We start from the raw sequence: 144,179 nt of genomic DNA, 5'->3' as shown, positions 1-144,179 counted from the left end.
TTCTCCGGTACAGGATCCCTCTTCACATTTTTTCCATTGGATCTTATACACTACATTCATAGAGAAGCATGAATGTGAACATTTAATTTTAAGGTAGCAATTCTGTAAAGTGGAGCCTATATAAAGACATCACAAAGGGAAATGCTCAACGCCAGTTCTGTACAGGCATTAAGTCATTCCTATCTCATTATACAACAATATAATATCCAATCTTATATACTGTGTCGCACCCATGAGCGCAGGAAAGTTTACAATAAGAACAAAACCAAAAATATATATTATAATAAAAAAGAAATGAAAGGAAAAAAATTACAACGTAAGAATAGTGACAAGTGAATAACCAGGATTTGAGCAATTTCTGAAACCGCAGATAGTGAACGTCTAAACGAATTTCAGTAGGCAAAGCATTCCAAAGAGGAATGGCAGCATAAGTAAATAATGTCCTGGAAGTAGAAGCCAATCTAGGTTTAGAGACAAAAAAGGAAATTGTAACTTATTAATATGCAGAAATCTAGATGTTTAGTAATAATTAAAGAAGAAAGATAATCTGGACATAATCCTATCATAATCTTCAAAAAAGCAAACAAAGAACCTTAAAATGAACTCTGGCTTGAACCAGTAGCCAATGTACCAGCACAAACTAAGTTTGGTGGGACAAAAGTTAGGTTCAACTGCTTATGCCAGGTCTTTTTCTGACATAAGTCGATGGACTTATGTGCACCTTGCAGTCTGCACAACTGATAGTATTCTCTACATTGGGCACATTGCTAGGTGGAACGCTCATGATCTGTCCATGCTCCACCTCTGGGTACAGCCTACTTGTGATTGCTCACTATCAGGCTTATTTTCGAAAGAGAAGGGCACCCATCTTCCATCTTTCAACACAAATTGGGAGATGGGTGTCCTTCTCGCAGGGTCGCCCAAATCGGCATAATCGAAAGTCGATTTTGGGTGTCCTCAACTGCTTTCCATCGCGGGGTTGACCAAAGTTCATGGGGGCATGTCGGAAGCATAGCAAAGGCGGGACTGGGGAGTGCCTGTGATGGAAAATATTAAGGATTGCTTTTCAGTCTTGCTTTAATCGATAATACATTTTAAAAATCTTCTGTCTTTGATCAAAAGTGACTTTCCTTGTATATCTCAAAGAACAGGCTGGAATGTAAGCCACATCTCAAGAACAATGTCTGAGATAAAGCACATCTCAAAAACAGGTTGGAATGTCTCTGAAGCCAGCTTGTGCAGGAGGGAGGCGGGGTATGCTTGAGGTTCGTGAGATAAGCCACCTGGCCAGTGGTTTGTTTACCTAAACTGAGAGCATATGACTGAAACCTCATGTACATTCCTGGATAAGTTTTAGTTTAATAAAAAGGGGGCTTTTTGCAGCAGAGCTTTGGGGCTCATTCTGTGGATGGATGCATCATGCAGAAAAGACTTGTTCCTGGTCAAATGGCGACTTTGGGCTTTCACTGCAACGGGGCCCCCAGCTGATGAGATAAGGGCCTGAAATTCCTAACCAGTGATGTTGTATGTATATATATATATCTTATTTTTATTTATTTATTTATTTTTGTTACATTTATACCCCGCACTTTCCCACTCATGGCAGGCTCAATGCAGCTTACATATTATATACAGGTACTTATTTGTACCTGGGGCAATGGAGGGTTAAGTGACTTGCCCAGAGTCACAAGGAGTTGCCTGTGCCTGAAGTGGGAATCGAACTCAGTTTGATTCCCACTTCAGGAAGGCTTTTCTATAGCCTTCCTTTAGTAATGCACTCGATTAGTGTGTGTGTTTCTTAATCATTGTGATGCAGTAACAATAATGACTTATACACGCTCCATTTAAAGTACTAATAAAGAGTTTCATTTATCCAATACGAATCCAAAAGAATCTGTAGTATTTTATTCTGTGAGCAGTCTGTGGTGATCAAGTGAGCAGGCTGCAATACCAAAGCAATACAGTGCCTAACACATGGGCGTCCTCGACCGATAATGGAAAAAAGAAGGGCGTCCCTGATGAGCACTTGGACAACTTTACTTGGTTCATTTTTTTCTTACGACCAAGCCTCAAAAAGGTGCCCGAACTGACCAGATGACCTCCCCTTACTCCCCCAGTGGTCACTAACCCCCTCCCACTCTAAAAAAAACTTTTTAAATATTTTTTGCCAGCCTCTATGCCAGCTTCAAATGTCATACCCAAGTCCCTGACAGCAGTATGCAGGTCCCTGAGTAGTTTTAGTGGGTGCAGTGCACTTCAGGCAGGCAGACCCAGGCCCATCCCCCCTGTTACACTTGTGGTGGTAAATGTGAGCCTTTCAAAACCCACCAAAAACCCACTGTACCCACATGTGCCCCCCTTCACACCTTAGGGCTATGGTAGAGTTGTACAGTTGTGGGTAGTGGGTTTTGGGGGGGGGGGGCTCAGCACCTAAGGTAAGGGAGCTATGCACCTGGGAGCAATTTATGAAGTCCACTGCAGTGCCCCCTAGGGTGCCCAGTTGGTGTCCTGGCATGTCAGGGGGACCAGTGCACTATGAATGCTGGCTCCTCCCACAACCAATGGCTTGGATTTGATCGTTTCTGAGATGGGCATCCTCGGTTTCCATTATCGCCGAAAATCAGGAACAACCATCTCTAAGGACGACCATCTCTAAGTCGACCTAAATTTTGCGATTTGGGCATCCCCGACTGTATTATCAAAATGAAAGATAGACGCCCATCTTCTTTCGATAATACGGGTTTCCCGCCCCTTCGCCTCAGGAAAACTTGGGCGCCACTTTCGATTATGCCCCTCCACAGGACCCTTTTACTAAGCTGCGTTAGGTGCTAGCATGCGCTTAGCACAGCTTAAAATGGCTTACCGCAGGATGTGCTCAGGCATCCTGTGGTAAGTTCCAAATCGATGCATGCTACCCATAAGCACTAAAACATATTTTGTTACTTTTGTTGGAGGGAGCGTGTTTGGGGGCAGAGAGTTGATGTTTCTGTGCTACTCAGCACAGCTACATTATTTATTTATTTATTTATTTATTGCATTTGTATCCCACATTTTCCCACCTCTTTGCAGGCTCCATGTGGCTTACAATACATCATGGATAGTGGAAATATATAAGAAAATAGACATATACTATTACAGAAGGATCTTGGGTAACATGACAATGATAAAGCATGATAGTGGTATAACAAGCAAATATTATAAGACAGTTCTGGGTATATGTGGAGGAGATCAAATTTGTTGATCTTTGTGGTATGCCTTGTTAAAGAGATGGGTCTTCAGTAGTTTGCGGAAGTTAGTTAGTTCATAGATCGTTTTTAAGTTGCGCGGCAGTGCATTCCAGAATTGTGTGCTCAAGTAGGAGAAGGTTGACGCATGCGTTAGTTTAGACCTTTGCAGTTGGGGAAGTGAAGATTAAGGAATGTGCGGGATGATTTTTTAGCATTCCTGGGTGGTAAGTCTATCAGATCTGAAATGTAGGCTAATTGATTAGCATAGGATTACTGTGTGAGTCAGCAGTGTGCCTAGCTTGCATGCCACCCAGGGAGTGTCGCCATTGTGCCTCTCCCCCAAGGCACCTCACACCCCCCCCCCCAAGGCACATCCCCCCCCCCCCCCCCCGAGGCACATCAAACCCCCTCCCCAGTAACCACTGGGAGATGAAGGAGGGGTCATGCCTTCATCCCTCCAGTGGTCAGCTCATTAATCAGGGAACCTTTTTGTACCCTGCACATGTTTGAAACAGGTCTAGATAAAAATGTCCTTTTTTTTTGCCTTGGACATTTCTTCCAATTAACTGAAAGATGTCCTAATTTTGGGCCTGCCCTAGTCCTACCCAAAATATGCGTCCAACACAAAAATCACAATTTGGACTTTTTTGGCAGATGGACTTCTTTTGGCCATTTTGAGATGTCCATCCGCTTCAAAAATGAGTGCTACATTATATATATATATATATATATATATATATATATATATATATATATATATATGTGTGTGTGTGTGTGTGTGTGTGTGTGTGTGTGTGTGTGTGTGTGTGTACAGTGCACTCCATTTAAGTGCACGTCGGATAACCGCATGCTCTGTTCAACTGCATGCCATACTTCAGTCCCGTTTTTGGCACCATCAATTTCTATGGGGACAAACTTCAGTTTAGCGCACCACTGATAGGTGCAAGATTCGCTTATATGCATGGTTCTAGACCGCTTCTTTGCAGGAAAGACTCTGCATAAGCGCGCACATGGAATATGGAAGCCGATTGGCGCATGACAACCAACGAGATTTCAAATTTACTGCCTCTTTAACTGCCACAGGCAGAATAAGCGAAAGAATGTTGTTAGAGCGTATACCGGGGTTGTCGTCGCGGCGGAACTGTAAGACTTTAACACCGGCTGAACGAATAGAAGTTCTTAAAAAATTAGAAAACAAACAAAGTCAAGCATCTATTGCTAAAGAATATGGTGTAAATCTCAGTCAAATGTCACGTGTCTTGAAGCAGAAATACCAGCTTCTGGAAGACTGGCAAAACAGTACAAATCCACAATGGAAACGAAAATGGGCGGGAAAAGCTGAGGAGGCAGAAGATGCTCTTCTTCGGTGGTTTTCTCGAGTCAGGAGCAGACAGTTTCCTGTCAGTGGTCCACTGCTTATAGAAAAAGCTAACCAGCTAGCTGAAAGTCAAAGCCACTGTTGGATGGTTGGAAAGATGGAAGGAGAGGAACAGCATAAAATTCAAGAAACAGCATGGTGAGAAACAAGACGCTGATGACTTTGGTGCTGAAAATTGGGTTGTTTCAGTTCTTCCTACCATCTTCAACGAGTTTGCACCTCGTGACATTTTCAGTGCTGACGAAAATGGTCTCTACTGGCGAGCGATTCCTGATGGAACACTTGCATTTAAAACATGCTGAAACTACTGGAGGTAAAACATTGAAGGACCGACTGACAATCCTCCTTTGCTGCAATATAGATGGGAGTGAGAAGTTGGATCCCCTTGTCATTGGAAAGAGCAAACAGCCCCATTGCTTCAAGAAAGTTAAGCGACTTCCTGTGTCATACGTGGCTAACACAAATTCATGGATGACTGGGGAAATTTGGAAGCAGTGGCTAAAGAAGTTAGACAATAGAATGCAGGCACAAAAGCGTCAGATTTTGCTAATTTGTGATAATTGTGCTGCACACAGGGATGATGTCAGGCTGTCTAACGTCATGGTGGTCTTCCTACCACCAAACACTGCCTCTCTGATCCAACCTATGGATCAGGGCATAATAGCCAATTTCTAACAACATTATCGGGCTCTTGTGCTACGTCGTCTGATGAGCATTATGGATGACCAGACTGGGAAGGATAAATGTGCTGTTGAACTGGCTCGTAATCTATCACTGTTGGATTCCCTACATATGCAGAAAGAAGCCTGGAATCATGTTACACAGGCAACCATTGTGAACTGCTACAAGCGGGCAAGCTTTGTTAAGGATGTGGAGAGGGACGAAACAGATGCAGCTGTTGCAAACGCGTCAGATGAAGAGGTTATTGACATCCCAGCTGGTGTTACTGAAGAGGAGCTCCATCGCTAAGTAGCTGTTGAATACAATCTACAAACAGCTGAAGACAGCACTGATGTCGAGATATGTGCCTACACGCAGGCAACAACGGCTGATGATGGAACAGATGAAGAAATGAGCAGCGAGGTACATGCTGACGAAATTCAACAACCTCTTCCTCTCACTTTTGCAAGAGCACTGGAGAGTCTCAACACCGTGCAGGCCTATCTGGAGACCTCTGGATGTCAATGCTATGACAGTTTTTACCATCTGGCAGAAGTAGTCTAGTGACTCACAGACCCAAGAGTGTACAGAGGACTATAACTGATTACTTCAAGTAAGCATAATGTCAGTTAACTGAGACTGTATACTGTACGTATAATAATAAACAGTACTGTACATATGTTTATCAGATGTCAAGCTTCTTTGGGTCACAACAGTTAAGTGCACGCTCTGGTTAACTGCATGTATTTCTTTGGTCCCAGACCCTTGCACTTAAGCGGATTGCACTGTATATATATATACATATATATATATATATATATATATATATAGGCAGCATTCCTTGCATGAGCCGAGCATATTTCTGACGCTAGACTTCATGAAAGCTACTGATATAGTAAGGGGGGTTACATTTACTGTCACTTAAGCATATTTGAAGAAAATAATGTGACTTGAGTTGATGTGTAGGTGCTCTGCCAACCTTATTGTTCTAACTACTAAACTATGCATTCTCTGGAAATGATTAGTTTCTTCACTCTTGCTTTGAGCATAAATTTGATTGAACTCCATCAGGAGTCTTATAGGTGCTACACTCTTTTCAAGGACTTTACAAGGACGTTAACTCACAACATAGACAGGCCCTTCTTCCATTTAGTCTCTAACTAATTATACAAATGATACCCCTGCCCTTCCTTCTAAAATAAATTATTTTAAAAAATAAAAGCAGGAAAAGCAACAATGTGAAAGAAATTTTAGGAACAATTCAGGTACAATATTTTCAGTTTTTGTAACCTGCTCTTAACAGGTCTGACCAAGAGTACTTACACACATACCAGCAAAATTCAGTGCTTGAAACTGACTTCTGTTTAGGAGGTATCCCAATAACTGCATGGAACAGTCTTGTTTAATGAAAGACTTCTTCTGTTAAAAAGATTTGGAAAGCTCCCACCCAGTTTAGAGTAACGTTCCAGACACATTGAAGGTCAAAATTCAGTGGGGAAAACTTATTTCAGGAAAGGAGGGTGATCAGAGAACATAAGTTAAAATCCTCCACCTTGGCTTTAGGGCCAGCGTTAGGGGTTGGCAAACAGGGCAATTATCCTGGTCCCCATGCCACAGGGGGCCTCAACCTGCCTCAAGCTGAAGGAGGCATAGCTTGCAGGCAGGTTTTGGGGGCCCCTTTCCATTTTCTGCCCTGGGCCCCTTTATGTCTAAGAACAGCCCTGCAACACCAGCCCTGCTTGACTTTCATCTCTCCCCTCCTCCCCCTCCCAACACACACAGCCTAGAACTGAAAATTTTTTTTTTGTTTGTTTTGTTTCACAGTCAACCATTGGACAAATAATACACAGTATGCAATACTGTGTTGCACTGCAGATGTTCAGGAAAATGTTCCATTTTGGAAGCAAAGAACAAATTCATGAATCCAAATTTAGAAGAATGCTGACATTTTTCACAGATGCAAAAGAAACAAGTTGAGAACATGCATGCTGCCAGCCTATAGCACCAGGAAGGAGAAAAGTTTCCAGTTTCAACACTGTGCATGTATTTAGCTTGTTATTGACAAAGAGGACACTGCTGTGGATGTCATATAAATGCTCCCAGGTACTCATCTCATCATTGCTCTCTTATCTTGTCTACTGAGCCGTCCAAAACCTACCCAAAACCCACTACCCCCAACTGTACACCACTACACTAGCCCTTCCTTATGGGTGATGGGGGCACTTATATATGGATACAGTGAGTTTCTGAAGACTTTTGGAAGGCTCACAATTTCCACCACAAGTGTAACAGGGAGCAGCAGGTATGTGCCAGGGTTCACCTGTCTACAGTGCACTGCACCCACCATTAGACTACACCAGGGACCTGCATGCTGCTCTAATGACTTGGCTATAACATCTGAGGCTGTCATAGAGGCTGGTCAGTGCTATTTGTATTCACATTTTTTTGGGGGGGTGGGAGGGTTTCAGTGATTACTGAGGGAGTAAGGGGGGGGGTCATCCCTGAATTCCTCCAGTGGTCATCCGGTCATTTAATGCACCTTTTGTTGTCTTGTTTTTTAGAAAAACAGGTCTAGACCAAAAGGTTGAAGTTTTCACCCTAGATATTTTGTTTTGTCCCATTATAGCTGTAAAATGTTCACGTGTTAGGCACGCCCTAATCCCACCTTCAAAATGCCCTGGCACGGCCCCTTGTGATTTGGATGCACTGCAGACAAACTGCATAGATAGATGTCTGGGAAACAGGTTTGGAATATGCCAATTTGGACCTTTTCATGTGTGTGTGAATGAGACTAACAAGTTAGTTACTTCTTCCATTAAAGGCCAGGTTGAAGAGCCAAGCTTTCACCTGCTTTCTGAAGTAGAGATAGCCTTGTGTTAAGCGGAGACTTTCAAGGAGTAAATTCCAGTGTGGAGGCTACTCTGGAGAAAGCTTGCTTGCGGGTATCGCATCGTGTAATGTCTTTTGGAGAGGGTGTGGTTAGGAATACTACTTGGAAGGAACTTGGAGGTTTCTAGAGGGTAATCCTGCTTTTCAAGTACTCTGGGCCATTTCCTTTAAGGGCCTTGAAGATCAGCCATAGAATTTTAAATTTAGCCCTGTATTGTACTGGTAGCCAGTGAAGTTTTTGCAAAAATGGTGTGATGTGGTCATGTCACTTGCAACCTTCTCTTAGTCTTGCAGACCCTTTGTAGTCAGACCACTGTAGAATGCATTACAGTAATCCAGTCTTGATGTCATCATGGCATGCACAACTGGGATAAGATTTGCCTTCTCAATGTATGGAGAGAGGCAGTGTAGTTGTCGCAAATAGTAGATGCAGCTCTTGAAGGTTGCTTGGATTTGGGAATCAGAGCAAATGTTGAATCAAACTGTATTACAAGGTTCCTGACTTGTGATTTGAGGCAGAGTTCATACTTCCCAAAAGAGGTTTTGATTTCAGTCATGTGTACACTTGTGTTAAGGACCCCGAGTATCTTGGTTTTACTTGGGTTCAGGACCCCCCCCCCCCCCCCATTTACTAAGCTGCACTTTGAATGGGCTGTGTTGGCATTGCCATGCGGCAGCCACTAGCATGACTTAGTAAACAGTGGGGAAAGTTTGTTGTGTTTAGCCCATTCTTGAATTGATGTTAGACAGGTAATCAGTTTATTCAGGGCTATAGGTAAGTCAGGTTCAATGGGTATAAATAGCTGCACATGATCCGTGAACTTGTAGAACTGAGTGTCCATCGACCAAATCAGCTTGGCTAGTGGCTTGAGGTAGATATTGCACAGAATAGGTGGCAGTATCGATCCTTGTGGTACCCCACAGGTCAGTGCCCATGGTGGCCATGAGGTGCTGCCAAACTTTATGGACTGTTGCTTTTCTGATAGATAGAATCTGAACCAAGCAAGTACTGTTCTATTGACACCTGCTTCTCCCAGTTGTGCTTGCATGATATCATGATCCACATTGAAAAAAGCTGCTGAGAAATCTAGGTGAGATTTATGCCATCTCCTTTTCAGTTTCTGTTCTTCAAGTTTAAGGATCAAAAGTTCCGAAGAAAACCAAGGTGAGCGTTTGTGAGTGGGGCATAAGACCTTTTAGTGGTGCCGTTTTCTCTAAGGTCTTGGTTAAGTGTGTATTCCAAATGTCAACCTGTTCTGGCACTGTAGTTGTCTTTTCATCCACATGTGGTTAGTCCAAAGCCTCTAGGAAATTATCAGCGGTCAGCTATATTTTTTTGTCTCTGGTCTTTTTCCAAACTCTGGGAGGTGCCATTTGTTTCAGGTGGACATTTAGGGAAAACTTAATTAGAAAATGGTCTGACATTGATGGAGGTGTTTTTTCAATACTGCTATCCTAGAATTCTGGGATGTCAACCCTTTTGTAGAATACCAAGTCTAGAATGTGACCCTATTTGTGGGTTGGAAAATTGATCACATGTGTGAATCCTAGTGCTGTCATCATGTCCAGGAATGCAGCTGTGGTGGTATCTAGGGTTTCAATGTGTAGATTGAAATCTCCCATGATTATCATCCTAGGGTAATTCAGAGACACTTGAGTAATCAGGTCCAGGAGAAGAAATTCATCCAAATGGTGCTGTATGACACATTTTGGATGTTTTTCTCTTTCGAAAATGAGCCCCACAGTTTTGTGGATAGGATAGTGGGGAGCATCAAGTTATTAGTAGATTTTCCCTCAACTCCTCTTTTTGAAGTTTTATCTTGAATTAGTGCCTGAATATGGCCTAGATCAAACAAAAGGGAACTAGGCTGTTTGATATCTTATGTTAGACTAATATCTAATTATTGTTACATTAGTTTTCAGATCTTTATGATACTTCAAGCATACAGTATCAACTTTCTTGAATGCCGAGTTTAAATACACTTCTGGCTTAAGCAACTGAACTTTGCAAACCACAAATTCTCTGCTGTCTGAGAAATTACCACATCTGAGGAAGGATCCTTTGTATTACTGCTAAGATTTATGCAACAGACTGTACACTGGTCCAATAAAAGCAATCACATAAGCTAATTTGTTTTCCTAAATTGAAGAAGCAAGTGAATGCTGTCTACAGCTCAAGAATTTGTGGTTAAATAATAATAAGCTTGCTTGATGAAAGAGTAAGGGCTCTTCTTCAGAGAAGAGGATTTACAGAGTTTATTCATGAGAACTCAGTAATTTCCCCCCCCCCCCCCCCCCCCCCGGTTTAACCATTTGTACCTAGTGTTAAATGTAACAAGCAGCTAGAAAAGGACATTTCAATATGACATCTAACCTACTGTACCCAACTGTACACCACTACAGTAGCCCTTAGGTCTGCAGGTGTCACCTATGTGGGTAAAATAGATTTTGGGTGGATTTTGGAGGGCTCACACTTTCCACCACAAGTGTAATGGTTAGAGAGAGATATGTGCCTGGGTCCCCTTCTCTACAGTGCACTATCGACCACTAGGCTATGTCAGGAACCTGCTTGCTACTCTAATAGGACTGGCCATAACATCTGAAGCTGTCGTAAAGGTTGGTATGTACTGTTTCTTTCATATCTTTGGGCGCTGGGAGGGGGTCAGTGACCACTGGGGTCATCTGGTCATTTACGGCACCTTTTTGTGATGTAATAATGATTGACGCATATAGGGAAATACTACTACTAAACGTGAGCAATTAGATGCATCCTGATATTGTAACATTGCATCACCTTGTGCAAATTTAGCTCTGTAATAAGCTTGTTTTTCAATGGATCTAGGATATTTACGATCTTTAAATCTTCTGGGCAGTTCTAAAGCATGTTGTTCAAATTCTGTCTCAATGGAACAAATCCCTCAAATCCTTAAAAACTGACTTATAGGTAAACTTTTCTTCAGTTGATAAGGATGAAAACTTTTATAATGAAGAAAGGTATTACGTGTGATGTCTTTTCTATATAAAGTAGTACGTATAGGGCGTCTTTTACTAAGGCGCGCTCACGTTTTTAGCGCACACTAAAATTCTGGGTGCATTGGCATCTCTAACATTTAGTGTGCCCACAATTTTAGCGCGCACCAAAAACGTGAGCGCACCTTAGTAAAAGACCTTCATAGTTTCTCCCTGCCTATAGAATCGGACATACAAGAAAATCTAAAACATCTTTACCGGATGTCATTGAAAACTGAAGATTGGTGGTGAGAAAAAGCCGAGGCTAGAGAGGTAAGAATCAGTTTAGCGAGGATCATTTAGGATAATTTTTGGTTATAATAAACTATTGAAGTTAATTTATATTATATTTTTTAGGACCAAGCCCTGAAGCAGGTTCCCAAAACATGGACCATGTTGGTGTGGGTCTATCAGCATTAGACCAATATTGCTGATAAAGCTAAGCAGCATTTTATGTAAATATAAATACTCTATAAAAGAGTTTATATGATATTGGAAGATTAAAGGTTATGGGTGGACCGATGACAATAACAGTGAATCACTGAGCTGTGTCTCAGTGTGAGAAGAGTCACTGCTGAGGTCAAGTTTATTGCGTCCGCTATATTATACATTGAAGTTTTGGTGCTGGGCTTATCAGTTAGGTGTGTGACATCATTGCCCCCACTGTGAAGTTACGGACTGCATAGGAATATAATGGGCATCTCAGCGTTTTCCGCCAGCTGATTTTCACTGCGAGCTAAAAACGCTAGTGCAGCTTTGTAAAAGACCCCCTAAGATCTTCACAATATAACTGCCTAATTATTCCTTCATTGCATATTATCTGCCTTGACACTATCACAATGAAGATTTTCAGTGTAACAGATCCCACATTCTAGACCTCTCTACCCATATCAATGAGATTGGAATGCTCACACCAAAATTTTAAACAGGGCCTAAACATAGAAACAGAGAAAATTACAGACAAAGACCATATGGCCTATCCAGTCTGCCCATCCATGCCATCTATTCTCCCTTTCACTTCCTTAGCGATCCTATGTACTTGCTTTCTTGAATTCAGATACTGTTTTTGCCTCTACTTCCTCACCAGGAGGCTGTTCCATGAAGTCACCACCCTTTCTGTGAAGAATTATTTCCTCAGGTTATTTCTGAGTCTGTCCCTTTTCACCTTCGTCCTATGCCCCCTCGTTCCAGAGCTTCCTTTCAATTGAAAGAGACTTGCTGCTGTTCATTTATGCTGCGTGGAGGGGCATAATCGAATTTCGCCGGCGATCTATTTTGGCAGAGGCACAACAGCTGGCCGGAACCGTATTATCGAAAAAGATGGCCGGCAGAGGTGGACCAGGGAGAGAGCCTGTTGTTAAACATTTACCACCACACCACTGATTGCATACTGCTGTCAGGGAGCTGCGTATGACACTTGAGGCTGGCATACAGGCTGGTTAAAAAAAGGTTTTGATTTGTATTTTTTTAGTGTGGGAGGGGGTTGGTGACCACTGGGGGGTACGGGGAGGTCATCCTCCATTCCCTCCAGTGGTCATCTGGTGAGTTGGGGCACCTTTTTGAGGCTTGGTCATGAAAATAAAAGGACCAAGTAAACCTGGCAAAATACTGCTTAACGCCACTTTTTTTCCATTATCCGCGAAAGCCAGCCATCTGGTAGCCACGCCCATGCCCGCCTATGTCCCGCCTTCGCTACGCTGCCGACATGCCCCCTTGAACGTTCACCGGCAAGGCAACGGGAAAGCGGCGATGCTGTCAAAAAGGCCGCTTTCGCCACTTTTGAAAGATCGCCGGCCATCTCCCGATTTATGTCAGGAAATGGCTGGCGATCACTTTCGAAAATAAACCTGATAGGTATTTAAATATTTCTATTATATCCCCCCTTTCCTGCCTTTCTTCCAAGGCATTCTTATTTTAGATGTGTTTGGTATATAAGGTCAATGCAGAGATATTCCCTTTTCTCGCCTTGTGCCACTCCTGGGAAAGGGAGCAAAATCACTGCTGGAGTAACTCTTAAATTATGCTCCTTTCTTTATAGCTTCCCTTCTATTTAATATTATATATTTTTTATATTATGCTCCTTTTCTTTATAGCTTCTTTCCTATTTAATATTGTATTTTCATTATATTATGCTCCTTTTCTTTATAGCTTGTCTCTACTTTTTAATATTTTATTTTTCTTATATTATGCTCTTTTTCTATATAGCTTGTCTCTACATTTAATATTCTATTTTTCTTATATCATTCTCTTTTTCTTTGTAGCTTGTCTCTATTATTTAATATTTTATTTTCTTCTAGTATGCTCCTTTTCTGTATAGTTACTCTCTACTATTTAATATTGCATTTCTTTTTCAGTTTCTTATGATTATATAATTGTAAACCGCTCAGAAAGTTCACTAATGAGAGGTATATCAAATAATGAATAAACTTGGAAACTTGGATAAAAACTCAAAGACCTATTGAAGAAGCTCCCTGTGTGTAAATAGTGGCTTCTGTATCTTTTTATTTTATATTTATTGCAGTTTACAGTATCAACCAAGCGCAACAATACTTGTGCAGAAGAGTACACTAGTATAAACACATATAGGGGAATTCTATATAGCATTGAATGTTAGGTGCTACTTCCGTGCTGAATTATTGGCATGGAAAAGTGTTTTCCATGCCGAAAATTCAGCATGGAAGTAGCACCTAAGTGTTCTAACAGATGCAAGGTGACGAAATGGAGAAGAAATGGAAATCTGTGCAAAAACACACTTACAAGTCGATTTGTAGAATAGTAAGTGCTTCCATGCAGATCTGCAAAGGGGGCCAGGCCATGGGAGGAGCAGGAATGGGTCGGGGCATTCCCTTACAATGCCCGCAGTGTCAGAACAGTGAAGGTCTGCTTGCAGCTTGTGTGCTGAGATTCCCTGGTTTCAGTTGATGTAACTCCTCGGGTGCGGATCCTGGCACTACGCACTATTCTATAAAGGGTGCTGATCCTGGAATGCCTGTTATAGAATACAGTTCAGCGTCGTTTGCTTTTGGCACCAAATTTTGGGCACCATTTACTGAATCTAGCCCATAAACTCTAAAAATAAGAGAAAAAAGAAAATAAGAAAAATTAAGACCAGCATCCTCAAGTCCACCAATAAGGGATAATAAAGGAGAGGCCAAATCCAAATTCCAAGGAAAATATTATTAACCGAGGGAAAGTAAATAGGGGCTTCCAAACATGTAGAGCACTGTCTACTAAGGTGCACTAGCATTTTTAGCACGCATTAAAAATTAGCGTGCGCTAATGCTAGAAGCACCCATAGGAATATATGGGTATCTCTAGCATTAGAGTACACTAAAAATGCTAGCGCGCCTACAGCACAGCTTAGTAAACAAGGACCCTAGTTTGCCTACACATGCAAACAGCGATTTAGAAGGCTGCTGTTTACACGTGGACACCTGCACCACATGGACATTTCAAGGAGGCATGGTTTGGCCATGAAAAGTGAGTGGTTTGAGCAGATCTAAAATATTGATGTGTATTCCCCATCTTAGCAGGGGAGCAGAAGTGGATATTAAAAACTTGCAAATATCGGCCTCTACACTACCTCAAGGCACTCATAAGTGCCAGCTCATGGGGGAAGGTGCAAAGGCCAACACTCCTGTCCCTCTTAACACTCCTGATCATCCAGCTCTCTGCTCTGACACCCCGCGAAACATGAATACCCCCGGGGATGCCCCTGGGTATGAAACCCCTTCGCTGATGGTGCCCTCACCAAAGGTAAAGATCCCCCCTGATAATGTCCCTCCAAATATTAAACCCCTAGACATCAACACCCCAACTGAGGGTCTTCCTGGTATGTTTCTCACCCCTCCCTAATCTCAGTCCTGGCTCCTACCAGGGATATTTGGTGGTATAGTAGGAGCAGGAACAATCCCCAGTATCCATGAACCCTAAGGGTATTTATTTATTTGTTGCATTTGTATCCCACATTTTCCCAGCTATTTGCAGGCTCAATGTGGTTTACAATATTCCACCCTGGTTATTGCCATAGCAGAGTGAAGATACAATTAATAATTACGGAAGAATATATGTAACAAATTAGATAAAGCATTAGTTATAACGGGATCAATAATAAAATGACAGTTAAAGTTGTAATGCACTAAAGTTCAGGTGATAGGTCATTGTGGTATGTTCTATTGAAGAGATAAGTCTTCAGTGATTTCCGAAAGTTGATTAGGTCGCTTATTATTTTCACATCAAGTGGTAATGCTTTCCAAAGCTGCGTTCCTATGTAGGAAAGACTGGATGAATGTATTAATTTATAGTTTAGTCCTTTGCAGCTAGGGAAGATTTAGGAATGTGCGTGAAGATAATTTTATAGTACAACAACGAGTATCAAGCAGTCAAGTGCACTTATTTTTCTGCATGACTCCTAGAGGAGTTAGTACAAGACTACCACTATAGGTTGCTGGTGCCATATTGAACCCAGACCGTCAGGAACAGGAATGACTGGAGATCATTTCTGCTCCCACTACACTACACAGGACCCCCAATAGGAACCAGGGCTTGAACTATGGCTAGGGGCGTGGGTGGTCTGAAGGGAGGATCCTTGGGTGGGGGTGTTGATATACAAAGGGTGCGCCTTGGAGGAGAGTTTAATATTCAGGGGGTTGATATCAGGAGATGGGGGAGGGGGAGTCACTGCTGTTGTGAGGGGAATTAGGGCATGAGGGGAATGGATGCTATCAAGAGCAGCAATTTTACAATGCTATTCCCATGCATATGTAGGGATAGGCTGCACATTATTCCCCATATGCAGAATGGATATCTTAATTTCCCTCTCCACATCCTTTCCAAAATAGAATTCCACATATTCAGCTAATGTAAATAACTAAAACATATTAAAAAAAAAAACAAAAAGAACTCAAAGATCCTCAAACAAACGAGTATCATAAATAATGTGCAAATGTACCATCTATGCTGTCACTACAAACAGCACTTGAGTACTAGATACAATCATTTAACATTAAATTCTGTATGTCATAAAGTGCAAATATTCTTCCAAGTCCCTACCATGCAATGTTCATTCCAGAATTAATATTCAGGTCTAAACCGTGTATATGCTAACTTCTGCTGGAGTGGTCCTGGGAATTATTCAGATAGAAGTAATATTCAGTACGCTAAGCAGATAACTAAAGGGTTACCGTGTGGCAACCCGGAACTACCACCGGCCCAACATGGGTGCCAGCATTAGTTCTGGCCCCAGAACATGCCATTTCCAGCGCTGGCGGAAATATTGAAAAAATATTTCCGCAGGGGGTTACCCAGCGGTAATCAGGCAGCATTGCATGATGCCCGGTTACTGCCAGGTTAGCCCAGGAGCCCTTACTGCCACCTGAATGGGTGGCAGTAAGTGCTCCTCCCCAGAAATGGCCACGTGGCAAGTGCGAACTTACCGTATGGTCATTTCATTTTGGGCTATTTTCACCCGCTGTAGTAAAAGGGGCCCTGGTATGCGGCCAAAATGGCGCTGCTGTTAGTGCAGGTCCCCTTTTACCACAGCTTAGTAAAAGGGCCCATTAGGGATGGGCTGTCATTTGCAACGACACAGGAAATGTCAACAACATATCCTATGTCGTTACCAACTACAAACAAGTAGTTAAAACACATTTTGTGTTTTTTCATGACTAAATGCTGGTTAGAGGGGGACAATTTTCAAACCTAAGAATCTAGCCCATGGATGCAGGACATCATGCCTTCAGTGTTGCAAACAGGTCAGGTTTTCAGGATATCCCTAATTAGTATGCATGAGATAGATCTGTATGGATATTGCCTCCATTGTATACAAATCTATCTCATGCATATTCATTAGGGCTATTCTGGTCAGGTTCCATATGAAAGTTTCCCTCAGTCACCCATTTTGAAGCTGAAAGAGGCCGAGGTGACAAGCTATTAAGTAAAACTAGTCAATTTGCATTTTTGCTATCCATGTCTTACCAGAAGCTGTTCAGATGACCAAACAGAAGTGGACACAAATGTATTTAGAATGAAGGATTTCCTGCATGCCCAACTCTGAGCTGTGGAATGCTTATGTTTATTATTAAAATTTGCTATACTGCCTTTACTATGCAAAATGGTCAAAGTGGCTTACAATAAAGTAACAGTAACAAAAATAAATAAAAAAATGAAACATAAAATTTACTATGCCCCCCCCCCCCCCCCCCATGAAAAATGCCTCTGTTGCAGGCAGAGGGTGGGAGGATTTTCAGGGATGTACTAATACCACAGGGGCTGGGACTGCCAGCCTGGTGGGATGTTATGGGAAGGAGCAGCCCATGTGGACAGGGCCAAGAAGTAATAAAAGGCATTGCATGGAGAAAATTCTGGTCTTTGGTTGCCCACCTCCGCTGAGACCCTGAGTACCAAGGGGGAAGTCTTGGGAACCAAGGCAGGAGGAGTTTGCAGTGTGTGGCACAGAATAGCAGGTGTCTACAGAGTGTTCCTGGTTGGGGAATGAGTAGGAGTGCTTGGGGAAAAAAGACACCCCAGGTAGGAGGAATGGGAGCAGGAATGCCTCACTGTTGGCAGGAGTGTCATTGCATGTGTGACTGACCCCTGGGATGGGAGAGCAAGAACTGAGTTAATCATGTGGAGATGACTGTGAAACTGTAAGAAGTCTATGGGGAGATTACCAAGTACTTTGTTCTGGTTTGCAAATAGAGGAGATCTGAGACAGAACTGAATTGTGATATGAATGCCCTAATATCAATGGAGATTGTGTTTGACGCTGTGCTGACCATCTGAAAAGCCCTGAAATATACAGACCAAGTTGACAAGTTTATGAACTGCTGCCTATTTTGTGTGTGAATGAAAAAGAGTGGCCAGAAAAGAGTACCCTTCGGCCTACCGGGATTTAGCCTGGCCCTAGCCTGCGCCCAACTCGACATTTTTAACTCTGTTTTTGCATATCTTGACCCAACCCTAGAGCTAGCTAGTGCCCAGGACTTATGGAAGAAACCAGGACTACAAAACATAACAAAGTAATATGGTAATAATTTAATTCACATACAATAAACTAAAGTCAATACATAGAAACAAATGAGATAGGCTCCCATCTGTGCTGTTTCATCCCTCAGAACTCAGAGACATATGAGCCGATATTCAGACCATGGGGTTAGCCCAGCTAACTCATGTGGTCAGCGCTAAACCCAGATATTCAATGCCAGGCCATTTCCAGTGACTGGCATTGAATATCCGGTTTAATTTTGGCCTGTTTGAACATAACCAGCTAAGTAGCCGGTTATGTTCAAACAGGCCAAAGATATTCCATGTATTCACGCGGCCAAATATAACCATTAAAGTGGGGTTGAAAATCAGCAGATAGCCAGTTATATCACCCAATAGAACCGGCTATCCATTACTACTACTACTACTACTACTATTTAGTATTTCTATAGCGCTACAAAGCATACGCAGCGCTGCACAAACATAGAAGAAAGACAGTCCCTGCTCAAAGAGCTTACAATCTAATAGACAAAAAATAAATAAAGTAAGCAAATCAAATCAATTAATGTGAACGGGAAGGAAGAGAGGAGGGTAGGTGGAGGCGAGTGGTTACAAGTGGTTACGAGTCAAAAGCAATGTTAAAGAGGTGGGCTTTCAGTCTAGATTTAAAGGTGGCCAAGGATGGGCTCAGGAAGGGGCTCAGGAAGTTTATTCCAGGAGTAGGGTGCAGCGAGACAAAAGGCGCGAAGTCTGGAGTTGGCAGTAGTGGAGAAGGGAACAGATAAGAAGGATTTATCCATGGAGCCAGTAATCGGTGATATTCAGAGGGAGATAGTCGACTATCCCCGCTGAATATCACCAGATAGCCAGCTATGAGGCATTTAACTGGACAGGTGCCGACCTAGGCCGGTTAAATGCTTTTGACTATCGGGAGGATAAACCCATAAGCAGATTCAAAATAATATGTTTTTAAAGCTACTTTAAACTTAGCCAAAGATGCCTCTTCACCTATGGAATGCATTAGCTGTCTCATTTCACTTATGCATGAGTCTCATCCCTTTTTTGATATGTAAAGACAGACTGCTATTTTTCAATGGGAAGTAAAGAAAATTTTTTTAAAATCTATTTTTCCTCCTATAAGAAAGAATGAGAACTATTCAAGGAAAAGGAGCAACAGCAAATCTATACAGGGTAGATCCATTGGGGGAGGCAAATGAAATATCCACATGCATCTGTGTATGTTGGGGGAGGGGGAGGGAAAAACTGAATCACCATTACTCATCTCAAATATGAAGCAGAGCCAAAGAATGGAGATTATAGTCAGCCTCCGCCTCTAGTCTGTGCTATCTTTTTTAATGTTTGAAAAGTGCCTGAGGAATAGATAGTTGGAAAAACCTACTATTTGCCAAAAGAAGCCCAAACCTCCATAAGTGAACTGACCACAGAACAATTGTTATGAGTTATAAAATGTACTGTTGAACCTTTAAAAGAAAGACAGTATGTTTATTAGATTTGGGATCACACAGTACCGATATTGCCAATACACTACATAAAGTTATGAGGAATCTCACAAAATATAAACCCTATTGCATATTATACATTATATTGCAACCAGGCTTCTTTCAGGGGGAATGTGCATCGGTCAAAGTACACCTATCTATCACAAAGTTCACTCCTGACCCAGATGATTGTTTTATGATCTCATCACCAGACAATTAGAGAGTTCAGACCAACTCCCACTCAAAGGGCGGAAAGTGAAACTTCATTGAGTATGTGTTAGCTCCTCCACCCATTTCCTCTTCATGTCTCTCTCTTTCCACATTCCATTTGGTTGCTACTCAAGTCAGTGCACTATTGCCAATCACTCTTTACACAGTGTTTGAGCAGAAATTGCACCTTATTTTATTTATTATTTATTAGGATTTATTTACTGTCTTTTTGAAGGAATTCATTCAAGGCAGTGTACAGCAAGAATAAGTCAAATATAAGCAATAGATAAATACAGTAGTAAAATTATTCAAATGACAATACAAAGTAAGTGTGTGTGTGTGTGTGTGTGTGTGTGAGAGAGAGAGACTAGCAAGTTAATTACTTCTTCCATTAAAGGCCTGGTTGAAGAGCCAAACTTATTTTATTTATTTATTAGGATTTATTTACCGCCTTTTTGAAGGTTTGTACAGCGCTGCGTAACCCTAGTAGCGCTCTAGAAATATTAAGTAGTAGTAGTACACTAAGAATAAATCAAACATGAGCAATAGACAATTACATCAGTAAAAATATTCAAATAACAATACGTGGAGGAGCATAATCGAATGGGGCGCCCATGTTTTCCTGAGGGCATCCTCGCAGAACATCCCCGCAAAGGGGCAGGGAAACCCGTATTATCAAAACAAGATGGGCAGTCATCTACTGTAATGCACTATACGCTGGCTGCAAAGAACAGACTATCAAAAAACTCCAAACAGCCCAGAATACCGCCGCCAGACTCATATTTGGAAAAACCAAATATGAAAGTGCGAAACCCCTAAGAGAGAAACTGCACTGGCTCCCACTCAAGAAACAAGTTGCGTTCAAGATCTGCACGATTGTACACAAAATCATTCACGCAGATGCCCCAATCTACATGCTAAACCTTGTGGACTTGACTCCCAGAAACGCCATAAGATCATCCCGCAAATTTCTCAATCTGCACTTCCCCAGCTGTAAAGGATTAAAATATAAGCTGATACACGCCACCACCTTCTCTTACATGAGCACGCAGCTCTGGAATGCATTACCTACAGCCCTGAAAGCTATTGATAAAATAATTAACTTCCGCAAATCTCTGAAGACACATCTATTCAACAAGGCCTACAAAGAGAACCCATTGCCTTACAAAACTACCTCACCAACTCACCCAATTATTACAGTCCACCTTATATCCTGCCTAACACCTTCCTTCTTTCTTCCCTCACCTAATCTTTGTACATCACTAATTGTGTTTGATATCATGGAATGATTATGTCATAACCAAACTCTGTAAGCCACATTGAGCCTGCAAATAGGTGGGAAAATGTGGTATACAAATGCAATAAATAAATCTTTCGTTTCGATAATATGGTCAGGAACACCCAAATCTCCACATTTAGGTTGACCTTAGAGATGGTCGTCCCTAGAGATGGCCGTCCCCGATTTTTGGCGATAATGGAACCTGAGGACGCCCATCTCAGAAACTACCAAATCCAAGCCCTTTGGTCATGGGAGGAGCCAGCATTTGTAGTGCACTGGTCTCCCTGACATGCCAGGACACCAACCGGGCACCCTAGGGGGCACTGCAGTGGACTTCAGAAAAAGCTCTCAAGTGCATAGCTCCCTTACCTTGTGTGCTGAGCCCCCCAAAACCCACTCCCCAGAACTGTACACCACTACCATAGCCCTTAGGGATGAAGGGGGCACCTAGATGTGGGTACAGTGAGTTTGTGGTGGGTTTTGGAGGGCTCACATTTACCACCACAAGTTTAACAAATAGGAGGGGATGGGCCTGGGTCCGCCTGTCTGTAATGCACTGCAGTACCCACTAAAACTGCTCCAGGGACCTGCATACTGCTGTCATGGAGCTGTGTGTGATATTTGAGGCTGGCATATATGCTGGAAAAATATTTTAACATCTTTTTTTAGGGTGGGAGGGGGTTAGTGACCACTGGGGGAGTAGGGGGAGGTCATCCCCGATTCCCTCCGGTGGTCATCTGGTCATTTAGGGCACATTTTTGTGGCTTGGTCGTAAAACAAAAGGACCAAGTAAAGTCGACCAAGTGTTCGTCAGGGACGCCCTTCTTTTTTCCATTATTGGCAGAGGATGCCCATGTGTTAAGCATGCCCCAGTCCCGCCTTCACTATGCTTCTGACGCGCCCCCGGGAACTTTGGTCGTCCCTGCGATGGAAAGCATTGAGGGTGCCCAAAATCGACTTTCGATTATGCCGATTTGGGTGACCCTGGGAGAAGGATGCCCATCTCCCGATTTGTGTCAAAAGATGGGCGCCCTTCTCTTTCGAAAATGAGCCCAAAAGTATGGCATAGTATTTTACTTCTCAAAAATGTTTGTTACTGGTAATACATTTATAGAATGTGCAAAGCTTTTATTCATACTGTTATAAAGAATTACATTAAAATTCACTGTCAAACTAAGGGGATGAAGTGAGGGAAACTGATGCACTAAAGATAATCTCATAAATCGATCTCTTAAGACCCAACCACAGTCTATAACAGCAATGTCACAGTCAACAAAAATGTTCCCAAATATAGCTGCTAAATTGGGGCTGAAAATCTGTAGATAGCCGGTTATGTCAGTCGATATAACTGGCTATCCAAACTGAATATTGTCAGATAGCTGGTTATGGGGCATTTAACTGGCCAGGTGCCGATCCTGGACAGTTAAATACTCTTGAATATCGGGGGGATAGTATTTAGGTTGGGCCTGAGCTCAACCTAGTAGGCACATAATCCCCTCCTCTTTCCACCCCTGCCCCTGCCCAACAACCCCAAAGAATAAAGTAAATACCTGAGCTGGCGGGGATCCCCAAGCCCTGCCAGCTGAAAATGTCCTCCGGTGGCCAGAACAAGTTTTTTCCCTACCTGCTACAGCCGGCAGCGCTGTTCACCCGTTGCTGTCACGCTGGTCTCTTCCCTCATGTACACACTCGGTTTTCGTGCATGTGTGAAAACTGATCATGCACATGGGGTGAGAGGTTGGTGCAGTGGCAACAGATGGAAAACGTCACCATCTGTAAACAGATAGGGAAATAACTTGTTATGGCAACCGGAAGACACCTAAATTTCGGTGTGCCCAATTGATTAGTGCTAGTATTCTTCAACGGGTTAGGCATGCCCTAATGCCATTATAGATTTGTCATTAACAGGCTGATGATCAAAAGCAAGCGCCGGCGCTAGAGGCTGTTAGCGCCATACTAGAGGGCTCTTAGCGCAAGTAGCATGCTAAACAGGGCTCAGCGCAAGTAGCTTGCAAATGCATGCTAATCTGCGCTTAACACATTCATCCCCAATGATCAGCGACCAGCATGCCAAAGATTGGGTCGCTGGCCGCGACAAACCCTATGCCAGCTCCGAGCTGGCGTTAGGGTTTGCAGATCATTGGGGAGGAATGGTGAGCCCTGTCCAGCATGCATTTGCATGCTGGCAGGCCCCTATTCCCCCCTACAGCAAACCTGCCAGCGAGGGCAGTTGAGGACATCCAAAATTTGGATGTTTCTGTGACGGGGCAGTTGAGGATGTCCAAATTTTGGACATTTCTGCAATGGGCAGTTAAGGATGTCCAAAATTAGATGTTTCTCTGAGAAAGACGTCTTTCTCATAGAAACATCTAATTTTGGACATCCTTAACTGCTCATTACAGAAACATTCAAAATTTGGATGTCCTCTACTGCCCCATCACAGAAACGTCCAAATTTTGGATGTCCTCAACTGCCCCGTCGCTATACCTCCAACACCCCCTTGAAATTTGGCCATCCCTGCAACAGGGCAGTTGAGGACGTCCATCTTCCGATTTAAAGATGGGCGTCTCCAGCCCAGACCTGTCAAACAAGTGCGGGAGGATTGTGCTGAGTGCATGCTCAGGCACAATTCTCCTGCACTTCTACCCCATGATCAGAGATAATTGCACTGCTTAAATTTGAATGTGTTATCTCTGATCATAGATCTAATAGCGCCCCATGCTGTTCCAGCGCTATTTTAGAGCGCTGTTTGGAACAGCACAGGGCTTTTGATCATCTGCCTGTAAGAGCACATTGATGGCTCCTTAATTTAGACATAACTTTATAGAATCCCCCTCCCACCCCAAGTATATCACATACATTATGGTAATGAGATGCTTAAAGCACTGTAAATCTCAAATTTCCTTTCTCACTAGGATGAAGGATGCAGATTTAACGTAAACTCTGAAAATGACGGACTTGCTTTGAATGCAATTATATCACTTCCTTCCTTTGATTGCAAAGGTATTGTGTTTGACATACATAGGACAAAGTCAAATGAATTGCGACATTAAGGGCTTGGTTAATCAAGGTCTTTTCCCATAGACAAAGAATGGAGAAAAGCTTTAATGAGTGTGTTCAAAATACTGTTTGGAGATTCCCCTTTGTTTATGAAAGATTTGGTAAGTCTATTGCCTAGATCTAAAGATATTTTTTCTAGAAATCCATTGCTTTTATAGTTTCCTGCTCCACAAGGTATTTGTTCTAAAATTGATCTTTTCAGCAACTTTCCAGTATTTGGCAACCCAAGTTTGGAACTTTATCCTGTCTGGGATTAGAGTTATCTCAGATTACATGACTTTTAGGAAACAGTTGAAAATGTTTCTTTTTTAAGAAAATGTGTTACTAGATCGGGATTGATTATGTATGGAGGATACAATTTTAATTATAGGTTTGTAATTTTTGAGTTTATATGAAACTCTTTTCTTGATGTAATCCGCACAGAATTTAAATGGCTGTGGTGAAATATAAGTATATATCAGTGTCAGTATCAATTATTTCTTTAGTCTTTAATTCAGAAAGCATTTCTTTTAAAAGAAAGACAACCCCCCCCCCCCCCCCAGGTTTACTAAGCCACACGGCAATGCCAACACGGCCCATTCACCGGCATTAGCGCAGCTTAGTAAACAGGGGGAGAAAAGTGATTTACAAAGGACAGAACAAACAGACAGATGAAGAAATGTTTACAGAAATAAGGAAAGCTGGCAAATTGGGGAACGGTATAATAATGGGTGACTTAAATTACCCCAGTATTGACTGGATAGATGTTACATCAGGAAGCGCCAGGTAGATAAAATTCCTAGATGTAATAAATGACTGCTTCTTGGAACAACTAGTCCAGGAACCAACAAGAGAGGGAGCCATTTTAGATATAGTCCTTGGTGGAGGTAATGGTGTTGAGTCCGCTGGACTCAAGTTTGAACTATTATTTGGAGTGAAGCCACAAAGGAAATCTATTTGTTTATTTATTTATTTGTTACATTTGTATCCCACCTTGCCCACCTATTTGCAGGCTCAATGTGGCTTACATAGTACCATAAAGGCGTTCGCCAAGTCCGGTAGAGAAACAAATACAAGGTGATGCTGTGGTCGAATAAGGTTTATGTGTTTCTGACACAATGGGGATCGAAGAAAGGGAAGGGTTATGTAGTGTCCATTACGAGCTTTGGTTTAATTGTGTTGCAGAGTTCCGGCACTTATGGTGGGTCGATAGGGTATGCCTTTTTGAACAGGTTGGTTTTTAGCAATTTTCTGAAGTTTAGATGGTCGTAGATTGTTTTCACGGCTTTTGGCAGTGTGTTCCATAGTTGTGCACTTATATAGGAGAAGCTGGATGCATAAGTTGATTTGCATTTGAGTCCTTTGCAGTTTGGGTAGTGGAGGCTTAGATATGATCGTGATGATCTGATTATCTTTCTGGTTGGTAAGCCTATGAGGTCTGCCATGTATCCTGGAGCTTTGCCATAGATAATTTTATGGATCAGGGTGCAGATTTTGAAGGTGATACGTTCTTTGATTGGGAGCCAATGCAGTTTTTCTCGGAGGGGTTTGGCACTTTCGAATCGTGTTTTACCAAATATCAGCCTGGCTGCTGTGTAGCAGCATTTCATTTTAGGAAGGGTGACTATGATAAAATGAGGAAAATGGTTAAAAAGAAGCTAAAAGGACCAGCTGCCATTAAATCAGGCATGGATGTTGTTTTAAAAAAAACATCTTGGAAGTTCAGACCAGATGGAAATTGACTGGGCATCCAAATGGCAAATGAAATTTAATGTGGACAATTGCAAGGTGATGCACATTGGAAAGACTAATCGGAATCATAGTTACCTGATGCTAGGGTCCACCTTGGGGGTCAGCGCTCAAGAAAAAATCTGGGGGGTGTTGAATTTGGCAGTGGAGGGACCATCTGTTATTGAAGTGATACCAGGATTTGAATAATTTGTTTTTGGCAGGCATGCGCTGAAACCTGAGCTGACTGGATCAAACGATCTGCTCTTCATCATCAGCAAAAAACCTTCACCACAACAGTATCGCTTTCAACTTTCTAAAATATTTTTTAGCTTTCTTGAAAGCAAAAGTATTGCTTTGAGCTCTGGTCGCCGTATCTCAAAAAGATATAGTGGAATTAGAAAAGGTTCAAAAAAGAGTGACCAAAATGATGAAAGGGATGGAACTTCTTTCATATGAGGAAAGGCTAATGATGTTATGGCTTTTCAGCTTGGAAAAGAGACGGCTGAGAGGAGATATGATTAAGGGCTACAAAATCCTGAGTGGTGTACATAAGTACATAAGTAATGCCACACTGGGAAAAGACCAAGGGTCCATCGAGCCCAGCATCCTGTCCACGACAGCGGCCAATCCAGGCCAAGGGCACCTGGCAAGCTTCCCAAACGTACAAACATTCTATACATGTTATTCCTGGAATTGTGGATTTTTCCGAAGTCCATTTAGTAGCGGTCTATGGACTTGTCCTTTAGTAAACCATCCAACCCCTTTTTAAACTCTGCTAAGCTAACCGCCTTCACCACTTTCTCCGGCAACGAATTTCAGAGTTTAATTATACGTTGGGTGAAGAAACATTTTCTCCGATTTGTTTTAAATTTACTACACTGTAGTTTCATCGCATGCCCCCGAGTCCTAGTATTTTTGGAAAGTGTGAACAGACGCTTCATATCCACCTGTTCCACTCCACTCATTATTTTATATACCTCTATCATGTCTTCCCTCAGCCGTCTCTTCTCCAAGCTGTATAGCCCTAGCCTCCTTAGTCTTTCTTCATAGGGAAATCGTCCCATCCCCGTTATCATTTTAGTCGCCCTTCGCTGCACCTTTTCCAATTCTACTATATCTTTCTTGAGATGCCAACTCCAAGCTTCGCTCCTTCTGTCCCACATGCATCAACTTGCACTTGCTCACATTAAACCTCATCTGCCATTTAGCCGCCCAGTCTCGTAAGGTCCTTCTGTAATTTTTCACAATCCTGTCGCGAGTTAACGACTTTGAATAACTTTGTGTCATCAGCAAATTTAATTACCTCACTAGTTACTCCCATCTCTAAATCATTTATAAATATATTAAAAAGCAGCGGTCCTAGCACAGACCCCTGAAGAACCCCACTAACTACCCTTCTCCATTGTGAATACTGCCCATTTAACCCCACTCTCTGTTTCCTATCCTTCAACCAGTTTTTAATCCACAATAGGACATTTCCTCCTATCCCATGACCCTCCAATTTCCTCTGTAGCCTTTCATGCGGTACCTTGTCAAACGCCTTTTGAAAATCCAGATACACAATATCAACCGGCTTCCCTTTGTCCACATGTTTGTTTACTCCTTCAAAGAATTGAAGTAAATTGGTCAGGCAAGATTTTCCCACACAAAAGCCGTGGACTTGGTCTCAGTAATCCATATCCTCGGATGTGCTCTGTAATTTTGTTTTTAATAATAGCCTCTAGCATTTTCCCCGGCACTGACGTCAGACTTACCGGTCTATAATTTCCCGGATTTCCCCTGGAACCTTTTTTAAAAATCGGCATTACATTGGCCACCCTCCAATCTTCTGGTATCATGCTCGATTTTAAGGATAAATTGCATATCAATATTATTTTATTTACTGGTAAAAAAGGCCCATTTCTGACAGAAATGAAACGGGCGCTAGCAAGGTTTTGCTTGGAGTGTGTATGTTTGATAGTGTGTTTGATAACATACACACTCCAAGCAAAACCTTGCTAGCGCCCGTTTCATTTCTGTCAGAAATGGGCCTTTTTTAGAACAAATAGAAGTGAATCAATGTTTTTACTCTTTCAAAAAAGTTCAAAGACTAAGGGACACTCAATGAAGTTACATGGAAATACTTTTAAAACAAATAGGTGGAAATATTTATTCACTCAACGAATAGTTATGCTCTGGAACTCTTTGTTGGAGGATGTAGTAACATTAGTTAGTGTATCTGGATTTTAAAAAAGGTTTGGACAAGTTCCTGGTGGAAAAGTCCATAGTCTGCTATTGAGACAGACATGGGGAAGTCACTGCTTGCCTTGGGATTGGTAGCATGAAATGTTGCTACTATTTGGGTTTCTGCTAGGTACTTGTGACCTGGATTGGCCACTGTTGGAAACTGGCTACTGGATACTGGGCTAGATGGACCCAGAATGGCTATTCTAATGTTCTTATGATTACATTTATGCTCTGACATTATTTATCCAATTTATATATTATTTTTTTTATTTGATGTGTTTTATGTAACTGTTATGAAAATGGGGAAAATGGTAGAGGCTATTATTAAAAACAAAATTACAGAGCACATCCGAGGACATGGATTACTGAGACCGAGTCAGCATGGCTTTTGTGTGGGGAAATCTTGCCTGAAAAATGTACTTCAATTCTTTGAAGGAGTAAACAAACATGTGGACAAAGGGGAGCCGGTTGATATTGTGTATCTGGATTTTCAAAAGGTGTTTGACAAGGTACCTCATGAAAGGCTACAGAGGAAATTGGAGGGTCATGGGATAGGAGGAAATGTCCTATTGTGGATTAAAAACTGGTTAAAGGATAGGAAACAGAGAGTGGGGTTAAATGGGCAGTATTCACAATGGAGAAGGGTGGTTAGTGGGGTTCCTCAGGGGTCTGTGCTAGGACCGCTGCTTTTTAATATATTTATAAATGATTTAGAGATGGGAGTAACTAGCGAGGTAATTAAATTTGCTGATGACACAAAGTTATTCAAAGTCATTAACTCGCGATAGGATTGTGAAAAATTACAAGAGGACCTCACGAGACTGGGAGACTGGGCGGCTAAATGGCAGATGACGTTTAATGTGAGCAAGTGCAAGGTGATGCATATGGGAAAAAAGAACCTGAATTATAGCTACGTCATGCAAGGTTCCACGTTAGGAGTTACGAACCAAGAAAGGGATCTGGGTGTCGTCGTCGATAACATACTGAAACCTTCTGCTCAGTGAGCTGCTGCGGCTAGAAAAGCGAATAGAATGTTGGGTATTATTAGGAAAGGTATGGAAAACAGGTGTGAGGATGTTATAATGCCGTTGTATCGCTCCATGGTGCGACCGCACCTTGAGTATTGTGTTCAATTCTGGTCGCCGCATCTCAAGAAAGATATAGTAGAATTGGAAAAGGTGCAGCGAAGGGCGACTAAAATGATAGCGGGGATGGGACGACTTCCCTATGAAGAAAGACTAAGGAGGCTAGGGCTATTCAGCTTGGAGAAGAGACGGCTGAGGGGAGACATGATAGAGGTATATAAAATAATGAGTGGAGTGGAACAGGTGGATGTGAAGCGTCTGTTCACACTTTCCAAAAATACTAGGACTAGGGGGCATGCGTTGAAACTACAGTGTAGTAAATTTAAAACAAATCGGAGAAAATGTTTCTTCACCCAACGTGTAATTAAACTCTGGAATTCATTGCCGGAAAATGTGGTGAAGGCGGTTAGCTTAGCAGAGTTTAAAAAGGGGTTGGACAGTTTCCTAAAGGACAAGTCCATAAACCGCTACTAAACGGACTTGGAAAAATCCAAAATTCCAGGAATAACATGTATAGAATGTTTGTACGTTTGGAAAGCTTGCCAGGTGTCCTTGGCCTGGATTGGCCGCTGTCGTGGACAAGATGCTGGGCTCGATGGACCCTTGGTCTTTTCCCAGTATGGCATTACTTATGTACTTATGATTTATTCAATCACATAAACTACCATTGAAGATGAACAATCAGTAGACCAGCGAGACTTTACAACTTGCTTTGTCTGTGGATCCATCCATGTTGGTGTGGTCAGGGTCTGAGAGCACCACTGACAATGGCCACAGCAGCTGTGATGAGGCATCTCTTCCCTCTTCATCACTTCCCTCTTCTAAAAAAATCAATAAATCTCCGATTACAGGTAACTGTAAATTTCAAATTTAAATCCAAGGTGTTCATCCATATTTATTGATTTTTTAGATATTCATATCGAGAAAGCTGGTGATGTGGAGGGGCATAATCGAAGAGTGTTGGCCTAATAGATGGCCGGCCATCTATTTGGCCGGCGCCGCAAAGATTACTCCCGAACCGTATTATTGAAAAAGATGGCCGGCCAGCTTTCGTTTCGATAATACGGTTGGGGCCGGCCAAATGTCAGAGATGGCCGGGTTTGAGATGGCCGGCATCGGTTTTCGCCGATAATGGAAACTAATGCCGGCGATCTCAAACCTGACCAAATCCAAGGCATTTGGTCATGGGAGGAGCCAGCATTTATAGTGCACTGGTCCCCCTGACATGCCAGGACACCAACTGGGCACCCTAGGGGGCACTGCAGTGGACTTCAACAATAGCTCCCAGGTGCATAGCTTCCTTACCGTGGGTGCTGAGCCCCCAAATCCCCCCACCCAAACCCACTCCCCACAACTGTACACCACTACCATAGCCCTTATGGATGAAGGGGGGCGCCTACATGTGGTTACAGTGGGTTTTGGGGGGTTTGGAAGGCTTAACATTTATCACCACAAGTGGGGGGGATGGGCCTGGGTCCACCTGCCTGAAGTGCACTGCACCCACTAAATACTGCTCCAGGGACCTGCATACTGCTGTCAGGGAGCTGGGTATGACATATCAGGCTGGCATAGGGGCTGGGGAAAAAAAAAATATATATATATATATATTTTTTTTTTTTTTTTTGCATGGGAGGGGGTTGGTGACCACTGGGGGAGTAAGGGGAGGTCATCCCTGATTCCCTCTGGTGGTCATTTGGTCAGTTGTGGCACCTTTTTGAAGCTTGGTCCTAAAAAAAAGAGACCAAGTCAAGCCGGTGAAATGCTCGTCAAGGCCGGCTTTCTTTTTTCCATTATCGGACGAAGCCGGCCATCTCAAAGCACGCCCCCGTCCGCCCCCGTCCCGCCTTTGCTACCCTACTGACACGCCCCCTTGAAGTTTGGCCAGCTCTGCGACGGAAAGCAGTTGGCACCGGCCAAAATCGGCTTTCGATTATATTGATTTGGCCGGGTTCAGGAGATCGCCGGCCATCTCCCGATTTGTGTCGGAAGATGGCTGGCGATCTCCTTCGAAAATGAGCTGGATAATCTCTACTACCATTTTTCAGAAACCTACTGACTGGAATAATTACTTACACTTTAAAAGTTTCTACCCTTATCATCTACACAGTAATTTACCTCTCGGACAGCTGCTGTGGCCATTGTCAGTGGTGCTCTCAGACCCTGACTGGACCAACATGGATGGATCCACAGACAAAACAAGTCGTAAAGCCTCACTGGTCTACTGATTGTTCATCTTTAGTGGTAGTTTATGTGATTCAATGCCCATGTGACAAGATATATATTGGCAGAAGTAAGCGCGCAATAAAATTGCACTGAAATGAATATATGTCACGGATTTTGACAACAAAGACAGAAGCACCTTTGGTGCAGCACTGGATTAAATGTGATCATCGAATCTCGGATCTTTGTTGGAGAATCATTGATTATATTACAGTAGGGTGAGAGGGAGGTAATACGGAGAAATTAGTAAATTATAGGGAACAATATTGGATTTTCTCTTTGAAAGCTGTAAGCCCTGGAGGGTTGAATCGTGAAATTGAGTGGATGTTGCTGCTGTGAATGTATGCCTTGGGTTAAGATGATTGGATGAGGGAGTCAGTTCTGAGTACGCAATTGGTGCCTGTTTTCTGAACAGCTGATGAGGCTTTAACATTGAGTATATAAACAGTGAGATGCTGCAGCCATTTTAAATTCCGCAGGGTATGAAGATGTTGCCTTTTGGTGTAGTGGTACGTGGGACATCAAGAAATTTTTTTATAAAGAATGTTTATTGTGAGAGTCTGATGAAGATTTGTCACTTGGCTTTTTTTCAAGAGACAATCCTTGATACAGCAATTTGTGCGAAACATGAGTTCCTGTCGGCTTAAGAAGTCTCCCTAATGTAAGACGGAAAAACCGAGGAGGGAATATGGAGAAAAAAAGCTTTTGAGCTAAGTATTTGAAGTGTGATATTTGAAACTTGAGTATTGAAGTTTGATACTAGAAAGACTTATTGTAAAAAAAAAATTTCAAAAACATGATAAAAATTTGATCAATGACGAATACATGCCCACTATAAGCATCGCTTGGCTTGATATATTGAGCCAGAGTAGTGGTGACATGCACATCCGATAGATCCAGTACTACTAACATAAATATTATGTATAAGATGAACTGATTATTTACTTGGAGCTGGGTATTGATATTGGTTGATAATAAATGAATATGGCACTTTTAACAGTCAATTGGTTTTAAATTATACTTATATATTATGTTTATGGTTTTTTGGTCTATGTTTGTTAGGTATGTGCACATCCATTTTTATGCTTACTTATGTTTTTATATGTTTATTAGTGTAAGTATTGACCCTGAAGCAGCTCTGCTGGGCAAAACACGGCTGTGTCAGGCACCATTTTATCCAGCTTTCTACAACAAAGGCTTTTTAAAAAATCTATCTTCATCATACCTTCATCATGTCTGCTTCTTCAACTTCCATTTTACTGGGACTTTCAGCCTGCTTGCCTATCTGTTTCCTAGAATAGGTGGGGACTACACTTTACAGTTAGCACAGAAGTAAGTGACAGTGGAAGCCAGAAGGATGCTTGGGTGCATAGATAGATGAATGGCCAGCAGGCTAAAGGAGATGATAGTGCCTCTCTATAAGTCTCTAGTGAGACTTCATTTAGAGTACTATCATCATTTTCTTTGTTCCTGTGTCTATGATTCTGTAGAGTGCACTTTTAACAAGTTATAAACAGGATGGAGCATCTACTAAATGGCCAGTGGTCTTTGTCATAGAGGTTATTGGGAAAAACTTAAAGGTCTCACTATGTATACTTTGGAAGAAAGATGGGCATGGAGTAATATGATAGATAGTTAAATACCTCTGTATTATAAATGTACAAGAGACAAGTCTTTTGCAATTGAAAGGAATCTCTGAAACCAGGGGCATGGGATGAAGATGAAAAGGGATGGACTCAAGAGTAATCTAGGGAAATACTGCTGGATGTGCGAATTGTCTCCCAGTAGAGCTAGTGGAGGACTGTATGTAAGCAACGGACATGTACAGAGGGTCACCAAGGGGGAGGAAAGGATAAAAGAGATCAGTAGCTAGTATGGATGGGCAGACTAGATAAGCCATATGGCCGTTACTACTGTCATTTTCTATATTTCTAGGTAGTTGTAGCTGTATTTGTTTTTATTTATTTTTTAATAAGTTCAACTGTGGCAAAAGGCGGGGTATAAATGTACTGAAATAAATAAATAAATAAATAATGCTGTGAAATTAATGTCAGCCATATAGGTATATAGGTCAACTTTATTGCATTATCTGTAGTACAGGTAACAATTGGTAATGGCATCTGTGCATTAACAGAATGAGAAACTGCTGGAAACACCCTTGTCAATTGAAACAGAGGTTTTGCAGTTATCATACCTTAATTTTGCCAATTAATGTTTGGTAGTTGGAAAATCTTAGGGGCCCTTTTACTACAGGGTTGGCACGTGGCAACAGGCGCAGCAATCCAGAACTACCGCAGGAGCTATGAAATATTTTATATTTTTGTAGTGCCGGTGGTTACCCAGTGGTAATTGGCTACCACCAGGTTAGCACAGGAGCCCTTACTGCCACCTCAAAGGGTGGAGGTAAGTGCTCTCCCCTGAAACGGGACTATGTGGTTCACTTACCACATAGTCATTTCTTTGGGGGGAAGAAAGACAGCCTTTTACCCGCTGCAGTAAAAGGGGGCCTCAGCACATGTCAAACACACGCACTGACACTTAGTAAAAGGACACCTTAGTAAATGAGGTATTTCCTATCAGTCAACTCTGTGATTTGCAGCTAAATCAATAACGATAACTGGGGTCGGGCATAACTAGTAGTTGACAAGGGGGACCTCCATGGAAGAGTAAGCACTATATATGACTCATTGGGGGTATTCTGCTTTCTCATTTCGTGCTGATGCTCTAGTGTGGTGCTAGGGTGCATTATTTTATTTTATTTGTTACATTTGTATCCCACATTTTCCCACCTATTTGCAGGCTCAATGTGGCTTACATAGTACCGTAAAGGCATTCGCCAAGTCGGTTGATAACAAACACAAGGTTATATTGTGGACAAATGATGTGAGTGTGTGTCAGGCTCCATGAGGGTCAAAGGAATGAAGGTTGTAGATTGTCCAGTACAATCATTGGTTATGCTATGTTTTGGGCGGTCTGAAATTTCTTTATGATTTGTTCTTTGCATCCCGCATAAATTCCATTGCAATAGTCTGCGTGGCTTAGTACCATTGATTGTATCAGGTTGCAAAATATTTCCCTCGGAAGAATGGTTTCACGTGTTTGAATTGCTAAACATGCATTAAACATACATTTTCCAAACTTTTCTAGTTGGAGGCAGACCTAGGTGAATACAAATTCTGGGTGGTTCATTTTCTTCCCCGGAGGAATTATGTTTTGTGATAAATCTAAGCTTGTCACTATGTATTGAGCAGTTTGAGGCAGGCTGGAAATGTTGACAAGGACGCTCAGAGCTCTTGCTCCACTAACTACCCCCTCCCCCACAACCCATAAATGGAGAACATGTCATCAAATGAATCTGCTTTCATTCTAAACTTTCAAAGACTTGAAATAATTATTTGTTGGTGAGTGATGAATATTTGCTTGAACTTACTGGCATCATGATGATGTTTGATTAGTAGACCCAAAACAGAGGTGTAGCCAACACGCACACATGGTCCAGAAACACAAAAGTAGAAGCACCAGAGTACTTTGATAAAAATCTTTAATAGTATCCAACATTAAAACCCAACAAGGACATTTTTCACCCATACGCAGCTTCAGGGGTTAGTAATGATATATACCGCTATAAAATATATATAATTTGTGTATATATGAATGAAAAACCACAAACAAATAACTACATAGATAAAACTATATTTTTAAATAAATATATAAACACAGTGGCTCTGCATTATAAAATGGCTGAATGTATTAGACCACATGAATTCTAAAAACTTCCAAATAACTAACATCATACCTAAAAGGTTCTTCCATCATATAATCTGTCAATGATTAAATATATATAAACATATGCTTTAGCAGTAGTCCATAGTATGTAATATAAAAGCTAGTGTGACTATCAATCTAAATTACTTAAACTTACTATATGCCAGGATTCAGAAAACAAATTGGTATCTGCAGCTCATTCAAAACAATCAGGCCACAAAATGATGGACTTCTTGAAAGCTTATTGCTCAGCTCCAAAGTAATGCCGATCCTGCACTCAGAAATCCATCATTTTGTAGCTCAGTTGGAGTGTTGGAGTGTTTTGTTTCATTTGTCCTTTATTGATAAAGGGCAATGTCACTGCCATATTCCAGTATATAAGAACAGTTGACATGCTCCTGAAGCAGACCGTTGAGCCGAAATTTATCAGACTTAATGTAATTGGAACAATACTGGATTAGCTGTGTGTGGCTATGATCCCATTTGGGTTGTACATAGGACTTTTAGGGGTCTTTTTACTAAGGTGTGCTGAACAATGGCCTGTGGTAGTGTAGACGCATGTTTTGGGTGCACGCAGAATTATTTTTCAGCGCACCTACAAAAATGCCTTTTTTAAATTTTTGCAAAAAATGGGCATAAGCCAAAATGAAAATTGCCGCTCGTCCATTCTGGGCCTGAGACCTTACCACAAGTCACTGACCTAATGGTAAGGTCTCACACGGTAACCGGGCGGTAATGGTCTGCACGCGTCAAATGCCACTTGATGCGCCTAGCTGCCGTGCATCAGAAAATAAAAAATATGTTTCGGACGCGGGTAGCTGACGCACGCCAAAATTGAAATTACTGCAAGGGCCATGCAGTAACCGGGTGGTAACTCCAATTTGGCACGCATTGGGCGCTCGTAGGCGCCTATGCGGCTTAGTAAAAGGGCCCCTTGTCAGTTATTTATTTGTTAATATTATTTTTTTTTAAATCTTCACTAGCCTGGATTACCTCTGCTCCTTTCCTCTAGCATTTACTAATGTGATTGGAATTCGCCTCTTGGTTTGTGTGTAGAAGACAGGAGTGGAACTACTGTGGATACTTTTCTCCCTTGGGACATGGCATAAAATCCGTAGGTAGAAGGACTTGTAGTTTTTTATTTACCTGCAGACATTGGAAACCTGTTCCCACCAAGCTTTACAAAAAACCCACATTATTGATGCTTCTCTTTTCCTAAGTTGTATAAAACACAACGAGAAGCACTGTAAAATCCATGCCTATGTGTGATTTTGAGCCCCTTGTTCATACATCTGTCAAATGTATAGACTTTCTTTATTTATGGTTCAACTGGAAGTTCTTGGCTCTCCTCCATATTGGTCAGGGTACCTAGTCATTTTTTTAATGGATTATTATTTTTGGCTGCCTTGCTTGGGTTCCCATTCTTATTGTTGCAATCTGCATTTAAGCACAGGAAAAAGAAGAGATTAACTGATAAAGGTCAAAAAAGGGCTGATGGAGATATAATTTTAACCAAAATAGGTGACAAGAAAAGAGAGGAGATAAGATCTAGACATTTAAATACCTCTGTGGCATAAATGCACAGGAAGCAAGTCTCAATCAAAAGGAAGTTCTGGAATGAGGGGGTATAAGATGAATATGAAAGGGGCCAGATTTAGGAGTAACCTGAGGAAATACTTCTTCATGGAAAGGGTGGTGGAATTATGAAATGGCCTCCCTGTGAAGGTGGTGGCGACGATAACGGTATCCAAATTCAAGAAAGCTTGGGACAAGTACATAAAATCTCTAAGGGAGAGGAAGGGAGAATAGATGACATGGATGGGCAGACAGGATATATTTTTGTAGCGCTGGATATGATGGCACGCTAGGGGTGGGAAGTACCGCAGGGCTGCTGCCGTAGCCTGGTGGTACGTCCTGTTTAGAGAGCGGTAAGCCCACATTGGGCTTACCGCCATTTAGTAAAAGGTGTTTCTGGTACTTGAGTTGAGAAGGATGGGTAAAACACACACTCTTCTAAAGTTATATGAGAAATTTACATCCAAGTGCTGGCTACAACATCCAAGTGCTGGCTACATCCAGCATGAATAAACTGAAATGTCCAAACTATAAATAGAGCAAAACAAGGGGCATGGACATCATTGCACTAGCATATGAATGTCCATGTTATCAAATGAAAACCGCCCCATAGAGAATATCTTAACTTCTTTTGTGTAAGGCTATGAACCTCAGCCGTGCCACTCAGCATGTATGCTTTATTGTTGAATCTTATGCACTCATGTCATCATTGGTCCAATCGCCTCCACCTTGATTATCTTAAATGTGTGTTACTTTTTTTGTGACAATTTAATTTAACCATTACTCATCTTGAAATGAAACTTGATCTACAGCCAGCAATAGGGGTACAGTGCTCCGACACGGCACGTGTTTCACAATTGTTTTATCAAAGAGGTCCCCTAATGCTCATCTCCTTCCAACCTGCTGTCATAATGCAATATAAGATAGAGTAACAGGGGTAAGAAAATAAGGGACTAGTTGAGAGTTGCAAATGAGGTCAGAAAGGGGCTTGAACATTATGTTGGCTAGGGTAGGAATGGATAAACAAGTCCTACTGCTATACTATTTGCAGCCTATGGGACTAGGGAGGCCAGTTCTAAGCTTTGTGTGTGGAGGGGAATCGGAGGGGGTGAGGGAAACTGTTTCAACTTATATGAGTCCTGGCTGATATTCAGCTGGCCTACATATGTGTCATGCAGGTCTCTAGCTGAATATCAGCCGGGACCTACATAAGCTCCAGCAGCACGCACATGTTGTCATGGCCCCTCGATATTCAATGTTGTACCTGGACATGAACCAGCATTAAATATACAAGCTAATTCTGCCCGTGTCAGTCAGCATTTAAAAAAAATGTAGACTGTTGCTGGCTGAATACTAACAAGAATATGTTTTTCATTAGTGCACTACAGCATATACAGTATATTATGGTTTGAAATACTGGGAAAGGGGGAGAGCTAGAGGTTAGATACTGGAGAGAGGGACAGATGCAGATAATCAGTGTCAGTAATATTTCTCTATTCCTTTGAAAATATCAACACTGCCACACCCCAGGGGACCCTAACATCTGCCCCCTGACTTTGTCCCTTCATCAAAATGTATGCCCTGTATTCCCCCTCCCCATCATATACCTCTGCCCCCTGCTTTCCTCCCTTCTAAGTGGGAGTTCTTGAAAGTCTTTGTAGTAATACATAAAAGGGTTCTGTATGTTTTCTGAAGTATAAGGAAAGCTGAAATTGGCAAGTCTGAAATGGATTTCTAGCAGATATGATGGAGGCCCTCACTGTAACAGAGTTTGGGCAGTGAAAGGTAAAGTTTTGATAGGTCAGGTAAAGTCACAAGAGAAAGGGAAACTGGTACTGGGTTATATTATACTAGTAAAAAAGGCCCGTTTCTGACACAAATGCAACGGGCGCTAGCAAGGTTTTCCTCGGAGTGTGTATGTTTGGGAGAGTGTATGTGAGAGTGACTGTGTGAGATTCAGAGTGAAAGTGTGAGTGTGTGTGTGTGAGAGAGACAGTGAGTCTGGGTGTGAGTGTGTTTGTGAGAGAGTGTGTGTGTGAGAATGAGAGTGTGTGCAAGTGTGTATGTGAGACACAGTGTGAGAGAGTGTGTGTGTGTGTGTGTGTGTGTGTGTGTGTGTGTGTGTGCGAGAGAGAGAGTGTGTGTGAGACACAGATTCTCTGTGAGAGTGAGTGTATGAGACCAAGCGAGTGTGTGAGTGACTGTGTGGCACATAGAGAGTGAATGTGATACAGTGTGAGACAGAGTGTGTGAGAGTGAGAGTCAGAAAGACATTGTATATGAGAGAGAGAGTGTGAGCCTTGCCCTCCCAATCCATGCCCATCTGTCCCCTGCCCCCTCCATTCATCCTTTTCCAGCAATTCCCCTCTCTCCCTGAGCCCTGCCCTTCCAATCCATATCCATCCATGCCCATCTGTCCCCTCCATTCATCCCTATCCAGCAATTCCCCTCTCTCCCTGAGCCCTGCCCTCCCAATCCATGCCCATCCATGCTCCTGTCACCTGCCCCCTCCATTCATCCCTATCCAGCAATTCCCCTCTCTCCCTGAGCCCTGCCCTGCAATCCATATCCATCCATGCCCATCTGTCCCCTCCATTCATCCCTATCCAGCAATTCCCCTCTCTCCCTGAGCCCTGCCCTCCCAATCCATGCCCATCCATGCTCCTCTGTCCCCTGCCCCCTCCATTCATCCCTTTCCAGCAATTCCCCTCTCTCCCTGAGCCCTGCCCTCCCAATCCATGCCCATCCATGCTCCTCTGTCCCCTGCCCCCTCCATTCATCCTTTTCCAGCAATTCCCCTCTCTCCCTTCCATGATTCCCCCTCGCATCCATGCTCCTCTCTCTTCCATGTCCCAGCCTGGCCCGCCCTCTTTCCCCCCCCCCCCCCCTTCGCATCCATGCCCCCCCCTTCGAATCCATGCTGTCGTTTCTCCCCTGCCCTCCCGCTCCCATTGTTCAACTTTACTGCCCACCCTCTTCTCTCCCCCCAACATCCCTTTTTTTTTTTTCTTTTTAAATTTACCTCGGTGGCGGTTCTGGCAGCGCAGCGTCAGGGAAGGAGGTGGCGCTCCCGACATCTAGCCTTCCCTTCACTGTGTTCCGCCTTCTTCTGACGTCATCCTTGACGTCAGAAGAAGGCGGAACACAGCGAAGGGAAGGGTAGAGATGTCGGGAGTGCCGCCTCCTTCCCTGACGCTGCGCTTTGTTTGTTTTTTTTTCCACCCTCGACGTCATGACGTTTGCCCTCGACGTCATGACATTTGATGCGAGGGCGGGGCAGAGATGGCTGGCAGCCTGGCTGGCTTCACACCATGAATCCACGAACCCTACAGGGAGTGTTTGAGTGGCTTCAGAACGTTGTCTTCAGAACGTTCACGGTGCGTTTTATTATATTAGATATGTGAATATATTTGCTCAACAGGATGAATCTCAGCTGGGAAGACTGGATGAGACATTATAGATTTCATCTGCTGTTTTTTTTAAATGTTATGTTCCAATGACATCCAAAAACATTATAAAGAAGCTACCAACATAGGCCTCTAAGCTAATGCAGATGGAATGGGGATTACTTATGAAAGATTATGCAAGCTGGGGTTGTTTACATCAGGGGCGTAGCCAGATAACAGATTTTGGGTGGGCCTAGGCAAGAATTGGGTGGGCACAAGTGTTCTCCCCCCCCCCCCCCCCCCCCCCCAAAAAAAAAAAAAATCTCAGCTGGTGGGAAAACGCTTCTTTCCACCTTGGCAGCAGGAATGCACTGAAAACTGAGCATGCGCAGGTGCCGGTGTTGTGGAAAGTAGCATTTTCGTTACCATCAGGGGGAAATCTTCAGCTGGCGGAGCTTGGGATTCCCACCAGTTACCACCAAACATGTGCTACTGTTGGGTGGGTCTGAGCCACAAATGGGTGGGCCCCGGCCCACCCAAGCCCACCTGTGGCTACACCACTGGTTTACATGAGAGGAAAAAAAAAAGACATTTAAAAGGAGATGTAATTATACTATCCATAAATATCAAAGAACCCTACAGGGATCTCGCTGGCCATCTTTTTATTGAAGCAACTACAAACAAAACAAAGAATAAATAAATATTTTCCTAGGTTAACAGCCCTGACTGAAAACTATCCACTACAGTGCAACTAAAAACAGTCTGTGGGTTTCATAGCACATCTACCTCTAGTCCCAAAGGAGCTGACATAGCTCAGGAAACACAAAGCCCTGAGTAACCATGAGGAATCTGGGAGAGGTAGCAGCTTTCCATTCCTTTACACAGCCTGAACCAGAATGAACTCTACCCCTATGCACGCTGGTCAGAAGGAGCCACCTGGACTGAATAGTTTCACTTTTCCCATGTGACTCAAGAGGAGACAAAAGCAGAACCTCCACCATCACTTTCCATATGAAGCTAGGCAGAAAGAAGAGCCTGATGAACAGACACAGAGACAAAGAAAGGCATAGAATGATACACTTTAACAGCTGTGTAGAGGCGAGAGTAACTGAATATGTACAGAACAGAGAAAAAGACTTGATGGAACAGAGAATAAAGGCAAAGAGAGAAAATGAAAGCAATACCAATTTCTAGATCACTCAGTTAAGAGGAATTGCCGAGGTACAAGAGAGCCTAGTTGAAAAGAAAAGGACAAGGCACAAGAAGCAACTAACCAAAATGATACAAAGACACTGTATTGAATTGTTAGAGAACTGGCAAGGTCAAGAAGTGACTGCAAAGTTCCAATCAAAGATTTAAGTGGAAAGATTTTGCTAGCAGAAGAAGAAGAAGCACTCTGGGTAAAGCACTTCAGGGAAACCTTAAAGGGAAGAGAAATGAGGCATGATATACTTCCTTTCTGTGGTATTTTGCAACTACATTCAAAGTGGTTTACATATATACAGGTACTTATTTTGTACCTGGGGCAATGGAGGGTTAGGTGACTTGCCCACAGTCACAGGGAGCTGCAGTGGGAATTGAGCCCAGTTCCATAGGATCAAGGTCTGCTGCACTGACCACTAGGCTACTCCTCCGGGGGGGGGGGAGTTATCAAAATGGGCAACTGTTAAGACAGATTATTTTACTGTTAACATGGGTCATTAGTAGCCAAATTTCATTGCAAAAAATGGAATCTGTGCTTAAATAGCATGAGTTGTGGTAAAATAGCCCATCTTAACAACAGCCTATGTTAATAACGCCCCCCCCCCCCTCCAAATCAGCCAAACTCAGCTGAAACTTTCGATTTTGATTCTTTCATCCCAACAATGGATTAAAAGTAATGCAAGAAAAAAATTACAGAAGTTGGTATGGTAATGCAAGCATTGAAATGTAACAAGGCTGCCAGACCAAACCAAATTCCAGTGGAATTTATTTATTTATTTGTAGCATTTGTATCCCACATTTTCCCACCTATTTGCAGGCTCAATGTGGCTTACATTATGCCGTAATGGCGATCGCCATTTCCGGGTCGAGAATTACAGATGATGTTTACCTTAAGGTGCATACATGGTAAAATATGATACAATTTGATATTGCATAGAGGTTCCTGAGTGATAGAGTTAATTATAGCATAAGTTGGATAGTCAGCTATAGAGAGTTCGTTTCTGGCATAAGAAATAAAGTGATAGTGCGTGTTGCATGGTGGTATTGGAATAGAAAAAGAACTTACAAGATTTAAACTTATGTTGGTATGCTGAATGCATCACAGAAGGATGGAAGAAAGTGGTGATTGTGAAGTTTATTATATTTATTTCATTTATATCCCAGATTTTTCCAATCAAATCAGGTTCAATGCGGCTAACAGATTATTATATTAACAATATATATTGGGTTCAATGTATCTAAGATATTAAACTAACAATACAAATTAGTCAGTGAATACATCAGTATAAAACACTTGTAGGGTTGAAGTAAACAATGATTAATTAGACTGTGATAATTAATTTGAAAGAATAAGATTATGAAGTGAAAAAAGAATGGAAATGGGCACTTCGCATTAGGATTCTTCCTTATAGGGGGGATCCATCATTTTAAAAATGTCTTTAAAAGAAAGGTTTTTAAAGATTTCTGGAATTTCAAATAACTATGCTCCCATTTTACTAGTTTCGGGAGCGAGTTCCACCATTACCAAAGTTACCAAAGAAGGACGGCATTACAGTGTGCGGCAACTGGAGAGGCATTATACATCTGTTGGTCTTTTTTATTGTGCTGCTTAAACAGTTGCAACCTACAAAAAAGAGCAGGCAGCTTTTTTAAGTGGATGATCATGCACTGAGAAAATCTGTATACTGCAGAACATCATTCAACATAGTCTCATGTTTTAAAAGTCACTGTCATTAAAATTTCGTTGACTTCAAGAAGGCATTTGATAGTATGCAGAGGGAATCGATGTGGAGCATTGTAAGAATATATAGAGGGGCATAATCGAACGGAAACGCCTATCTCCATGGGCGTTTATCTCCGAGAACGGGTCCGTGAAGGGGCGGGCCGAACTGAATTTTTGAAAAAATGGACGTTTTTGAGCTGGGCATTTGGGTTTTTTAGCGATAATGGAAACTAAAAATGCCCAGCTCAAAAACATCCTAATCCGAGCCATTTGGTCATGGGAGGGGCCAGGATTGGTAGTACACTGGCCCCCCTGATATGCCAGAACACCAACTGGGCACCCTAGGTCAGTGCGGTGGACTTCAGAAAAAGCTCCCACATGCATAGCTCCCTTACCACGGGTGCTGAGCTCCCAACCCCCCTCCCCCAAAACCCACTACCCACAAATGTACAACACTACCATAGCTCTTAGGGGTGAAGGGGGCACCTACATGTGGGTACAGTGGGTTTTGGAGGCCTCCCATTTACCAGCACAAGTGTTACAGGTGGAGGGGGATGGGCCTGGGGCCACCTGGCTAAAGTGCACTGCGGGACCCACTAAAAGTGCTCCAGGGACCTGCATACATGCAGGCCTCTAGGACTGGTTGCTGCTATAAAACATTGGCACACCAGTTGACACCTGAAAACTAATCTCTCCGAAAACGTCCTTTATTGGAATAACCGCCTTTACTCACAGTTAACTGCAGATCAGAGGTTGTGCCCCACTAGCAACGAGTCTCCCTGGTACTGAGATGAGCAGTAGGTCAGAGCTGGCAGAATGCTGTACAATGCCCTCTTTCAGCCACATTCAAGGGAAGAACTAAGTTGTCTAACGTGGCTAACACAGGAAAGGGAACTAAAACTGGCTTACAAAAATGGCCACTACCGCATGGACTACAACAGGAAACACAACAGGGCACACTCTGACCCAGTAGGCAGGGGGAAAAGCACCATGGGAGAAGAGCCTACCAACTACCAACATCGTGAGACTGTAACACAAGCTAATGAAATCACGGAGCCCAATACCCTACACCCACCACAATGCAATGCTGATGTGACCCTGTACTGCACCCGAGAGCCACATCTGACCCAGGGAAAGGCTGTGACAGGATCGAACACATTCTGCTATCATGGAGGTGGGTACGGCATTTGAGGCTGGCATACAGGCTGGAAAAAAAGTTTTTAAAGTGGGGTGTTTTGGTGGGAGGGGGTTAGTGACCACTGGGGGAGTCCGGGGAGGTCATCCCCGATTCCCTCCAGTGGTCATCTGGGCAGTTGGAGCACTTTTTTGGGACTTGTTCGTGAAAAAAAAGGGTCCAAAAAAAGTGACCCAAAATCACGGTAAAAACGCCTTTTTTTTCGATTATCAGCTAAAGACGCCCATCTCTCTTTGGCTGATAACCACGCCCCAGTTCCACCTCCACCACGCCTCCAACACGCCCCTGTCAACTTTATTCGTTCCCGTGACAGAGTGCAGTTGGAAACGCCCAAAATCGGCTTTCGATTATACCGATTTGGGCGCCTTTGCAAGACAAACGTCTATCTCCCGATTTAGGTCACACTATAGGCATTTTTCTCTTTCGAAAATAAGCTGGATGGTATCCCCCAAATGTACGTGAACATATTCAAAAACATTTATCTGAACTATAGTTGCTGTGTAAAGATGCTGGCACTACACACTTCTTCAATATCATTACTGGTGTGCAACATGACTGTGCACTCTTACCACTTGTCATACGGAGCAATCTGAACAGGCCAAATGTTGGCATTCAGTAGAATGATCAGACCAGGCTCACTGATTTGAGCTCTGCTAATGATATAGCACTGCTGGGAGAAACAAGAGGTCTACAGGAACTGACCACCAGCTTGGAGAAGCCTGCTGGAAAGACTGGACTGAGAATCAGTGATGAAAAGATCAAAATCATACAAGCTGGTGGTCAAGCCTGTACACAAATAATCATTAATCAGCAACCTGTCAAAGATGTGGACATCTATATATATCTTGGCAGCCTTATGTACAATGATAGTAGTATCAAGAGGGCTGTCAGTCATAGGTTTGATAAAATGGTATCAGTACTTCAAAAGATGCACTGAATATGGGGAACAACAACAATCAATACTATGATGAAAATTAAGCTCTATAAATGTATTGTTCTGCCGACTGCTATCATGCCTATGGAACATGGAAAATTACAACAAAGATAGCACAAAATCTGAATATATTCCATCAATGGTGCCTGTGAAGAATTATTGATGTCATCTATCATGACCATATTATCAATGAAAATATCCTAAGATGTGACTAATGGAGGCTCCAAGATATTGTAGTTAAGCAAAGGATCCTACTGGCTGGACATATTCTGAAGCAAACAAAGAGCAGAGATGGCCAAGAAGGGAACTGAATACAAGACAGGTTTGTATACACCACCGACAGCATAATTTTTACTGACATTTGCTCTGAAGATTTGAGAACCTTTAATGGTGATCTTCCTCTGTTTCTTGGATTGTGAGTAAATAGCTCCAACACTCAAATAAAAGTGATTCTTTGGACTCGGATACAGGCACATCTTTGTGAGTAATAAAGCCAAAGAGTTAGAATGAAAAGTTTGCCTTTGACAGATAACATGATGACTTGCAACAGAGTGGACTTCCTGGAGGGAGTGAACATGAGAAGTGAATTACAAAAATAATGGTATAATATTTGGCAGTTAAGATTTAATGTGAAAAAGTGCAGAGATTCACTCGGGGTGCAGAAATCATAGGAAGTGTCATGCAATAGGGGGTGAGAAGCTGATGATGTGCATGGATCAGGAAAGAGACCTCAGGGTGAGAGTATCTGAACATTTCAAGGTGACAAAATGGCGTGACGAGGTGGTGGCCAAAACCAGAAGGATGCTAGAATGAATAGAAAGAGGCATAACCAGCAGAAAAAAATGAGGTGATTATTCTCTGTACATGTCATTGGTGAGGCCTCACTTTGAGTATTGTAATTAGTTGTATGAACTGTATCTCACTAAAAGGATATAAAAAGATGTAGAGGTCCTTTTTCTATGCGGCAGTAGGCACTAACACATGCTTACCGTGTGGAAAACTGCACTGCCATGGGGCACACTCAAGCATCCCGCAGTAGTTTTGGCATCTGTGCATGCTTCCCAAGTGCTAAAAAAAATGCTTTTTATTTCTTAGCACTGGGGCATGTTTGGGGCGGAGAGTAGATGTGTCCAGCTGTAATTGGTTAGCATAGCTACATTGCTATGAACCTACTGATTAGCACATGGTTAGCGCATTATTATTATTATTATTTATTTATTATTATTAGCATTAGCATTTGTATAGCGCTACCAGACGCATGCAGTGCTGAACACCTGACACAGAGACAGTCCCTGCTCAATACAGCTAGGTGATGGTAGGGGCTCACACACTAATTAGTAAATTAGCACATGGGCATTAATTGGTGAAATGAAAAATCTTCCATTTTACGCTACGCTAAAGGTAGCCTCAGCACACAGGAAAATCCATGTGCTAGTCATAGTGCAGGCCACCTTTTAGTGCAGCTTAGTAAATGGCCCCTTAAAGCAGTTAAGAAAAAAATAGTATGAGTGGAGAACAAGATCAAGGACAACCAGTCCAAACAGAAGATGAAGAAAATCACCTGCATGGCCAAGAACAGTTTATAAGTAAAATATTTCATATGGGTTTCCAATTATAAGATGTTTTATTAATAAATTGTTCTTTGTTTATTGTTTATCATTCACAGTTACCTTCCTGAGTATAGAAATTGATTCAGTGCAGATGGTAACCAGATTCTTGGGGACAAGGTTGAGCAGTTGGGGAGTACTCATCGCATCTGGTCTTCGGATTTGGAAGACCCCCCTTCCTACTGTTCAATCACTTCTGGGTAGCTTAAATTTTGCATGTAGGGTCATTCCGATGGGCCAAGCATTTTCTCAGCGACTGGCCCTGGTGACTGCTGTTGTCGGGAAACCTCATCATTTTTTTTGTTTGTCCACATGTATCTAGATGGATCTTAGGAAGTGGATGGAGTTCTTGGGTTCCTTTAATGGGACTTTAGCATTGCAGAGCCAATTCTGTTTTTAATGGCCTACCACATTATATGATTTAAAGACTTCAATCCATACAATTTCTAGCTATCAGGATTGTTATGGGAACCAAGCACTTCGAAAGGATCTCTTCTCTCCTAAAAGAAGCACACAGTAAATTTTGCATGCAATTTGAACTATTGATTTTAGCTCATAACGTTTTTCATTCTTGTCATCCTCAGTATTTAGCAGAAAGTACAGAAAAGTCATCAAAGAAAATTTCCACTTGTGTTAGCTCTTAGAGAGGAGATTTTCTTTGATGACTTTTCTGGAAATATGTATGATATGAAATCTCTCCAGACCCCTGATGCATGCCAGTAGGGCCGAAACACGAGTCATGTCGGGTCTCCTTTGTTGTTCTTGAAGACTATTGAAATAAAGCATTTTTGGACACCATATGTGAGAGGTTCTATTCTCCTCTACTGTTTTGTTTTTTTTTGCCTGGGACTTAATATATCTCCTCTTCTTTTGGAAATTTTACCCTCTTTTCTTTTCATTTTAGTTATGATTTCATTTTATTGAGTTGTATTTTAACTTTGTTGGACCAGAATTCTAAACCATTTTGTTAGATATGTTGTGAAAGATGGGATAACAAATAAAATAAAATACTACTACTACTACTATAAATCACTTCTATAGCGCTACCAGTCGTACGCAGCGCTTTACAATTGAACATGAAGAAAGACAGTCCCTGCTCAAAAGAGCTTACAATCTAAATCAGGACAAACAGACAGGATCAATAAGGATAAGGGAAGAACAGACAGAAGGACACAAGGATAAGATAAAAGTGACAAGTCAGGAGTCGAAAGCAGCATCAAACAGTTAGGCCTTTAGCCCGGATTTGAAGGCAGCCAGGGATGGAGCTAGACGTAATGGCTCAGGAAGCCTATATCTGGGCATATGTGACTAGATAAAACCTAACCGGTTAAGTGCGTTATTCAGCACTTAACCAGCTGTGAAGAACCACATAAAGAAAGGACTGCTTTTTATGCGGTCCTATTTATACAGTTTCCTTAGCTGCTTAAGTGCTGAATTTCAACACATAGGGCCCTGTTTACTAAGCAGCATTATAGGCGCATTAACGTTTTTAACATGCATTAACCATATTCGTGCATTCATCATGTACGTGCCTACAATATCCCTACAGGCGCCTACATGGTAAGCACGTGCGCAAAGTGTAGGTACGTTAAAAACGCAAACGCACCTTAGTAAACAGGGCCCATTGTTCATTAATGCATTTCAAATATTTAAATGTCTGTATCATATCTCCCCTGTCTCACCTGTCCTCTAGGATATATATATTCAGGTCTTCTTCCCATACAATGCAGCAGACTCCATACCATTTTGGGAAATGGAAGAAAGGCAAGTAGCACCAGTGGTGAACAAGATCGAGGACAACCAGTCCAAACAGAAGGCATAGAAAATCACCAGTACAGCCATCAAATACCAGCTGTATTAAAGTTAGGATTTTTCATACTTAGGCGATTTAGATCTACTAGGAATTATCTTGATAGGTGTTACTCATTGTTCTATGCTTTCATCAATTGTAGATATGATTATTATAATGTTATCTATGCAGGCATCTCAAAAGCCAATTTAAAATGCTTCCTAACACTTCAAAATACTGCCACAATGTTTTATGTAAAGACAAACGCTATGATCATGTCAGGCCTTTACTAATCCAACTACACTGGCTACCAATTGAATTCAGAATTAAATTTAAAATATTAACACTGACACAGAAAGCTCTCCATACAAATGAACCAGATTGTTTAGCAGCATTGGCGATTCCATTTGTTCCTACTAGATTTTTGATTTGCATCAATGATTGTAGGCTGGTGTTCAAGTTCAGCCCAAGCGAATTGGGAATCTACCAGGAAATTGGCTTTCTTTTTTCTGGTGCCTGCTCATTGGAATGCTCTTCCTTTGTCACTATGATCTATGATGTCGCACTGCCAATTTTGCTTGTCATTAAAAACATTTTTTAAGCAAGCTTTTTGATTTGGGCTAGGAAGAATGATTGATCCCTTTTTTCCCTCCCTATATTTCTTCTAGGAAGAGGAAGAAACATTGAAAAACATTTATATATTGGATTTTGTTTCATTTTTAAGGTGTATATGTATCAGGTATGTTTATAGTTTTTCTATTTTAAAATGGAGTTCCTTTCTTAATTCTTTCTATTTTGTTTTTGCATTGTTAACCACCTAGATATGTGCTACAAATGAAGCAATATAGATATTACCGAAAGGTGAATTTAACATCAGCTTTCACCAGCCTAGCTCCATTTTCACACCTATGGACCAAACCAAGAACATAATTGAAGGAAGCATACTGGACCGTACACATCTCTTTTGGGTAGACCAACTGGATGTGAGAGGTTATGAATCAATCTGAATTTCCCCGGCTCCTTCTTAAGGATCACTGCCAAAGGAGAAAGTATCAATTCCGGAAAAGGCCTGTAGCCAAAAGGACCAGCAATCCTGCCTAAGCGGAGCGCCTCCTCCAATTTTTTTAACACAAACTCTCAACTGCTTAGTCGATGATGAATTGTGAACAATATTATTCATCAACGAACCCTAAAATGGTATAAGGAACCGTTCGGTGAAACCTCTCTCCATCATCTCTGCTGCCTGCCTATCAGTGTAACGCTGTAACCAAGGCCTCATAGCATCGACCCGTATCAGCTCTATAAAAGGGTTTATTGCTTTCCTGCCAACTCCATTCTTAGGGCATTTGTTGGCCAAATATCCCTGACCACATTGGGAACAGGAATGGTCAAACTTCCAATCTGGGAATGGACAGGACACTCTGTTGAATCTCCAACAGAAATCGGAGACAGCTCCAGACCCATAGGTACCTTGTCCTGTCCCAGAGGACAGAATGGTTGGCCCCGATGGTGGATGGCCCTGCCTTGTTCACACTGGTCACACCCATCAGAACTAACTGACCATTTGCGTGAGCCACAGGTTCATGTCCTATGTCCCAATGATACGTGAAGATTTTCTTTCATCTTGTTGCAGAAGTCTTTGTTGAAGTTCAACCACGACCATCTGCCATGCCGCTGGAAAGCATCAAGCGCAGTGTCGATATAAGACAACAAAAGGCTATACTGACCTTGGTCCCTATGCCCTCACACACTTGCCAAACACAGAAAAGAATGCATCCATTTAACAATATTCCTGGCCACCCTCTTCCTTTTCCTGACATCACCCTGCATCTTTAACTGCTTCTTTTTCTACCTACAAATCCTTCCCTCCATCAAATTAAAAAATATCTATACACACCCTCTTCCTTATTTTCCTATGTAGGGAATGAGGGACCTGCTCCCACAATTCCAGCAATGGCACTAGAGCAGGTGGCTCCCTAGCCTGTTCACCCTCCCCCTGTGCAGTCTCAGATGATGGCAGGACTACACCCAAAGAGGAAGAGAAGGTAGAAGAGGATGACGAAGAAGAAGAACTAGACCCAGAAGAGGAGGAAGAAGAAATCCTATTTCTTTTTCCCTTCCCTCCTCTTCCCTTCTTAGTGCCACGATCATGCTTAGAAGATTTTGCAGGTTTTTTACCAGGTCAAGATTTACCAGTTGCAAAGCCATCAGATCCCTAAGGAGAGTCCTTTGATGATGATGCGATGACCCCTTCAGGTCTAGCAAGACCACACTCCAGCAAGCAATTTGAAAGGGCAGCTTCAGGCTGTTGGACCCAAAGAGCTGCTAATCCACTCATAGAAGGTTCAACACTGGGGACCACTCATCTTTGATCATCAGCCAGAGGCACCTGTGAAGCAATAAGAGAGACACTAGCAGAAACAGTCCCAGGTTCACCCGGCCAAGCCCGAGCCCCTGCCAAAGTGAATGCCCCACCCACACCCATAGGCCCAGGCTGCTGCTATCACAAAGGCTAGTGCTCATTAAACCCTGCCTAAAGTCCAAAATGGGACCATGGGATATAAGTCAGCCCAAGGAGGTCAATAGTACCTTTGCCACTAGCCCATGCTCTGAGGACCCTGCAGTGGAACCTGGGGCTAGCCCACCAACAAGCTGGGAGATCCCACACACCCATTAGTTTCAGCAGACATAAAAGGGGGCTGAGACGCAGGAGCCTGAGTCCTAACCTCAGCTAGATTCAAACCTCTGAACCCCTGGATGCCTCAGCCTACCCTCACTGTTGGGAAGGGCAGCAACAGCCAGGGACACAGGAGCAGCCAACTCAGGAGAGGGGACCAAGGGCTACACAAGCCTTGCTGCCACACAAGGCACCATGGTCAGACTGGAAGAACCACTGGCCAGCCTCGATGGAGGAGGCCCAGCGGGAGCATCCACCCTGCCTAGGCTGCAACCCTCCGACAGCAAGCCCTGCCAGATAGAACCAGTCTTGGGCTTTTTGACAGTTGAGGAGACATTCCTCCTACCACACTTGGAGTCTGATGCCATAGCAGCCCCGACAGCTATCGCCGTGCAGACGCTCTGGATGTACAAACTGGTAATGATGGAGGCACTAATGAATTCGAAGCACCCACAGGGCTTCCAGCCTCATCAAGGGAGTTACTGGCCCAAAGGGAGACCTAATTGGACAAATCCTCAACTGCTGCCTCCGGTGTGTCTCCCAACGCCATCTTAAGCCACCTCCGAGGAGCAGGAAAAGCCCTATTCCTCAGAGGGCCTACATTGAATACTCTGCAACCAACCATCCCTCACAGTCACCTGCCCAATAAGGTCCATGGAATTTAGCAGGAAAAATTCTGTGAGATTTGGAGTGGCCAATCCCCCAACCCTTCCTGGAATTAAGCCAATCTCCTACTGCAAGCACAATTCACCTTGAACCTTTCCAGGTGACCTGAGCCCACAGCCTCCAGTAAGTAGCCCATCCCAAGGTTAATTGGACCCTTCAAGACAAACTTTTGGACTTGTCTTAGAAATGAGAATACACCCCCAATTCCTGAACAAACTGAGTTAGCGGACTGAAAAATAAGTTAAATAGTAGAGAAGACAACAAGGAGCCTTGAGGAACCCCACAGAATAAATCGCAAGTTTGAGATGATTGAGAAGAATGCAACGCAAATCAATAAAGTGACTTCAGACAGATGCAAAATTTAGGGCAGAAAGGAGACGGAGGAGTCCCAGATAATTCCTAAGTAATGGAAGCTTAAAACTGAGATAATTGGGGTATTAAATTGATATACTGCTACTCCTTTTCACAGAGACATAGTTACGTCTGAGGATTGGCTAGGATTCATAGCAGTGTTGTATATTTGTTTTCCTGTAATCAACAACCTTTAAAATGGATGAAAATCAGTAATTAATGTATCAAGAATAAAATATGGCTTTCATTAATTGCTTTGTGGTTTTTTTATAACTAAACTTCAGTTCAAAACTTACCAAATGCTCATATTCTCTTCTAAGTAAATAATTTTATTCACATGAACTTTTCTTAAATTATTTCAAATGCATTTCAGGAAGCACTTGCAGATGCTGTCGTTGTGATTCATTTTACCACTCTCTCCATAACATTCATCTACAAATCAATACCTGAATGTAAATTTATCTTCCAGGTTAAAATGGGATGCTTGTAGTTTCTGCTTTTCACTTCTCGAGCCTCTGTTTTATGTACCTGTAAAAATTCAGGTAAACCAGAATAGAAAGGTATTTTACTTTGAAATAAGTGACTGAGGATCCTGAAGATGATGGTGGGGGGGTGGGGGGGGGGTTGTTCTCTTCAACAAGACAAACTTTTTGGCCCTGATATGTTTTAAGCATAAATTGTAGTGTGAGCTATCAAACTTCCTACAGCTTCTGATGCAACATATCCCCTCTCCCAAAGTCAGCCCCAAGCCGCAGACCTCCTCCTCCCCCCCCCCCCCCCCCAACATTATGAGTGACTGCATGGCCAACCTCAGTGAAGAATTCCAGCCCAGTTCAGGCTGCAGCTGCCAGCAGGCAGGAAAGGAGGGGAGGGAAGGAAACAAAGGCAAACCAGAGAGAAGAAGCCTGCTAAAACACTCAGTCTGAAAGACCAATTCCACAGTTTGCAGGCAAAGCTGCAAGACGAATGGACTGAAGTCCTGACAGATCTCTCCCCCCCCCCCCCTCTCGCCTGCCCTAAGAAGAGGGGGGAAAAAGACCATTGCTGACATTCCAAGCCTAACTAAAACAAATCCACATTGAGGGGTTCCCTGGTGCGGAAAGTTGGTTGTGCAGAGGAGAGAAATGGTTCTGGTCATTTCGACTTTACTAAGCGTCTTCCTGCAATTTGCTGCAGGTAGATTTTCTGATGCACTCAGGTTAGTGCCCAATTAGTAAAATTTGTTCTTTGAAAGACAGTGGTTGACTTTGAAGTGCTTTTGTTGTATTTGATATTATGATTGGCATTCTTATATGGTTGTAAAGTGGGGAATGCAGTATTTTCTGGGGGGTTTTATGTGAATTTTTATTAAAAACAGTCTGCACAGTTGCTATGAAATTCTAAATATTTGCTATAAAAATATTTGTATTATATACTTTGAGTTGTTTTTCTTTGTGGTAAAATATTGCTAAATTAAACTCTGTTATATCATGTTTTTCTTTCATTAGGTGCCTAGGCACTAAAACTATGGGTATGGTCAACCTTGACTGCACAAGCTAATGGAGGCAACGTTAATCATACTATTAGTTTGTATCCTATAGTTTTCCTTTGCTTTAGCAACTACTGTCTAGTCTCTCCCGGAGAAAGCATATTTTCCACTTGAGAGAATTGGGAAGAAGGTGATACACTTTTGTGTGGCACGGAAAATGTCCAAAATTTAAACATTTTCCCTCAGATTCTATACAATGTAACTTGAATTGCACATGCAAATCTGGTCATAGTCTGGATTTGTGAGTGCAACTTAATTAGCTTAACAAGCCAATCGGTGCCGATAACTGAATTTAACAAGTATTTATTGACACTAATTAACTTTAATTAGAATTTACACACACAACTGTCTAAGAACATTCTATAAAGTTATGCGCATAAATTCTAAGATGCAGAACTGAAAGGGGGCATGGCCATGAGAAGGACATGGGCGGATCATGGAATTTACATGCACAACTGTCTAAGAACATTCTATAAAGTGATGCGCATAAATTCTAAGATGCAGAACTGAAAGGGGGCGTGGCCATGGGAAGGACATGGGCGGATCATGGACATTGCTATAATTTACACACACTGTTATAGAATATGCCCGTTTCATGCATAATTTAGGCGTCATCCTTTACACTAGGTTTTCATTAGCATAAATGGCCACAACTAAATACAGTTGCAGAAAATGGGTGTTGGGCGTATTCTATAAACTGATTCTAGATTTAGGCATATTCTATAAACCAAGCCTAAATTTAGGTGTGGTTTATAGAATATGCTTAGGTGTATTTTTTCAGCGTCAATTTTTTAGGTGTGATATATGGAATCTAACCCTTTACACTTAAAGTCTAATTCTATAGCAAAGAATGTTTTAGCTCCAGACATGCCTTCTGTGCGCTACTGTACCAGGGGCAGGAAACACCCCAATATGCTAGGGGTAATGAGATTTAAAGCAATTTCTGTCTTCTCAATCTTCAAGACTCTAGGGCAGAAGTTCTGAGAGAGGTAAATGTCACAGATAAGAAAGCTCTAATAGTGAGCACAAGAATGCAAACCATTTACACACGTAGGGACCTATTTTCAAAAGAATTTTGCCAAAGGCATAGAATGGGATAAACTCTTTTGAACATGAGCCCTATAATCTTGTTTTTACCTTAGAAATGTCTGTGTTCAACCTGGTCCTTTTAGTGTATGGGAAGAAAATATTATTATCACCAGCATGGTTATTGCCTTCTGGGAATATTGACACCGTATCATGTAAATCGGAATTTGGTTCACTTTGGCTGCAGAGTACAAACAGATGGAATGCGAAGACAAAAAATGTCATGTTTGTTAAAGCGGAGGAATCTGAGGAGCTGTGGCTTGGCAGTTCTCCACGCTGTAGCATGCTCCCAGCTTACTGATCTGCACTGGAAGAGGCTTTCTGCATCCTGTCTCTTATCAGCAGTAGTTTGGTTAAAGTAAGACAGGGTGCCACTGCTCCAGCATGCTCAGAGCTGTCAGTGGGGAAGGTGTACCTTAAAAATGCACCGTAGTCACCACTTGTTACCAAAAAAGAAATTTACAGCAAGGACAGAACTCTCTAACCACTTCCTTTAATACTGGCATTTATCAGTTTCTGCATGTTTACTTTTAGGAAATTCTATAAATCATCTTCACAACCTTTAAATATTTGTAGCATTTTGGGGGTAAAATAAAAAAATAAAAAAAACAGGAATTGTAGCATAGCTGAATTAATTTTAATTAAGTTAAAATAGATATGTGCAACACTGGTCCACAAACAGATCTGGAATTGATATGAATCACCATGAACTGTCATTAGATATATTTAGTTTAAGAGACAAGTTCATTTGCATTTGTTAGTTACTCGGAAAGCCAGACCTGTTTGTGTCTTGTGCTAGATAGAATGTAATTGTGATAAACAATGATTCCCAGACTTCTCTTGCTGACCCTTCTGAAAGTCAGGCTTTCAGGTTCTTCACAAATGAATACTTGAGATAAATTTGCATCATGCAAATGTATCTCATCCATTCATTAGGCATATTTCCAGAAGGCAATAACCATGCTGGTGATAATAATATTTTCGTTCCACATGGATATACAATTAACTGTGAACTGATTCCATACTAACACAGCAGCGACAGCAAAGACATGCCAACAGCTGAAATATACAAGCACCTGATATGTTCTGTTGTGGCCCAATTTGCTTGAGGGCCCATCACTTGAATACCTGTCACTGATCCAAAAGGACAAAAATATCTAGTTAATTGTCCAAAAAGGACCGTCTGAATAAGCCTTCACATTAGGGGTCATATTCAGTATATGGCTTCTAAAATGTGGGCGCATTGGAATAATGTGTGTAGAGTAGAGCTATTCTATAAACCATTAAGATGTGGGTTATAGAATAGTGCATAGGCTGGGGGAATGCACGTACATTTGGCGTGGTCATTTATACCACTGAAAACCTGGAGTAAATGCTCGTGCCTAAATATGCACGCATTCCCCCAAATTCTATAACAATGTGCATAAATTTGATTGATGTCCCTGAAATGCCTACACTCCTCCCTTAGCTGCACCCCCTTTTCAACTTTGTGCATTGGAATTCACGCATGCCTCTTTTTAGAATATGCCTAAAAAGAAGCATGCGTAAATTACAATTATTGACAATGAGTGATGATAATTGGTTGTCATTGGTCAATTATCATGACTAATTGGCTTGTTACTCAATTGAGCAGTGCACATAAATTGGCCATGTGCACAATTTAATGCACACTGCTCACCGCGCCTTATATAGAATCTGGCCCTAGGTAAATATTATGGGGTTAATATTCACAAGGAGTTATACATTTACAGGCAGCTGGTAAATATAATTCCTCCAGCTGCCATTTTTAAGAGCAATACACAGATAGGGCCAGATTTGGTAAATGGTACCCAAGGTTAGATGCGGGAAAAATTCACACTAATCATTGATGGTTTGCACCCCATTAACTAATTAATTTGTGTGCGCATTTACACTGGGCACCCAAATTTCTACACCCAACTTTTGACAACCTATATAGAATCCGAGGGATACTGCCAGTGAAACATTCTTAGGCACTATCATATAGAAAGAATCTGAGCAGAGGTAGGGTGGAGAGCAAGCAGTAACATATAGCAGCAATATTCAGTCACTACACAGCTAGACAAATCAAGCAGTAGGGAAAAAGTCCATGGACTTCCAAATTGAATGACATGGGGACAAAGTTGTCTCCGTCCCTGCCCCGTGGGTTCTGTCTCCGTCCCCACCCCATCCCCACAGGTTCTGTCTCCATCGCTGCCCCGTCCCTGTAGGCCCTGTCTCCATCCCCGCCCCATCCCCACAGGTTCTGTCCCCGTCCCCACCCCATCCCCGTGGGCTCTGTCCTCATCTGCAGAAGCCTCGAACACTTATGATTTTATATTTAAATCTTTTTATTACAATATAAAAAGGAACAATATGCTGTGCAACTATTGTGTCTAAATTACAAATAGAGAACAATAATACATAGTAACGTGGTAACATAGTAGATGATGGTAGAAAAAGACCTGCACAGTCCATCCAGTCTGCCCAACAAGATAAACTCATATGTGCTACTTTTTGTGTATACCTTACCTTGATTTGTATCTGCCATTTTCAGGGCACAGACCGTAGAAATCTGCCCAATATTAGCCCCGCCTCCCAACCACCAGCCCCGCCTCCCACCACCAGCTCTGCCACCCAATCTCGGCTAAGCTTCTGAGGATCCATTCCTTCTGAACAGGATTCCTTTATGTTTATCCCACGCATGTTTGAATTCCATTACCGTTTTCATCTCCACCACCTCCCGCGGGAGGGCATTCCATGTATCCACCACTCTCTCAATGAAAAAATAACAATGAGCAGCTATAATAACCCTCCTTCTGACCACCACCCTCTACCCTTCCAACCCCAACAATAGGTGATTTTTACTACACCAAGGAATCCTAATTCACACTGTTAAAATGTCCAGGGGTATAAAATACAACCCGTTCTATATGCCCTAGAGGGGAAAAATATGCCCTATAAAGCACTGTTATGTTTTTTTAATCTGTGGATAAATAAGAAATCATCAACAATCTCAGGATTCAATCTAGCTCTCCTGTCTTCCAAAGTCCTTCCTGGAATAGAAGTTGTCTTCTTAGAAGATGTGCTGGTAGCAGAATGTACAGGATCTCCCATGCAAATTTTGCTAGTTGTGGCCAGTATGTTTGCTTGTTTTTCCAAAAAATCAAATATCACTTAAACATAAATACTACTACTATTACTACTTATCATTTCTATAGCGCTACAAGGCACACGCAGTGCTGTACACCATACATGAAAAAGACAGTCCCTGCTCAAAGAGCTTACAATCTAGATAAGACAAGCAGACAGACAGAACAATTAAGGGTAAGGGAATAAAGAGGTGAGGATATGTGCTACTTTATTTGTATACCTGACCTTGATTTATCCTTGTATGGAGTCACAATGCCCATTAAGTTTATAACATATTATCAGTAATACTATATTTGTGAAAAATGCATAACTCAATAAATGATTACTGTGTTTAGATTCTTCATCAGACCATCAGAGCTAGACCCAAATGCAACTACCAGCCACCACAGCACCCCCCCCCCCCCTCCATGCATGGCCAGTTCATTAACAGGCTTCAAAGGAGTGGAGGAGTGGCCTAGTGGTTAGGGTGGTGGACTTTGGTCCTGGGGAACTGAGGAACTGAGTTCGATTCCCACCAGGCACAGGTAGCTCCTTGTGACTCTGGGCAAGTCACTTAACCCTCCATTGCCCCATGTAAGCCGCATTGAGCCTGCCATGAGTGGGAAAGCGCGGGGTACAAATGTAACAAAAAAAAAATGACATGGGGACAAAGTTTGTCCCCTGTCCCCCGTCCCTGTGGGCTCTGTCCCCATCACCGTGGGATCTGTCCCTGCCTCGTCCCCGCAAGCTCTGTCCCCATCCCCACGGTTACTGCGGTTCCCCGTCCCTGTGTCATTCTCTACTTCCAAACAAACAAGTGGATCCACAAGAGTGAGATTTCTGTGCTGCTCAATGAGCTTGCATTGAACAACTTCATTTGTTTTCCAACCTCTTGAAGCTCACTAACTGCTTTCAGTAGACAAAAAGACTCCTGACACAGGCATCTGATTGCCGAAACACGGCACAGTGTCGAGTCTACTGTTGAATTTGTATGACTTTGAATATACCTTGATCATTGGACTCCTGTGGATCCACTTCTTTGTTTGGAAGTCTGTGGCCCTTTTCCCTACCCCTTTCTTTGTCTGAATTTGCCCTTTATAGGGGATACACCTCCTTCCTTTCTTCTGCCACTACACAACTATACATTTAAGACAAGATTCAGTAAATGGCACCCAAATTTGGGCACCAGAAATAAAATGAGTGCTATTCTATAAATGGTGCTGCTTAGCACTGGGATCTGTGAGAATTTATACCAACTGAAAATGGGTGTAAATCTTCATGCCTAAATTAGGTGTGAATCTCCTGTATTCTATAATACTACTACTACTAATCATTTCTATAGCGCTGCTAGACATATGCAGCACTGTACACATTATATGCAGGTACTTTCTCTGTCCCTAGAGGGATCACAATGGGAGGGTTAAGTGATTGACCCCAAGTCACAAGGAGCTGCAGTAGGAATTGAACTCAGGTTGTCAGGATCAAAGCCTCCTCAATAATACTGCGTGCATCTTTAGCGAGCACCCCTGAAACGCCCATGTCCCTGTCATGGTCACGTCCCCTTTTCAGTTGCGTGGTGAAAAATGTATGTGCACATCTTTATAGAATAATGCCAATAAATGATTGTTGGTGCCCAATTATTGGTGCTAATTGGCTCGTTAAATAAATTGTGCATAGAAATTGGGCGTGTATACCCAAATTTGCATGCACAATTTTGAGCCCCATTTATAGAATTTGGGAGGTAGTGGCTAAATATCACTGTGATATGTATATTTATGGGAGGTCACCATATTTTACTTATATTCAGCACCACAGTCTATCCACATAGCAACGCTGAATGCACATATGTTTTTAAATGCTGCATCCAGTTCTTTAAAAACAAAAAATACAGTAACAATGAGGTTCAAATATTGACCCAGGCAAATACCTCAAAACATTTTAATGCATTTTGCAGTTACCTGTTTCTGCTGCGCTAAGGAGGAGATTCTATATATGGCGCCGAAAAAATTGACATGAAAAATCAGTGCCAACTAAGCATATTCTATAAGCAGCGCCAAGCTTTAGGAGCGGTATATAGAAAATGCTTAGCTGATATCTCAGCACCTAAAACTATGCACCTCCATTTATACCAATGAAAATGTGGCATAAATCCTGGCGCGTAGATTTAGGCTCACTGGGCCATATTTTATAACTACGCATGTAAATTTTGGAATGCCCACAAAATGCCCATTTTCCTGCCCATAACCACACCCCTTTTTACCTGGGTGCATTAGAAGTTAGATACAGTTCATTACAGAATACGCTTAGCGAGTTGTACACGTAAATTCTAATTATTGCCAATTAGTGCCCATTATTGATTGTTAAGAGCTGTTAGCGCTGATTAGCTTGTTAAGCCATTTAAGTTATGCATGTTGTTATCAAATTCGCTTGGATCTCTAGGCATGCTATATAGAATCCGAGGGTAAGCGCATGTTAGGATTTAATTTATTTATTGCATTTGTATCCCACATTTTCCCACCTATTTGCAGGCTCAATGTGGCTTACAGGCACCTGTTATGGCATCGCTATTCCAGGAGATAGATACAATTGGTGTTATAACAAGATCATGGATGAGGAAAGGAAAGGCCTAAGTAGAGTTGTAGAAAGATAAGTATCGGAATAGGGTGAAGTGGTGAAGTGTTATAATTAAGCTATGGGTTCCCATTGTAGGCCTTGTTGAAGAAATAGGTTTTCAGAGATTTAATGCTCTTTAGTAAAAGTGCCCCTAAGGAAATTTGTATTGAAATAATTGAGATATTACATATAGCCATAACTATTTGATTGGCCTTTGATTTGAAAAAGTAGCAGATAATAAGTGGAAATAACTGCTACCCCTCAGCATATACTTGGCAGGGGCATATCCACGGCTGAGCCCATCTACACAACCTTATGACTCCTTAGAGAGCAATTTTCAAAGATTTTTTTTGCAGGTAAACAGCAGTTTACTTGTGGAAAAAAGGCTGCATGAATGAGGGAAGGGTGGAGCTGATATCTTCACAGATGGTTTCAGTTGCAGATTTTGTCCCTGCTGCTGTTCCTTCATTTTCAAAGGGAAACCCCATCCAGAGTATCCTTCTGAAAATGAGCTTTCCATTCCAAATTGCCCCAATAAAATCAAATTGCATATCTATTTTCAGTAGGTTCTCAGTGACTAAGGGGTCCTGTTACTAAGGTGCACTAATGGATTTAGTGTAAGATAATAATGAATTTGTGTGCATTCAACCCATGGATATACAATGGGCTTTGTAGCATTTAGCACATGGTAAATCGGTTAGCGCACCTTAATAAAAGAACCCCTAAGATTTAAAAGGGATATTCAGCAGAAGGAGGAAGGGCAATAGAGTTTAACGTCCTTTGTGGTTAAAGAGTGCTATAGTAGTTCTTGTCATATTTATTACTAAAATAACTATAGTCAGAATGAATGAATTCTACAAACCACTGACATATATGTACTTTATAACCCATAAGTCTACCAAATTCTCAATAAGAGACTTTAGGCTCTTGCAATCCAGAGGTTTAAACTATTCATTCTAGGGTTTGTTTGTTTTTTCCGCTTTAACCAAATGATCTTTTAACATATGTTTAGCATTACTGGCTTGTAAACTGAGGTGGTTTTCCATATGGAAGCTCGATAAATACATGAAAATCAATAATTAAAGCAGCTCTAAGCTATAACACAACGCTATTTTGCAAATTACAGTTAGGGTATGATACTGTGGAATAGAGATGTCAAAGGAAAACCTCTCATTTCATTACTCATTCCAGCTTGCTTTTCTTTTTTATTCTTTTTGTATGTGTATGTGCTTGTGTGTGTTTGAATTTTCATTTTCTTAATAAGGCCAATTATAGGCTACCATTAAGATGTGTTATTTTATCACTAACTCATGATATTTTAGAACAGGTCCCATTTTATGCAGTGAGACATAGATAGTAATAAGTGGGGTTAACAGTAAAAAGGCACATCTTAATGGCAGCCCAAGTTGATAACTTCTCTCCTTAGGAGGGAATCGAATAAATCAGCGCCAAAAAAATTGAGCATGAAGTGCTATTCTATAAAGGGAGTTTACCCATGTGCAAAAATCTTCTGCTTCCACTCCATTAACTACCAAGGCCACTGGGGCCTCGGCTCCAGGCTCTTCTCAGATTTATCGATCAGCCCAGGCCAAGCAAAGTGCATCAGCTGTTAGAGCACCAGCTGATTTGGGTTGGAGTTTCAACAAGTCCACCTGTCCCTTCCCAGACTGTCAATTTAAACACGTCTGTGCCACCTGCAGGGCTGAGCACCCTGCCTCCAAATGCACCAAAAAAGCCATCCCTACCCTCACAGCCCCCAAGTAATGCCCCTCTGTATAGAGCCCCTATGCCAGTGACCATCCAGACCATGCGGCCTTGGTTGTTACGGTATCCTAATGCTGCAGTGGCGAGAGTTCTACTTCAAGGTTTCTCTCAAGGCTGTCCCATTCTTTTCATGGGTGATGTGGTTAATGATGAAGTCCGCAACTCATCCTCCACTGTTAAAGCTGGTGATGTAGTCCTCACTAAATTGCATGAAAAAATAGCTTTGGGCTGCATCGCTGGCCCATTCGAGTCTAGACTCCTGCCGATCTTGGGGATCTCTTTCCTCGTCGGCATTTGTAAAAAACAGCCAGGAAAGTTCCGGCATATTCACAATCTTTCTCACACAGAGGGTAGCTCCATTCATGATGGGATTCCACAGAAATGCCGTGTTGTTCACTATGCATCTTTTGATGTGGCTGTTTCCGTGGTTCGCAGATGCCCTTAGGAACATCGAGTCAGCCTTTCTGCTCTTGCCTGTCCAAGTTCTTTTCAATTGTTTGGTTTCAGATTTCAAATTCTCTATCACTTTGATAAATGTATGCCCGTGGGATGTTTGATCTCATGAGTGTATTTCAAATGTTTCGGCAACTTTCTTCACTGAGTAGTTGTGTTCAGCAGGTTTATCCTCCATCGTCCACTATTCGGATGATTTTCTATTTTTTGGACTGGCTGGATCCTCTGAATGTAATCATTTGATGGGGACCTTTATGGCCATGGCTTGTGACTTTGGGGGTTCCACTATCTAAAGGAAAAACTGAAGGGCCTACCACTGTCCTGACATTTCTCGGCATTGAAATTGATTCCATCAATATTGTGACCAGGCTACCGCCTACAAAAGTGGCAGGCTTGTCGGACTTGGCATCCAGGGTTCGTGTCGTCAATGAGGTGCCATTATGCATCATTTAATCCCTTATTGGCAATCTCAATTTTGCCTGTTGGGTCATTCTTTTGGGTCGGGCTCTCATCAGATGCCTGTCAGCTGCGATGGCAAAGATTTCCAGGTCGCATCACTTTGTGCATCTGTCCACTGGCATCAGAAAAGACTTAGATGTCTGGGTACATTTCCTGTCTGATTTCAATGGTGTTCAGTCTCTGCAGAAAATGGAAGTTTCCAATGCTGAGATCAAACTATTTTGGGATGCAGCAGGTGGGATTGGTTTTGGTTTCTTTTGTCAGGCCTCATGGTTGTCTGCCCCAAGTGGTTTGAATCAGGGCTGACCAAAAATATTACATTCTTTGAACTTTTCTCCATTTTGGTGGCCTGTGAAATTTTGCTCGAAAGGCTGCTCAGCTGGTGTGACAATCAGGGGTAGAGGAAGTGGTCAACAAGCAGGTAGCTCACTGCTTGAAGGTTAATGCACTTTTCAGAGAGCTGATCCCTAAATGCCTAACATTAAACATTTCTTTCAGAGCCCATCATGTTCCTGGTGTGCAGAACCTAATTGCAGATGCTTTGTCTCATTTCCAGTTATCCCGTTTCTGTTCACTGATGTCCTGGGCAGGCCTCAAGGGAACTCTGATGCCTGTGCACCCCTGGAAAATGGGAGAGGAACTGTCTGGTGGATGCTGAGAAACTCAGTGACTCAGTCCACTTGGAGGGTTTACCTGTCCGGTTTTACCGGGATTTATCCATTTTTGCGCTACCATGGATTTGGAGATTGTGAGTCGTTGGGCACAGGGCTGGTGCAGTATATTTTATATGCTAAATCTCTGGGCTTTTCTAAAGGGGCAGTAGTGCAACACATAACAGGTTTTGCCTTTCTAATGAAAGCTGCTGGTTTCCAAAGTCCGGCTAGCGGCTTTCTTGTTCAAAAGTTGTTCAAAACTTGGGATAGGGTGTCACCTCCTACTCCCAACTTGTGTTCTCCAATTACCCATGATGTTTTGTTGGTTTTGTAGCTGCGCTACCTTCTGTTGTTTTCTCTTCTTTTGAGGCCTTTCTTTTTTGAGCAGCCTATTGCTTGTACTTTTTTGCAGTGTTGAAAGTGGGCAAAGTGGTTCCCTGTACCGCTCAGCTGAACAGGGAACTTCTTTTGTACCATGGTAGGCTTTCAGCCAACCTGGTTTATGTTACTGTAGTGTAGCTAGATCCAAAATGGATCAGATCAGTAAAGGCCTGGTTTTGGTTCTTCATCACACTGCTGGTCTTTTAACTTGTCCTCATTTTAATATTTCTGTGTACCTCTGTCTTAAGCCCCAGCCTTCCCATTTGTTCCTCTTTCTGCTCATAGAGAGCTTGCCTCTGATGAGGTACCACTTTGCTGCTGTTCCCAGGAGAGTTGTGCAACTCGTTGGCATTGATTCCTCCCATTTCACTCCCCACTCCTTTCACATTGGTGCGGCAACTAGCATAGAGATGGTGGGCCTGGGCGAGGAAGTTTCAAGCACATAAGTAGATGGAAGTCTAGTGCTTTTAAGGGGTATGTCAGAAAACTGAAGTAAGTTTTCATTCTATCTTTTTCATGTTTGGTTCCTTTGTTTCTAGCTGTGTGCGGCCGCCTTTCTTTTCCTTTGTTACAGGTACAGCGGCTCCATTGTATTCAATATAGATTCTGGGTATTCCTTCATCCACTGGGTGGCTCGCAGAGTGGCAGACCGGCCTTTCAGACTGCATTTAGGATTGGCTGCTCGGGGTGCATGCCTTTCATGGTGGGGTATACATTGGCAAGACCTGGTCCCTTTACTGTGATATTTCAAGCAAGATGGCATATATCCGGATCTTCTCATATCTCACTTGGGTGGGAATGATGTCTCTACCTTTACATTGAAGCAACTTATTAATTTGATAAAGGATGACCTGAAGATTAAACTGGACTGGTTCTCTCACACCACTTTTCTGTGGTTGGACATTATCCCCCATCTGCGCTGTTCTGGTAATCGGTGATGGACCAGAGACGTGGCAAAAATTAACCAGCAAATTGGATGATGGCTTACTGCATATGGTGGTCATCAGATTAAGCATTTATGGATTGACATCACTTGCTTTGGTCTCTAAAGGTGTGATAGGATCCACCTTTCTCGTGTGGTTTGGAACTTTTGTTGAATGATTTCGTTGAAGCTACAGAACTCATTCTTTGGCTAGCAGCTTTGTTTTCTGGTGGGGGAGGAGATGACCTTCGGGTGTTCCCCCTAGTGGGGGGTACCCATGCTAGATCCTGTTCAGAAGGAGGTCCTTCTGGACAGAACCTCAATGTTCACTAGATGATGAACATTGGGCCTAAGCTCATATACAGGCATGGAGGTCTACGTCTATAATTTTAGCCTTGCTGTTATGGTGGGAAATTGATTGTTTACATTATTTTGGTTATTGCACTACAACTCCCTGCTGATAATGGTGGGTAGTCTGGTTATTGTTTGTATGTAAATAACTTTCACTTGTGTTTTGCTAGCTCAGGATCTTTAAGTTGTTATCAATAAACAAAGTTGCGGCCTATTTTTATTCCATCAAGTTTTCTAGGCTCAGTCATTTATATATATACATTATTGATGTCTGGTGTTATGCTATCATTAAATCTATGGTCTAGAGGGGGAGAAAAGGGGGTGAGTAGTTTTGTATCCCCCATTACAGAGATTCTATGCAGAATCTTAAACTGCAGCTCCTTGAAGGGATCACAGTCTGCCAAGCCCTTCAACTGAGGAAAACGTGGTATCTGCAAAATGTTAATGTGAGAGCACTTACCACTGACTATTTAGGAGGCACTAAACACTCCCGCATTAACCCATACCCTACGCTATCTATTAAAATGTTTTATTATCTACTGTTGACATTGTAAGCAGTATACTGTGCCATACTTTGTATTGTTATTTGAATATTTTTTCTGCTGTAATTATCTATTGCTTATGTTTGACTTATTCTTGCTGTACACCGCCTTGAGTAAATTCCTTCAAAAAGGCGGTAAATAAATCCTAATAAATAAAAAAAATAAAATAAATGCTTCCATGCTGATCCTCATGCCATGACACGCCCCCTAGCAAAAATATATTTTTTACAATAGCAAGTACATATTTTAGTAGGCACTAAGAGGCAAAATATTGCAAAACGCTTTAATGTTTTGCGGTAGCCTGCTTTTCACTCGCTAAGTGTATGTTAGGGCTTAATGCCCTTTCGTAAAAGGGACCCCTTTATTCTGAATATTATGTCCACCCATGCTGCACCCCTTCAAATATGTGCTATGTAAGTGAAGCTGGTATTTGTCAAATAGCACCTAGGCACCCTGTTAGCATTTACACAGGTATGTGTGCACATACAGCACACGTGTAAGTGCTAGTTTTCTAGACACACATGTAACACATGTATGTAAATGTAGGTGTCTAGCCAGCTCATTTTCGAAGGAGAAGAGCGCCCATCTTCTGACACAAATCGGGATATGGGCATCCTTCTCTCAAGGGCGGCCAAATCGGCATAATCGAAAGCCGATGTTTTGATACCCTTGCCTGCTTTCCATCATGGGGACGACCAAATTCATGGGGGCGTGTCGGCAGGGTAGTGAAGGCGGGACTGGGGTGCGATTAGGAGATGGGCATCCATGACCAAGCCGTGAAAAGATGCCCGAACTGAGCAAATGACCACCGGAGGGAATCAGGGATGACCTCCCCTTACTCCCCCAGTGGTCACTAACCCCCTCCCACCATAAAAAAGGTTAAAAATACTTTTGTGGCAGCCTCTATGCCAGCCTCAAATGCCATACTCAGGTCCATCGCTGCAGTATACAGGTCCCTGGAGCAGTTGTAGTGGGTGCAGTGTACTTCAGACAGGCGGCCCTGGGGGGGGGGGGAGGTTGGGGGGGCTCAGCACCCAAGGTAAGGGAGCTATGCACCTGAGAGCAATTTGTGAAGTCCACTGCAGTGCCCCCTAGGGTGCCCGGTTGGTGTCCTGGCATGTCAGGGGGACCGGTGCACTACGAATGCTGGCTCCTCCCACAACCAAATGGCTTGGATTTGGCCATTTTTCAGATGGGTGTCTTTGGTTTCCATTATCGGCGAAAACCGAGGTCAGCCATCTCTAGGGGCGGCCATCTCTAGGGGCGGCCATCTCTAAGGTCGACCTAAATGGCAAGATTTGGGCGTCCCCGACTGTATTATCGAAATGAAAGATGGACGCCCATCTTGTTTCGATAATATGGTTGGGGACGCCCCTTTACGGGGCAGTGCTTAGAGATGGGCGCCCCCATTCGATTATGCCCCTCCACGTTATATAATTGCCCTTTATATAATTAAAGGAACATTTGGTTAGGTCAAATGCTTGATAAAAACTTTAGCCTGTATACAGGGAAAAGCACTGTCTCCCCTCCATTCCCTGTGCACTGCTAACACCATACAGTAACCTTTAGGCCAGAGAAAGGACCACACTGTTCCAGAAGCTGCATAACCAAAGAAACAGATCTTTCCAAAACTGTAGGGAATAATAGGATGACATTTGTAAAAAGTTCTTAGTTTCATGTGAGCTTACAGAGAAACTGTCAGGTCAGTGTTTTTCCGGATCACAGTCACCATATCTAGATTAATGCCTTAGCCACTATTCAGCAGCACTATCAGGGATGGATCTGGGTAGGAGTTGATAGAACACTATTGGAAAACTGTTTGGATAAAGTTAGTACTGTGACTCCTAATAGCCGGTGACTATGACCGCTAGCCAGATGGCAGCAGTAGTCAGGGTGGAATTTGGATATATAGTGCCAGCCATTATCCAAATACTAGTGCTGAATAACCAGATTGTATTCAACCGTGGCAGCCAGTATGACCACCCCAGTTGGACATTGACCTGTGTAATTCCAGGGCACTCAATTATTTCCTTAACTGTAGCGCTATAGAAATGATTTATAGTAGTAGTAGTAGGTTCAATAATAAGGATAAGGAGCAAGAGCACATTAGGCAGCCCTCACATAGATGAGGGGAATAGCTTAGATACTGTACATTAGTTATGATCTCTATTATAGGATTAGCATGTGGCTACTTTAAATCTGTCCATAATATTCTCTAAAGTTTATGCACATTAAACAGTCTTTAAGTTTTAATGTGTACATATCATATTGGGGTGGGCAATTATTCTGCTTACCTCCCACCAAATGTAAATTGAATGGGATCCAGTTGAATAATACCTAAAGTGAACCATTTTTAAGAGTGTGAAGTTTTCTTGCTGCATAAGGTTTAACATTTTCTCTCATTTTTATTTGTGAGAGGGTGGCCACGTGCCAGATTTGCAGTCCCTGCAGTTTTCCACTTTTAATAAAGTGACTGATTTGCCAAGTGATAGAAATGAACATTTTTTAAGCATACGGTATAGAGTTTCACGCACTGTCTTTTTTGGCATTTCATACAGTACAGCTCATTGTTTGCAAAACAGCCCCACATTCAAAAGCTACAGCACCTTTTACAAGATGGGTTAGGTTACCATTTCCTTCCTGTGAGGGCTATGGCTTGTACATTCAAGGTGATCTTGGCTCCATTTCACAAAACACCATTTTGTTGTTACTGCTGTAATTGTCCCCTGAAAGAGGCCGCGTTACCATATTAGAGGGCTTAATGCCATTAGGGAAACTGTACCCACAAGCATCTGCTCAGTCAAGCCTGTTACCTGCACACTGTGTTTTTAGTAAAACATGCAATTCGTTACTTACCATATTTCACTCTGTCACAATAGATTCTTTGTGTTCTTCTATTTTCAAGGAGACTGTGGGATTATGAAGTTTTCTTTTGATCAACTGTGACACCGGAACACCCTGCCAGAGTGAGATGCTAGAAACAGCCGCATGTTTATCCAGGTCTCCTTTCCAAAAGTATGGGCCTGATAGTCAAAGGGCAGGAGAAGCTTCTGTCAGTTAACTTCTCTGGGCTGGCCAGCAGCACGTAGTCAGATGCTGATGATGATTATTGGCTCTGACCAGCCATTTGCAAGTCAGGATAGCTAAGGGGTGGTCCCTGGGTGGAGTTTGGACAGAGCCGCTACTTAGCATTTAGGGGGAGATTCTATATATGATGCTTAAAAATCCGCACGGAAAACTTTTCCACCTACGAGTATTCTGTAAGTGGTGCCTAGATTTAGGTGCAGTATATATTTATTTATTTTTTTGCATTTGTATCCCACATTTTCCCACCTCTTTGCAGGCTCAATGTGGCTTACACTATACCGTAATGGCGATCGCCATTTCCAGAGTGAGAAGTACAAAGAATTATCACAATTAACGTACAGAAAATATAAAGTAAATCAGTAGCAAATAGACATACAATTCATTTCCAGTAACTGAGATCAAGGGTAATATATAATGTTCAATAATGATAATGTGATTAAACTAACCAAATAAAAAGGTTCAATGTTAACTTATTCTGGTAAAGATTTGGTGTCAAGTCTTTTAAGAGGGATCCTTTTGATAAGTCTCTTTGAAGAGTTTAGTCTTTAATAATTTCTGGAAGGTTGCCAGATCGTGTGTTGTTTTTATGGCATTCGGTACTACTACTACTACTACTACTTAACATTTCTAGAGCGCTACTAGGGTTACGCAGCGCTGTACAAATTAACAATTAAGGACGGTCCCTGCTCGGAAGAGCTTACAATCTAAAGGACGAAATGTCAAGTTGGGGTAGTTAAGTTTTCCTGAGAAGAGGTGTAGTGATTAGGTGCCGAAGGCGACATTGAAGAGGTGGGCTTTGAGCATTGATTTGAAGATGGGTAGGGAGGGGGCACGGCATTCCAAAGCTGCGTGCAGATGTAGGAGAAGCTTGATGCATGTATTGGTTTATATTTAAGTCCTTTACAATTGGGATAATGGAGGTTCATGAATGTGCGTGATGAACGTTTTGTATTTCTTGTTGGTAAATCTATGAGGTCTGATATATATATCGGGGCCTCACCATGAATAATTTTATGAATAAGGGTACAGATTTTGAATGTAATTCGATCTTTTAGTGGGAGCCAGTGTAATTTTTCTCTGAAATCCCAGCTCCTAAAACTACACGTATCCATTTACACCAATGAAAACAAGGCATAAATCCTGGCGTATAGATTTAGGCGCACTGAGCCATATTCTATAACTATGAGCATAAATGTTAGAATGCTCATGAAACGCTCATTTCCCAGCCCATAACCATGCCCCTTGTTGCCTGCATGCATTAAAATTTAGGCGCTCTGTGTTACAGAATACGCTTAGTGATTTGTGCGTGTAAATTCTAATTATTCTCAATTAGTGTTCATTATTGCTTGTTGAGTGCTGTTAACAATGCTGATTGGCTTATTAAGCCAATTAACTTGCGCACACTGTTACCAAATACGCTTGGATTTTGACGCAGAATGCTAGGTGCGCTATATTGAATCCAGGGGTTTTTTGGCGATATTCAATCTGCTAACCAGTTAAGTAAGTGGATAAAGTTAGGACAGCGAAAAGGCTGAACTAATCAGGCACTGGTTTGCATATCGGCCAGTTCCTGGGTATCTTCCAGGTGACCGCACATACCCAGACATTCAGTGCCAGAGCCTGGACATGGCCCAGCATTCAATATCCAGGTTAGTTCTGCCCACAGTGGTCAGCAGCTTAAAAACTGAATATTTTCCCCTATTTCTGCCACCTATCTGGTTGGAATTTTTAACCTTTCTTTTTGTAAGAAAGTGAAATCTTGGTGGTTTGTGGCAGCTCATATAGATATGTGAGAATAGAGCTGTGGGTGCTGATTGTTAATTGTAGGAGCAAGAGAGCTAAGGATCTTAGGTAGTAGGAAGGAGATTGAGTGGGTGACATTTGGGATAGGAGAATTGTTAATATTACATTCAGGAGGTTGTATTGGGTTCAAGAGGATTTAGGAGGAAGTGATTTTGTAAAGAAATTTTATTGTATGTCTCAGGACGTCAGAAACAGAAGGAAGCCTTTTGCGAGAAGAAGAGGACCTCAGCTGGCAGGGGTTGGGGTCCCCTGCCAGCAAAGGCAGGCGACGGTGACTGCGGGTTGGCGGCGGGAGGGGGGTCGGACGGGTCGTCGGCAGGGGGGTCCGGGGCCAAATCTACGGGGGCCCAAGGCCCCCTGGCCCCACATAGCTACACCACTGCTGCACACTAATCATTAGCATGCACTAAATTTGTTAGCACACATTAGTAAAGGGACCCCTCGGATTCCTAATTTTAGTGTATACTACCATGATATCCTTGTTGTACACTGAAGCTATCCCAGCTCTGTACAATATGCCAATGTTTACCAAAATGTTTCATAATTGAATGGACAACCTATGAAAATCTAAGAGTACCAACTAACTCAGATCCATTAGTTTTTATTAGTATCCTTTAATAAGTGCTATCTTTCTAAAACTTGGACTATTCTGTACACTTTTGCTATACAGTTCTCATAACACCCTCTGTCTTGAAACCTCCACCTCATTTCTTCAGCCTAATTTCAAACTCAGTAATGTCAGTACACGAACTCCTAAAACTGAGAAACTGATTGGTAGGGACATTGGTCTTCAAAATATGGAAATGGTGATTCTCCTAATGTTTCATTAATACCTTTTAGAGAACTTGTCAGTACAATAAGATATTATATTATGTGCTATCAATGTGGTTCATGATTTCATAATACTTTTCCCCGCAGCTCCAAAAATTTAAAGCAACTAATACCTACAAGCCATCACGGAGTTTGCCACTATGGATCCAACCTGGAATGTTGCTATGGATGGAGAAGGAACAGTAAAGGCCACTGTGAAGGTAACCGAACAGCCAGATTCCAGTTCCATATTTTCACTGGTTGTGTGCTTAAGTTTTACAATGTGCTGTCCTAGTGAGCGCGACATAGGCTTTAAGAAGACAGGCATGTGGGACTCGTAGCAGGAGAAGAAAAGGTTAGACACAAAGTTAGAAGGGGTATTTTTAAACTTTAATAAGTAACTATGGGGTCAATATCCAAAGTTATTTAATCGGGAAGTGCCACTGAATATTAGCACTGGTTAATGCAGGGGTGGTCCATCAGCAGGGTTTGGACAGAGCTGGTATTACTTAAACTGTTAGTGGGGATATTCAGTCTGCTAACCCTCTACTTCTCTAAAAATCTCCAAAATTTGCATGTGCAAGTTGATTGAATAACAAGACAGTTAGTGCCAATAATTGGCAGTTTAACAAGCAATTACTGGCACTAACTGAAATCAATTAATATGAACGTGTGTAAATTTAGGCACGTGATGTGAAGTGGTATGGGGCTTGTTTTATGTCTTGTTGGATGTTATAGTTTATGTTTTTTGTTTTGGTTCTTTGCTACATTATGAAATAACTGAAATTACAAATGTGTGATGTACTGCAATAGTGTTGACATCGTTTAAGAATCTTTCGGGCCCTTTTATAAAGCGGCGGTAAGCCCAACCCAGGCTTACCACTTGCTAAAAGGGAAGTACCGCCGGGCTACTGCAGCAGCCCAGTGGTAGTTCCCTCCCCCAGCGCTCACCATTTCTGGAGCTGCAAAAATATTTATATTTTTGTAATGCCGATGTGTACCCGGCGGTAATCGGGCTGTGCCGCATGCTACCTGGTTACCACCGGGTTAGCACGGGAGCCCTTACCACCACCTTAATGGGTAGCGGTAAGCGCTCCCACCTTCTCAAAATGGCCGTGCGGCAAGTACTTCACTTGCCGCAAGGCCATTTCTTTTAAAAAAAAAGAGACCTGCCTTTTACCCGCTGTGGTAAAAGGGGGCCATTGTGTGTATCAAAAACACATGCCAACACCAGCGCTGGCCCTCTTTTGCCGCAGCTTCGTAAAAGGATCCCACTGTAAGCAGGCAAGGATTGCTGCTTGTAATGTAATTTGGTTGACTTGAAGTACTAGCCTGCCTGTATGCTGATGATGTTAGGCAAACAAAGCACTAGCTGTTACTAGACTGTAGTACAGGAACCCCTTAGATTATAAGCCCTTTGGGGAAGGATCTTAGTGGACCTGAATTCTAACAATGCTGTAAGAGGAAAATTCTTTAAAGGATGCTCAAGATTAGGCGCCCAAAATCTGTGCACTAAGATAGCATTCAATAACAGCATCTGGGCACTCAGGTTCCTTTATAAATTAGAGCCTAGCTTGATATTTGGGCGCTAACATTTAGGTGCCCACACTTATACCATGTAAATGGCAGGTGTAAGTGTGGGCGCCTTAATTTTGGCACCTAGGTGCACAGCTTACAGTATTCTATAAGGGGCCATTTTACAAAGGTGCATAAGGGTCTACGCATGTCCATCACATGCCAAATCAGAATTACCACCCGGCTACCGCGTGCCCCGGGCAGTAATTCTGATTTTGGCACATGCCAAAAACACGCGGTAGAAAACATTTTCTATTTTCTACCGTGTGCTGCTTACCCGGGAGCAAACGGCAGTGGGCACACACTGCCTGCCTACCTCCTGGATAGTGCGTGAGACCTTACCGCTAAGTCAGGGAGTGGCAGTAAGGTCTTAGGCTGAAAATGGTTTTTATTTTGCTGCACGTCCATTTCTGGCCCCTCAAAAAAGGGCCCTTTTTCCAGAACGCGGTTAAAAACTGTCCCAACGTGCGCCCAAAGATGCGCTTGCACTGCCGCAGGCCACTTTTTGCTGTGGCGTAGTAAAAGGGCTCCTAAGTTTGGTGCCTAAACGTGTGATCTGTCCATGTCCCACCCACATGCCCCACCAACATGCACACTCCCTTTGCAGTTATGCGATAAAGCACATAGGGGCCTTTTTACAAATCTGCGGCAAAAAGTGGCCTTAGCATGGCCTTTCATCATTCTTTCCTGCGCACTAGGGACACTTTTTGCTGTGGTTGGAAAGGGTCAGTTTTCCAGTTTAATGGTCATATACTGACAAGCAGATCTAGGCAGTGTAAAATCTCAAATATATAATAAAATAACAAGAAAATTAAAATAGGAAAGAAAACAACAAGCAAAGAAGAACAAACAGGCTAATTAACACCCGTCAAACAGGTTACTTAGTCGTCCAGACAGATCCGACACCTAGATACCAAATGCAAGGCTATAAAAAAATAAGTCAAGTACAGTTTTAATTCTGGGAAAAGATTGTTCGTTATGAATGGATGGGGGGAGCTCATTCCAAAGTTTTAGAGAAATAATGTTGCCATTATCGCGAGGCCATTAACAAAAATTAGCACGTGAGCTCTTCCCACCATCCATTTAAGTGGTAAGGTCCCACCTGCTAATCACACTCAGCAATCACACTCAGCAATCAGGCTAGGCTTACTGATTAGCGCAGACACGCCCACTCTCCACCCTCCCCCCCCCCCAGACATGCCTCCTTGACATAAATAAATACGTTTTATTTTTTAGTGTGCCGGTAGCACATACACATGTCAAAAGTACCGCAGGATACCTCAGCATGTTCTACAGTATGCCATTTTAAGATACAGTAAGCACACGTTAGCACAGAGCAGTGGCTTAGCTACGTGGGGCCAGGGGGCCTGGGCCCCCGTAGATTTGGCCCTGGTCCCCCTGCCGATGACCCTCTTGACCCCCCCTCCCGCCGCCAACCCACCGTCGCCATCACCTGCCTTTGCTGGCGGGGGACCCCAACCCCCACCAGCCGAGGTCCTCTTCTTCTCGCAAAAGGCTTCCTTCTGTTTCTGACGTCCTGCACTTACAAAGGTAGGTGACGGATGGTTGACGGCGGGAGGGGGGTTTGAGAGGGTCAGCGGGAGGGTCGGCAATGGCGGGGGGGTCAACGGCACGTCAGCGGCACCGGGGGGGGGGGCTAAAATGTGCCCCCTCACCTCGGGCTCTGGACCCCCCTCCCGCTGAAGTCTGGCTACGCCCCTGGTGCAGAGTTGTCCAACTTCAGTCTTTGAGGTCCTTGAGGGTCACAATTCAGTCGGGATTTCAGGATTTCCCAATGAATATGCATGAGGTCTGTTTATATGCACTGCCACCATTGTACACAAATAGATCTCATGCATATTCACCGGGGAAATCCTGAAAACCTGAAGTGGCAAGGGCTGAGGTTGGACACCCCTGAGTTAGTGCATAACACAGCTTGTTAAAAGGGCCCCTTAGGCCCTAACATAGAATAGCATCTATGTGTATTTAGGCACCTACCTGCTGTTTACCCCCATTTGGGCATCTAACTGATATTTGAACACCTAATTTTAGGTGCTTAATTGGCGCCTAACTTGTTATGCACTGTACAGAATTAGAGGGCAAACCTCCTTAAGCATCATTTGGAAAAGCAGGTTCAAATAAAATTCAAGTCTACTTTAATTATTCTATCAATTATGATTTGTGTTGTGTGCAGTACGTTTTTTTCTAGCAAAAAAAGTGCAGGTACTCAAATGCCAGGCCACCCTTCAGGGGTGGGGTGATCATTGAGGGACCCACCCCACAATAACCAGGCCCCCTGCAACCAGTCACAGAATTTATGACAAGGCAGAATTGGTGTGTAGAGCCTGAGCTTTTTGATTAAAACTTGGGGACCATGAGTCAATTTTAGCAGACAATAGAAAAGGTGCGGGTACTCAGTACCCCCAAGTACACCCTAAAAAAAAGCCCTGGTTGTGAGATCTGATGTGTATTAAATCTGTCAACTTTAGTATTACAGTCCCAATTTTCATCTATGTGGTATCTATATAAAGAATAAGTAATGCATTTTGAACTTGTGTTCCGAGAGGATTCCTAGCTTTATAAGTCATTTTCTGGAAAACAGTGGCTCCTCTATTAATGTAATATATTCTTGTCCTAATAGTTTCTGGAAGGGACATGCGGAACAAGGTGGAACTTAGTTCTCTGATGTACAATGTATTCAGTATCAGGGCCACCGAGAGACACAGACAGACCTGGGGCAGGACCGCTGTCTGCCCACCTGCCCCTCCCCACCTGGGCCACACCCCCTACTCAGGCCACACACCCCACCTTTGGGCCGCCGCTTCCGTCCACCCGCTCCCTTAACTTCCTGTGTCTGACTGCTCCTCCCTTGGTCTGTCTCTCTCCTACTTCTATGTGCCAGGACCCGTATGATTGCATCAATGCGATAACCCTGGGTTATTCCATTAATACAATCATCCGGATGCTCCTGGCAAACAGGAGTAGGAGACAGACAGATTTGGAAGCAGGCAGGCAGGAAGAGGCTTGCCGATGCCAGGCTCCCCCTTGGAGGCAGGACCCAGGGAATTTTGCCCTCTCCCCTGCCCTCCTTTCTCGGCTGCCCTGTACAGTATTTTGGGTAGTACTAGGAACTGACAGCCTGGTAAAGCCTTGATCTGACTGTGAGTCTCTGCTGATGTTAAAGTCTATTTCAATTTATGTAATGTGATCACTTCACAGCAAACTCTGATTTTATTTCCTCTGCTTTTTCTGTCTCAATTTTCAGCTGTCTGTGTGCATGGATGCAAATATGGTGAGTGTGTTGGGCCAAACAAATGCAAATGCTTCCCTGGATTTACTGGAAGAACCTGCAACCAAGGTTTGTGAACGTCAGCCTTCTGCTATAAAACAGAGCTTGTACTAATAGAAACAGAGAAAATGACAGCAGATAAAGGTCATATGACCTATCCAGTCTGCCCATCCATATCATCTGTTTCTCTTCCTCCACCTAAGAGATTCTACATGACCATTTCAAGGGGGAGCACTTACTGCCACCCATTGAGGTGGCAGTAAGGGCTCATGTGCTAACCTGGCGATAGCACAGGTAAACACCAGTGCTACAAATATTTTGTAGCACTAGAAATGGCATGCACTGGGGGTGGGAATCAGGGGCATAGCCAGATACAGATTATGGGGGGGCAGGGGGTAAGGGTCTGGGGGGGATTTGGTTAAAGGATGTTTTATTGGCGTTTGGGTTTTTGGGGTTCGGTGTGCTTGGGGAGAGGGGCAGAGTTGGGGGGAGGATTTTCGTAGGTTTCATAGGTTCTCTGTGGGATTCATGTTGTACATTTATGATTATGAATAATATGCTGTTTTTTCAAATTTCAAAACTCAATAAAATTTTATTGTTGAAAATAAATAAATAAATATCCCCTGTATCAAGGTACAATACAAATCTGGAACTCTTGCTGATCTTTGCAGGCGCAGAATCCCCTCTGCTCTTGGTAACAGTATTGCATGCACAGTTCCAAGCCCTCGGGTACACTAGATTCCATGGATGCTTTGCAGCTGAGTTGTTTTACAAGTCACCGGCTCAAATTCTTTCCTTTTGGGACATAGTTGTTGAAATGATATCATGTTTCAATGATCTCTTTTCTGCAGATCTGAATGAATGTGGGCTGAAACCACGTCCCTGTGAACACAGATGCATGAACACACATGGTAGCTACAAATGCTACTGCCTCAATGGGTACGTGCTGATGCCAGATGGCACATGTGCAAGTAAGTTACTGACATTACAACTGGTCCAAATTACAGTAAATGCACAAACTGTTTCATACTTTAGATAGGATTACCAGATAACTCCAGGTCAGCAGGAACAAGCTGAGCCAGTCCTGGTTTTGCCCCAATGAAAGGGCAATTGAATAAAAAGGCACATGCCCCTTTGCTTGAAAATACACAGAACTGTCGCACTTACAAACATAAGTACCCTTAATGCTTTTTTATAAGGACTTGTGGAAGTGCTATTGGGGGGGCGGATTCTATATATGGCACCTATAAATCATCTCAGAAAAATACGCTATTCCATAAGCTGTGCTTAAAGTTAGGCGCAGTTTATAGAATAATGCTAAGGTGCAGGAGACACGCCTAAATTTAGGTGGTGCAAATACCCTTGCCTAAATTTACACATGATGCTCCAATTATAGGTGTAACTCAAAACCACACTCCCAATCTGCCCCAAAATGCCCATTACCCTCCCATTTCCATGCCCCCTTTTTTGGGGCCAAGCCTAACATTTAGGCATGGATCCCGCACCTAAATTTACACACTTAGGTGCCCTTTTACAAAGGCACGTTAGGCGCTACTCGTGTTCAGCACATGCCTAAATGAGGCTACCGCCAGGCTACCGCACCCACTGGCAGTAATTTTAGATTTGGCGTTCACCCATAACGCCTTGATAATTTATTATTTATTTCCTCCCACACACGTCGTTTCTGGCAGTAATCAGCAATTGGCGTGCGTTGACCTGTCACTGCGCATGTAGCACGTGAGCCCTTAATGCTAGATCAATGGGTGGCGTTAAGGGCTCAGGCCGGTTTTGGACGCACACCATTTTCAGTTTTAACGCTTGCCCTTTTCCCGTCCCATTAAAAGCCCTTTTTTGCAGATGCGGTAAAAACTGGCCCAGCGCGCGCCTATTACACACACCTACACTACCACAAAGCACTTTTTACTACGGCTTAGTAAAAGGATCCCTTAAATACCTATTAAATCTAATTAGTGCCAGTAATTGCTTGTTTAAAAGCCAATTATTGGCACTAATTGGCTCGTTATTCACTTAAGTTGAACACACATTTTTTTGGTGACTTTTATAGAATTAGGAGGATGGTGGGTAACTGAAAGGGGGTGCATGGGTGGGACATAGGCAGGGATCCCAGTAATACACATAATTTACAGAACACTGTAAGTTATGTGTTCCCTGCTGCATTTAGGTGCCTACAGTTACACCGGATCTATGGCCGATATAATTGCGAGCACCTAAATGTTAGGAGTACTGATACCGAGTTACACTAGTATTCTATAATCGAGGCATCTATAGAATTGCCCCCTGCCTGTATGGATTTGTACTTCCACTTTTCACAGGGAAATCAATGGGAAAATCAGAAGTCCCCACATGTGGTGAGGGAAAACTAGGACTGACTCAGCTTATTCCTGATGATCTGGAGTCATCTGGTAACACTAACTGTAGATCAAATACCATTGGTAATTTGGGGTTTTATCTGCTTTCCTTTACTCTATTCCTTTGCCACTGTTAAAAGAACTTTAATACGCATAATCGTTGGTGGGTAAATGTATAACTTTTCTGTGTATTTAAAACCTTATACAGATATTATGAGGCTGAAGATCAGACTCAGTGGCCTGTATTTTTCATATATTATGGAGTTCGATTTAGGGTGGAGTGAGAGTAAGCCAGAAAATTATCTGGATAGTGGCAATATTCAGCCACTACCTGGAGAACTGATATGAGGAGCTGATGGACTGGCAGTCGGTAGCAGGAGTTCAGGAGTTTTCCCAAGGGGGAGAAGCAACTGAGCCTAAACCTATGGATATCTCTGCACTGGCCAAGACCATCCTTATCTGATTGTTTCAAGACCTCTGTTTTCCAATTCAGAGCATAAGTTTATCCTATATCATCAGTTTTTATTAAGGACATAAGACTCCTGATGTCGAGTCACTTTTAAGAGTTATTTTTAAGGAAATATTAATACATTTTGTTTATTTTATTATCATAAATTTTGTTTGGTTCTAGTCTTTGGAAAGGCCTGGTTCATATTCCCACTTCTTTTATTTAAAACCTTGTACAGATATTATGGGGCTGAAGATCAGACTCAGTGGCCTGTACTTTTCATATATTATGGAGTTCGATTTAGGGTGGAGTGAGAGTAAGCCAGAAAATTATCTGGATAGTGGCAATATTCAGCCATTACCTGGAGAACTGATATGTCTAGTTACAGCCAGACAGTGCATTTTACTTAGAAGTTATCTGGATTACAGCTGAAATATTGCTACACTTAGAAGCATTGATTTAAGTGCTGACACATAAATTAATATGGTCACTGTGGTAGCTGAAAATATGACCCAATGTGCATACAAATAACTTCATTGTTAAGGATTAAGATGGAGAACAAAATATGCGATAAATAAGCTGCAGACAGAATACCTCTAGACATTCAGCCTTGTACCTGGCTCAGGTATTTTGGAGAACTGAGGCCAACAAGAATGAATCACAAACCCAGGAATGGATTATCTTTGTGATGAAAGACCTGGTAATTTAAGGTGAATGAGTTTGAATTTTTTGAAAAACAAATATTCTCCAAGTAATAGTAGCACACAATGGAGTAAAGACACACTGAGATCCTTTCTTGTGCTTTGCTGAGAGAGCTCTAATCAATCAGCACTGATAGACTGAAATTGCTAATGTGATAACAGCCCTGTTCTACTGTTGGGTTTAAGATTCAAGGACATGTGCCATGGTGAGCTGTCAGTATGGTTGTGAAGAGGTGAAGGGCGAGGTGCGATGCTTATGCCCTTCACCGGGACTTCATCTGGGACCAAATGGACGGACTTGTGTAGGTAAGCTCCTTTGAGCAGGGACTGTCCTTCTTTGTTAAACTGTACAGCGCTGCGTAACCCTAGTAGCGCTGTAGAAATGTTAAGTAGTAGTAGTAGGTATGTAGGAAGCTCATTGCCGCTAACTGTGGTTCTACAACATAATTGACACGGAATCAAACACTTTGTTCTTCAGTGTAGTCAGGATTGACCTTAGTAGGGTATGAACCCTCTCTCCACCCAGGGAAACAAGAATCCTTCCTCTCCTCTAATCCACTCCACCACCAGCATAATCAACATTTGTCTCCCATCTCACCTACCCACTCTATCCAACCCTCTTGGCATAAGCATCATCTTTCTGCCCTTTCTACATTGCATTCATCAGTGTTCTTTCCCCAACTGCGTGCCCTGGGATTTGAAGTATGGAGTGTTGCCACGATTTGGGTTTCTGACTGCCAGGCACTTGTGACCTGGCTTGGCCACTGTTTGGAAAACAGGATACTGGGCTACATGGACCATTGGTCTGACCCAGTATGGCTACTCTTATGTAACCCTCATATAATCTTCATTTCTCTTCCTTCTCTCCAAGCCCTCATCAGTGTGTCTTCTCAACAGTAGCCCCCACACTCTGGAACTTACTCCCAGAGGGGCTACATCTAACTTGAGACCAACTCTGCTTCAGGAAGCAGGCGAAAGCCTTGCTCTTCTCCCATGCTTTTAATACATATGTCCCCTAATTCTATAAAAATTGCCAAAAATAGTGCTCACGAATTTGAATGCATGCCCAATTTTCATGTGTAATTTAATTGAATAATGAGCCAATTAGTGCCAATAATTGGCTTTTTAACAAGAAGTATATTGGTGCTACCACTGCTTGCCTTGACATTGGTAGCATGGAATGTTGCTACTATTGGGTTTCTGCCAGGTACTTGTGACCTGGATTGGTCACTGTTGGAAGCAGGATACTGGGCTAGATAGACCAATGGTCTGACCCAGTATGGCTATTCATACATTCTTATGTACGCATGTAAATTTAGGCGCATGATCCACAAATACATTTTATGTGCATTCCAAAAAACGTGGCATGGGTTGTTCAAAAAAGAATGTGGGCGTGGTTTTGGGTTATATGTGCAATTATAGAATAAGGGGGGGTTCCATGCATAAATTTAGGCGGGGGCTTTTGCACCATGCTTTTATTGGTTCAAATGGACGCACCTAAATTTATGCTTGACCTCCGGGACTTAAGCATTATTCTATAAACCATGCCTAACTTTAGGTACAGCTTATAGAATAGTGCTTAAGCGGGGGGTTTTCAGCGCCAATTTGTTAGGTGTGATTTATAGAATTTACCCCATGGTGACTGATCATACACTCATTCTATAGCTGGACTAGCTGGCAACACTCTGTAACTTAGACCAGTTCCTCATATGTTGTTTAACGGTACAAAGATCTTGCCTTGAGTTTAGCCATCCATTTGTCTATCCCAAGTGAGTCTGTACTACTCATCGTGTCCTCATTTAAATATCTGCACTTGGCCCCCTTTGCATACAAAAAAATAAATACTACACACATAGGGCTAGATTCTATATATGGCACCTAAAAAATCGGCACAGAAAAAAGTGCTATTCTATAAGCCATGCTTAAAGTTAGACACGGTTTATAGAATAGTGCTTATGCCCGGGCATTGCGCCTAACTTTAGGAACAGCCATTTGCACCAACTGAAACGTGGTGCAAAAATCATGTGCCTAAATTAGGCGTATATCTCCCATATTCTATAATAAGACATATAGCTGTTAGGAATGCCCCGTACCGCCCATGACCCTCCCATTTCTGCATCCCTTTTTTTTACTTGAGCCTAAATTTACAAGCATTAGTGCCAATTAAATCTAATTAGTGCCAATAATTTCTTGCTAAAATACCAATTACTGGCACTAATTAGCTTGTTATTCAGTTAAATTGTGCATGCAAATTGGGCATGTGCCCAAATTTGAGTGCACAATTTATGGTGACTTTTATAGAATTAGGGTGATAACGCATGCAGATGGTAAAACTAACACAGAATGCTTTAGAACATCTTGCTTGCTATTTTTGCTGCATTAAGTGCATGTAAGCACCTAATGAAGCTTAGTAAAAGGGTCCTTAAGTTCAGCTGAAATTTTGTATATTTCTAGGGGCAGGAAAGCAATGCTGGGAAATGAACAGCTCATTATAAAACACTTTTACATTGATTCAGGAACGTTCTTTAATAATTCTACAGATCCAGTAAGGAAACGTCCTCTTTACCATTTTTATTAAACAAAGAATCCCTTAAAATGAGAAGGAAATGGAGTTGCTTTTTATAGGTGAACAAAGGCAAGCATAAATGAAATTAAAAATGGTGATGCTGTGGTCTGATCCGTTTCTACAGAATTCTGAAAAGAAATTGTGCATCCAGAAATTTTTGGACTTTCGTTCATCCCCTAAATGCACCTTTTTTGACAAACTCACACTGTCCTTTTTATACAAGATTTTGCTTGCTTGTAGGGGAAACAAATTTTTCTCATCTAGATGTTGCAGAAAGTTTAACTTATCCAAATTATATGGAATTTGTACCACTGCTCCAAACCCTGAATCAACAGCATTTAAAAAGGATAGAATTGTAATTGTAATGTTGCTAACCCCATGTGTTTTGATCCAGATATTGATGAATGCTCTGTTGGCAAAGCCATTTGCCCTTTCAACCGCCGATGTGTCAATACGTTTGGGAGCTACTACTGCAAGTGTCAGATTGGCTATGAACTAAAATATGTTAATGGAAGATATGACTGCATAGGTAAGATTATTTACTACAGTGTTGTAACTCCATAAACATTTGCTTATTGAGTGTCAATAGTTCAAAACTTTACAGTCAATTATAAACTGATTGATGTGGGCAGAGATATGAGGCCCTGGTTGCAGCCAGCTCTCCATCACTGTAGCTTCTTGATATTAGCTCGATTCATGTGACCTATATGCACTAATGTCCGTATTATTATTATTATATACAATGATTTGTCTGTCACTCTAGAATTCACGCTTCATCCAGAAGCTTAGGAATTATCCCAGTATTCAGCAAAACTTTTGTTTGTAAGTCCTCTGTTGTCAAAACTGAAATTTAAGAGTTTTGTAGAAATTTGTCAAACATTAGCATAATGCTGCCTAAGGCTCCTACAACAATAGGGATAACCCAGCACGGCTTGTTCCAGAGTCTTGCCATTTCTGTAGTCATGTCTCAATAATTAATTTTTCCAATTCTTTGCCTTTAATTCTTCTGTCTCCTGGTACCGCAATGTTGATGAAAAGCACGATATTATTTTCGATTACTGTGATATTGGGGTGTGTTATATTCCAAATGTCCATCTGTTTGAATTTGAAAATCCTATAAAATCCTGACTTTTTCATTTTCTATGACTTTTTCTATATGGTAGTTATACCAGTATTTGTAGACTCTAAAGTCATATTTCTTGCACAAGCTCCAGTGGATTATCATGACTACCCTGTCATGACACTATTTATAGTCGGTCTGGCCAATTTTACTACACCCAATAAGCAAGTGATCAATGGTTCTACCTTTTTCATTACATAGTCTACATTTGCTATTAGTCAAAATATGTTGAATATTCACTTTCATGCATTTAGTTTGTAAAGCATGTTCCTGAGCTGCAAAAAGTAATCCTTCTGTCTTCTTCCTGAGGGTACCCAGCCACAGTCATTGCCAATTCCTGGTGCTTCCATGTTATTCTCAATTGCTCTAAGGTATTGTCCATTTAAGGCCTTGTATTTCCAGTTAGTCGGGTTTCCTGTTGTTCAGTTCTATACTGATTTTTCCTCTCTGTCACCTTCATGATGCTCTCCTTGCAATGTTTGGCTAATATTTTCTCATTGCTGATCTTGATATAATTATTCAGTCTTCGTTTTAACTCTTCAATAGTCTGTCTAACTTGGAGCAGACCCCAACCAAATATAGCCAGTTGATGTCACTTTCCGGGTGCAAAGCATAGTGCATTTTCACCAGCTTTCGAGTTGGGTCTAGTCTACAATTCCAGCTGTGTATCTGACTACTAGAAATGGCCTTAATAGTGTTTCAGGAGTTCTATGATTGGCTAAACAAAAGGTTTGTTAATTTAAGATTCAAAATGCAACATGACTATAGGGAAAACCATATTTAAATATTCTCATCAAAAAGACATCTTATGGGTTTGCCACAATCATCTATAGGAGACCCACAGATAAGAACAAATATATATATTTTACTAGTTTCATACTAAAGAAATGACATACAATTTGCCCTACTCACAATTTCTGAGGCTGAGAAGATTCCCTTCACATTTTGTAGAATATGAAAAGTAGTCTGATGAAATGATGGGCAGGTTCAGAAAAATCTTGATGAAATTACATCTGAACCCTGTCCCTCTCCAGTGTACCCTACAGGCGTCCTGGGCACCTGCAGTGATTCATTTTTGCTGCGTGCACCAGCCCCTCAGACTTCCATCTGCCATGTTCCATCAGACAGGAAAGAGGTAATGACATTAGCGAGGGTGAGACGTGGCCTGTGGGGCTGGTGCAAGCAGCAAAAAGGAATCGCTGCAGGTGCCAGGGACACCTGTAAGGTACACCACAGAGTGATGGGGTTCAGACAGAGAAGGGCAGGTGCCGGGATGCCATGGAGGAAAGAGGTGAGGGAGTAGTGTGGTGCCGCCGCTGGGTAGGCCTAAGCCATGAACAGATGGGCCTGTGCCCACTCAGGCCCACCCATAGCTACACCACTGCTCAAAAGAATTGACTAATTGGGAGACTACTTTTAAATTTGTAAGGATTAAAACTGCTAAAATGTAGATAAGTGTTTCCATCAGTCAGCTTCCTAAAAACTGAAGTCTTAGTTAAATGTCTCTTTATTGTTGCAGATACAAATGAATGTGCTGTGAACACCCACAAGTGCAGCCTCCATGCAGAATGCCTCAATACTCAAGGCTCCTTTAAATGCAAATGTAAACAGGGCTACCGAGGCAGTGGATTTGAATGCGCCAGTAAGTAGCAATCAATAACAAGAACTGTGTTAACCAAGTGATTTGAGCTTCTCCAATAAGTATGTTTTCAATTAAAAATGTATTACAATGACATTTATAATCCAAGCTATAATTGCAAATAGAAACCAGAGGCACCAGTACAGTTTATTTTTAACAGGAGTCTAATAAAATGGCTGCAAACTCAGTATTGCAAAACACAAACATAGATACACATTACAATCTTTCGGGTAGATCATTTCTCAACCCAGTCCTTGGGTCTCACTCAGTCGGGTTTTCTGGATAACCACAATGGATATGCATTGGATAGACTTTATGCGCTGCCATCATTGTATGCAAATACATCTCATACATACCTGCTGTACATTGCTTCATAAAGGTCATTAATTAATCCCAATAAATAAATAAATCATTCATTGTGCATAGCCTGAAAACTGACCTGCAGATTATGTCCTAAACACTGAGTTGAAAAGCCCTGACCTAGACACAGGGAGGTGAATTTTCAAAGCACTTAGACTTAGACTTAGTTACGTGGAGGGGCATTTTCAATATGACGTCTAAGTCCGATGTTGGACATTTTGCACAAAACAACAAAAATCCAAATAGGAAAGAAGTCCATTTTCAAAAAGAAAAAGGTTTTTTTTTTTTCAAAAATACTGTTTCAAACAAGGTTTTATGCTTTGGACATTTTGTTTCTTGGTCCATTTTCAAAAAAAAACGAATAAGCGTAAAATGTAGAGATCCATGCCATTGGGATATAGGAGGAGCCAACATTTTTAGTAGACTGGTCCCCCAGACATCCCAAGAGAGCAATGGGGCACCCTACAGGGCACTTTTTGTGCACTTTATAAAAATTTTCCCAGGTACGCATCTCACCTTTGCTCCCTTATCTTGTCCCCTGAGAACTCCAAAACCCATCTAAAACCAACTAACCCCCACTGTACACCACTACAATAGCCCTTATGGGTGAAGGGGGCACCTATATGTGGTTAAAGTAGGGTTTTTGGACTTTGGGAGGGGGTCACAGTTTCTACCACAAGTGTGACAGGTAGAAGGAGATAGGGGCCTGAGTCCCCCATGCCATAATGCACTGCACCAACCACTACACTGCTCCAGGGACCTGCATGCTGCTCTAATAGACCTGGCTTTAACATCTGAGACTGTCATAGAGGCAGGTAAGTCATAGTTTTATTCACATTTTTGGAGGGGTCAGTAACTACTGAGGAGATATTGGGGGGCACTCCTGATTCCCTCCAGTGGTCATCTGATCATTTAGGGTAGCTTTTTGTGCCTTATTTGTTTTAAAAGCAGGTCTAGTTCAAAACATCTTAGTTTTAGTCCTGGATGGTTTTGTTTTGTTCTATTATAGCTCAAAACCATCCAAATCTTAGGAACACCCACATCCTGCCCTTAACACACCACTAACACGCCTCCTTGTGATTTGGACACATTGCAAAAGAACAGCATAGAAAAACATTTGAAAAATAGGTTTTGAAAATATCAGCTTGGACGTTTTTGCGAGATAAACATGGAAATGCTGATTTATGCCACTTTTTAGACATTTTTCTCTTTCGAAAATCAGCCCCACAGTAACCTATGGAACTTTGTAAGTCTAAGGGGTCCTTTTACTAAGCCACAGTAAATGGATGTGTTGAAATTAAAACTAGCATGTGCATGTTTGCAGCCTGAGCCCTTACCACCACCCATTGACCTAGCGGTAAGGACTCATGTGCTACCTGCACGGTAACCATGCAGCACGTGCCAACTGCTGATTACCTCCGGGAATGTCCCTGCGGTATAAAATAGAAAATTATTTTCTACCCTGGGATTTGGCATGCGCCAAACTCAGAATTACCACCGGATGCACGCCAAGGAGGGTAACTTTAAACTGCCTAGGCATTCCCGGAGGGCTATGCCTACTTTATGGTTATTTGATGCAGGAAACTACACATATACTTTCCCATTTAAAACAGACATATGCGTGCATATGGAGCGTTAAAACCAACCATTTATTTAATGAAGGGCTTTATTTTCTAACATGAGTAAATCAAATGCTTGAGCAGTTGGCCATCTTGCTGACTTATCTCAGCCATATTTCTGCATATAGGTTTGCTGCTTCTAAGCTTGAAAAGGGCATATTCTCTCATCAAAAAGAGCCTTTAGCAAATAATAAGCTTGCCAATGGCTTGATCAATGTAACTTCTTTTTGCTCTGCTTTGCAAGAAGGGTCTAATATATATATATATATATATATATGTGTGTGTGTGTGTGTGTGTGTGTGTGTGTGTGTGTGTGTGTGAAATCACCACTACTGAAGAATATGTTTAAACGAAAGTTAATTCATGAACAGGGCAGCTGGTCCTCTGCTGATTGGCATAAGGGCTGCCCAGAAGTCCTATAAAATAATTTATTTAGTGCTGCCTGTTGTTTTAAAATTGGAAAAATGTTATGTTGCTGGGTTGTGAGCCCTTGGTCATAGTAAACTGCAATAGACTGGTCTCAGGCCAACCAGGCAAAGAGCCATATTGCCTCTGGGTCAGGAGAAGATGACCTGAAGACAGGTGTACTAAGGGTAAATCAGGAAGCAAGGCCACAGACTCCCAGCCTGGCACAGACAGCTACACAGGGACATATTCCCAGAGTGAAGCAGATGGCTAGCCAGAGGTTTACACAGTAAAGGGCAATAGTGTAACTGGAACCCACTCATACACAGAAGCGGAAAGTTTCTCAGGAACCCATTCAGACAAAATACAATGGTATAACTGGAACTCACTCATACAAAGAAGTGGCAAGCTTCACAGGAACCCACACAGACAAACAGCATAACTGGAACCCACACAGGCAAACAGCGTAGCTGGAAGATGAAGGCATCTCAGAACCCATAGAACTGGAAGCACAGAGGGCAGCTAATGACCCAAAAGCACCAAAGCTGAAGGCAAAGGGGTTTAAGTCTTCATAGGTGCATCTGACATCACAGCAGGGCATCCATGCAGGCGCTTACCCCCACGGGGCTTGACGACACAGAGTTCTCAACAGCTGCGAGGTGTATCGGAAGTCGCAGTAAGACTGTGACAAAAAACCTTCTTGAAAACAGGCTGACAGCATGCAAGCACCAAAAATGGGGCCCTAGTGGATTGGGGAGATTTCTCTCAAAGACGTACACTGCAAGAATATACCTGAGCAAGAAGCAATTACAATGACTCCACAATCAACATAAATTATCTTTAGCTGGTAAATCCCTAACAATAGTATGCACAATAAATAATCAGAAGTAAAAAGATCCTAGGCAATTGATATAGTTACCAATAGGTGCAAAGGAAACAAGTGAGGGCTCAGAGTCTTTGGAGTTAATGCTTAAGTCTTCTTCCTGTTCTCCTCTCTCACTGGTAAATCCTTGTTGGATTCTCTTCTTGGCAGTGAATTTGCTGAGTCAGTACCAACTTCTATAACTGCAGTCTAAGCAACTGCTTTAGGGATTTGGCTCTATAGACAGTACACTAATCTAGTAGTTGAAACCCCCAAAAAACTCCTTTCAATGCTCCAGGGATATTTAAAAATAAATAAATAAAACCTCTCCTGGTCTCCATTCTCCCTCCTTCCCTCCTATGCTGACCACTATGGTATTAAATCAACAGCACACTTACTAGGCTGTTGCCCTAGGCCAAAGCTTTCTCAGCCTCTTCTTCTTCCCCAGCCTTCTTCAGAGCAGGTTACATGAAAAGGAAAACCCCCTAGTTTCTCCTTATACTAGATTTTTTAGTTCCCTCCAAAAGCTGCAGAGGAACCGCCTCCTGGCATTTGGGATTGCAATGGAAGACCATCCCTCGTTACATCAGATATTAGCAAAGACTCTTCTGCAGCAGGAAATCAGAATTTGCCTTATTTTACAAAGGGAAGGCACATTTTGGTATCATGCTACATTGGAACACACTTATTGAAGCCTGCCAGATATCTATTATGAGTTTGACTTACTAAACTTTTCCCCATACACAGAGAATGAGAAATAAAGCCTTAGTGAATCTGACCCCGTACTTGTTTTTAAACTCTGTGACCAATGTACTGAACATTTTACTCATAGACACGTGGTGGAGAAAACCCAATAGTACAAATCAGGCCCTCAGTGATTCTTGGCATTTCATAATTGTTCAAAGAACTACTATGACACCTACAGTTATAAAACTAGAGATTCCAATACAGGCTCAGTGAATAGTATAATGCATAAACTAATTTAAATAAACCTTGAGACATCCTTTTCTAATGGGAATTTCCATGAAAGGCAGCAAAACCCCCATTTCCAAACATATGGTATAAAGGATTTTTAGCCTTCCTGTGTCTGGTTGCATACAATAGATATTGCTGAAGAAAATTCCAGAGAGATATCATTAAAGGACACAAAGAGGCCTTTTTATTAAAGGGGTGCCATGTGGTAACGGGCTTGCCGTGCGGCAAATCGGAACTACCACAGGTCTACTGCGGCCTCTATGGGTAGTTCTGCCCCCAGCGCATGGCATTTCCAGCACTACAGGAAACGCCACAAAAACATTACTGTAGGGGGTTACCCGGAGGTAATCAGGCAGCACTGTGCACTGCTCTGTTACCACTGGGTTAGCACAGGAGCCCTTACTGCCACCTCAATGGCAGTAAGTGCTTCCCCCGAAATGGCTGTATGGTAAGTGCAAATTTACCACATGGCCATTTCTTTTTTTCAGGCTTTTAACCTACTGTGGTAAAAAGGGCCTCAGCATGCAGCAAGAACGGCCACCACCACTAATGCAGGGCCCCTTTTACCGCAGCTTAATAAAAGGGCCCCAAAGTTAGCTAACTATTATAGACTCACAGACTTATTCAGGCATGAGCTTTTGAGAACAGGAATATACTTCATCAAATGCCGTTCATTAAAGAAATCACTTTTCTGTGGCTAACGACAACAGCGGATGGTAAAAAAAATAATTGGTATGGCAAGCTCCCACCCCATCCATTTCCCCCTCTAACCTCCTCCTACCATACATAGCCTCTCTGCCCATCCCATATACTCCCTCCATTTACTCCATGAACTCCTTTAATCATTCTTTTCCATTACCTTTTTGTGCATCTGTTGGAGGTCTATGATTACTTTGCAGACAGCAGTTAGACCAAAGGGACTTAGCAATATTGATTCACACATTTGTGATGTCTAGAGTTAATTACTGCATAGCTTTGTACTGTGGGCTTCCATAATATCAGCTGAAGAGATTGCAACTAGTACAAAACACTGCTGCCTGTCTTCTGCTAAAGAAAAAGGCATGCGATCATATTATCCCAATTTTAACATAGTAAGTGACGGCAGATAAAGACCTGCATGGTCCATCCAGTCTGCCCAACAGTCACATTCATTCTCAATTCTAGATTAAATCAACGATGAACATGATATTATATACTTGATTATGGTCTTTCTTTGTTGTTTTTGGGACATAGACTGTAGTTGTCTGCCAGGCTCTGTCCTTATGTTCCAAGTACTAGAGTTATTGTCAAATCCGTCTTGTCATTTGCGGGACGCAGACCATAAAAGTCTGCCCAGCACTGTCCTCATATTCCAAATTATTAGAGTTTCTGTCAAAGCTCTCTCCAGCACATCCTAAACCGGATTGCTATATGCAGGACACAGACAGTACAAGCCAGCCCAGCACCGGCCTTAGTTGATACAGCCAGAGTTGCCATTGGCAAAATTATGGAGTAATCTTAACAGAGTTATATTGGCTCTCAGTCGAACAGGGGATTTGTTTTAACCAGTTATGATCAGTGTTCTCTTCTTGGAAGTTCAAAGGGGCCAAGTATTTACGTGATATTTTAAAATCTTATGAACCTTTAAGACAGTTGTGTTCTTCTCAACAGGGTTATGTAGTTGTATCTGCTAAACTTCAATTACAGTCTACCTATAAGCAATCAGTTGGGGTAATGGGTCCAAAATTATGGAGTAATCTTCCTACGTCAAATACTACACTATGAAAGATTTAACAGTTACTAAAATGTTTGCAATTAAGAACTGATGTTGGTTTGGGAGTCTTTTCGATAGTTTTTATTTGATTAATATGGAAGAATAGCTTTGTTAGGGATGATTTTCACGCGTGATAATTCTTGTATTTTAATTACTTGTTAATTGTAACTCGCCTTGGGTTTGCATGGTGAGGTGTGACATCAAATACTGTAAAGTCTTTGATCTCTTTATTGTTTGATGGTACAGTTGCAGCACTGCCTTCATACATGTCCTCCACTACTAGGTAATGCAATTATTTAGAGGGTGTTTAGACAAGGGTGTAAGAAAGAAATTTAAGAATGTAGGTGCCCCATATGTATTCTCACTTTACCTTCTGCCTCTTATGTACATATGTCCCTGGAGCTGGGAACTGGTCAAAAGTATACTTTTCGTAAAGATTGTTTCAACATATGTTTTCAATGAATCAAATCTGCAGTGAATCAGCTGAATGTATCCAGACTTATTAGGCCAAAAGATTAGCCTTCTATCAAAACATAAATTATTCTGAGGCATTTCACTTATCTTTTTATGAAGAAAATATCCTTTTTCTGATGCCACTTCACAATTTACTTTAATGTTGGGAAAACACAGTTTTTAACCTTACTGAAACTAAGTGGAATCGATCTTTGGTGTATTGTAAAAGTCCTCAATTAGTGTATTGATTTCAGTTGCATTCATGAGTTTATAATGCCAGGGTCCCTAGTTTCTATATAAAATGTAAACCTTAAAATTTAGAAGAGAATCTGTCAGATTATCATTGTCCACAGAAAGGACTAACCCCAAGATTCTCACAGCAGAGGCTGAATATGTGTTTAAGCCCTAGTATTTGGTCTGCTGTTTCTCCTAACATATGATGTTGATTGACGGCAAAATATCTGAACATTCAAAATTCCACAACATACAATAGCAACAAAAATGTCTAGTATGTGTAGAAATATCAGCATTGAACATCAGTCCTTAGTCCTAATGAGGACTTTGGTGCCCACCAGTAAGCACTGTTACCTCTAAGCTGAACGGGAGTCCTCCAACTGCATTGCTACCAGTAGGGGGTGGTGCTTCAATATTGTGCTAGGGACAGGCAGATTCCCTGAAGTCTTGTAGAGCTTGCCAGTTCCTCTTTATTGAAAATGTAATACTGAAACAGAACCCTCCATTGGCAGGACTGTAGGTGGAGGACTCCCGCACAGCTTAGAGGGAACAGCGCCAGTACGATAGTGAGAATGCCTTAAGGCTTTCCTTGACCTGCAGTTACATGCTGAGATTTAGAAGCAGACTAACACATTCTGAGGCCAAGCCATTTTCACTATCTCAAGTGCTGATGTTATAAAATTGCTATGCTTAGTGTACCGATTTACTTTGCTTCAGAACTACTATCCAGATTAATTTACCCGCATATTCTTGAATTTTTAAAAGAAATGCATAAATGAAAACCTTTCCGTAACCCCTATTCCAGAAAAGCCTCTGCTCAGTCTGGGTAAAAGTTTGCAAATACAGACTGTATGTATGTAAGTTTACCAACATATGAGGCAGGATTTTTTTTTTAAAGCCTAAAGCAGCGCTGTACCCACAGAAATGCTTTTAAATTTACCCTTAGAATCTGAAAATAGAGTACTGTACATATACAGGGAAAGAAAATAACTATTGAATATGGCTGGCCTACCATACTGTGAAAATTACATTCATAGAGCTAGATTTACTAAAGCATGGGCCTGGGTGGGCAGAGGTCCACCCAGTTTTTCTTCAGGCCCACCCAGTGCTGGCGCACATCATTAGTGTAGTTAGCAGGGAACCCTGGGCCTAATCAGCTGAAGAGTCCTCTCTGGAGTTCCCTCCCTCCCCTCCCCTCCCCCCCCCTCCCCCCCACCAGGCAGTCTCATTCCTGGAGCAGTCAGCAGCATGTTTCTAACTACCAATGCCAGCACTCCCCCCTCTCATGCATGCTCAGTTCAATTAGCATGAGGTGGACCCTGCGGTAAATAATGCACTATAGCATGTGTTATTGTGGCAACACATTTTAAGAACCATAGCCTATGGTTTCTAAAAAATATTATGGCACCTGGTAGGATCTGTTGAGCAATTCAAAAATTCCACATATAGCAAGTCAAATAGTGCAAGGAACTGTTTCCCCATCTCTGCCCTGGAGCTAGTCTGATTCTCAGGATAGCCCAATGAAAATGCATGAGACAGACTTGCATGCATTGCCATGAAAATGTCTGTCATGAATATTCAACTTCAATATCTTGAAAACCAGACTGATTAAGAGGTATTATGGAACCGACTTACAGAACCACTGATCTAGAGCATCAACCTATACAGTTGAGTTGAAATACTACCCTGGCCAGGATACCCCCTTTCTTATGGGCAGACAAGATGGTTGATTGTTTTCTGCTGTTACATTCTACAGGTGTTTGTACATTTTTTTTTTCATATCATTTATTTCAAATAGAAAGAAACAAAACAAAATGGAAAAAGAAGTAAAAATAAAATAAAATGAAAAATGTGTTGAATCCAGGCCCTCCCTATCTTCCCTCCCTACCAAAGTTTTAACAACAAGCCCTCCATCCAGGCTTGCACACATACCCACTGGATCATCTGAACACCCATCTAGTGATACCTTCATTATAGAATTTTACCAAATATTCATTGCATTCACTTCTGGTCGCCATATGTCAAAAAGGATATAGCAGAATTAGAAAAGGTTCAAAGAAGAGCGACCAAAATGATAAAGGAAAGGCGAAAGAGGTTAGGGCTCTTCAGCTTGGAAAAGGGGCGGATAAGGGGAGATATGATTGAGGTCTACAAAATCCTGAGTGGTGTAGAATGAGTAGAAATCGATTTTTTACTCGTTCCAAAAGTACAAAGACTAGGGGACACTCGAGGAAGTCCCATGGAAATATTTTTAAAAACAAATAGGAGGAAATATTTTTTCACTTAATGAATAATTAAGCTCTGGAACTCTTTGCTGGAGGATGTGGTAATGGTAGTTAGCGTATCTTGGTTTTAAAAAATGTTTGGAAAAGTTCCTGGAGGTTAAGTGCTGCTGAATATCCCCGGTTAGGCACCAAAACTATTTAAGTGGGCAGGAGAGGCTCCTGCCTGCTTAAATCACTTTGAATATCGGCTCCTGCATTTGTTAGTAAAATAGGTCTATAACTTTTTGTAAGTATGGGGTCTTATCCTGGTTTCTCTAAAGTTATAACCTGTGTTTCAAAAAAAGATCCAGAGAACTCATCCTGGTTGGAGAGATCATCATATGTAGGTGAATTGTATAAATTGCGCTTACAATTGCGTGCACCAATAATCGGGTGCTAATAATCAATTATTGGTGCTAATTAGCAACAATGTGGATTTATGCATGCATCTTGCTAGGTGCTATTCTATAAAGATGCATGCATACATTTTTTAGCGCACAAGTGAAAAGGGGGCCTGGCCATGGGAGGGGCATGGTTGGGTCACGGGCATTCACTAAAGATATGCACAGTATTAATGAATTTGCGGGATCTGTGCCTAATTTAGGCACAGGGATTTACACCGGGTTTTAGCTGGTGTAAATCCTTGTGCCCAAAATTTTGCGCAGATTCTGACTCTAGATGCTATTCTATAAAAGGTGCCCAATTTGAAGCACCATTTATAGAACAGCACTCTGTGTTCATCTCTTCCAACGCCCAAATTTGGGTGCAATTTACTGAATTTAATCCATAATCTATTCAATCTCGGAATTCATTTATCTACATAAGAACAGAAGAGTAGCCATACTGGGGCAGACCAATGGTCCATCTAGCCCAGTATCCTGTTTCCAACAGTGGCCAAGCCAGGTCACAAGTACCTGGCAGAAACCCAAAATGTGTCAACATTCCACGCTACAGATCCCACGGCAAGCAGTTGCTTCCCCATGTGTGTCTCAACAGCAGACTATGGACTTTTCCATCTACTGCTTTGTGCCACTTTTGAGATGTTTTTCTCTTTTGAAAATAAGCTCCATAGGCACCTATGTGTCTACATAAAATTGGCTTAAAATAGATGCACTCTTGCCCTGTTAACCTAGGTGTCTTGTTGTAGAATTACCCTCTGTGTGAGTGGAACCATCCAAGGATTTAGCTGGATAACTTCCAACTTACTCGGGTTAATCCCTTTGAAAACTGCCTTCCATAGGTCTAGTAGAGGTTATTCCAGATCTTCACAAAAGTTAATTATGATATGTGGTAAAAATTGACATTACAGTAGGAAACTTTCAAAGCAGAAACTGGAAACAGATGTTCAAGATTTGCTGTGCCTATGATCTTGGCTTTTAAACCTCCTCCACCTATTTGTTTAATGCCTGAAGTTTTGTGTTACTGATTATAGAAAGGAAATTCTTTTGGAAAGAGCTTTTCCTGTTCTTTTTTCTTACCATGTGCTGAGAACAGATTCAATGAACCACATCAGTTAAGTCAGACACAGCATCCATTCTCAGATGAAAGGTATTTAAAGAGTAGGGTACATAATTTAGATGTGCAGATTTCTGGCAAAATCAACCAAAAATACTATCTGCAGAGAAAAGAAGGAATGAATAATAATTGTAATTCAGTTTACTTGGTTGGTGCCATAATATATTTACTTTACAAGTACTGCACACCTGAGGTGCCACTCAAGAACCAAAAAAGGCAGCTGCTCTGGAATTCCACTAAAGAGCCCTCAGCCCAGGCTCACTTCCTGTTAAAATATTACTTCTAGTAGCTTGTGAGAAATTAGAAAGAATAACAGAAAAAGAGCCAATGTGTTGGGGGCCATTGAGAGTAATGCTAACAGTGTTCCTAAACCCTTACATTGTATTTTATTTAAAACAAATAGCCTAATAGGCCTAATGGTTAGTGCAGTGGCTTGAGAGCCAGGAAAAACGGATTCACTTCCCACTGAAGCTCCCTGTGACTCTGAGCAAGTCACTTAATCCTCCATTGCCCCAGGTATGAAATAAGTACTTGTACATAATGGGCTAGATTCTGTATATATGGTGCCTAAAATAATCGGCATCAAAAAATACCCTCTTAAGCAATATTCTATAAGCCATGCCTAAAGTTCAGCATGGAGATATGATCAACTGCTCACTATCATTTGTTTAGGAAAGTACTTAAAACATATCTTTTTAAGAAGTTCCTTGAATAATGTGTATTTTATCTCTGGGAATGCCCAGCTCTGTTTCTTATTGCTAGCCACATGGAGCTGTCATGGGACTATACAGGATACAAGAGACTCATTGTATTGTATAAATATCTCTCCTTCCTCTCTCTTCTTACACCCTTGTAGCCCAGCATCTCCATGTCCCCCTTCCAGTCATCTCTCTCCTCTACCACTGTGGGCCAGAATTTCTCTGTCCCTTCTCCCTTTCCCTCCACCCCTATAGTTTAGCAACTCCCTGTCTCATCTTTCCCCCCTTATGGTCCAGCAACTCCCTGTCCCCTCTCTCCCTTTCCCCCTTATGGTCCAGCAGCTCCCTGTCCCTTCACTACCCTCTCCAACCCCCAAACCTACTCAAGAAACCCAACGTGGTGACAGGAGACACAGCTACACAAATCCCAATTCTGTGCACCTTTCTGGGTTGTGTAGGCAGCAAACTGTACACCAGAAGTGAAAGCCTTATAAGTGTGGTTTACTGCCTACACATCTTAAGAAGGAGCACAGCATTAGAGTTTGTGTAGCTGTGGTAAACCTGTGAGTCCAGCATCTCTCACCTTCTTTTACTCACTCTCACCCTCCACCAAGATCCACGATCTCCCCCTCTGCCCAGCACCCTCCCCCAATCGTCTGCCACCTTCCTCCTCTCTCCCCGATCCCTCACCCATAGTCTGGCATCTCACCTGTCCCCCTCCCCACACAGGTGCAGCACCTCTCCCCTCCCTCCAATCCTCCCATGGGTCCAGCACATCTTCCTTCCTCTCCCCCATGAGTCCAAGACCTCTCCCTCTTCTTAACCCCACCTCCTCAAGTCCAAAACCACTCCTTTTCCCTCTACTCTCCCATGAGTCCAGCACCACTCCCTCTTCTTCCCTCAACCCCCCCCCCCCCCCCCCACAAGTCCAACACTGCTCTCTTCTTCCCTCAAATTCTTCCCCTCCACAAGTGCAGCATTACTCACTACCCTTCCCTCACCCCCCCCCCCCCAAGTCCAGCACTGCTTTCTCTTCTCCTTCTTCCCTTCCCTCCTCGGTCCATTAAACCTGCTTTGTCTGCCAGCACCTGCAGCATTAACAGGCTGCCTGGGTCAGTGCCAGATCCTTCCCTCTGACATATCCCACCCTTCTGACACAACTTCCTGTGTATGCAAGGACAAGACATGGCATAAGGAAGGATCCGGCGGTGGCTGTTAAGGCTGCAGGGGCTGGCAGACAAAGCAGATTTGTTGGACCAAGGAAGTTTGAGGGAGGGAAAAAAGAAATTGGGAAGCAGTGCTGGAATCGGGGGGGGGGGGGTGTTGAGGAAAGAAGAGGGAGCAGTACTGATTTGCACAGCAGGAGAGAAGGGGAGAAAGAGACATGCTTCACACTTTTAAAATAATCCCCACTGCTGTGTGCAGGCCCCACAACACACCAGTTGAGAACTGCTGCTCTAGACTTTTTAGAAAGATCTTTCTCCTTGGAGAAGGGCTATGAAAATAACTCCACTCTTTCCATTATACCCCTTTCTAGAAGATACCACAATCTGTAATCTTAGTTGTTGAGACCCTCAATGAGACCTGGCTTTTAAGATATCCACAAAGGGTATTCATGACAAAGATTTGAGACATTTTCTCTAAGCACAAGGAAGGCAATTTTCAAAAGCCATCTAGTCATATATATGACTACTTACATAGATAAAATGAATATTTGAAAATTGCCCATCCTATATGTGTTGCTCTACAATCACTGTTACCAGCATTTTCACGGAGGTATTGCCAGGGTGGGGTTAGGCCATAGGAAACAATGAAGTACATAGTTTTACATTTTCAAAACTATATGCATTGTTATTCACTGAAAAAGTAACCTTCAAAAAAACTGGTGCAAATTTCTGCAATATACCTTTTCCTGGGCAGTTTCAAAGAGTAAGTACATGTCTACATATCCTTTCAGAAATGGTGCAAATCTATAGGGAAAAACACCCAAATATTTTGTAGCTGCCTGCACAGTTTTGAAAATTGCTCTCAGAAGACATTTGAATGTTTGGATTTGTTTGAAAACCAACCTTAATTGGGGGTCTTAAGGATGGGGGTTAGCAACAGCTGGTACAACCAACTTTGTACCAATAACCATTCAAGCTTCAGTGCCACATCTAGAAATATTATAGAGAAAATAAGTTTCATTATCAGTTTGCACACTTTCATGGTGTTTATCTGTGCTTTGAAATCTGAGCCTTTTAAGCAATTTCAAAGCATCTGAGAATAACTTGCAGAAGGCAGTGTGCAGTATATGTACATTTGACAATAATAACCATATCTCTGCTCCACAGAACCTGCCACAGACCAGTGATGTAGAAGTCTGCCACACCAAAGGCCTTGTTTAATTTAAAATATGTCCGATTTCAATTGTTTCTTTAGCTGTTCCCGATAAGTCTGTCAAAGAAACCCCCAAGATGTTTGGAGCTGCCAGAGATACAATCAAGAAACTGCTGGTGCACAAGAACAGTATACGCAAAAATGAAGAGATAAGAAATTTCATCCCAGAGCCTGCTTTGACACCATCCCCCAGGGCTCACTTACAGCCTTTTGACTACAAAGATAGGGTTTATGTTGGCAAAAGCTATAACACAGGCATCAAAGAAGCAGAAGATGCGAATGAAGGTGAAGAGGCGGAAGCCAAAGAGGTGGAGGAGGAAGAGGAAAAGGACACAGAACTGCTGGAGAACCAGACTGATCAGGAGAAACGACTAAGAGGAGACGTTTTTGGTAAGCAAAGTTTACACTTCTCACAGTTGTGCTATGAGTGAGTATAGCAATGTACATCTATACAGTATTAATTCTGACATATTTTATAGTGCCTGTTGGATATCGTAAATACTATGCAAAATGTTTATATTCCCAAAACTATTTGCAACAGACCTTAATGGAAAATGGCCAAATTTAACCACTTCTCAAAAGTTTCTGAAATTTTAGAAAATAAAGATGTAAAGAAAAGAGGAGTGAATACAGTACAAACAGAACAGATTTCACTGTTTTACACTTTGGAAATTCATTGGCAGAAAAAAAAAACCAATGATTTACAGTAGATTAGGCATTAAATTGTCTTTATGAATCTTCCTACAAAGCTAAAAGGTCTAGAGGCAAATTTCAATCATGGCCCTCTCAGTATAGCTTTAAATTGATAAGATATCCACACAGAATTGTATACAGGTTCAGTGGCATTATCTGTATAAATTAAACCTGCTATTTGTGCGGTCGCGCTTATATGGATAACTTATACACACAGAGGGGCATAATCGAACGCAAACGCCCATGTGTAAGAACGTCCATCTCCGAGAACGGGTCCGTGAAGGGGTGGGCCGAATCGTATTTTCGAAAAAGATGGACGTTTATCTTTAGTTTCGCAATTACGGTTTGTGCCAGGCAAATGCATTGGATGTAGGCGTTTTTGAGATGTGGGCGTTTGTTTGAGCTGGGCATTTTCATTTTTCAGCGATAATCGAAACCGAAGCGTCCCAGCTCAAAAACGACCAAATCCAAAGCTTTGGGTCGTGGGAGGGGCCAGGATTCATAGTGCACTGGTCCCCCTCACATGCCAGGACACCAATCGGGCACCCTAGGGGGCACTTTTAAAAAATAGGAAAAAACATTAAATTACCTCCCAGGTGCATAGCTCCTTTACCTTGGGTGCTGAGACCCCCAAATCCCCCTCAAAACCCACTCCCCACAACTCAACACCATTACCATAGCACTTAATGGTGAAGGGTGACACGTACATGTGGGTACAGTGGGTTTGGGGGGTTAGAGGGCTCCCATTTACCACCACAAGTGTTACAGGTAGGGGGGGATGGGCCTGGGTCTGCCTGCCTGAAGTGCACTGCATTACCCACTAAAAGTGCTCCAGGGACAGCACTTGTTGCTGCTGTATAACCTTGGCACAGCAGTTCACACCGTAAGACTAATCTCACTGAAAACGTCCTTTATTTCAATAACCGCGTTTACTCATAGTTAACTGCAGATCAGAGGTTGTGCCCCACTGGCGACGAGTCTCCCTGGTACTAAGATTAGCAGTAGCTCAGAGCTGGCAGAATGGTGTACAATGCCCTCTTTTAGCAACATTCAAGGTAAGAACTAAGTTCTGTAACGTGGCTAACACACGAAAGGGATCTAAAATGGACTTACAAAAATGGCCACTACTTTGTGGACTACCAGAAACAAAACAGGGCACACTCTGACCCAGTAAGCAGAGGGAAAAGCACCATGGGAGAAGAGCCTACCAACTACCAACATCGTGAGACTGTAACACAAGCTAGTGAAATCACAGAGCCCAATACCCTACACCCACCACAATGCAATGCTGATGTGACCCTGCAGTGCACCCGAGAGCCACATCTGACCCAGGGAAAGGCTGTGAGAGGATTGAACACATTCTGCTGTCATGGAGGTGGGTACGGAATTTGTGGGATGGCATAGAGGCTGGGAAATAAGGTTTTTGCAAGTGGGTTTTTTTTGGTGGAAGGGGGTTAGTGACCACTGGGGGAGTCAGGGGAGGTGATTCCCGATTCCCTCCGGTGGTCATCTGGTCATTAAGGGCACTTTTTTGGGACCTGTTCGTGAGAAAAAAGGGTCCTAAATTCTTGCTAACAATGCATTTCTTTTTTCCATTATCAGCCGAGTGCGCCCATCTCTGCTCCGCCGATAACCACGCCCTAGTCCCGCCTTCATCACGCCTCCGACACTCCCCCGTCAACTTTATTCGTTCCCGCGATGGAGTGCAGTTGAAGACGACCAAAATCGGCTTTCGATTATTCCGATTTGGCCGCCCACGGGAAACGGACGCCCATCTCCCGAACATGGGTGTTTTTCTCCTTTCGAAAATAAGCAGGACAGCCTACCTTCAATCTTGCCCCAAATTAAAACTGCTAAATTTGGCCATATAGCAATGTGCTTGACCAATTGTTAGCTGCTTTGCAAGGAGGGAGGCAGATTTTATTTTAAAAAAGGACTTACACAGTTTCAGCCACATAAATCCTTCTGAAGACCAGGCTCCTAGCTTTTACTGTTTTGCTATCACTGAACATCTTATTTTGCATATGCGTACTTTTCCAAACACATACCCCTGGATTCTGTATATGGCGCCTGAAAATCCGCATGGAAATCGAAGCATATCCTATAATAATGTGTGTAACTTAATTGGTTAACCAGCGAATCAGCACTGTGAACTGGATGTTAACAAGCAATTATCAGCATGAATTGGCATTAATTGAGATTTACACGCAGAACTCGCTAAGTGTATTCTATAACGCAGTGCGCCTAAATTCAAAGTCGCATAGTTGAAAAGGGGTGTGTCCATGAGTGGGGTGTGGGCATTTCTAAAATCTATGCACATTATTACAGAATACACCCTATCTGTGCAAATTTAGGCATCGGGATTTACATCAAGTAAAACGTGGCCTAAATGGATGTGACCAAATTTAGTCGTGTGGCGAGTCACTCACACGTCCAGTCTGGCATCTTTCCCCTTCTCTCCTCACCCCTCTTCCCTATGTTTACCTTATTTTTTTTCTTTTCCAAAAGGCGGCAGTGGCAGCAACAGCAATTCCCATAGGCTGCCCTGCCGCAGTGCCGCCGGCACCAACCTCTTTGCTCTACTGCATCCCGCCTCTGAGGAAACAGGAAGTTACATCAAGAGGCAGGCCGCAGTAGGGAGAAGAGGCCAGTGCTGGTGGCAGGGCAGCCTATGTGAATCGCTGCCACTTCCGCTGCTACTGCCGCCTTTTGGAAATGATAAAGAAGGTGGAGGAGGGGAGAGGAGAGTGCTGCCGGAGAGCTTTGCCTCAGTGTGCCTAATGTTAGGGCCACCACTGGTTCCTACTCTTTGGAACATGGAGGGTACTTCAATAAAGGGTTACCAGTTTTTAGGCATCAAGAATATGCCTATTTGGAGCCTATTTTATAAAGACAAGTAAATGCCTATTTTAATTTTCTTTATAGAGTACTAGCAGAATAGACCGGACACACAACTATCCTGTAGTCATGATCACTTACAACAGCCACAGAGCTGGTATAAATGCCCACACATAGGGGCCCTTTTACAGGTAAGCTCTAATGTGTGTGCTTACTGCAGATTAAAATCCACTACTGCTGGGTGGGTGTTTGGGGGTAGAGAATGGGCATGCCCACCATTAATTGGTTAGCACAGCTGCATTATCATGTCATGTGCTGATTAGCATGTAGTAGCTCAAGGTGAGTTACATTCAGGTACTGTGGATGTTTCTCTGTCCCAGGAGGGCTCATAATCTAAGTTTGTACCTGAGGCAATGGAGGGTTAAGTGACTTGCCCAAGATCACAAGAAGCAGCAGCGGGATTCAAACCGGCCACCTCTGGATTGCAAGACCGGTGCTCTAACCACTAGGCCACTCCTCCACTCCACACCAAATAGGTGTTGGTAACGGCTCCTGCACTAATGGCCTCACACTAACTGGGAAATTAGCACACCGCAGGCCAATTTTTAGCACAGCGTAATAAAAAGGCCCCATAGATTGTTAAAGAACAGGCATAGATTATAATATTTTATAATATGCATGTAATGGGGGGAGGGGGTATATTTGCTGTAGGCAGTCATCTAGTGTGCATGTGGAATTAGAATAACCCTTAAACAATATTTATAGGTAAGAATCAGGGCCAGAACTGGAATCCTCTGGGAGGCCATAAGTAGCTTCACTCTATCTCTACACTCTCTCAATAAGTCAGGCAACTCCAAGGTTGTTGCTCTAAACCAACTGTAATAAGATCTCTTGAGCAAGCAAAATAACAATGTGGCAGAGGCAACTAGTGGCGAGTTAATTATTCACAATGTCTCGGATGCTTGAAACTCAATGAAAGTCCCACTTTCCTTCCTTTAAGCAGATGCCTATTACTGTGAATAGCAAGAAGTCAATATAGTTCCATTCAGAATATCCACTTACAGTTCAGATGATCACGGCTAAGAGGCTCAGAAACTCTGATGCTCCGTTGCAGATCTTTTAATGCAAGTTCCATTGGGATGTTATTGGCTTCTCAGGAACACTGTAGCTTTAGATGGTAAAGCCCATCCTTCAGCCCCTTGGACACAACTGTACCACCAATGGATGGGATGAAATCCAGGTTGCCGTGCTGGAAGAAATACACATATAGGCCAGTCTCTTTGTCTTCTCAGTGCTTCAAGGAAGGATGCAGAGGATTACTTGTTCCTTCACCCCAGCTAACAGGATGGATGCTTAAACAGCTTTCTGACACCTATGTGATCCTGGATCACTCCTTGATTTTAATATACCAGATAGTGTAGCATAGTATACAGTTTGTATAATTTCTGGTCTTAAGCTTGAAGGCCCTAAGGCAGTTGTTCTCAACCCATTCCTCGGGAAACACCCAGCCAGTGAGATTTTCAGAATATCATGAATATGCATGAGATAGAGATGTAGGTATAAGAGAAAGTGGGATGTTTGACCACAGAGATACAAAGCCTGGAGAGATGGATCTTATGCATAGTCTGCTTGGTAAGCAAATCTATCTCATAAAATCTATCTCATAAATATTCATTGTGAATATCCTGAAAACATGACTATTTAGGTGTGCCCATAGGGCTGGGTTGAAAAACAGTGTCCTAAGTTACATGGTCAAAGGCTGGGAAGGCAGAAAGCCAAAGACAGTTATTCGCATGTTAATCGGGGTTTTTTTGTTTTGTTGGGTTTTTTTTTTGTAAATATTTATTAGGGATTTTTCTTCCAACAACAATGTTAACATCATAACAGTTTCAAAAGATCACATATTTCATAATATTCAAAAGAAATTCCTTTCTGAACACAGCTCCCTCCCTATGATTACAATACTACACTCATAAATACATAAGCATCACCATACAGGGACAGACTGAAGTTCCATCAAGCCCAGTGTCCTGTTTCGAAAAGTGGCCAATGCAGGTGAAAAGTACCTGGCAAGATCCCAAAATAGTAAAATGGATTTCATGTCAATCATCACAGGAATAAGCCTTGGAAGATCACCATTGGTTTCCAGTCTTATACTGTATACAATTCAAAACATTGTTTTGGCTTTCCGAGCTTTCCGTCAGGGTACATCTTTGTATATTTCATCACTGACTATTCTGTATTCTTTGTCACATGTCCTGTGCTCCATTAATGACCAGTGCATGGTCCTATTGAGGCTCAAATAGAAATTACACGTCATAGTACTTTTTTTTGTTGTTGCCCCACATTTGTGAACTCTATGCCATTGTCTATACACAGTGAATTCAATCTAAAGAACTTCAGGGGCCCTTTCACTAAGCCACGACAAAAAGTGACCTGCAGCAGTGCAAGCTCGTCTTTTGGGCGCACGCTGGACCATTTTTTGCCACGTCCTGGAAAAAGGGTCTTTTCTTAAGGGGCCAGAAAATGCGTCCATTTTTGGCCTGAGACCTTACCGCCACCCATTGACAGTGGTAAGGTCTCACGTGCTACCCGGGCAGTAGGCATGCAGCATGCGCACACTGTCATTTACTGCCGGGTAAGCACCACTCAGTAGAAAATATTTTCTACCACATGTTATTGGCACAAGTCAAATTCAGAATCACCGCCCAGGGCATGTGGTAGCCGGGCGGTAATGCCGATTTGGTGCATGCTGGATGCACATAGGCCCTTACACACCTTTGAAAAAGGGCCCCATATGCATTTTTGAACGCATGGATGTTCCAGCAGGCATACTCCAGTGAGTGAGGCGGTTCTCTTGGGCACCGGTATCTGAGGGAGAGTATGTATGAATACCAGCTTTGTATTGGATGCCATTTTAACTATACAGTGTTCTTATATGTATGTTTTACTTTCCTGTTGAATATTGTAGCTCATTTTCTTTGTTTTTTTTTTTTATTTCGCTTGTAAACCGCATTGATCTCTCCAGCAGTTAAAGTGGTATATCAAATTACGAATGAATTAAGCTGGTTTTAGTAGAGGCATTAAGAATCTAAGCAGGCACCCATGCTGCTAGATTGCCAGCTGTCCTACATACATGTGTGCGAATGTGAATGCCCACCTGTAAAGTAAGTGCCATTGCATGTAGGTACATAGTTGCACAATAGTATTACGGGTAGGTAATCCACCAGGGTGGAAGAACACGAAATCCCAAAGATGTCAGAAATAGAATAAAGAAATGGGAAGTAGACCAATGACTCCAGGAAGCTGTGGTATATGATGAACAATCTTTAATGTAGACTCGACACAGTACTGTGTTTCGGCCACAGGCCTGCCTCAGGAGTCTGAATGGCACATTTATAAGACATCAAATTAGAACAGGAAAATTGTTTAAAAAGTACCATCAAAAAACAAAAGAAATAATCCACAATATAATCATAATAACAACAATAGTACTAATCATAATAATGAAAGTAAAACAATAAAAGCACAAGAAAAAAGCTAGAAAAATACTCAACATTAAAAATAATTATAATCATAATAATAACAACAATAATAATACTAATCATAATAATAATGAAAGTACAACAAGAAAAACACAAGAAAAATTTTTGGACAATTCAAAATGTACTCAAATCATGGTTAAGTATATATTGAGATTAGAAAGAGAACGAATATAAACATATGATAGTGGGGATGGGACGACTTCCCTATGAAGAAAGACTAAGGAGGCTAGGGCTTTTCAGCTTGGAGAAGAGACGGCTGAGGGGAGACATGATAGAGGTATATAAAATAATGAGTGGAGTGGAACAGGTGGATGTGAAGCGTCTGTTCACGCTTTACAAAAATACTATGACTAGGGGGCATGCGATGAAACTACAGTGTAGTAAATTTAAAACAAATTGGAGAAAAATGTTCTTCACCCAACGCATAATTAAACTCTGTAATTTGTTGCCGGACAACGTGGTGAAGGCGGTTAGCTTGGCAGAGTTTAAAAAGGGGTTAGACAGTTTCCTAAAGGACAAGTCCATAAACCGCTACTAAATGGACTTGGGAAAAGTCCACAATTCCAGGAATAATATGTATAAAATGTTTGTACATTTGGAAAGCTTGCCAGGTGCCCTTGGCCTGGATTGGCCGCTGTCGTGGATAAGATGCTGGGCTCAATGGACCCTTGGTCTTTTCCCAGTGTGGCATTACTTATGTACTTATCTCTATATATAAAACGCACCTCCAACATTCTAATGAAGTCTCAGCCGGAAACTTGAGGTGGCATAGATATCCGGTTTGCCCGTGAGTGTCTGCCCCGCCCTCGCATCACAACATGATGACGTCGAGGGCGGAGCACTGACACTCGAGGGGCGAAACGGACAAGGCACAGGTACGGAGGTGGAGCAACAGAAACAAAACCAGCGTCCTGAAAAAACCAGTGTCGCGAAAAAAAAAACAAAAAAAAACAGTATCACCGTTTCACAAACAAAGCCAGCCACAACGTGCGAGGTAAGGAGGGAGGCAGCAGCTTCTCAAGTGCTGAAACACACAAGGCACAGGCATGGAGGCGGACCAACAAACATAGACAAAGCGTCCCGACACAAAAAACCGTCACGAAATAAATCAGACACAGGGTAACAGCGTTTCACGGAGCGAACCTGGAACAACGTGCGACGGAGGGAGGGAGGGAGGGAGGCAGGCAGGCAGACAGCTTGAACGTCGGAGAGTGGGAGGGAGGGAGACAGGTAGCCAGCAAGCCAGTCAGCCAGCCTGCCTGCACGTGGGAGCCAGGGAGCCAGTATGAACGACTGTGGGACGGGAGCCTGCCTGACCGTGGCGGAGGGAGGGAGGGATGGTGGGAACGAACCTCATATTCAGCAAAACAAAATATGAAAGTGCTAAACCACTACGAGAAAAGCTACACTGGCTCCCACTCAAAGAACAAATCACATTCAAAATTTGCTCCCTAGTTCACAAAATCATTCATGGAGAAGCACCAGCCTACGTGTCAGACCTGATAGACCTACCACCCAGGAATGCTAAAAGATCATCCCGCACATTCCTTAACCTGTACTTCCCAAACTGCAAAGGTCTAAAATACAAACTAATGCATGCGTCGAATTTCACCTACTTGAGTACACAGTCATGGAACGCATTGCCGCGCAACTTAAAAACTATTTACGAACTAACCAACTTCCAAAAACTACTGAAGACTCATCTCTTTGATAAAGCATACCACAAAGATCAACAAATGTGAACATACGCATTTCCTTCATATATATTCAGAACTGTCTTATAATATCTGTTTGTTACTCTACTATCATGTTCTATCATTATCATGTTACCATGATTCTTCTGTTAATTAAATTGTCTATTCTTCTAATATATCTTCACCATTCATGATGTATTGTAAGCCACATTGAGCCTGCAAAAAGGTGGGAAAATGTGGGATACAAATGCAATAAATAAATAAATAAAAACCTGAACGTAGGTGGCAAGGAGGGAGGACGGGAGGGAGGAAGGAAGGAAGGGGGGCACGACCATGACAGCTGGAGGTAGGGGAGCCAAACTCCCTGAAGCTGGGAGGGGGGACACACTCTCAGTCTTTCTCACACACACACACTCATTCTCAGACTCACACTCTCACACATTCACTCACACTCACACACATACACACTCGCACATTCACTCTGTCTCTCGCTCTCTCACACAGTCACTCTCACACACACTCTCTCAAACATACACACTCAGAGGCACACCTTGCTAGCGCCCGTTTCATTTGTGTCAGAAACTGGCCTTTTTTACTAGTGTACTTATATTGTTGTACTTTCATTATTTCATTATTTTTATTGTGGATTAATTCTCTTGTTTTTTGATGGTACTTTTTAAACAATTTTCCTGTTCTAATTTGATATCTTTTAAATGTTTGCACAATAGTATTAACCAGAAAATGGTCATTTGCACATGCATGTGTTCATACACGTTTGTGAATGACTAGAATACTGGCATTTACATATGTTCTTGCTGCCTTAAACTAGGTGATTCCTCCAAGAATTACCCCTGTACAGCCCAGTTCAGACTGACAAAACACACAGACAAGAAGGAAAAAAGTTTCATAAGTACTGGATAGAAAATCAGAGTATTATAGACAAAAATAGTATGTACTGCTTTTCCCTTTGGTTTTAATTGAAACAACAATGAGAGAATGAAGACTACCACTGACATAAACAGGAAACAAAATGGCATAACCACATGAAGAACACTTATTTCCCATGCACACTCTTATAACATGCACACTGTCTCCAAATTTAAAGCTTGCTGCTGGAACATCAATAATTGCTTCTGCAGTCATCAAAATATCATAGATCAGAGAAACTCAGCATCAAACTGGTACCAAAAGATTATTCTCATCAAATTTCTTCACCCCCAATTGCTTAGGCAAATAAATGGTTGTTATTGACATTATGGGCTAGATTCTGTATTTGGCACCTGAAAAATCCGAGCGGAGAAAAGATATGACTAGGTGTATTCTCTAAAGAACGCCTAAATGTTATAGAATAGGCTTAAAATTTCATGCAGTATATTGAATAATGCCGAGCGCCTCTCCACATGACCAAATTTGGTTGCGTCCAATTAGGCCATGTTTTACTTGGAGTAAATCCTGACGCCTAAATTAGGCACAAAGCAGGTGTATTCTATAATAATGCAAATAAATTTTTGAAATGCCCATGACCTGCCCATTCCACGCTCCTATGCGACTTGGAATTTACACGCAGTACATTACAGAATATGCTTAGTGAGTTCTGCATGTCAATCATAATTAATGCCACTACTGATAATTGCTTCTAAACATCCAATTAGCGCTGATTAGCTAGTTAACCAATTTAGTTACATGCATTGCTGTAGAATACGCTTCGCTTTCTGCACGGAAATTAAGGCGCGATATATAGAATCCCGGCGAATGCGCAGAAAAGCTGTGCCAGAAAAGCTGTGCCAGAAATGCCTTTCTGTAGAACTTGGGAGCTCATAGGCTGTTGACTCTTGAAGGAATTATCATTAAAGTCAGGTGGGTCATATAATGAGAAATATACATCCATAGGAGAGAAGAATCCTTCTTTCCCATCAAAACCAACCTAATAAATCTTATCCTTCCTGTAATAATGTAAGCTTCAGTGCAAAATTAGATTACAATCAGTCTAGAAATCTAGGCCTAACCTATTATCCTCCTCCTGTAATTTTGTGTGCAAAGCTGCATGCCTTGCATGTGATTTTGCACACGTAACTTATAGAAATAATAGCAGTTATATATAAGTGATGTCAATAATTAGACCATAATTGGCACTTTCAATAACTGGCGTTAATTGCAGTTGATTGGCAAGAATTCGCACTTATGTACATAACTGAACTCAGTTGCTATTCTATAAATTAGTGCACAATTTCTATTTCACACAATTGCACGAGTGTATGCATATGGGTGGGACACATATGGGGGTGGGGCATGCCTAGCACAATTGCATGTGCAATTGCCGCCTTTAAGCATGAGTATTGATATGGTGTAAATGCTCACTCCTAAATGTTGGCATATAAATACCAATTTACACTAGCATTTTATCATTTGTGCTTAGTGCACACTACTTTAGGGGTCTTTTTTTCTAAGCAGAGGTAAAAAAAAAATGGCCTGCAGTAGTGTGGATGCTTGTTTTTGGCGCATGCTGGGCCATTTTTTACTGCAGCTGGGAAAAAAAAGGCATTTTTCAATGGGACAATAAATGGCCATGCATTAAAATTAAAAGTAGTGCATGGCTATTTACTGCCTGAGCCCTGACCGCCATGCAACACTCACCAATGTAACTGTGCTGCTGATTACCACAGGGAATGCCCCCTGCAGTAGACAATAGAAAAATGTTTTCTACCATGGGAAACAACATGTGCCAACTTCATTACTGCCGGGCACCCACAGTACCCTACAGTAATGTCGATTTGGCACACATTACCCGTGTGTTAGCCCTACTGCTGCTTAGTAAATGTGCCCCTTAGAGCCTAGCTTTAGGTGACCTTTCTTGAATTGACCCCTATGGGTCCACCAGGCTCATAATTTGAACTTCAACACTTCAACAACGATCAGATTACTAAGCAATGGCCACTGCAGTCCACAGAGCTACCATATAAACAGGCTCAGAAAGAATGGAATACTCTCTACAAAGTGATGAGGCAGATGACCGAAGGGGTAAAATCTTAAAATAAAATATTTCAGAGCACTGTAAGGAAAAGCAGAGGAATTAGATTGTAGGCTGAGAGCATTCTTTCCATTTCATCTAGGAATTGCAAAGGACGGTATTTTGAATGCTGTAAAACAACACCTGCATGCTTCTCTTCCAAAAGATACGTAAGTCAATAAATCATTGAGGCAACTGCTGTCTCCACTCAAGTCCCTCTGCACCATCCAGACAGTCTCGTACTTGAGCAGAATGACATTTGGTCGATGTTCTCTGAGACAGAGTTTAATGTACTGATGTTGAGCCCAGACATTTGAAGAATGAATAGGTTTTGCAGAACTTTTACCCATCTGTATGCACTTGTTCTTAAGTTAAGAAACAGACCACATGATATATAAAACAAGTTATTGCTTACTCTGGAGCAAGTTCATCATAGTAAATGTCTTTTTTTTTCTCCTAAAAAAAACCCAAGAAAGTATTTATTCAATGTTTTGGATGAAAAGCAGTTGAGTACCAAGCTACTCTGAGTGATGGTAAAGGCTTCCTGTGTAAAGAGACCAGCCTCTTGGAAACCTACCCACAGTCATGTATAGTGCAGCAAAGAATTTTATGTGCCTCAAACTATTTTTCTCTGCAGTTGTATTCAGGATACACTTTTTGGTGTGCAAAGGATTGAAGGTTGGATCGTAGAGGTTCACAGATACATCTAATAGATGTATCTCTGAAATGGAGCATTCAGAGGTTTAATTGTAGGAAGGCTGAGACCTGCCTGGGCTTTTATAGTCATAGCAGATGTTGCCTGCTAAAGACTGAGAAGACCAGTTAGGGAATGGTGCATAGCCATGATCACTCAAGACAGAAAGAGGCTATGATGAGAAGAAGGCCTCAAGATATTAGTGTGACATGTTTTAGAAGCAAACACCAATGCATAACATGAATTTTAAGCTCCATACTTAGGAATCTTTTGAAATGCCTTTCAGAAAACTACAGTAATATGTTCAGGAATATGGCTGGAAATCTGTTGATTTAACTATATATTAAGCCTCGGTTTGCATAAAATGTTGAGGTAGGAATTAGAACATTCAGGTTGGGCCAGACGGGGGCGGAGCAAGATGGCGGCATGCTAAGTTCCTCATGAGAGCTCTCTCTATGCTAGCTGTGTCAATTTCGGACTTTTCTCCCTTTCTTCTAAATAATTATGCCTCACACTAAATGGAAGGGCTCAGTGAAGGTCGGTACCCCGACGACCAGAACATCATCACCCACGCAACAGAGCATTGAAAGATTTACTATGAGGCATCCCACCATGCAATGAAACAGGCCAGTGATTATAAAAATAAAGGTTGTTTATTTACAAGTAACTATGAATTATATACAATTACATGAGAATGCAAGGAAATGACAAAGATGTTCTTATCAGAAAATTAGTTCAGAGTAAATTATAATTTATTTGGATTTTGCTCACACTTTTTTCAGTAGTAGCTTTGAGTTACATTCAGGTACACTGAATATTTCTCTGTCCCAGGAGGGCTCACAACCTAAGTTGTACCTGAGGCAATGGAGGATTAAGTGATTTGCCCAAGATCACAAGGAGCAGCAATGGGATTTGAACCGGCCACCTCTAGATTTCAAGACAGTTGTGCTAACCACTAGGCCACTCCTCCACTAATGCACATTAAACCCTACAGTAGACCTCTAGTTTGGCCTCTTATCTTAACCCATTAGCAATAACATAGCAATTATACGACCTGAATGTAGATGGGGCACCAGATGATCAACAGTATGCAGAAGATCCTCAGATGAGTCTCAGCAGAGCAGGGTAGATTGGGTGACTGGTATAAACCTGAATGATAGCAGTTCAGGTTAGATGGAAAAACCAGCTCCTTTCCTTTGGTTTCAAGTATCTATTTATACAATTCTGGTAGAGACCAAGGTCCTTGGAGCTGGCAAACTCCTCCCCATGTTCTGGATCATCTGACCCATTGAATTATTGCAAAGTCATGCAGCATCAGCAAACTGCAACTCTGGGGTTCTCAGCTCTAGATGGTCTAGTCACATGAATCTTGACCGTGCCTTTATTAACATGTTGTTGCACAGGCTCCAAATTATCTATCACAAACAGTCTTGTTTGTTTCAGATGTTATGATTTGAAGTATCACCATGTTGTCCCATTTACATCATTCTGGAGGGTCAATTTGTTCCAAAAAACAATACACAGATGTCAAAGCTTGCATTGGCTAAGTTGGCAGGGGAATTCCTGCAGTACCTTGCCAAGTCATGCTAATCTGGCTCCATGTCTGTAATGCAATCTTCCAAAGAAGTTTCCATTAGCCAGACTCTGAATTGAAGTGCCATATATTGTAATACTATAGAGTAGTGCTGTAAGTGCTATATAGTGCTATGTAATGGGTGTTATTTCTACACTGTGATCTCTTGTATTTAGTGAAAGCTAATTCACTGGAATTCACTTAGAAGAAAAGCAGATAAGTACTGGACTGCCTCAGGGATTGATTCTAGGACTGATTCTGTTCAATGTCTTTGTGCATCATATTGCTGAAGGGTTAGAAGGAAAAGTTTGCTTTTTTGCAGATGACACAAAGATTTGCAAAACAGTGAACATATGAGAGAGAGTAGACAACATGAGAAGTAATCTACAAAATTAAAAGCATGGGCTGTGCTTTACAGTTAAGCTTTAATATGAAGAAATACAGAGTGGTATATTTTGGGTGCAGTCAGAGGAGAGAGGCAAATGTGCATGGACCAAGAGAGGAGTCGGGATGGGGGGGAAAGTATCTCAGGATCTCAAAAAACAATGCAAAAAGGCTGTGACCAAAGCCAGATGAATTTAAGCTGCATAGAAAGAGGCAAAACCAGCAGAAGGGAGGAGGTTATAAGGCCCCTGTACAAGTCATTGGTGAGGTTCCTCTTGGAGTAATGTGTTACATTTTGGAGGCCATATCTCACTAAGAATATAACAACATTTGAAGTTATTCAGAAGAAGGCAACCAAAATGTTATGGAGTCTGTGCCAGAGATGTATGAGAAGAGACTTGACCTGAATATGTATACCACTCAGGAAAGGAGGGACAGCGGTGATATGATACAGACAGGTATTAATGAACAAACAAATCTTTTTCAAACATAGGGACGCCATAGAGCTAGAGGGCATGAAATGATGCAGCAAGAAGGTAAACTTAAAATCAACATCAGGAGATACTTTTTCTCAAAAAGGGTGGTGGATGCCTGGAATGCCCTCCCAGTGGAGGTAGGGGGGGGGACTAAAGCTGATGACATTCAAAAAGGCATGGGACAGACAAAGATGATCCTTATATAACAAGAGGATAGAATCTAGACAAAACACAAATCACTTTCACACTTCAAAAAAGACATGGAGGGGTAACGTGCATGGAGCAGCAGGTATAACTCTAGTCACCTTGCTGGGTAGTCTAGGTGGACCATGCCAGTCTTTATCTGCTATTATTTACTATGTTATTAAGTCACTATGTTCTTCTGCCTATGAAGGATGACATCACTGTAAATAGATGTTCCATTCCCTCTTTCAAGATAAATCCTCCTTACCTTGTTATTTATTTATTTATTTATGTATGTATGTATGTATTCATTCAGTTTTATAGCCTGTCATCCCAACTGCCACCAGAACGGGTTACATACTTACATTCATAATAAGATAACACAATACAAGCATAACAATAAAATAATATTTAAAACAATCTGCCAACTTAACGGAATAAATCAATCCATCAATTTTCAATTAAAACAAATGAGTTTTTACAGCCTAACAAAAACTTAAAAGATCATTGATAGATCTCATATCAGGATCACAGCCTATTCCACAGCCAGATCAAAAAGTAGGAGTAAGCTTGAGCAAACTCCATCTGAAGAGACCTTGAAGAAGGCAGGAGAAAACGTCTCTTGCTCTGGGAATGCAGCAACCACATTGGAATGTAAACTGGTAGCTTATACATAAGTCCTGCAATTCTGCTGTTTTAATATTATTTCTAACATATAGCACTACTCCTCCTCCCTTTCTTCCTACCCTGTCCTTCCAAAATACATTGCATTCTGGTAAAACTATATTCCAGTCATGGCTCTGTGTGAACCACATCTCCATGACCACTACTAAATCCAAGTCAAGCTCTTCCATCAGAACCTTATTTCCCATACTATGGGCATTAAAATACATACTGCTGCCCTTTCCCCCCATTTCTGTAGAGTAGAAAAGTTTTTTTCCAGCTCCCTGGCAGTATTACTGACAAATATTTAATTAGCTCTGCAGGTGAAAGAAGAAGCTGCCTCTCATCCTCTTGTGACTCACAAAAGCATTTCAGCATCAAAGCCGGATGAAGGTAATATATCGTTTCTCTGTGCACTTTTGGAAGACAATTTCACCTGCTTAAAAGGACAATTTGAAAGCTGTCCCATTTGTATGAGGGTGAATGTGAACACGTGTGCATTTGCCCACACTCAACAGAGATGTCCCTGGGGCAGGCTGAGGGCAGGGATTGCTAACAATGATCATAGATTTGTATTTTCAAAACTATGCATGCTTATTTTATTTATTTATTACATTTGTATCCCACATTTTCCCACCTAATTGCAGGCTCAATGTGCCTTACATAGTACCGTAAACACGATCGCCAATTCCGGTATGAACAAATACAGAGTGATGTAGTGATAGAATAAAGTTCATGTGTGACAGACACATTAGGGAATCGTAAAGGGGAAGTGTTAATTTATGTCCACTACTAGCTTTGGTTTTGTTGTGTTGCAGTTGTTCAAGTATTTAAGTTAGGTTGATGGGGTATGCCTTTTTGAACAGGTTGGTTTTTAGTAATTTCCGGAAGTTTAGGTGGTCATAAGTTGTTTTCACGGCATTAGGTAATGCGTTCCATAGTTATGTGCTTATGTAGGAGAAGCTGGATGCATAAGATGATTTGTATTTGAGTCCTTTGCAGCTTGGGTAGCGGAGATTTAGGTATGATTGTGTTGTACCTGTTGTGTTTCTACACGGTAGGTCTATGAGGTCTGTCATGTATCCCGGGGCAGCGTAGTAGATAATTTTATGAACCATAGTACAGATTTTGAACACGATTCGTTCTTTGATTGAGAGCCAGTGCAGTTGTTCTCGTAGGGGTTTGGCGCTTTCGAACTGCATTTTTCCAAATATAAGCCTAGCTGCCGTGTTTTGGGCAGTTTGAAGTTTCTTTATAATTTGTTCTTTGCATCCCGCATAGATTCCATTGCAGTACTCTACATGGCTTAGCACCATAGTTTGTATCAGGTTACGAAATGTTTCCCTTGGGAAGAAAGGTTTCATGCATTTGAATTTCCACATTGAGTGGAACATTTTCTTTGTTGTAGATTTCACTTGGCTCTCTAGCGTGAGGTTTCAGTCGATAATAACTCCGAGAATTTTCAAGCTGTCTAAGATTGGGAGACAAGATAGATGCAAGATTTTTGGGTACTTTTTTTTCTTAGGTTTTCAAAGATCACAGTTTAAAAGTACCTACAAATTTTGCAACAAATGTTTCTCTGCCCTTGCTCCACTTGCCTTCTGTGTTTCCACTAAACAAATAGAACTAGATTCTACATATGGCACTGAAAAAATCAGTGCAGAAAAAAGAACACTTAATGCTATTCTATAAACCGTGCCTAATGTTAGACGTGGTTTATAGAATACTAGTGGAACCCAGCCCGTTTCCTCAACAATGAAACGGGCCCTAGAAAGGCTCTCTTGTAAGCGATTTTTTGTCTCTCCCTTGCCCTCCCCTCCATGTCCAGCGATTCTCCTCTTTCCTGCCCTCCCATCTGTGTCCTGCGATTCTCTTCTCTCCTGTCCTCTCCTTTCATCCCATCTCATCCATGTCCATCGATTCTGCTCTGCTGTGCCCTGTCCTCCCCTCGATGTGCCGCGATTCTCTCTTTCTTTGTACCTCATCATTTTTTGGCTGGCCTGGCTGGCTTCCCTTCTGTTGGTAACATCCTGACATCAGCTCGCCTCCAGCGTTCCCTTCCCTCTCACTGTTCCGTCCTCTGACGTCATTACGTTTTGACAATGTCGCTTTCGGCACCTAATCACAACACCTCTACTCAGGAAATCTAGACTACCCCAACTTGACATTTCGTCCTTTAGATTGTAAGCTCTTCTGAGCAGGGACCGTCCTTAGTTATTAATTTGTACAGCGCTGCGTAACCCTAGTAGCACTCTAGAAATGTTAAGTAGTAGTAGTAGTACTGGTAATATCTATTAATGAATGTCTCCTCCAATTTTGATATGGCATACTGTGAAGCCATTCTAGTGACCATAATCTGTAAAGCTCAGGTAGTTGTAGGTTAGGATGAATTCAGTTTCTGTTGTGTATTCATGATCCAGGGAATTTGTCTTTAGGAATTTGTAACATGCTGCTATGCCATCTATATAAGAGATTTTGCTGTACAATGATTCCACATCCACTGTAACAGGGAGTATGGTAGGAGGTAGTTGCTGCTTAGAAAGTGTTACAGACTCAATCAGAAAAGGTCACTTACAAACATCTGGAAATTTACAAGCATCCTCCACACATTAAAAAAAGAAATACAGCCAAGTTATATGATACCACTGCATTTGCTCTGGCTCATAAGAGAGGAATAAACAATTTAAAACTGTAACAGGATCCTTTAAACAAAAATGCTACTGCTCCAAAATCATCCCCAGGGAAACTGGTATCCTCAGTCAAAATACCTAAGAGAAACTTACTACAATACAAGAAAAGGAAAACCATGGAAAATGTATATGTACCTGTTGTAACATACAGGAGACAGCACAAAGCAAACAGAGAAGGTAATACAGCATACACAGAAAGTATAAAAACAAAGAAAGCACAACTGGACCTTCAAGACTGAGACAACAGGAGTCCTTTATTAAGAAGAGACCCGACAGGCCATGTTTCGAACACATATAATATGGAGTAACATAAACATAAAGGTAAAAATAAAGAATTAGCATTATTTTTTTTTAATATTATTTTCCTAAAAAAATATAATAAATTAAACTGAACATAAAAAATATATACGAGTAATAAGAGACATCACCATAGGAAATCTGTATAAAAGAGACATTGCAACATGCTTGAAAAATTAAAAAAAATTTTTTAGAAAAGTATAATTCAAAAACGAGCATAAAAATGACATTCAATCAATAAGTAATAAATAATTTAGAAAAAACATTCAAAACATCAATCTTCAGAGACCAAATACATAGATGAGATAAATATCCATATCCATTTAGAACAAATGATAAATCCAATTGACAAGTACAGTTGTGAATATGAATTTAACTTGCTCAACAATACTTAATTGTGTGCCATATTCGCTATAAATATAATGAAGATCTATTGGAGACATCTATATACTGAGGTTCTTTTAGGAAAATCCTTAATGAATTGATAGATGGATGGGTGACCATTATGTTAATTTTAACAAAAGAAGTAGAACGAATTCTTACCGAAGTGTAATTGCGAGGTATATACAGAATGGGGAAATTCAAATCCTATAGAGAGAGGGGAAATATCAGCAGGAGCTAAAAGCAGGAAATGCATAGTGTGACATCTTTTAGTGCAGCATGCCAAGTCTGAATCTAAAGTGGATCTATTGTTAACAATACCGTAGTTATCAAGTTTTATAACTCGAATATGGTATCTAAGATATCCATTTACATTTGTTAAGTTTTAGAAACGGGAAACTGATATTATAGAATTTAGGCTTAAGATATTGCATCTGTGATGAAAACAAGTATCAACAGTGATTCTGCATCCCGCGTTGCTATAAGTATTGCAAAATGGCATGTTGGGAAAAAACATAAAGTGATTCCATGATTCAATTACAATGATATTAAATGTGTGTTTACTGCGCGGCAAAGAAGGAGTCTGAGAATTAATCTTAACAAGGTAAATGTCAACAGCAGCCTTAATCATTAATTTATAACAGTTTGTTAAAGCACGTTGGGTTAAAATGCTAGGTCCACAGGAATCTAAAAGCAATGATATCGTGCAAACATCCACACAGAGCAAAATAATTCTTAACCTACCAGCAAGCTTGGTGATACTTATAAGGACGCCTTCAGTAAAATATATATACGCAGTCAAAGTAAATATTAACCGTCTAGAGCTTACCCCAAACAGAAGAAATAAAATCTTTGGGAAAACATCGTCTGTCAGCAACGACAGCCACGATACTTTTATGAAACTCCTTTAGTAACGCTGTCGGTCAGATAAAAAGCCGCCAAAGTAAACAAAATGGACTTTGCTTGTCTTTTAAACCAGGAGAATGGCGCCAGAGGTAGTGACGTAAAAGGTGACATACGAAATGATGACATAGTGGCTGATCAATGTAGTGTCTGATCGAACGTGTCTTTAGGCAACATAAATTATATGAGCTAATTGATTTAACCAATACTACTCCTTTGAAGTATGGATGACACAAGTGTGTGAAAATGCAGAGGGTAAATAGGCCAAAAAATGGCATGGCCATGCAATAGCACATTGCACTGACCAAGTACTACCGGGTTAGTGCCGTGCTGAAAAATGGCTATTTTCCGTAGCGTGGCAAATACCACATGTCAGAGCTGGAACTACCACCGGTGCCCGCGTTGGGCCAGTGGTAGTTCCAGATTTGCGTGCGGTAAGCCTGCGTTGGGTTTACTGCCACTCTGTACAACGGCCCCTATGGTTCTTGTGATTAGGAAACTCGTTTTTATTTGAAAAGTAATCCATAATAAGCCTCCACCCTTGAAAGAGACAGATAATTAAATATGTTTCAAGAAGTCTTTAAAATCTCTTTGCACATTTGCGTGTGGGTTTCTTTAATATGCAAGGGTCCTGTTTTTTGTTCTGAAAAGACTGTCTATAGAAGCAAGGCACACTTAAGAAAAATGAATGTTCCACAATAAAGCATACAACATTTTTATTTTCAGATATGCTCATTGACTGCAGCTTTGACCAAGGGGCATGTGACTGGAAACAGAATACTGAAGATGATTTTGATTGGAATTCTGCTGATCGAGATAACGGTAGTTCTTAGCATAAGCTTTCCATGTTACTCTATGCGCCAGCATATGTGTGGGCGTTCACTGGAGGCAGGAAATAATATATTATACTAGAAGGGTGGCCTACTAATTGTCAGTGGTCCTAATAGTATACGTAACAAGGTAGCAGTTGAGAATCCTTTCTGTCTGTTTTCACAATTCATTTAGACATCACCTCTCATGCCCAATGTTTAATTTTTAAATGTCATTGTTTCTAGTCAGGAGTTTTGAAAAATCTACAAAGCGTTTTGCAGAAAAAGATGTTCCACTTTTGAATTACCTTCTTTTGTTAATCTTAAAATATTTGGAGGGGCAGTTGGACCTAATGACTGTATCGCCACCAGAGCTGGTGGAAGGATATCAGACATCAAAGGCAAACCTTCAACTTTGACCTCCCACCCCCTATTTTTAACTAAGATTTTGATAATTAAACTCAGCAATCATGATCACCCCATCATTACTCTTCCCACAACAATCCTGTATAAAACGGACATCATATAGTACTTTACTTTGTATATATTTACATAATGGGGCCAAAATGTATTCAGATAGCAGCAATTCTCAACTGCTATTAAACAAATTGAACCAGTTAGGAGGTCCACATAAATAGCCATACTAACCTGGGTGAATTTCTTGAAAAAGGCAAAGAATAAACAATGAAGAAAATAAAGAAAAGAGACCTAGAAATAAAAATCACAACAGTGAAATACTGACAGTAAAATTCAACAGAATGCATTCTTTTCTTTGTAACAGGTGTCGGATATTACATGGCAGTTCCTGCTTTTGTGGGACACAGGCGAGATGTTGGTCGCCTAAAGCTTTCCCTCACTGACCTCAGACCAGCCAGCAACTTCTGTCTGATTTTCTCTTACCGGCTTGCTGGAGAGAAAGTAGGGAGACTCCGGGTGTTTATAGACAAAAGCAACATTCCTGTCTGGGAACACAGAGGCAGCAAGGAAGGGTGGGAGATTGCAAAGATTGAAGTACCAGCTTCCAGTTCCAAGACAACCAAGAATGTAAGTGCAAGCACAAGACCCCTTTTTACAGACACAAGACTGTATTGAATTAAGTGTTGATACCACTGCTGATGTGGTAATCATAGTAACATAGTAGATGACGGCAGAAAAAGACCTGCATGGTCCATCCAGTCTGCCCATGACAAACTCATATGTGTATACCTTACCTTGAATTTGTACCTGTCCTTTTCAGGGCACAGACCATATAAGTCTGCCCAGCAGTATTTCCCGCCTCCCAACCACCAGTCCCGCCTCCCATCACCGGCTCTGTTACAGACCGTATAAGTCTGCCCTCCCCTATCCTCGCCTCCCAACCACCACCCCCTCTTCCCCCCAACTGCTCCGCCACCCAATTTCAGCTAAGCTTCTGAGGATCCACTCCTTCTGCACAGGATTCCTCTATGCATATCCCACGCATGTTTGAACTCCGTTACCGTTTTCATCTCCACCACCTCCCGCGGGAGGGCATTCCAAGCGTCCACCACCCTCTCCGTGAAAAAATACTTCCTGACATCTTTCCTGAGTCTGCCCCCCTTCAATCTCATTTCATGTCCTCTCGTTCTACCGCCTTCCCATCTCCGGAAAAGATTCATTTGCGGATTAATACCTTTCAAATATTTGAACGTCTGTATCATATCACCCCTGTTCCTCCTTTCCTCCAGGGTGTACATGTTCAGGTCAGCAAGCCTGTTGCAGCATATTGTTGTACAATCAGGAGGTATCTAGTAGTTATAAACTAGTTTCTTCCACCAAGGAAAATAATAATGGATTTTATAAAGACAAACTGAATGAAGAAATAACACAATGAACCAAGTAAAAATAAAACCCCGTCACTATACTTGTTCTTTACTTACAATTCAGTGCTTTGTGCCTTGACACTATAATATTTATTTATTTGGATTTTGCTTGCACCTTTTCAGTAGTAGCTCAAGGTGAGTTATATTTGGTCTCACAATCTAAGTTTGTACCTGAGGTAATGGATGGTTAAGGGGTTCTTTTACTGAGGCATGCCAAAAAATGGGTTGTGGTAGTGTAGGCGTGTGTTTTGGGCACGTGCAGATCCATTTTTCAGCGTGCCTGTAAAAAAGGCCTTTTTAAATTTTTGCCAAAAATGGACATGCAGCAAAATAAACATTGGTGGGCATCCATTTTGGGTCTGAGACCTTATCACTAGTCACTGACTTAGTGGTAAAGTCTCACGCGGTAACTGTGCGGTAACCATCTACGTGTGTAGAATGACAATTATCGCCCGTTTTCCTGCGCACGTAAAAAATGAAATTACTGCCCAGGCCTTGTGGTAGCTCCAAATTGATGCGCTTTGGGCATGCATATGTCACGGGGTCAGGAGTAGTGAGCCCTTGGTAGGGTTACCATATGGCTCCAGAAAAAGGAGGACGGATTGAGCCAGCCGGGTTTTACTTCCATTGCTTTCAATGGAAAGCAATTGCCAATGGAAGTAAAACCCGGCTGGCGCAATTGCTTTCCATTGAAAGCAATGGAAGTAAAACCCGGCTGGCTCAATCCGTCCTCCTTTTTCTGGAGCCATATGGTAACCCTAGCCCTTGGGCCACTGCCAGCGACCGGCAGCAGCAGGCGAACCACCCAAACAGGAAACGAGGCTGAAAACAGACAGGGCTGGTACAAGCAGGACCGGAACAAGCAGGATTGGAACTGAAGCTGTAGGTAGGCAGGGCTGGAATAAGCAGGACTGGAACAACAGGACTGGAGCTGAAGCTGTAGATAGACAGGGCTGGAGCAAGCAAGGTTAGAACTGAAGCTGAAGACTTGCAGGACTGGAACAAGCAGGGTTGGAATAGAAGTTGAAGACTGGCAGGACAAGAACTAGCAGGGCTGGAACTGCAACAAACACACACAGACGAAAACTCATCTGAAGACCTCTGTTGCAAAGGCAAAGCCTGAAAGTTCCCAGGTGCTTAATAAAGGCATTTACTGATGATGTCACAAGTAAGAGTGAGGCTTGGATCAAGAACACAAGAACACAGCTTGGCTGCAGGAACCCCAAAGCAAGTCTGGAATGCTGGAACATCAGAATCAGGGCCGGTCCTAGGGTCTCTGGTGCCCCCCTGCAGTTGCCCCCCCCCCCCCGCCCCCGTCTAGCATCTCCTTTCTCTCTTCTCCCTCCCTCTTCTCCCACCCTGCCCCCTATTTCAGCCCAGTGCCTTAAAAGGTGAAGAACAAGTTGAAGAACACTGGTCGTGACATCAACACCAGAACCAGCACCTAACCCGTGGACGACCACACGTCCCCCTGGAGCCAAGGCTGTGGAGAGACTAGGGAGCCAACTCGAGAAGTAACCCATGCACGGGAAACTTTGACAGCATACTCTTGAGCTGCAGCGGCACTGCTTCCAGCAAGGACGCCATATCCAAGTAAGCACCGCAGCCTCCTGGTGACAGTGATACCTACATGTGGGATAACCCTTGGGAAACAAGAAACCTAGGCAGAAAAAGAAACTGCGGGCTACCTAGACCCACAAACACAAACACTTCAGATTCTCACACATACACACACACTCTAGAAAAAAAAATCTCACTACTGGCGAATCTGACCTGGCTGGGTGATACACAGATCCTGAGATTAACTACAGCTTGATTCCCTCCTGTACCTTAACATACTTCAAAATGGCCAATATAGAGACATGGGTTTTCTACTACATGATAATAATATGGATAATAGGGTTAAAAGCTGCCTCGCCCAATGAATGGAACAAAATCCCTGTACGCATTTCTGTCAGACTACGCTCCCACCATCAATTGGAAGAGCCAAACTACAATTCTCACAACAAAACAGAGACCAAAATAACAATCAATAGCAAAAGGTTAAGCCTGAACAACAATAAACATGACCACAATCTCAAAAAAGATAGACAACACAGACAATTACAAACTGTTAAGCACACCAACATCAAATATGAAACATACGTTTCAATTCTCATAGGATACATAAATGTGAGGTTGGTGGTTAATAAGTCAGTGATACTTAGAGACGGAATAGAAATGGAACTAGGGTTATTGCTCATAACTGAAATATGGCTACACCTCAAAGATGACCCAGTACTGCTTGACATCTGCCCACTGGGATATAAAACAGTACATATCAACAGAACTAAAGAGAAGGGAGGTGGGGTTGCATTAACATACAAATCCTTCTTCACAGTTGCCTACAGCTAAACATATATCCTTTGCAATTGGCATGCAAAATCACTGATACTACACAAAAATAACTGGTCAACTATCGGGCTCATTTTCAAAAGAGAAAAACGTCCAAAAAGTGGCATAAGTCTGCATTTGGATGTTTTTCTCACGAACTGTATTCAGGGTGGAACTTGGGCGTTCCTAAGACTTAGACGTTTTTCAGCCATAATGGAACAAAACAAAACCGTCCAGGACTAAAACTTAGATGTTTTGAGCTAGACCTGTTTTTATTACGAATAAGGCACAGAAAGGTACCCTAAATAGGTGGAGGAGTGGCCTAGTGGTTAGAGCACTGGTCTTGCAATCCAGAGGTGGCTAGTTCAAATCCCACTGCTGCTCCTTGTGATCCTGGGTAACTCACTTAACCCTCTATTGCCTCAGGTACAAACTTAGACTGTGAGCCCTCCTGGGACAGAGAAATATCCAGAGTACCTGAATGTAACTCACCTTGAGCTACTACTGAAAAAGGTGTGAGCAAAATCTAAATAAATAACCAGATGTCCACTGGAAAGAATCAGAAATGACCTCTCCTTATTCCCCCAGTGGTCACTACCCCCCTCCCACCCCCATAAAATGTGATGAAAAACATTACTTACCACCCTAACATAGTAAATGATGGCAGATAAAGACCTGTACAGTCCATCCAGTCTGCCCAAGATACTTTATATGTATACCTGAGTTTGATTTGTCCTTGCCTTTCTCAGGGCACAGACCATAGAAGTCTGCCCAGCACTGTTCTTGTACTAAGTTCTGAAGCTAACGTCAAAGTCACTTAAAATTTACACTCCAGCCCATCCCTATCTATTCAGTCACGATCAGGGCATAGACTGTAGAAGTCTGCACAGCTTCCATTTTGTTTCCCAATTACCAGCATCGCCACCCAATCTCCGCTAAGATTCCGCGGAACCATTCCTTCTAAACAGGATTCCTTACTAACCTCTATGCCATCCTCAGATGTTATACTCAGGTCCATTACAACAGCATGCAGGTCCCTGGAGTAGTCTAGTGTTGGATGCAGTGCACTGCAGACAGGTGGACCCAGGCTCCTACCCTCCCCCCTACCTAGTACACTTGTGGTGAAAACTGTGAGCCCTCCAAAACTCACCACAAAACCACTGTACCCACATATAGGTGCCCCTTCACCTGTAAGCGCTATGGTAGTGGTGTACAGTTGGGGGTAATGGGTTTTGGGGGGCTCAGCACACAAGGTAAGGGAGCAATGGTGTGATGTGTACCTGGGAGCACTTTCTGAAGTCCACTGCAGTGCCCCCTAGGGTGCCCTATTGCTGTCCTGGGATGTCAAGGGGACCAGTCTACAAAAAATGCTGGCTCCTTCTACATCCCAATGGCTTGATTTTGTGCGTTTTGCACTTGGGCGTTTTTTTTTTTGTTTTTGTTTTTTTAATAGACCGAAAAACAAAACGTCCAAATCACAAAATGTTGTTCGGAACCGTATTTTCGAAAACAAAAGATAGATGTTTTTCTCTTTTGAAAATGACCTTCTCTCCTATTCGGATTTTGGACGTTTTTCGCAAAACGTCCAAAGTCGGACTTAGACGTCATAACGAAAATGTCCCTCCATGCATCATACTGTGTTACCGCCCCCCGCCCAGGAAGCAGACCGTCTGCCAATATTCTGTGACAAAATATCTTCAGCCAAAATGTTACAGACAAAATGTCATGGGGAAAATTGGCATGGACAAAATGGCATCAGAGAAGTTGGTACAGACAAATTGGCATGGACAAAAATTCATGATTACAAAATGACATGGGAGAAATTGGCACAGAGAAAATGGCATGATGACAAATGGCAGCAAGAAATTGGCATTGACAAAAGGTCATGATAACAAAAAATCAGGAGACAAAACGGTATGGACAACTTAAAACCCTCAGTAACACCAAAATGGGACTCGCATATAAATAAAAGCCTCCGGTCGGCATGCATATACCAATACGCAATTTTATAAAAGGCCTTTCGCTCATGTAAAACAAGATTTATGCATGGAATGACCTTTATAAAATGACCCCCCCCCCCCAAGTGCCTATGGGGTCCTTTTACTAAGGTGCAGTGAAAAATGGCCTGCGCTGGTGTAGATGCATGTATTGGACGCACGCAGGTCCATTTTTCAATGTGCTTGCATAAAAGGCCTTTTCTTTTGGCCGAAAATGGATGTGCAGCAAAATAAAAATTGGCGCGCGTCCATTTTGGGCCTGAAACCTTACCGTCACCCGTTGACCTAGCGATAAGGTCTCATGCGTTAAGCGGACGGTAATGGTCTACACGCGTACAATGCCAATTACCGCCCAGTTAGTGCTGCAAGTCGGAAAATTTCCAGGGCACTTAGTGGATGTGCGTAAAAAATTAAATTGCCACCAGGGTCACGCGGTAGCCGGGCAGTAGTTCAAAACTGAGGCATGTAGGACACACGTACGCGCCTACACGGCTTAGTAAAAGGGCCCCTATGTGCCTTCATGGTTTAGCTGTCTTGTTATAAATTTACCCTCTCTATAATGCATGTATGCTTATAACATCAATCTCATACTTCTGAGGACACACTTAGATTTGTTACTCCTTCAAGCAGATACAAGTTTTGTTTTATTTTGTCTTGTTTAGAGCAATAACTGCTTTTAATAGAGTAGGCTCCCTGGTGAAACAGATTTGGACAGATACGGACTGTGTGTTAGGCTGAACTGTTTTATTAAATCAGCTGCAGTACACTGATTAAAGAAACAGGCAGCTTTCCTTAAAACAGTTCAGTTTAACTCTTGTGCCTTGCAACAGTGCTTCTTATTGTGAATTCATCACCAGCCACCGATAAATATATCACCATGTATACATTTGGAAACAGAGGGAAAAAACATTAAGTTCTCACCGGAGCTACAAATCATCATGTGTCTTCTTGACAATATCCAGTGGATTTGGGAGCTTGTTTGCGTTCAGGGTTGTTAGAGACAGAGGGGTGCTGGAAGAGGACTAGGTACTGTGGGCAGCTCTTCCATCTTAGTTTAACAGCTTCAGATACTGCATCAACAGCCATGACAGGGCTTTAGGTGGGCATTCTATTGCATTCAGGAACATAGCTGAAGGATGTCCATAAAGTAAACAAAACCATTAAAAAAATCTTTATGTGTTCCTCAGAAATAATATAACTGCCTGAAACCCCTGGCCGACTTTAAGATTTTTATGCATACAATGTTCTATTATGTATTGTGTTGACACTGTAAGTAGTACACTATTGGGCTCATTTTCGAAAGAGAAGGACGCCCATCTTTCGACAAATCGGAAAATTGGCGTCCTTCCCCAGTGTAGCAAAGGCGGGACTTGGGCATGCCTAACACTTGGACGTCCTTCACCCATAATCGAAAAAAAGAAGGACATCCCTTGGACGTTTGGACTTGGACGTTTTCACCTGGTTGTGTTTTTCTTATGACTAAGGCACAAAAAGGTGCCCGAAATGACCAGATGACCACCGGAGGGAATCGGGGATGACTTCCCCTTACTCCCCCAGTGGTCACTAACCCCCTTCCACCCTCAAAAAATATCTTTCAAAATATTTTGTGCCAGCCTCAGATGTCATACTCAGGTCCATGACAGCAGTATGCAGGTCCCTGGAGCACTTTTAGTGGGTGAGTGCACTTCAGACAGGCGGACCCAGCACCATCTCCCCCTACCTGTTACGTTTGTGGAGGAAACAGCAAGCTCTCCAAAACCCACCACAAATCCACTGTACCCACATCTAGGTGCCCCCCTTCACCCGTAAGGGCCATTGTAGTGGTGTACAGTTGGGTGTAGTGGGTTGGAGGGCTCAGCACACAAGGTAATGGAGCTTTGTACCTGAGAGCAATTTATGAAGTTTAGTGCAGTGCCCCCTAGGGTGCCTGGTTGGTGTCCTGGCATGTCAGGGGGACCAGTGCACTACAAATGCTGGCTCCTCCCACAATCAAATGGCTTGCATTTGGTCGTTTCTAAGATGGACATGCTTGGTTTTGAAAATCGCCGAAAATCAGAAACGTCCAACTCTAGGGACGACCAAATTTCAGGACTTGTACGTCTCTGACCGTATTATCGAAATGAAAGATGGACGTCCATCTTGTTTCGAAAATACGGGTTTCCCCGCTCCTGGATCAGGATGTTTTGCGAGGACGTCCATATCAAAACTTGGACGTCCCTTTCGAAAATGCCCCTCTATGCCATACTTTGTATTCTTATTTGAATATTTTCCCTGCTGTAATTGCCTATTGCTCATGTTTGATCTATTCTTACTATACACCGCCTTGAGTGAATTCCTTCAATAAGGCGATAAATAAATCCTAATAAATAAATATAGACATGAGCAGACAGTAGACCCTAGATAGTGGAGAACCAGAAGAGGAACAGTGAATGCCATAGTGCCAATAGTACCCTTTCAAGCAGCACATTCACACGGCCCTAAAATAGGGGTTCTTTACCCAGTCTGCAGGACATAGCCAGCCAGTCAGATTTTCAGGATATCCACAATGAATATGCATTAGCTAGATTTGCATGCACTACCTCCATGCAAATCTCTCTTATGCATATTCATTATGGAGATCCTAAAAACCTGACCAGCTAGTTGTACCCCGAGGACTGGTTTGAAAACCACTGACATAAAGTAAGCTGGAGCAGGCTCTCTTTGGCTCATATATGTTGCCTATTCCTAGATCCAGTTAACTTAGGTCTAGAATGAGTGACAATGGGCATATCAAAGCTATTCCAAAAAAATTAAGCATGCCATCCAAACTGGAACAGAGACAACTTAGAAAGCTGGGAAAAGGTTTGAGTTGACAAGCACATCTGAGCCAGAATCAGAACCAACATGCAGTCAGCTTGCTCATCTCTAGGGTGACTGTCTCAAATGCAGCTGAGGAGGTTACTCCAGTTCAGTGAGAAGATCTAGATTCCACGCTCCAGAGGGTTCATGTAGCTCCATAATGATCATTAAGACAAATTACAAGTAATAATGTCTTCATTCATATTGGTCTTCTAATTACCATTTGATCTCAAAATTGACAATAAAATACATGCTTTCCTTGTTCATTTTTAGATGTGAAAAGTAATGGTCTTTTTTTTTTGTTTGTTTTTTTTGGTGGCAGGTCGTCTTTGAGGCAGAACGTGGAAAGGGCAGAGTTGGAGAAATTGGCCTAGATAATGTTTCATTGCTCTTTGGGCCATGCCAAGAAGATCCCTTAAAAGTGGACATCTAAGACCTTTTCTTCTTTTCTCTCATTTCCTTTGTTTACAAGTACTGTATTATTTTATTACACTGTTGAGAAGATAAATAAAAAGGTATACATTAAATTTAACACAACACTGTGAACAGAAAGTGGCATGCAAAGTGAGTGGCCAGTTGGGTACAACTGTTTTGTCCAAAAAAACATTGTAATGCTAACACTGCTGTACTTTTAATTCAAAGTCAGGGTTTATAAACCATGGAGGTATTTTGTGTAGGTCTTTGCATGCAGCTTTGGTTACGTAAAACATCCTGCTAGTTAAAAAAAAATGTTTACTGACCAGATAACTGAATTACCCAGTGGTTTCCAAACCTGGTCCTGGAGGCATCCCAGCCAGTCAGGTATTCAGGATAACCACAGTGAGAGAGATTTACATGCACTGCCTCTATTGCATGCAAATCTATCTCATGAATATTAATTGTGGATATCCTGAAAACCTGACTGGCTGGGGTGCCTCCAGGACCAGGTTTGGGAACCATTGGGAGTACCTCTAAGAATGCTGAGTGATCTTTGCAAACTTATTTAGAACCAATTTATTTCCTCACTGTTTTTGCCTTAGTTATTAAGGAACACCAAAATAAGACTTAGCCTATTAGCTTTTTTAAAAATACAGCTCTCAAAATAGTGGTGAAATTGATTTGATGCTGAGGATTTGTTGACAGTAAGCGGTTTCTTTGTATGTGACACATTTGAGGAGCGTCCTACCGCACCTGGACTATATAGGTTTGATTATATGATGTATTTATGAACTTTTATGATTCAGTCTCTTATATTTAGATCAAATAGCCATTTTTAAAATAAATTAAATTCCACTGCATAAAGAACACAAGCTAGAAGCAATCATTTGCTCTAATGAAGGGAGATTTCCTTAGCAATTGAAGATTATGGTTGTCTCTGTTTACTGCATTTGACCGTAGATCAGTGGATTTAAATTCCCTGATATAATACAGCAAGAAAGTCCACATGATTCTATTCTTTTTTTTTTTCAATCTGGGAGTAATTTTATAAACTGCTGAACATATAAGACAATGTTTTGCACGCTCAAGTAAGCACTTATAAAATTGCCCTGAGCTAGAGGTGCTTTAAAAAAAATACCTACTTTGTGCAATATATCTATAGGTGTTCCTGAGAGCAGAGGATGAGCAGAGCTGAGGCAGGATTGGCAATTAGGTGCCTATTTTAAAGAATATACACATGTGCCAATTCTTACCAGCACAAAGTTACTTCTGCCTCGAAGCAGATGTAACTTGGGGGGGGGGGGGGCTTTGGGAGACACACATATAGGGACATTCTGTAAGCGGGCTCCTTACATTTGCATGTGTAAATGTCCAGAATACCAGCAGTGTCATGGGTAGGTGTACCATTACTCATGTAAGTGGTAGCAAAGCAGTTAAATTCTATTCTGTAAGGGTGCACCTAAGTAGCATAGGGCCAGATTCTGTAAACCGCATCTAAAATATAGAACACATCCAAAAAAAGCACTTAGCACTATTCTATAAACCACACCTAAAGCTAGATGCGGTTTACAGAATAGCGCATAGGGCTGGGAAATGTGCCACCATTTAGGCATGGCCATTTACGCTCCTGAAAACCTGGTTTTAAATACACACGCCTAAATGTAGGTGCACTCCCCTGAATTCTATAACCACATGTGTAAATTTGAGTAACTCACCCGACACGCCCACACTCCTCCCATGGCTGCACCCTCTTTTCAGATACACACGTTAGAATTTATGTGCACCTCTTTTTAGAATACTCCTAAAAAGAAGTGCATGTAAATTTTAATTATTGCCAATTAGTGATAATTGGTTATCAGCCAATTATCATTGCTGATTGGCTCATTAGTCAATTAAGGTGCATGCATAAATTGGGCATCTACCCAATTTAACACATGCTACTTGTCATGCCTTATACAGAATTCGGGAGATAATGTGTAAATACAAGGGGGCATTCACATGGGTAACGTGTGCAACTTACAGAATAGGGAAAGGGAAATGGGACTTGATATACTGCCTTTCTGAGGTTTTTGCAACTACATTCAAAGCAGTTTACATACATCTACTTATTTTGTACCAGGCACAATGGAGGGTTAAGTGACCTGCCCAGAGTCACATGGAGCTACAGTGGGACTTGAACTCAGTTCCCCAGGATCAAAGTCCACTGCACTAACCACTAGGCTACTCCTCCACTCCACACTAGAAGTTACATGCACTTTTGCCACATTTAGGCACTTGTAGTTATCCCAGGTCTGTGGCTGGTGTAGCTGTGGGCATGTTAATGTTAGGCACACTGATGACAGGTTATGCTAATATTGTATAAACAGAATCTGTGCACCCAGATTTATTTATTTACTTCTTTATGCATTCTTCTATCCCACTATTTTCCAAAAACAAGTTTTGGTTCAAAGTGGCTTACAATTTTACAGTTACACTTTTACAGTTAGGTGAAGTTTCAATTAGAAGGTGTTCTTGGACATATAGTTTGTGTTGTTATAGAATTTTTTGAAAAGGTAGGTTTTCAGTTCTTTTCTGAACTATAGGTACTTAGTGATGCTTCCTATGGTCTTGGGTTTTGAATTCCACCATTTGGAGCCTAGATAGCTAAATCCGTCCATGTAGATGGTTTTGTAGATTGTGTTTCTGCAGTTTGGTAGGTGAAGTAGGTAGCCTCTGGTTTCTGGGCTTGCATTTCTTGGGGAAAATTCGATTAGGTCTAGCATATATTCTGGAGACATTCCAAATAGTATTTTATAAATGAGGGTGCTATTTTGAAGAATAGTCTTGCCTTGATTGGTAACCAATGTAATGATTCCAGTAGTAGGGTTGCTCTCTCATAGTTTGATTTTTTAAATATCAGCCTTGCTGCCCCATTTTGGACGGTTTGCAACAATTTTAGTGTGCTTTCTTTGCATCCTGCATATGCTAAATTACAGTACTCTAATTTTGATAATATCAACAATTGTACTATTAGCTGGAATGATCCTTCTCAGTTTCCATAGTATTTTGAAGCAATTTGATGTGACTGCTGATATCTGACTGTCCAGAGATAGGTGCTTGACGAGAATGATTCCCAATATGTTTAGTTGTGTTTCAATTTGGTAGATTTGGTTGTTGTGAATTTTTGGTATGAAGTGGGTTATGCCATTACAGAATAGGCTCCCACTGCCTAAATGGAGGTGCCTGGTTGTAGAATTGCTCGCATAGTCACATATGTTGTCTTTCTAAAGTAGATGCAACATATGAGGCACCCTGTTACAAAATTACCTTCTATGTGTTTAGCTTAAAAATATAATTTCCTGTACTTTTCTGCCATCTACTTCCCACTCCAACTTCTTGACTTCCTTATTTGTTTCACTCTTTCCTCTCTCTCTTTTCTATTTCTCATCTCCCCCTGCTTTTCTGTCCTTTCCCCCTTCTAGGTACAGATGGCCAGCAGTAGACGGACAGTTAGAGAATGGAGAGGAAGAAGTCTAGTGTTTAGAACAATGAACTGAGAATCAGGGAAGCCAGGATTCAAATCTTGCTTCTCCTATTGACATTCCTTGAGGCTGTGGACAAGTCACTTGATTTCCTGTTGCCTCAGGAACCCATTAACCCCCAGATTCTATATAGGTTTCCCAAATTGAGGTGCCCTATTTTGGGTATGGATCCAAAAGCTATGCACAAACTACTGTGTCATTAACAATCAATAATTGGTGTTAATTGACAGCCATTTGAGTTTGTGTGCAGATTTGCCCTGCACCCTATTCTATAAAATGCAAGCCTAAATTTTATAGCGTGCAACTCAAAAGGGGGCAAAGCCATGGGAGGAGCATTGAGCAGGTTAGGGGCATTCCTAGAATTTAGGTGCAATGTTATAGAATAGGGTTATTTATGCCAATGTTTCCCACGTCGGTCCTGGAGTACCCCCTTGCCAGTCAGATTTTCAGGATATCCACAACGAATATGCATGAAATAGGTCTGCATGCAGTGGAGGCAGTGTATGCAAATCAAGCTCATGCATATTCATTGTGGATATCCTGTAAACCTTACTGACAAGGAGGTACTCCAGGAACAACGTGGGAAACCCTGATTTATGTGCCCAGCTGACATTAGTTGTGCACCAGCATTTACACCAGGTTTTATCAGGCCTAAGTGCTCATGACCAAAGTTAGGTGCTGGGAAGATCCATGCTAAACGAACGCCCCTTTGCAGAATACTAATTTAGCGTGGATCTTCCCAGCACCTAACTTTGGGCGCCATTTACTAAATCCCCCCTCCCCTTAGGGATCAATTCTATAAAGGAAAATAGGTGCACATATGAATGCATTCAGATTCTGTACTGGGACCGGTGCTATTTAACGTATTTATAAATGATCTGGAAATCGGAATGACTAGTGAGGTGATTACATTTGCAGAAGACACAAAACCATTCAAAGTTGTCAAAATGCATGCAGATTGTGAAGAATTGAGGGAAGACCTTAGGAAACTGGAAGACTGGGCATCCAGATGGCAGATGAAATTTAATCTGGTCAAATGCAAAGTGATGCACATTGGAAAGAATAATCCAAATCATACTTACCTGATACTTGGGTCCAATTTAGGAGTCAGCACTCAAGAAAAAGATCTAGGTGGCATTGCAGACAATACACTGAAATCTTCTGCCTAGTATGCGGCGGCAGCCAAAAAAGCAAACATAATACAAGGAATTATTAGGAGAGGATTGCAAAATAAGACCAAAAATATAATGCCATTGTATCGCTCCATGGTGCACGCTCACCTTGAGTATTGTGCTCAATTCTGGTCACCGTATCTCAAAAAAGATATAGCAGAATTAGAAAAGGTTCAAAGAAGAATGACCAAAATGATAAAGGGGATGGAACTCCTCCCATATGAGGAAAGGCTAAAGAGGTTAGGGGTCTTCAGCTTGGAAAAGAGACGGCTGAATGGGGATATGATTGAGGTCTACAAAATCCTGAGTGGAGTTGAACCGGTGGAGGCAAATTGTTTTTTTCTGTCATTCAAAAAGTACAGAGACCAGGGGACACTCAATGAAATTGCATGGAAATAATTTTAAAACAAATAGGAGGAAATATTTTTTCACTCAAAGAATAGTTAAGCTCTAGAACTCATTGTCGGAGGATGTGGTAACAGCAGTTAGTGTATCTGGGTTTAAAAAAGGTTTTGACAAATTCCTGGATGAAAAGTCCATAGCCTGCTATTGTGATGGACATGGGAGAAGCCACTGCTTGTCCTCGGACTGGTAGCAAAGAATGGTGCTACTAATTGAGTTTCTGCCAGGTACTTGTGACCTGGATTAGCCATTGCTGGAAGAAGGATACTGGGCTGGATAGACCATTGGTCTGACCCAGTATGGCAGATCTTATGTTCTTATTCTATTCATGTGTACACTTGCTCGTCAAATACACACCATATTACAGAATAGTACTTCAGCATATTTTCAGCATGTGTACATATATATGCCAATATTCTGGACTTTTATGTGCATATTCACTACGTAAATGTTAGTGCCCTATTTCTAAAATTGCCCTCCACACATGTAAGCTCTCTGGCATAGGTACATATTGAGGGGCATTTTAGAAATAAACGTCTAAGTTGGAATTTGAACATCTTTGTAGAACGTCCAAATTTGGAGGTGGGGAAAAGGTCATTTTTTAAAAAAGATGGACGTCCATCTTTGTGTTCGAAAATAGCTTGGATGTCCTTGGATTTGGATGTCTTTGATTTTCAGCCATTTTCGAAACCAAAGACGTCCAATTCTAAAATGTCCAAATTCAAGTCATTTGGACATGGGAGGAGCCAGCATTTTTAGTACACTGGTCCCCTTGACATGCCAGGACACCAACCGGGCACCCTAGGGGGCACTGCTCTAAACTTCATAAATTGCTCTCAGGTACACAGCTCCCTTACCTTGTCTGTTGAGCCCCCCCCCCCAAAACCCCAAAACCCACTACCCCCAACTGTACACCACTACTATAGCCCTTACGGGTGAAGGGGGCACCTATATGTGGGTAGAGAGGGTTTCTGGTGGGTTTTGGAGGGCTCGCTGTTTCCTCCACAAATGTAACAGGTAGGGGGGGGGGTGGGCCTGGGTCCACCTGTCTGAAGTGCATTGCACCTACTGCTAAACTACTCCAGGACAGGGCCGCCGGGCCCGGCCCAGTATCTCGGCGGCCCTGAGGTCGTTGCCGCACCGCAGTCCCCACCCGCCCCTCTCCGTCCGCCACCAGGTCGGGCCCCCTCCATTGAAATCATCACATCGCCTCACCTGTCACCTCGCTCTGTGACTGAAAGCGCAGCAGCAGCAACAGATTGGATTCGCCTCCCTTCGGGCCTTCCCTCCCTGTGACCCAAAGGAGAACTGTAAATAAGTGTTCCCCCCCTGCTATCACTATGGCTGCTCCCGTTGCTGTCTGCCATGTTGCAAGAAGGAGCTAGAGCAGTGAGTCCTGGAAGCCATACCGGGCTCTTTTCCACATCAGCCAGCTGGATGGACTGTGTGGATTACTCAGCAGTGAGGATTTTTCGTGTGGCTGTTATGGAGATGAGCTCCACATGTTTGGCAGTTAACATAGCAAATCATGCAAGAGTGTGTGTACATGTCAAAGGAAGTCTGAATGAGCATGCGGTTCTTCCACTTGAAACATGAGACTTGACATGTCTGCTATTGCTAGAAAATTAGACCTCCTTTGGGAAAGCATTTATTTTTTCTTGGAGAGCATGTTGGGAGAAAAAAAAAGGCTGTAAAATATAAATACAGTCCTTGAAACTCACAAATAGCTCTGGTGTTTGGACCATTAGCCAGGCTCCTACACAAAATGTATGCTGCATAGCTGATTAATATTCATGGTGGACATCCTGACAAACAAACATGATTGTGAGATTCTAGGAGCAGTATTTATTGCCCCATCTTCCCTTTGCTCTGATTATGAAAACTATTTGCCCTTTCACCACTTGAACCCTCTCAGGTATGTGATGACTTTAAATTATTACTATTGTGAAAGCTATTATAAAGTGATGTAATGTTCTCAGTCCAGTGAGTTTTTCTATTTAATGTTAACATTACTGAAACCACCATCTCACATGGCACATCTGCTGACAAGTTCAGTAGAGAGATCATCATGAAAACTGAGCTACCTCCAGCACTTGGTCCCTCCAGGACGGGCATACTGAGAGCACCTTGTAGAAAGACTCTTAGCTGCTGCCGCCTGCCCTGCACTACACCTATTCTCTACACAAAATAAATACATGTCTTCTAGTAGGCTGGATAATGTGTATTCTCTGAAGCTATGATTGTATTTTTACAGTATATAGAAACCTCAGACGGAACTTAAAGCAGAGAAGCAATCAAATCCCATTCTTTTTACCTGAAATTCAAGCATTACACCATGGATTGCTGGTCCAGTTTCCATGATATTTTTAAGTACTATGGGGGCAATTTTCAAACCACTCTCATACTACAAAGATATTTTTCAAATGTGGTCTTTGTTTCAGTTTTCAGAGGGAAAGTAAGCCTCAACTTTCCCTTTCGCCATTTTCAAAGAAAAAAAGGAAGAGCTGACATTTGAAGGATAATGCTATAACAGGGTACCTAGTGGAGGAGTGGCCTATGGTTAGGGTGGTGGACTTTGGTCCTGAGGAACTGAGTTTGATTCCCACTTCAGGCACAGGCAACTCCTTGTGACTCTGGGCAAGTCACTTAACCCTCCATTGCCCCAGGTACAAATAAGTACCTGTATACAATATGTAAGCTGCATTGAGCCTGCCATGAGTGGGAAAGCGCAGGGTACAAATGTAACAAAAAATAAAAATAAACCTACTCTAAAGGAAAACAGGTGCCTACTTTCCTATATAGAATACTAGCATACCTGGGTACATGCATAACTTATATTATTCTATAACTTACATGTGTTAAGTGGGAATTCCACCCAAGCTTTGCCTTGGCATACATTATCCAAGAGGTTCAAAATGGTTGAAATCGGTTCTGGCCAGTTCAAACAGGTTCTGACTAGCTCTAACTGAATCAAACCAACTGGTTCTAACTGGATCGACTGGTTTCCAACTAACTCAGACCAGTTCCAACCTTTTTTGACTGTCTCAAACTGGTTCAGCCCAGTTCCGATCTGATCCAACCAGTTTAAACAAGTTCTGACCAGATCCGACCAATTCGCACCAGTTCCAGTCAGCTCAAACCGGTTCAGTCCAGTGTAATAAGATACATTTCCTCCAATGCAATATTATATTCAGTCCCCAGTGGACTCACCATCTAAGTTTTGTACCTGGGGCAAAGGAGGGTTTGGTGACTTGCCCAGGGTCACAAGGAGCAGCACTGGGAATTAAACCCAGTTCCTCTGGTACTTAGCCCACTGCACTAGCCATTAATCCATGATCCACAGAGCTTACAATTAAGCTGCTCTGAAAATATGCACACTGGAACAAAAGCAGCCAAATGGGGAGTTGCCAGCTCAACTGACAGTTGCATTAGGCTGCAAACATACAGCTTACAGGGCAAAAAAGGTATCACAACTTATTTGCTGGCTTTCATTAATACATAAATCTAAGAGAAGGACTCAATACAACTTGATCAATGTTTCAGTCGGCGGGGGTTGTATTATACCGTCTAATTCAAAACATGCCCAACACCTTCTCTCATGACAATGTAACATCTTCCCTTATATCCTTTCAAAATCACTGCATGTACACATCAATGATTAAAGGACCTCAGTAGCACGAGTGCAGCGGCAGCGATTCATTTGTCAAGAGACCCGATTGTTCTCAACTCTTGACACGCCATTGGCTCTTCATGGGTCCTCTCATAATTCAATATTATTTATTCATTCTTAAATAAAATAGTCATTTAAAATGATTGAATTATTTAGAACTTAGCTTTTAGCAGTTGTTAGTTAGTAGTTAATAGGACCAATAGTAAACAGGACCAACATGCGGCATGTTTCACAGAAGCTGTGTCAGGGTCAGGTCCACTAAAAGTAAGCAAAAATAACCAATATTACAAAAATGGCAATGTTACAATATTAGATAATCTATCCACCCATATCTACTATAATAAAACGCAGCCTCAACGTTCTGAGGACACTGACGTCACTGAAGTCACTCACACACCGGTTCGTGGTTTCATGGTGGTGAAGCCACAACATCTTCATGCCCCGCCCTCGCGTCACACGTGATGACGTCGAGGGCGGAACACTAAAACAAATTAACGTGCGGGGGAGCAGTAGGGAAACACGTGGAGCGTGTTTCCCTACTCCTCCCCTTCCAATAAATCCCAGCCGCCGCCGACGTGCACATGAAACCGGCCCCTTTCGCCACATAGCCACGCCCCTTACAACTTACCGCCCCGCCCACAGTAGCACACGCTTAACCTCACCAACCTCCCTCCCCCCGTCACCTCCCCTCCCCTTACGCGTGTCTCCCTGGTGGTCTAGAGGTACCTGTTCCGTCGGCCCAGGAAAGAAAGAGCCCCCTCTTTCCTCCCGTAGCGGTGGCTTCCTTGCTGCATCGTGTGGGAGTCCGGTTCTCGGCATTTGAAAATGGCCGCCGAGAGTTCAAGCTGCCTCGCGAGACTTCAACTCTCAGCGGCCATTTTGAAACGCCGAGAGCTGGACTCCCACACGATGCAAGCTACCACCACCGCTACGGGCAGGAAAGAGGGAGCTCTTTCTTTCCTGCCCCGACCGAACAGGTACCGTAAGGGGAGGGGAAGGGAGTCCCGTGCCCACTAGTGCCCGTTTCATCGGCGCCAGAAACGGGCCATTTTTACTAGTATATTATAAAGAACACTTACTATCAAAGACGCCATCATCAAACTTTTACTCTAAGATGGCGCCAATGTCATTGAACTTTAAAAGGCACTGCCCATAATTCCCACCAATCAGAGTGTTATCTAGCAGAACCTATCAAATCTCTGTAAATAAATGCGTCAGAGGAGAGATTCCCCAGTCCAATTGGTTATTAAGACCTCGAGGAAATAAAGTATCTAAAACAAATATCCAGCCCTGCTCCTTAAAGTTAAGAATTTTAGCAATGTCACTACCCTCCCTTCCCATACAGACTGTATCAATAATCCTCCACCGTATATCAGATGCCTTATGAGCTTTATCTATCCAATGCTGGACCAGCGGAGCTGATAATGTCCGAGTATGAATACGAGACTTGTGTTCTGCTAATCTCTGTTTTATCGGGCAACATGAAACCTCAAATTTTTTCAAAACTGTATTCATTTTAAGGCTGAGATTATAATGCCATTTAGAAAAAAAAACAGTACCTTGAAAAAATTATTTACTCACCCCCTCGAACATCAGAACACAAAATAGTAACATAGTAAATGTCAGCAGATAAAGACCTGCATGGTCCATCCTATTTGCCCAACAAGGTGGCCAGAGCTGAATCTGACACTTTATACAGGTTCCACTTCATGATTAAACACTGGCATACTTAGGGGTCCTTTTACTAAAGTGTGCCAAAAAATGGCCTGTGCTGGTGTAGGCACATATATTGGACGTGCAGATCCATTTTTCAGCGCACCTGCTATAAAGTCCTTTTTTTGGCTGAAAATGGACGTGCGGCAAAATAAAAATTGGTGCGTGTCTATTTTGGGCCTGAGAGCTTACCGCTACCCATTGACTTAGCGGTAAGGTCTCACGTGTTAACCATGCAGTAATCATCAGCACGCATACACTGCCAATTAACGCCCAGTTAGTGCCATGTGGTAGAAAATTAAAAATATTTCTGCCATACCTATTGGATGTGCATAAAAATTAGAATTACCACCCTGGACATGTGGTAGCTGGGCGGTAGTTCTAATCTGATATGCGTTGTACACGCAAAGGCACCTACACACCTTAGTAAAAGAGCCCCTTAATCTCTTTCTCTCCCTACCAATTCTGGGACACAGACCATAGAAATCTGCACAGCACAGATCCTACTTCTCAACTACTGGAGTAACCATCAAAGCCCACTCCAGCCTTGATCCTGATCTGTCTTTGCCATTTATGGGACCCAGACCACCTGCCCTGCGTTGGTCTTACTTTCCAACCTCTGAAGCTGCCGTCAAAGCTCACTCCAGCTATGAGGTTAAGTTTTGCTTTAATTGGATTCCATCCTATTTCTAAATAGAGATCCTCTGTATTTATCCCACGCATTCTTGAATTCCTTCACCATTTTCATCTTCATAACCTCTCTTGGGAGAGCATTCCAGGCATCCACCATCTTTTCTGCAAAAAGGTATTTCCTGACATTGCTCCTAAATCTCCCACTCTGCAACCTCAACTCACGCTTTCCCCATCTCTGAAAAAGATTTGTTTTCATATTAATACTTTTTAAGTATTTAAACATCTGTATCGTGTTCCCCCTATTCCTTCTTTCCTCACGGGTATCATATTTAGGTCTTTACGTCTCTTTTGATATGTCTTTTGGCATAAGTCCTATATAATTTTTGTCACCTTTCTCTTAACCACCTCAACTCTTTTGGTGTCTTTAGCAGAGATATAGCATCCAAAACTGAACACAATACTCCAAATGGGGCCTCACTTGTACAGGAGCATTGACCCCCTCCTTTCTTCTACTGGATACGTCTCTCTCTGTGAGCCTAGCATCTTTCTCAATATAGCCACAACATTATTTTACTGCTTTAAGTTCCTCTGACACTGTCACCCCAAGGTCCCTCTTCCAGTCTGTGGTTATTAGCCTCTCATCCCCTAGCAAATACAGCTCTTTTGGGATTCTACATCCCAAGTGCATCACTCTACACTTCTTTGCATTAAATTAATTGGCAAACAATAGACATTGTTTTTAGATTACTTCTCACGTTGTCCACTCCCTATGGGGTGTCCACTCTGTTGGAAATCTTCGTTTTGTCTGCAAAAAAAGGCAAACTTGTCCTTCTAACAGTAGCAATGTCACTCACAAATATAGGGCTCCTTTTTACCGCTCGCTATAACGGAAGTACCGCCAAGCTACCGCAGCAGCCCGGCGGTACTTTCCACCCCTACCGCACCGTCATTTCCGGCTCTTCAAAAATGTATTTATTTTTGTAGCTCCAGACTGTACCCGGCAGTAATTGGGCTGCCCGGTTACCGCCAGGTTAGCACGGGAGCCCTTACCGCCACCTCAATGGGTGGCGGTAAGGGCTCCCCCCCCTCCCCGGAAATGGCTGCACAGCAAGTGCTTTACTTGCCGCCCAGCCACTTCCTGCAGGAAAGCAAGACCTTCCCTTTTACCAGCTGCGGTAAAAGGGGGCCTTGGCACGCGTGTAAAACACTCACTGATGCCCGCATCGTCCAACTTTTGCCGCAGCTTGGTAAAAGGGGCCCCTACTGAATAGGAACTAACTGATCTTGAAGAACTGTTTCCATTTTAAGTATGATAAGACTAAGGGTTCATCCAGTGCTCCTTAAAAACTTATTTATTTATTTAGGGGTCCTTTTACAAAGGTGCACTAGTGTTTTTAGCATGTGCTAAAAATAAGTGTGCACTAAACGCTAGAGACACCCATATGGGCATCTCCAGCATTTAGCTCACACTAAAAACGCTACCGTGCCTTTGTAACAGACACTCTTAATTAGTATTTTGATGAGTTGTAATGGAATAAGGTTGGGCTGGAATTGTTATTTAGTTTTATAGTAACTATGTCTCGCTTTTGTGTTGTATTGTTTTAATATATTATGGAAGTAATTTTGTAACCTCTTCTGGGCGCCGTCGGGAGGACGGGATAAATAATGGATGAATAAATAAAAAGATGTGATTAATTGCATTGAGGATCAAGATCATTCAGCCTCATTTAGGGGATCTTTTACTAAAGCTTAGCTTGAGTTATCTGCAGCAGGGCCCATTTTATTCCTATGGGCCCTGCTGCAGATAACTCGAGCTAAGCTTTAGTAAAAGACCCCCTTATTTATTTAAATTTATACCCCACTTGATCTACTAATTTAGATGGAGTACAGTTGTACATACACAATATAAAAAGAAGGCTCAATCCAAGATGGCCACATGAGCAGATGCACCTCCAAGAGCGCCTTACCTCCATGGAGTTTGTTGCAGTGGGAAGTCCTGGTTTCCCCTGGAAACATGGGGGAAAAAAGGAAAGGGATAATCTGCCAGGATCCCTTGTCTGTGGGGACTGCTCCCCCATTTTGGCAGATGACTTTGGAGTGATAAGTACATGCCATACTGGGACAGACCGAAGGTACATCAAGCCCAGCATCCTGTTTCTAACAGTGGCCAATCCAGGTCACAAGTACCTGGGAAGATCCCATTTTATGTTGCTTATTTTAGAAATAAGCAGTGGATTTTCCACAAGTCCATTTAAATAATGGTCTATGGACTTTTCCTTTATGAAGGCATCCAAACCTTTTTTTAAACCCCGCTAAGCTAACTGCTTTTACTACATTCTCTGGCAACGAATTCCAGAGTTTAATTACATGTTGAGTGAAGAAATATTTTCTCCGATTCATTTTAAAATTACTACTTTGTAGATTTTGCACTCTTTCCGGTATATCAGCTCCAAGCTCTTCAAACGACCATACTGGCTCTTGAGATCTCTTCCGACTGCAGTGTGAACAAGGTTTCACTCAGTTCCCCACAGGGGCTTGGTTCGGTGCAACCTGGAAGTTTGGTGGCAGCGACTGTGGATAAAGACAGGATAGAGTTGTTCTCTCCAGCTCCTTCGTTTGGGGACCAGCCGCTTGCGTCTTCCTCCTCCTTGGTTTCCAACAGCCTCGTTGAGGACAACATCACTTGCAACTAGTAGTGAGTACCTTCACTGGGGTAGGGTGAATTATTTAGGTTTATTTATCCCTTACTAAAGTTGTATGGACCAGCCACCTCCTAATAGGTGGGATAAATAAACCAAGGCTACGTAGGTATGAGAAATGTAATTGTTTATTACTTACCAAGCATAGATAACAGATAGTAATTTCTCATGAGAGTACAGAACTGCTATACACAAGTATTGGCTGTATCTGACACTCCGACTCCAGTTTCCTGGTACAATCACTTTTATACAGGTTATTTCAGTAGCATATGATAATATCGTGGTTACAGGTAATTGGCTATATGATAATTGGTTGGTTACATGGTAATAAATTGGTTACATGATAACAAAGCGGCTAACATTTCTTGGAAGCCCTGTCATCTTCCCGAGGAACTACCTTGTTCCTTCTTCCTCCCGAACATCTGTTAACTGTCACATTACTAAACCCTTGTGGTCAGTTATTTTGCACCTCCACCCTTCCTCATATGGCTTGTGACATTGTGTCTCAACAGATCATGAGTTCTTGACTCACTTTGCAGTTCAGCTGAAAGTCACATAAAGTTGGGCCTTTTCAGCTTTACTGTCATTTCAGAGTCTGAACCTAAGTTGGTTGTCAGGCCTGCACAATAACCACAATAAACAAGGGGAGTGTAAGAAGCCTCCTGAGTTGGTGGCACCGCAGTTGCAGAAGCCTGGAATAGTCATGTTGGACTCTGTGGGACGCTATGCAGCTCCTTAATTTAACTCTAGTTTCTGTGGTACAAGCAGTGGAAGAGTTGGCAAACTCAAAGGTTGTGATTGAGACTCATTCTGTTGAACTGAGTCAACATACTTCCAAAATTAGCTCCCCTGAAAATAAAGTTGAAGAACTAAAGGAGCTTAACAGGGCATTGGTCAAAGATAAAGCATATATACATAAGAAAATATAATATCTTTAAAATCAAAGACGCAAGAATTCTTT

At 42.1% G+C, this 144,179-nt stretch overlaps 1 protein-coding gene across 2 annotated transcripts; it reads left to right on the top strand.

Moving 5' to 3' along the window:
* Positions 1–53,217: 53,217 nt before the first annotated feature.
* EGFL6 (EGF like domain multiple 6) lies at positions 53,218–129,753 on the top strand. 2 transcript variants are annotated; one of them, XM_030199586.1, is made up of 12 exons: positions 53,218–53,505; positions 71,997–72,109; positions 76,729–76,821; positions 77,604–77,723; positions 80,457–80,576; positions 83,231–83,365; positions 85,476–85,598; positions 99,155–99,502; positions 115,178–115,255; positions 119,860–119,955; positions 120,724–120,986; positions 129,314–129,753. In XM_030199586.1, the coding sequence occupies exons 1-12, from the start codon at positions 53,432–53,434 to the stop codon at positions 129,422–129,424; spliced, it is 1,674 nt and encodes a 557-aa protein (XP_030055446.1). In that variant the 5' UTR covers positions 53,218–53,431; the 3' UTR covers positions 129,425–129,753. The 2 variants fall into 2 exon arrangements, with proteins under 2 accessions (XP_030055446.1, XP_030055447.1); XM_030199587.1 differs by lacking the exon at positions 115,178–115,255.
* Positions 129,754–144,179: the final 14,426 nt, after the last annotated feature.

The sequence above is a fragment of the Microcaecilia unicolor genome, chromosome 4, assembly GCF_901765095.1.
Source record: "Microcaecilia unicolor chromosome 4, aMicUni1.1, whole genome shotgun sequence".
NCBI classification, from domain to species: Eukaryota; Metazoa; Chordata; class Amphibia; order Gymnophiona; family Siphonopidae; genus Microcaecilia; species Microcaecilia unicolor.
The sequence above is the reverse complement of the archived record's forward strand: the minus strand, read 5'-3'. Positions and strand labels throughout refer to the sequence as shown.

Excerpts from the sequence above, each read along its gene's own strand:
- EGFL6 (XM_030199586.1), top strand. The coding sequence starts at position 53,432 with ATGGTTCTGGTCATTTCGACTTTACTAAGCGTCTTCCTGCAATTTGCT. Across the intron at positions 53,506-71,996 it reads AGATTTTCTGATGCACTCAG|CTCCAAAAATTTAAAGCAAC; the intron begins GTTAGTGCCCAA and ends TTTTCCCCGCAG. Across the intron at positions 115,256-119,859 it reads AGCATCAAAGCCGGATGAAG|ATATGCTCATTGACTGCAGC; the intron begins GTAATATATCGT and ends TTTTATTTTCAG.